This window comes from Procambarus clarkii, chromosome 59 (genome assembly GCF_040958095.1).
Source record: "Procambarus clarkii isolate CNS0578487 chromosome 59, FALCON_Pclarkii_2.0, whole genome shotgun sequence".
NCBI lineage: Eukaryota > Metazoa > Arthropoda > Malacostraca > Decapoda > Cambaridae > Procambarus > Procambarus clarkii.
This window is the reverse complement of record NC_091208.1, coordinates 23,820,804-23,946,239: the sequence shown is the minus strand read 5'-3', so window position 1 is coordinate 23,946,239 and position 125,436 is coordinate 23,820,804. Positions and strand designations below refer to the sequence as shown.

The 125,436-nt window shown below is 48.4% G+C and overlaps 2 protein-coding genes across 2 annotated transcripts in view; one reads left to right on the top strand and one right to left on the bottom strand.

Annotated features, from left to right (window-relative positions):
- Positions 1-3,761: 3,761 nt before the first annotated feature.
- Positions 3,762-69,267, top strand: LOC123768091 (uncharacterized; the record flags this gene model as incomplete). Its single annotated transcript, XM_045758386.2, is given in 9 exon segments — positions 3,762-3,939; positions 18,676-19,126; positions 37,965-38,175; positions 46,296-46,349; positions 47,847-47,948; positions 56,098-58,004; positions 59,684-59,828; positions 62,635-62,853; positions 67,076-69,267. Coding segments are annotated over 9 exon segments (4,542 nt in total), but the record flags the coding sequence as incomplete, so codon positions are not given.
- Positions 69,268-98,819: 29,552 nt separating this feature from the next.
- The window catches only part of LOC123768090 (cystinosin homolog), a 149,473-nt gene continuing 122,856 nt past the window's right edge, over positions 98,820-125,436 (bottom strand). The window contains exons 5-10 of the mRNA XM_045758385.2: positions 121,775-121,874; positions 121,161-121,280; positions 118,019-118,195; positions 113,899-114,016; positions 112,012-112,114; positions 98,820-101,863 (exon numbers count right to left, since the gene is read on the bottom strand). Coding sequence (XP_045614341.2) covers positions 101,767-101,863; positions 112,012-112,114; positions 113,899-114,016; positions 118,019-118,195; positions 121,161-121,280; positions 121,775-121,874 — 715 coding nt within the window. The 3' untranslated portion in view covers positions 98,820-101,766. The remainder of the gene's footprint in view (positions 101,864-112,011; positions 112,115-113,898; positions 114,017-118,018; positions 118,196-121,160; positions 121,281-121,774; positions 121,875-125,436) is intronic.

The following is a 125,436-nucleotide window of genomic DNA, read 5'->3' as shown; positions in this document are numbered from 1 at the left end:
CCCCCCATCAACCTCGGGTACTGTAGGCTGCAGTCTACATCCCCCCCCATCAACCTCTGGTACTGTAGGCTGCAGTCTACATCCCCCCCATCAACCTCTGGTACTGTAGGCTGCAGTCTACATCCCCCCCATCAACCTCTGGTACTGTAGGCTGCAGTCTACATCCCCCCCCCATCAACCTCGGGTACTGTAGGCCGCAGTCTACATCCCCCCCCCATCAACCTCGGGTACTGTAGGTAGCAGTCTACATCCCCCCCATCAACCTCGGGTACTGTAGGCCTGCAGTCTACATCCCCCCCCATCAACCTCGGGTACTGTAGGCTGCAGTCTACATCCCCCCCCCATCAACCTCGGGTACTGTAGGCCGCAGTCGACATCCCCCCCCATCAACCTCGGGTACTGTAGGCTGCAGTCTACATCCCCTCCCCATCAACCTCGGGTACTGTAGGCCGCAGTCTACATCCCCCCCCCCATCAACCTCGGGTACTGTAGGCCGCAGTCTACATCCCCCCCCCCATCAACCTCGGGTACTGTAGGCCGCAGTCTACATCCCCCCCCATCAACCTCGGGTACTGTAGGCCGCAGTCTACATCCCCCCCCCATCAACCTCGGGTACTGTAGGCTGCAGTCTACATCCCCCCCCATCAACCTCGGGTACTGTAGGCCGCAGTCTACATCCCCCCCCCATCAACCTCGGGTACTGTAGGCCGCAGTCTACATCCCCCCCCCATCAACCTCGGGTACTGTAGGCCGCAGTCTACATCCCCCCCCCCATCAATCTCGGGTACTGTAGGCCGCAGTCTACATCCCCCCCCCATCACCCTCGGGTACTGTAGGCCGCAGTCTACATCCCCCCCCCATCAACCTCGGGTACTGTAGGCCGCGGTCTACATCCCCCCCCATCAACCTCGGGTACTGTAGGCTGCAGTCTACATCCCCCCCCCCATCAACCTCAGGTACTGTAGGCCGCAGTCTACATCCCCCCCCATCAACCTCGGGTACTGTAGGCTGCAGTCTACATCCCCCCCCATCAACCTCGGGTACTGTAGGTCGCAGTCTACATCCCCCCCCCCCATCAACTTCGGGTACTGTAGGCTGCAGTCTACATCCCCCCCCATCAACCTCGGGTACTGTAGGCTGCAGTCTACATCCCCCCCCCCCATCAACCTCGGGTACTGTAGGTCGCAGTCTACATCCCCCCCCCATCAACCTCGGGTACTGTAGGCTGCAGTCTACATCCCCCCCCCATCAACCTCGGGTACTGTAGGCTGCAGTCTACATCCCCCCCCATCAACCTCGGGTACTGTAGGTCGCAGTCTACATCCCCCCCCCCCCATCAACCTCGGGTACTGTAGGTCGCAGTCTACATCCCCCCCCCATCAACTTCGGGTACTGTAGGCTGCAGTCTACATCCCCCCCCATCAACCTCGGGTACTGTAGGCTGCAGTCTACATCCCCCCCCATCACCCTCGGGTACTGTAGGTCGCAGTCTACATCCCCCCCATCAACCTCGGGTACTGTAGGCTGCAGTCTACATCCCCCCCCATCAACCTCGGGTACTGTAGGCTGCAGTCTACATCCCCCCCATCAACCTCGGGTACTGTAGGCTGCAGTCTACATCCCCCCCCCATCAACCTCGGGTACTGTAGGTCGCAGTCTACATCCCCCCCCCCCATCAACCTCGGGTACTGTAGGTCGCAGTCTACATCCCCCCCCCCCCATCAACCTCTGGTACTGTAGGTCGCAGTCTACATCCCCCCCATCAACCTCGGGTACTGTAGGCCGCAGTCTACATCCCCCCCCATCAACCTCGGGTACTGTAGGTCGCAGTGTACATCCCCCCATCAACCTCTGGTACTGTAGGCCGCAGTCTACATCCCCCCCATCAACCTCGGGTACTGTAGGCCGCAGTCTACATCCCCCCCCCATCAACCTCGGGTACTGTAGGCCGCAGTCTACATCCCCCCCCCCCATCTACCTCGGGTACTGTAGGTCGCAGTCTACATCCCCCCCATCAACCTCTGGTACTGTAGGCCGCAGTCTACATCCCCCCCATCAACCTCGGGTACTGTAGGCCGCAGTCTACATCCCCCCCCATCAACCTCGGGTACTGTAGGCCGCAGTCTACATCCCCCCCCATCAACCTCGGGTACTGTAGGCCGCAGTCTACATCCCCCCCATCAACCTCGGGTACTGTAGGCCGCAGTCTACATCCCCCCCATCAACCTCGGGTACTGTAGGCCGCAGTCTACATCCCCCCCCCATCAACCTCGGGTACTGTAGGCCGCAGTCTACATCCCCCCCCATCAACCTCGGGTACTGTAGGCTGCAGTCTACATCCCCCCCATCAACCTCGGGTACTGTAGGCCGCAGTCTACATCCCCCCCCCCATCAACCTCGGGCACACATGCGGTAACAGTCATCTCTAATGGTCACTAACGTCATTAGCCAACCAGTCTTCATCTTCCCTCAATCAGTCCATTTTCAATGAATGCATATTATATATATATATATATATATATATATATATATATATATATATATATATATATATATATATATATATATATATATATATATATATATATACTAGGTACGACATATATATATATATATATATATATATATATATATATATATATATATATATATATATATATATATATATATATATATATATATATATATATATATATATATATACATATATAATCCCGTTTTCAATTATTGCATATATATTCCCATTTTCATATTTATCCCCATTTTCAAAGACTGATTATTTTTAATAAAAAGATTGCTAATTAAACATAAGACTGAAACTGCAGAAGGTCTTTTGGCGACCATTCAGCATCTCCTATATATTTTCAGCCCATGTTGAACTAATCATTAACTGTCACTATCAAGTATAACTGCAATATTATCTGCTGGTTCACTTTACTCTTCATCAAACTATTTGCTCCACTTGTCTTTAGTAACTAGTAAAGACTAATTAAAGTGTAAGAAAATATTGTTTGTGTCCCCAGATTGTTTATTTATACCTAATATCTCTAGTGTACCGCCAAAGATCGTTTATTGGGCATAGGAATGAATGAAGTCCTCCATGTCCCATTCATATTAATGAAAGGAGATAACACAGAGTTTGGACGGACAAATGTCTCACTGGTTTACTATAAATACCTCCAAACTCCCGACCACAAGATCATGACACAATACGCATTAAAATCTCCAAGTTAGTAGCACTGATATATATTTTAAACACATACAGTTCTCAAAAACAACCTCGTCCTGTAACATCTATAATTTATAAAAGCGATCTACACTACAGTTCTTAATAGCAAGTGACAGTACATAGCTGGCATGGTATTGTAGCCTAGTTATCAGCACTAAGGTGTATGTACCGTCCACTGTGGCGGTACATCAGTGATGTGTGATGTCACAGGCGGACCCATTGATGTCTTAGATCAGACTTAGGTCACAAGAGTCCAGAGCTTCTTTTCCATCGTATAATTCTGTAAAAATATTGGAAAATAAAACTAAATAAAGCAGTTTTCTACTTCAGAAAATCATGATTTTGAACAGAGTCATTTTGAGAACAGAAGCCGGAAAGGACTGATGCTCATTAGTCTAGATATGTTATCATAGGACGGATTGTGGAAGGAATATACAGTTGGGCGCTTATTGATTGAGCTGTCAGGAAGAGTTAGGTATGTTGTCTCTTATGTCTTTGATCTACTCTTTTAATACATGTGTGACTTTTTCAGCAGCAGCAGCAGCAGGCGCAGCAGCAGGGTAGCGGTGGTTCTTCCCGCGAATCTTCTCGTCCCTGTTCCAGGGGCTCGACACCGTCCAGCACCAGGTCCTGCACCACGCCCTCCCGCCGAGCCCCGCACCCCGCCCGGCCTTCCCGCTCCCCTGATCCTGACACTCCTGATACTGACGGTGAGTGTTTGCCGCCACATTTGGTGCGCCTGGCAGGTGATGGTAGTGTTACATGATACAGCTTCACCTGCTGCTGCTCTCTTAGGAATGTGATGTAGATAGGCGACTACAGAGGCACTTAAGGAACAGGCCTCCGTACAAGCTTGTGAACTGCACTGTGATTGGCTAATGCAATGAGCTACAAAATATGGCACCATTGTGCCAGAGAGGGCTCGGGCCCCCTACTGGCAGCGTCCTCGCTGACTAGTACGTCACGAAGGTGCCATGACGTGAAGGAATTTACCTGAGGGCCACTAATACTAGTCACCTCGACGAGGACAGGAAGCCGGTGGATTGTTAAAGGTTTGCCGGCTTTGGCCCTGATGATTTTTTCCACTTTTTAATTTAAAACCCAGCAGAGTTTTGGCATGTACGGCTTCGGCGGGTAGGCGGTTCCATGGGTTTATAACCCTATGGATGAAAAAGCATCTCCTGTGACGGTGGGACATAGCATGCTCTATGCTTCCTGGGTTTATACTTTACTTTAAATCTCCCCCCTCAAAGTCAAGGGCAATTCAAAATAAAACTTAAAATTAATATAGAGTGAGCATATGGAAGCACCAGGCGTCGCTGGTCTCTACCGAAGGTGAGGCTCCCTGCGGGGAACCTGCTGGTCCTGCCCGCGCTCTGCTCTTGACAGCGTCGTCGCTGGTCTCTGACGAAGGTGAGGCTCCCTGCGGGGAACCTGCTGGTCCTGCCCGCGCTCTGCTCTTGACAGCGTCGTCGCTGGTCTCTGACGAAGGTGAGGCTCCCTGCGGGGAACCTGCTGGTCCTGCCCGCGCTCTGCTCTTGACAGCGTCGTCGCTGGTCTCTGACGAAGGTGAGGCTCCCTGCGAGGAACCTGCTGGTCCTGCGCGCGCTCTGCTCTTGACAGCGTCGTCGCTGGTCTCTGACGAAGGTGAGGCTCCCTGCGAGGAACCTGCTGGTCCTGCGCGCGCTCTGCTCTTGACAGCGGCGTCGCTGGTCTCTGACGAAGGTGAGGCTCCCTGCGGGGAACCTGCTGGTCCTGCCCGCGCTCTGCTCTTGACAGCGTCGTCGCTGGTAAACAAAGCCAGACAATACACTTCTATATGGCATAATAGAATCTAATTGGAGGTTCATCAACGTTTTCTAGTGTTTGGTTTGCATACTGAACAGTGTCTGTCAGTTTGACAGTGGCTCCATAGGTGAACCATGCTGCAGCACTGTGTATAGTGTATAGTCTGTCTGTAGCCATGGGTTTGTGTATGTCTGTCTGTAGCCATGGGTCTGTGTATGTCTGTCTGTAGCCATGGGTCTGTGTATGTCTGTCTGTAGCCATGGGTCTGTGTATGTCTGTCTGTAGCCATGGGTCTGTGTATGTCTGTCTGTAGCCATGGGTCTGTGTATGTCTGTCTGTAGCCATGGGTCTGTGTATGTCTGTCTGTAGCCATGGGTCTGTGTATGTCTGTCTGTAGCCATGGGTCTGTGTATGTCTGTCTGTAGCCATGGGTCTGTGTATGTCTGTCTGTAGCCATGGGTCTGTGTATGTCTGTCTGTAGCCATGGGTCTGTGTATGTCTGTCTGTAGCCATGGGTCTGTGTATGTCTGTCTGTAGCCATGGGTCTGTGTATGTCTGTCTGTAGCCATGGGTCTGTGTATGTCTGTCTGTAGCCATGGGTCTGTGTATGTCTGACCGTAGCCATGGGTCTGTGTATGTCTGTCCGTAGCCATAGGTCTGTGTATGTCTCTCTGTAGTCATGGGTCTGTGTATGTCTGTCTGTAGCCATAGGTCTGTGTATGTCTGTCTGTAGCCATGGGTCTGTGTATGTCTGTCTGTAGCCATGGATCTGTGTATGTCTATCTGTAGCCATGGGTCTGTGTATGTCTCTCCGTAGCCATAGGTCTGTGTATGTCTGTCCGTAGCCATGGGCCTGTGTATATCTGTCCGTAGCCATGGGTCTGTGTATATCTGTCCGTAGCCATGGGTCTGTGTATGTCTCTCCGTAGCCATAGGTCTGTGTATGTCTGTCCGTAGCCATAGGTCTGTGTATGTCTGTCCGTAGCCATGGGTCTGTGTATAGTGTGTCCGTAGCCATGGGTCTGTGTATAGTGTGTCCGTAGCCATGGGTCTGTGTATATCTGTACGTAGCCATGGGTCTGTGTATAGTCTGTCCGTAGCCATGGGTCTATATATGTGTCTACATAACTACGGGTGTGTACGTTTCACCTCATATAGCCATAGGTTTCTACATGTTTGTTGCTATGGGTCTGTTCGCGTTTGTTTATAGTCATTTGTGTGTATGTGTCTGTCCGTATCCACGGGTCTATACCTCTCTCTGACCGCATGGTGAACTAATACTAATGAACATCAGTACAGTCATTCACAACAATAACACTCAAAATGTCTATAATTTACACTACGTGGACTGTACCCCAAGACAGAGTCCGTGCACCACTGTACCCCAAGGCAGAGCCCGTGCACCACTGTACCCCAAGACAGAGTCCGTGCACCACTGTACCCCAAGACAGAGTCCGTGCACCACTGTACCCCAAGGCAGAGACCGTGCACCACTGTACCTCAAGGCAGAGCCCCTGCACCACTGTACCCCAAGGCAGAGACCTGCACCACTGTACCTCAAGACAGAGACTTTGCACGACTGTACCACAAGACAGAGACCTTGCACCAGTGTACCCCAAGACAGAGACCGTGCACCACTGTACCCCAAGGCAGAGACCGTGCACCACTGTACCTCAAGACAGAGACCGTGCACCACTGTACTCCAAGGCAGAGACCGTGCACCACTGTACCCCAAGACAGAGACCGTGCACCACTGTACCCCAAGACAGAGTCTGTGCACCACTGTACCCCAAGACAGAGACCTTGCACCACTGTACCCCAAGACAGAGTCTGTGCACCACTGTACCCCAAGACAGAGACCTTGCACCACTGTACCCCAAGACAGAGACCGTGCACCACTGTACCTCAAGACAGAGACCGTGCACCACTGTACCCCAAGACAGAGACCTTGCACCACTGTACCCCAAGGCAGAGACCGTGCACCACTGTACCCCAAGACAGAGTCCGTGCACCACTGTACCTCAAGGCAGAGTCCGTGCACCACTGTACCCCAAGACAGAGTCCGTGCACCACTGTACCACAAGACAGAGACCTTGCACCACTGTACCCCAAGACAGAGACCGTGCACCACTGTACCCCAAGGCAGAGCCCGTGCACCACTGTACCCCAAGACAGAGGCCGTGCACCACTGTACCCCAAGACAGAGGCCGTGCACCACTGTACCCCAAGACAGAGGCCGTGCACCACTGTACCCCAAGACAGAGGCCGTGCACCACTGTACCTCAAGGCAGAGTCCGTGCACCACTGTACCTCAAGGCAGAGTCCGTGAACCACTGTACCCCAAGACAGAGGCCGTGCACCACTGTACCCCAAGACAGAGACCGTGCACCACTATACCTCAAGGCAGAGACCGTGCACCACTGTACCTCAAGGCAGAGACCGTGCACCACTGTACCCCAAGGCAGAGCCCGTGCACCACTGTACCCCAAGACAGAGACCGTGCACCACTGTACCCAAGACAGAGTCTGTGCACCACTGTACCCTAAGACAGAGTCTGTGCACCACTGTACCCCAAGACAGAGGCCGTGCACCACTGTACCCCAAGGCAGAGTCCGTGCAGCATTGTACCCCAAGACAGAGTCTGTGCACCACTGTACCTCAAGGCAGAGGCCGTGCACCACTGTACCCCAAGACAGAGGCCGTGCACCACTGTACCCCAAGGCAGAGACCGTGCACCACTGTACCCCAAGACAGAGGCCGTGCACCACTATACCCCAAGACAGAGGCCGTGCACCACTGTACCTCAAGACAGAGGCCGTGAACCACTGTACCCCAAGACAGAGGCCGTGCACCACTGTACCCCAAGACAGAGACCGTGCACCACTGTACCCCAAGGCAGAGACCGTGCACCACTGTACCCCAAGACAGGCCGTGCACCACTGTACCCCAAGACAGAGACCGTGCACCACTGTACCTCAAGACAGAGGCCGTGCACCACTGTACCTCAAGACAGAGGCCGTGCACCACTGAACCCCAAGACAGAGCCCGTGCACCACTGTACCCCAAGACAGAATCCGTGCACCACTGTACCGCAAGACAGAGGCCGTGCACCACTGTACCCCATGGCAGAGACCGTGCACCACTATACCCCAAGACAGAGGCCGTGCACCACTGTACCTCAAGACAGAGGCCGTGCACCACTGTACCCCAAGACAGAGGCCGTGCACCACTGTACCCCAAGACAGAGACCGTGCACCACTGTACCCCAAGGCAGAGACCGTGCACCACTGTACCCCAAGGCAGAGCCCGTGCACCACTGTACCCCAAGGCAGAGACCGTGCACCACAGTACCTCAAGACAGAGACCGTGCACCACTGTACTCCAAGGCAGAGACCGTGCACCACTGTACCCCAAGACAGAGTCTGTGCACCACTGTACCCCAAGACAGAGACCTTGCACCACTGTACCCCAATACAGAGTCTGTGCACCACTGTACCCCAAGACAGAGACCTTGCACCACTGTACCCCAAGACAGAGACCGTGCACCACTGTACCTCAAGACAGAGACCTTGCACCACTGTACCCCAAGGCAGAGATCGTGCACCACTGTACCCCAAGACAGAGTCCGTGCACCACTGTACCTCAAGGCAGAGTCCGTGCACCACTGTACCCCAAGACAGAGTCCGTGCACCACTGTACCACAAGACAGAGACCTTGCACCACTGTACCCCAAGACAGAGACCGTGCACCACTGTACCCCAAGGCAGAGCCCGTGCACCACTGTACCCCAAGACAGAATCCGTGCACCACTGTACCGCAAGACAGAGGCCGTGCACCACTGTACCCCATGGCAGAGACCGTGCACCACTATACCCCAAGACAGAGGCCGTGCACCACTGTACCTCAAGACAGAGGCCGTGCACCACTGTACCCCAAGACAGAGGCCGTGCACCACTGTACCCCAAGACAGAGACCGTGCACCACTGTACCCCAAGGCAGAGACCGTGCACCACTGTACCCCAAGGCAGAGCCCGTGCACCACTGTACCCCAAGGCAGAGACCGTGCACCACAGTACCTCAAGACAGAGACCGTGCACCACTGTACTCCAAGGCAGAGACCGTGCACCACTGTACCCCAAGACAGAGTCTGTGCACCACTGTACCCCAAGACAGAGACCTTGCACCACTGTACCCCAAGACAGAGTCTGTGCACCACTGTACCCCAAGACAGAGACCTTGCACCACTGTACCCCAAGACAGAGACCGTGCACCACTGTACCTCAAGACAGAGACCTTGCACCACTGTACCCCAAGGCAGAGATCGTGCACCACTGTACCCCAAGACAGAGTCCGTGCACCACTGTACCTCAAGGCAGAGTCCGTGCACCACTGTACCCCAAGACAGAGTCCGTGCACCACTGTACCACAAGACAGAGACCTTGCACCACTGTACCCCAAGACAGAGACCGTGCACCACTGTACCCCAAGGCAGAGCCCGTGCACCACTGTACCCCAAGACAGAGGCCGTGCACCACTGTACCCCAAGACAGAGGCCGTGCACCACTGTACCCCAAGACAAAGGCCGTGCACCACTGTACCCCAAGACAGAGGCCGTGCACCACTGTACCTCAAGGCAGAGTCCGTGCACCACTGTACCTCAAGGCAGAGTCCGTGAACCACTGTACCTCAAGGCAGAGTCCGTGAACCACTGTACCCCAAGACAGAGGCCGTGCACCACTGTACCCCAAGACAGAGACCGTGCACCACTGTACCTCAAGGCAGAGCCCGTGCACCACTGTACCTCAAGGCAGAGACCGTGCACCACTGTACCCCAAGGCAGAGCCCGTGCACCACTGTACCCCAAGACAGAGACCGTGCACCACTGTACCCAAGACAGAGTCTGTGCACCACTGTACCCCAAGACAGAGTCTGTGCACCACTGTACCCCAAGACAGAGTCTGTGCACCACTGTACCCCAAGACAGAGGCCGTGCTCCACTGTACCCCAAGGCAGAGTCCGTGCAGCATTGTACCCCAAGACAGAGGCCGTGCACCACTGTACCCCAAGACAGAGGCCGTGCACCACTGTACCCCAAGGCAGAGACCGTGCACCACTGTACCCCAAGACAGAGGCCGTGCACCACTATACCCCAAGATAGAGGCCGTGCACCACTGTACCTCAAGACAGAGGCCGTGCACCACTGTACCCCAAGACAGAGGCCGTGCACCACTGTACCCCAAGACAGAGACCGTGCACCACTGTACCCCAAGGCAGAGACCGTGCACCACTGTACCCCAAGACAGGCCGTGCACCACTGTACCCCAAGACAGAGACCGTGCACCACTGTACCTCAAGACAGAGGCCGTGCACCACTGTACCTCAAGACAGAGGCCGTGCACCACTGAACCCCAAGACAGAGGCCGTGCACCACTGTACCCCAAGACAGAATCCGTGCACCACTGTACCGCAAGACAGAGGCCGTGCACCACTGTACCCCATGGCAGAGACCGTGCACCACTGTACCCCAAGACAGAGGCCGTGCACCACTGTACCTCAAGGCAGAGACCGTGCACCACTGTACCCCAAGACAGAGGCCGTGCACCACTGTACCCCAAGACAGAGGCCGTGCACCACTGTACCCCAAGACAGAGACCGTTCACCACTGTACCCCAAGGCAGAGACCGTGCACCACTGTACCCCAAGACAGAGACCGTGCACCACAGTACCCCAAGGCAGAGACCGTGCACCACTGTACCCCAAGACAGAGTCTGTGCACCACTGTACCCCAAGACAGAGTCTGTGCACCACTGTACCCCAAGACAGAGACCGTGCACCACTGTACCCCAAGACAGAGTCTGTGCACCACTGTACCCCAAGACAGAGACCGTGCACCACTGTACCTCAAGACAGAGACCGTGCACCACTGTACCCCAAGACAGAGTTTGTGCACCACTGTACCCCAAGACAGAGTCTGTGCACCACTGTACCCCAAGACAGAGACCGTGCACCACTGTACCTCAAGACAGAGACCGTGCACCACTGTACCCCAAGACAGAGTCTGTGCACCACTGTACCTCAAGGCAGAGACCGTGCACCACTGTACCCCAAGACAGAGCCCGTGCACCACTGTACCTCAAGGCAGAGACCGTGCACCACTGTACCCCAAGACAGAGTCTGTGCACCACTGTACCCTAAGACAGAGTCTGTGCACCACTGTACCCCAAGACAGAGTCTGTGCACCACTGTACCCCAAGACAGAGACCGTACACCACTGTACCTCAAGACAGAGTCCGTGCACCACTGTACCCCAAGACAGAGTCCGTGCACCACTGTACCCCAAGACAGAGTCTGTGCACCACTGTACCTCAAGGCGGAGACCGTGCACCACTGTACCCCAAGACAGAGCCCGTGCACCACTGTACCTCAAGGCAGAGACCGTGCACCACTGTACCTCAAGACAGAGTCCGTGCACCACTGTACCCCAAGACAGTCTGTGCACCACTGTACCTCAAGGCAGAGACCGTGCACCACTGTACCCCAAGACAGAGCCCGTGCACCACTGTACCCCAGTCAGAGCCCGTGCACCACTGTACCCCAAGACAGAGCCCGTGCACCACTGTACCCCAAGGCAGAGCCCGTGCACCACTGTACCTCAAGGCAGAGCCCGTGCACCACTGTACCCCAAGGCAGAGCCCGTGCACCACTGTACCCCAAGGCAGAGCCCGTGCACCACTGTACCCCAAGGCAGAGCCCGTGCACCACTGTACCCCAAGACAGAGCCCGTGCACCACTGTACCCCAAGACAGAGCCCGTGCACCACTGTACCCCAAGACAGAGCCCGTGCACCACTGTACCCCAAGACAGAGCCCGTGCACCACTGTACCCCAAGACAGAGCCCGTGCACCACTGTACCCCAAGGCAGAGCCCGTGCACCACTGTACCCCAAGACAGAGCCCGTGCACCACTGTACCCCAAGACAGAGCCCGTGCACCACTGTACCCCAAGGCAGAGCCCGTGCACCACTGTACCCCAAGACAGAGCCCGTGCACCACTGTACTCCAAGGCAGAGCCCGTGCACCACTGTACCCCAAGGCAGGGCCCGTGCACCACTGTACCCCAAGACAGAGCCCGTGCACCACTGTACCCCAAGACAGAGCCCGTGCACCACTGTACCCCAAGACAGAGCCCGTGCACCACTGTACCCCAAGACAGAGCCCGTGCACCACTGTACCCCAAGACAGAGCCCGTGCACCACTGTACCCCAAGACAGAGCCCGTGCACCACTGTACCCCAAGACAGAGCCCGTGCACCACTGTACCCCAAGGCAGAGCCCGTGCACCACTGTACCCCAAGACAGAGCCCGTGCACCACTGTACCCCAAGACAGAGCCCGTGCACCACTGTACCCCAAGGCAGAGCCCGTGCACCACTGTACCCCAAGGCAGAGCCCGTGCACCACTGTACCCCAAGACAGAGCCCGTGCACCACTGTACCCCAAGACAGAGCCCGTGCACCACTGTACCCCAAGGCAGAGCCCGTGCACCACTGTACCCCAAGGCAGAGACCGTGCACCACTGTACCCCAAGGCAGAGCCCGTGCACCACTGTACCCCAAGGCAGAGCCCGTGCACCACTGTACCCCAAGGCAGAGCCCGTGCACCACTGTACCCCAAGGCAGAGCCCGTGCACCACTGTACCCCAAGGCAGAGCCCGTGCACCACTGTACCCCAAGACAGAGCCCGTGCACCACTGTACCCCAAGGCAGAGCCCGTGCACCACTGTACCCCAAGGCAGAGCCCGTGCACCACTGTACCCCAAGGCAGAGCCCGTGCACCACTGTACCCCAAGACAGAGCCCGTGCACCACTGTACCCCAAGGCAGAGCCCGTGCACCACTGTACCCCAAGACAGAGCCCGTGCACCACTGTACCCCAAGACAGAGCCCGTGCACCACTGTACCCCAAGACAGAGCCCGTGCACCACTGTACCCCAAGACAGAGCCCGTGCACCACTGTACCCCAAGGCAGAGCCCGTGCACCACTGTACCCCAAGGCAGAGCCCGTGCACCACTGTACCCCAAGGCAGAGCCCGTGCACCACTGTACCCCAAGGCAGAGCCCGTGCACCACTGTACCCCAAGGCAGAGCCCGTGCACCACTGTACCCCAAGACAGAGCCCGTGCACCACTGTACCCCAAGGCAGAGCCCGTGCACCACTGTACCCCAAGGCAGAGCCCGTGCACCACTGTACCCCAAGGCAGAGCCCGTGCACCACTGTACCCCAAGACAGAGCCCGTGCACCACTGTACCCCAAGGCAGAGCCCGTGCACCACTGTACCCCAAGACAGAGCCCGTGCACCACTGTACCCCAAGACAGAGCCCGTGCACCACTGTACCCCAAGGCAGAGCCCGTGCACCACTGTACCCCAAGACAGAGCCCGTGCACCACTGTACCCCAAGACAGAGCCCGTGCACCACTGTACCCCAAGGCAGAGCCCGTGCACCACTGTACCCCAAGGCAGAGCCCGTGCACCACTGTACCCCAAGGCAGAGCCCGTGCACCACTGTACCCCAAGACAGAGCCCGTGCACCACTGTACCCCAAGACAGAGCCCGTGCACCACTGTACCCCAAGGCAGAGCCCGTGCACCACTGTACCCCAAGACAGAGCCCGTGCACCACTGTACCCCAAGACAGAGCCCGTGCACCACTGTACCCCAAGGCAGAGCGAGTGCACCACTGTACCCCAAGGCAGAGCCCGTGCACCACTGTACCCCAAGACAGAGCCCGTGCACCACTGTACCCCAAGACAGAGCCCGTGCACCACTGTACCCCAAGGCAGAGCCCGTGCACCACTGTACCCCAAGGCAGAGCCCGTGCACCACTGTACCCCAAGGCAGAGCCCGTGCACCACTGTACCCCAAGACAGAGCCCGTGCACCACTGTACCCCAAGACAGAGCCCGTGCACCACTGTACCCCAAGGCAGAGCCCGTGCACCACTGTACCCCAAGACAGAGCCCGTGCACCACTGTACCCCAAGTCAGAGCCCGTGCACCACTGTACCCCAAGGCAGAGCCCGTGCACCACTGTACCCCAAGGCAGAGCCCGTGCACCACTGTACCCCAAGACAGAGCCCGTGCACCACTGTACCCCAAGACAGAGCCCGTGCACCACTGTACCCCAAGGCAGAGCCCGTGCACCACTGTACCCCAAGGCAGAGCCCGTGCACCACTGTACCCCAAGGCAGAGCCCGTGCACCACTGTACCCCAAGGCAGAGCCCGTGCACCACTGTACCCCAAGACAGAGCCCGTGCACCACTGTACCCCAAGACAGAGCCCGTGCATCACTGTACCCCAAGGCAGAGCCCGTGCACCACTGTACCCCAAGGCAGAGCCCGTGCACCACTGTACCCCAAGGCAGAGCCCGTGCACCACTGTACCCCAAGGCAGAGCCCGTGCACCACTGTACCCCAAGGCAGAGCCCGTGCACCACTGTACCCCAGAGACAGAGCCCGTGCACCACTGTACCCCAAGGCAGAGCCCGTGCACCACTGTACCCCAAGGCAGAGCCCGTGCACCACTGTACCCCAAGGCAGAGCCCGTGCACCACTGTACCCCAAGGCAGAGCCCGTGCACCACTGTACCCCAAGGCAGAGCCCGTGCACCACTGTACCCCAAGGCAGAGCCCGTGCACCACTGTACCCCAAGACAGAGCCCGTGCACCACTGTACCCCAAGGCAGAGCCCGTGCACCACTGTACCCCAAGGCAGAGCCCGTGCACCACTGTACCCCAAGGCAGAGCCCGTGCACCACTGTACCCCAAGGCAGAGCCCGTGCACCACTGTACCCCAAGGCAGAGCCCGTGCACCACTGTACCCCAAGGCAGAGCCCGTGCACCACTGTACCCCAAGGCAGAGCCCGTGCACCACTGTACCCCAAGACAGAGCCCGTGCACCACTGTACCCCAAGGCAGAGCCCGTGCACCACTGTACCCCAAGGCAGAGCCCGTGCACCACTGTACCCCAAGGCAGAGCCCGTGCACCACTGTACCCCAAGACAGAGCCCGTGCACCACTGTACCCCAAGACAGAGCCCGTGCACCACTGTACCCCAAGGCAGAGCCCGTGCACCACTGTACCCCAAGGCAGAGCCCGTGCACCACTGTACCCCAAGGCAGAGCCCGTGCACCACTGTACCCCAAGGCAGAGCCCGTGCACCACTGTACCCCAAGACAGAGCCCGTGCACCACTGTACCCCAAGACAGAGCCCGTGCACCACTGTACCCCAAGGCAGAGCCCGTGCACCACTGTACCCCAAGGCAGAGCCCGTGCACCACTGTACCCCAAGGCAGAGCCCGTGCACCACTGTACCCCAAGGCAGAGCCCGTGCACCACTGTACCCCAAGGCAGAGCCCGTGCACCACTGTACCCCAAGGCAGAGCCCGTGCACCACTGTACCCCAAGGCAGAGCCCGTGCACCACTGTACCCCAAGGCAGAGCCCGTGCACCACTGTACCCCAAGGCAGAGCCCGTGCACCACTGTACCCCAAGACAGAGCCCGTGCACCACTGTACCCCAAGACAGAGCCCGTGCACCACTGTACCCCAAGGCAGAGCCCGTGCACCACTGTACCCCAAGGCAGAGCCCGTGCACCACTGTACCCCAAGGCAGAGCCCGTGCACCACTGTACCCCAAGGCAGAGCCCGTGCACCACTGTACCCCAAGGCAGAGCCCGTGCACCACTGTACCCCAAGACAGAGCCCGTGCACCACTGTACCCCAAGGCAGAGCCCGTGCACCACTGTACCCCAAGGCAGAGCCCGTGCACCACTGTACCCCAAGGCAGAGCCCGTGCACCACTGTACCCCAAGGCTGAGCCCGTGCACCACTGTACCCCAAGGCAGAGCCCGTGCACCACTGTACCCCAAGGCAGAGCCCGTGCACCACTGTACCCCAAGACAGAGCCCGTGCACCACTGTACCCCAAGGCAGAGCCCGTGCACCACTGTACCCCAAGGCAGAGCCCGTGCACCACTGTACCCCAAGGCAGAGCCCGTGCACCACTGTACCCCAAGGCAGAGCCCGTGCACCACTGTACCCCAAGGCAGAGCCCGTGCACCACTGTACCCCAAGGCAGAGCCCGTGCACCACTGTACCCCAAGGCAGAGCCCGTGCACCACTGTACCCCAAGACAGAGCCCGTGCACCACTGTACCCCAAGGCAGAGCCCGTGCACCACTGTACCCCAAGGCAGAGCCCGTGCACCACTGTACCCCAAGGCAGAGCCCGTGCACCACTGTACCCCAAGACAGAGCCCGTGCACCACTGTACCCCAAGGCAGAGCCCGTGCACCACTGTACCCCAAGGCAGAGCCCGTGCACCACTGTACCCCAAGACAGAGCCCGTGCACCACTGTACTCCAAGGCAGAGCCCGTGCACCACTGTACCCCAAGGCAGAGCCCGTGCACCACTGTACCCCAAGACAGAGCCCGTGCACCACTGTACCCCAAGACAGAGTCCGTGCACCACTGTACCTCAAGACAGAGCCCGTGCACCACTGTACCCCAAGGCAGAGCCCGTGCACCACTGTACCCCAAGGCAGAGCCCGTGCACCACTGTACCCCAAGGCAGAGCCCGTGCACCACTGTACCCCAAGGCAGAGCCCGTGCACCACTGTACCCCAAGACAGAGCCCGTGCACCACTGTACCCCAAGACAGCCCGTGCACCACTGTACCCCAAGACAGAGCCCGTGCACCACTGTACCCCAAGACAGAGCCCGTGTTGGTGTGAGGAATTTCTCCCAGCAGGAATTGATTGATTTAATATAATTTATTTAATTTAATATTTAATTTTATTATTAATTCAAACGGGAGTGTATGATATCAAAGCTGACTGTACACTTAAAGATTATCTTGTTGGTTATCTTCTTTCATAACTTTAATGGAGGAGGTTTAAGAGCCTTTCAATTAATCAATTAATAGAAATCTGGTTTGATTATTAGTCTACTAATTATTAAAGGATTAGTTAAAGAGGAGAATAGAGCTTAGCTGTAATGTAGTATATAGCGGGGTACCAGGCAAGAGAGAGACTCCTCCGTCACGTGGGCTGATACGCCTTGTCAAGGCCTTAATGGCGACACGAGATGCCTGGGGCCTGATTCACGAAAGCACTTATGCAAGCACTTACGAACTTGTACATCTTTTCGCAATCTTTGGCGGCTTTGTTTACAATAATTGAACAGTTAATGAGCTCGGAAGCACCAGGAGGCTGTTTATAACAATAACAACAATTGATTGGGAAGTTTTCATGCTTGTAAACTCTTTAATAAATGTAACCAAAGCCGTCAAAGATTGAGGAAAGACGTTCGTAAGCGCTTTCGTGAATCTGGCCCCTTGTGTTGCGACAGGTTAAGATGTTGTTTCCCTTCTCCTTGTTTCCATCTGTCGAATAATGACAAAGTAATAACCTGCTACTAATGTAGTCGACATATAACAAGGAAAGACGAATATGTTTGCTGAAGTATTTCTTACCCGGTCAATTTATTAGTTTAAGTGATCGCTATCCTTATCTATCAACCGGAAATAATACGCTTCCTCTGATAAGCGAAGTGCGTGGTCGATAACAGGAGTCGTTGGGGCTCCACCACGCTGTAATTTCGCTGAAAGATTAGATAACTCGCACTTGCGTGTTCGTGGCTAAGCTGGGACCAGATTCACGAAGCAGTTACGCAAGCACTTACGAACCTGTACATCTCTTCTCAATCTTTGGCGGGCTTTGTTTACAATTATTAAACAGTTAATGAGCTCCAAAGGACCAGGAGGCTGTTTATAACAATAACAACAATTGACTGGGAAGTTTTCATGCTTGTAAACTGTTTAATAAATGTAACCAAAGCCGTCTAAGATTGAGGAAAGATGTACACGTTCGTAAGTACTTGCGTAACAGCTTCGTGAATTTAGCCTGGTCTCTAATATAGCGTCTCTTCTCCCTCCCGGGTGAGAAATGCGTCTCTCCTCAGGTGCGGTCTGGGACCATTTATGACTAAGGGGTAGAAAGAGCTTATTTTATTTACTTGTCAATTATATCCAGTCATGGGTAACACTTTTTTATTTCATTTAATCCCCAGACTGGCATTTTAAAGATAAGTGTTATGGATAAATAACTATTCCAGTGACGTGGCGAATGTCCCATTTTCTCTAAGAAGCCGCAAAACCCATTTTCTTCTAATGATCCTCTTGAGGAAAATAATGACTTGTAGGGTTAGTAATTTGCCTAAACAACATTTGCTTGGTGTGTTAGAGGTTAGTATTTATCGTCAGAAATTTCCAACACCTCTTGGTGTTGGAAATACCTCATACCTGCTAAGAACTGGAGAAATATATATATATAGATGAGGCCTAAGATGACTTCTCAGGCCTGTGTATTATGCAGACCCAGCCTAGCCGAAGTGCTCACTACAACGGTGCTTGTATCGGCACTGTATGCCCTGAGGGGCTCTCTCATTGGTCGACGTCCAATCAGTTTTGATGTATTTAGTTTGACGGCTGACACAAATACATTTTTGTATTAAATATAATTATTGGTGTATATATACATGTCAGCAGGTTCAATAAACTGCATTTTCTGTTAATTAAAATTTTAAAACGTATTTGATCTCGTCTATACAGAAAGGTGTGCCAAGACCGACTCTCCCTGTGGCAGCGAGATCTCCCTTCACTCGGCCAAGTCGGCAGCCTCGGCCAAATCGGCAGCCTCGGCCAAGTCCAACGCCTCGGCTAAGTCCAATCAGTCTGCCAGGTCTAACGCTTCGACACGGTCTAACCGGTCGGCCAAGTCTAGTGCCTCGGCCAAGTCTGTCGGCTCGGCCAACTCTGATTCCTCGGCCAAATCGAAGGAGCCGATGGCCATATCCATGCGTAAGTCACCAGTTGGGGCTCCGGGCTCAAACAGGCAGCCGGTGAGGAGTGCCACAGCCAAGAGCACCAAGGCCAGATCACCAGTGCCGACCCATGGTGCCAGTGGGGGCCACGCCACGCCCTCACACACGCCCACCCGACGCCGCAGCGCCGTCTCCACGGGGTCCTCCGCCTCCAGCGCCGACACTCCTCTTAACAATGGGTGAGTCTACCCCTCCTCCTCCTCCTCCTCTAAGATGGGCGAGTCTCTCTCTCCCTCCTAGTACACCTAGTGACCAGTCCAGTACACCTAGTGACCAGTCTGGTACACCTAGTGACCAGTCTAGTACACCTAGTGACCAGTCTAGTACACCTAGTGACCAGTCCAGTACACCTAGTGACCAGTCCAGTACACCTAGTGACCAGTCTGGTACACCTAGTGACTAGTCTAGTACACCTAGTGACCAGTCTAGTACACCTAGTGACCAGTCTAGTACACCTAGTGACTAGTCCAGTACACCTAGTGACCAGTCTAGTACACCTAGTGACCAGTCCAGTACACCTAGTGACCAGTCTAGTACACCTAGTGACCAGTCCAGTACACCTAGTGACCAGTCCAGTACACCTAGTGATCAGTCTAGTACACCTAGTGACCAGTCTAGTACACCTAGTGATCAGTCTAGTACACGTAGCGACCAGTCTGGTACACCTAGTGACTAGTCTAGTACACCTAGTGACCAGTCTAGTACACCTAGCGACCAGTCTGGTACACCTAGTGACTAGTCTAGTACACCTAGTGACCAGTCTAGTACACCTAGTGACCAGTCCAGTACACCTAGTGATCAGTCTAGTACACCTAGTGACCAGTCTAGTACACCTAGTGATCAGTCTAGTACACGTAGCGACCAGTCTGGTACACCTAGTGACTAGTCTAGTACACCTAGTGACCAGTCCAGTACACCTAGTGACCAGTCTAGTACACCTAGTGACCAGTCCAGTACACCTAGTGATCAGTCTAGTACACCTAGTGACCAGTCTAGTACACCTAGTGATCAGTCTAGTACACCTAGTGACCAGTCCAGTACACCTAGTGACCAGTCCAGTACACCTAGTGATCAGTCTAGTACACGTAGCGACCAGTCTGGTACACCTAGTGACTAGTCTAGTACACCTAGTGACCAGTCTAGTACACCTAGTGATCAGTCTGGTACACCTAGTGACTAGTCTAGTACACCTAGTGACCAGTCTAGTACACCTAGTGACTAGTCCAGTACACCTAGTGACCAGTCTAGTACACCTAGTGACCAGTCCAGTACACCTAGTGACCAGTCTAGTACACCTAGTGACCAGTCTAGTACACCTAGTGACCAGTCCAGTACACCTAGTGATTAGTCTAGTACACCTAGTGACCAGTCTAGTACACCTAGTGACCAGTCCAGTACACCTAGTGACTAGTCTAGTACACCTAGTGACCAGTCTAGTACACCTAGTGACCAGTCCAGTACACGTAGCGACCAGTCTAGTACACCTAGTGACCAGTCTAGTACACCTAGTGACCAGTCTAGTACACCTAGTGACCAGTCCAGTACACCTAGTGACCAGTCTAGTACACCTAGTGACCAGTCTAGCACACCTAGTGACTAGTCTAGCACACCTAGTGACCAGTCCAGTACACCTAGTGACCAGTCCAGTACACCTAGTGACCAGTCCAGTACACCTAGTGACCAGTCCAGTACACCTAGTGACCAGTCCAGTACACCTAGTGACCAGTCCAGTATACCTAGTGACCAGTCCAGTACACCTAGTGACCAGTCTAGTACACCTAGTGACTTGTCTAGTACACCTAGTGACTAGTCTAGTACACCTAGTGACTAGTCTAGCACACCTAGTGATCAGTCTAGTACATGTGGTCTACATACTTACTCAAGCCGACTATACATGGTCTACAAACTACCCAAACAAGTACACATAATCTACAGCCTCACCAATGGGCGCGGGGGAGTCGTCGTCTCCTGTAACAACTCCTTAACATCTTTTAGGTCCGGGTCTCGTAGTGCAGTTGTTGGCTTCCTTCTTAACTCATAATCTGTGAACCCAGGTTCCACTTCCGGCCAGTAGTAGTGTAAATTGAGACGTGGACCGTGCGTGAGCCCTGCAACAGGTGTGCAGTTGTACACCTGACGCAGGTAAATGCATGGTCTACGTCTCCTAGGGAACCCTAGGCGCACATGGAACTGTTAGGCTTTGGTATATTAAGTACATATATGTTATATGCAATATTATATTTTGTTTTCAAGGTACAAACTCTTCATACCAATGTACTACGCCCCAGTTTTAATATTAGGAATTTCTTTATCAATTTTATTTAACTAATGAGATTTTATACAAAATTTTGACAATATCCTGAGTTACTTTACAATTTATTTAAATATTTTAGTTTTGTTTTATAATTTGTATAAAACTGTAATATAAATATAGGTATAGGTTAAGTACTAATTGTAATTAAGAAGCAATAAGATGCTTATCTTATCATACTAAGAAGGTTAGGTTAGGTCGGTGGTTTTCTATTCAGAATTTCAAGGTAAACTCAAATATTCACAATAAATTAGTATTTCTCATATACACTTATTAATAAGCCAATATTGACTATAAGTAAGTGCGAGAACGGGTTGCAGGTGTCGCGAGGGGTGGCAGGATGTGTCTGGTGGGGTGGTTGTATGTCGCTGTGGGTAAATGAACATGTTCTATGAAAAATGTTCTATGTTCTATGGAAAGAAACATGTTCTATCAGTAAGTATAGGAACAGGTGAGGTGACCAGGTGATCAATAGTAGTAGTAGAGGAATATGTATGAGTAAATAACAGTATGTAGGAAGGATATGTTGAGGGGCATAGAGGAGGACCGCCAGTCCCATGGCGGGGTCGGGGTAGGAGACCGAGCAGTAAAGATGGGTGGTTAGGGGTAGGGCACGTGAAGGAGGTTAAGGGGAGAGGGGAAGGGAGGGTGCCCCGGGTGAAGGGAAGGAACCTCTGGTGCTGGTGGGCACCCCTGGTGCTGGTGGGCACCCCTGGTGCTGGTGTGTCCCCCTGGTGCTGGTGGGCACCCCTGGTGCTGGTGGGCACCCCTGGTGCAGGTGGGCCCCCTGGTGCTGGTGGATCCCCCCCTGGTGCTGGTGGCCCCCCTGGTGTTGGTGGGCCTCCCTGATGCTGGTGGGGCACCCCTGGTGCTGGTGGGCCCCCCTGGTGCTGGTGGGCCTCCCTGGTGCTGGTGGGGCACCCCTGGTGCTGGTGGGCCCCCCTGGTGCTGGTGGGCACTCCTGGTGCTGGTGGGTCCCCCCCTGGTGCTGGTGGCCCCCCTGGTGCTGGTGGGCCTCCCTGGTGCTGGTGGGGCACCCCTGGTGCTGGTGGGCCCCCCTGGTGCTGGTGGGCACTCCTGGTGGTGGTGGGGCACCCCTGGTGCTGGTGGGCCTCCCTGGTGCTGGTGGGGCACCCCTGGTGATGGTGGGCCTCCCTGGTGCTGGTGGGGCACCCCTGGTGCTGCTGGGCCTCCCTGGTGCTGGTGGGGCACCCCTGGTGCTGGTGGGCCTCCCTGGTGCTGGTGGGGCACCCCTGGTGCTGGTGGGCCCCCTGGTGCTGGTGGGGCACCCCTGGTGCTTGTGGGCCCCCTGGTGCTGGTGGGCCTCCCTGGTGCTGCTGGGCCTCCCTGGTGCTGGTGGGGCACCCCTGGTGCGGGTGGGCCCCCTGGTGCTGGTGGGGCACCCCTGGTGCTGGTGGGCACCCCTGGTGCTGGTGGCCCCCCTGGTGCTGCTGGGCCTCCCTGGTGCTGGTGGGGCACCCCTGGTGCTGGTGGGCCTCCCTGGTGCTGGTGGGGCACCCCTGGTGCTGGTGGGCACCCCTGGTGCTGGTGGGCCTCCCTGGTGCTGGTGGGTCCCCCCCTGGTGCTGGTGGCCCCCCTGGTGCTGGTGGGCACCCCTGGTGCTGGTGGGCCCCCCTGGTGCTGGTGGGCCTCCCTGGTGCTGGTGGGGCACCCCTGGTGATGGTGGGCCTCCCTGGTGCTGGTGGGGCACCCCTGGTGCTGCTGGGCCTCCCTGGTGCTGGTGGGGCACCCCTGGTGCTGGTGGGCACCCCTGGTGCTGGTGGGCCCCCTTGGTGCTGGTGGGCACTCCTGGTGCTGGTGGGGCACCCCTGGTGCTGGTGGGGCACCCCTGGTGCTGGTGGGCCTCCCTGGTGCTGGTGGGGCACCCCTGGTGATGGTGGGCCTCCCTGGTGCTGGTGGGGCACCCCTGGTGCTGCTGGGCCTCCCTGGTGCTGGTGGGGCACCCCTGGTGCTGGTGGGCCCCCTGGTGCTGGTGGGCCTCCCTGGTGCTGGTGGGTCCCCCCCTGGTGCTGGTGGGGCACCCCTGGTGCTGGTGGGCCTCCCTGGTGCTGGTGGGGCACCCCTGGTGCTGGTGGGCACCCCTGGTGCTGGTGGGCCTCCCTGGTGCTGGTGGGTCCCCCCCTGGTGCTGGTGGCCCCCCTGGTGCTGGTGGGCACCCCTGGTGCTGGTGGGCCTCCCTGGTGCTGGTGGGTCCCCCCCTGGTGCTGGTGGGCACCCCTGGTGCTGGTGGCCCCCCTGGTGCTGGTGGGCACCCCTGGTGCTAGTGGGCCTCCCTGGTGCTGGTGGGCCTCCCTGGTGCTGGTGGGCACCTCTGGTGCTGGTGGGCCCCCCTGGTGCTGGTGGGTACCCCTGGTGCTGGTGGGGCACCCCTGGTGCTGGTGGCCTCCCTGGTGCTGGTGGGCCTCCCTGGTGCTGGTGGCCCCCCTGGTGCTGGTGGGCTCCCCTGGTGCTGGTGGGCCTCCCTGGTGCTGGTGGGGCACCCCTGGTGCTGGTGGGCACCCCTGGTGCTGGTGGGCCTCCCTGGTGCTGGTGGGCCTCCCTGGTGCTGGTGGGCACCTCTGGTGCTGGTGGGCACCCCTGGTGCTGGTGGGCACCCCTGGTGCTGGTGGGCACCCCTGGTGCTGGTGGGCCTCCCTGGTGCTCGTGGGGCACCCCTGGTGCTGGTGGGCCTCCCTGGTGCTGGTGGGGCACCCCTGGTGCTGGTGGGCCTCCCTGGTGCTGGTACTCACCTAGTTGTACTCACCTAGTTGTGTTTGCGGGGGTTGAGCTCTGGCTCTTTGGTCCCGCCTCTCAACCGTCAATCAACAGGTGTACAGATTCCTGAGCCTATCGGGCTCTGTCATATCAGCACCCCTGGTGCTGGTGGGCCTCCCTGGTGCTGGTGGGTCCCCCCCTGGTGCTGGTGGCCCCCCTGGTGCTGGTGGCCCCCCTGGTGCTGGTGGGCACCCCTGGTGCTGGTGGGCACCCCTGGTGCTGGTGGGCCTCCCTGGTGCTGGTGGGTCCCCCCCTGGTGCTGGTGGCCCCCCTGGTGCTGGTGGCCCCCCTGGTGCTGGTGGGCACCCCTGGTGCTGGTGGGCCTCCCTGGTGCTGGTGGGTCCCCCCCTGGTGCTGGTGGCCCCCCTGGTGCTGGTGGGCCCCCCTGGTGCTGGTGGGGCACCCCTATGGCTGGTGGGCCCCCTGGTGCTGGTGGGGCACCCCTGGTGCTGGTGGGCCCCCATGGTGCTGGTGGGCCCCCCCTGGTGCTGGTGGGCCTCCCTGGTGCTGGTGGGGCACCCCTATTGCTGGTGGGCCCCCTGGTGCTGGTGGGCACCCCTGGTGCTGGTGGGCCTCCCTGGTGCTGGTGGGGCACCCCTGGTGATGGTGGGCACTTCTGGTGCTGGTGGGCACCCCTGGTGATGGTGGGCCCCCCCTGGTGCTGGTGGGCACCCCTGGTGCTGGTGGGCCTCCCTGGTGCTGGTGGGCACCCCTGGTGCTGGTGAGGCACCCCTGGTGCTGGTGGGCACCCCTGGTGCTGGTGGGCCTCCCTGGTGCTGGTGGGTCCCCCCCTGGTGCTGGTGGGGCACCCCTGGTGCTGGTGGGCCCCCTGGTGCTGGTGGGGCACCCCTGGTGCTGGTGGGCACCCCTGGTGCTGGTGGGCCTCCCTGGTGCTGGTGGGTCCCCCCCCCTGGTGCTGGTGGGGCACCCCTGGTGCTGGTGGGTCCCCCCTGGTGCTGGTGGGCCTCCCTGGTGCTGGTGGGGCACCCCTGGTGCTGGTGGGCACCCCTGGTGCTGGTGGGCACCCCTGGTGCTGGTGGGCCTCCCTGGTGCTGGTGGGCACCCTGGTGCTGGTGGGTCCCCCCCTGGTGCTGGTGGGCACCCTGGTGCTGGTGGGTCCCCCCTTGGTGCTGGTGGGCACCCCTGGTGCTGGTGGGCACCCCTGGTGCTGGTGGGTCCCCCCCTGGTGCTGGTGGGTCCCCCCCTGGTGCTGGTGGGCACCCCTGGTGCTGGTGGGCACCCTGGTGCTGGTGGGTCCCCCCCTGGTGCTGGTGGGTCCCCCCCTGGTGCTGTTGGGCACCCCTGGTGCTGGTGGGCCCCCCTGGTGCTGGTGGGCACCCTGGTGCTGGTGGGTACCCCCCTGGTGCTGGTGGGTCCCCCCCTGGTGCTGGTGGGTCCCCCCCTGGTGCTGGTGGGTCCCCCCCTGGTGCTGGTGGGCACCCCTGGTGCTGGTGGGCCCCCTGGTGCTGGTGGGCACCCTGGTGCTGGTGGGTACCCCCCTGGTGCTGGTGGGCACCCCTGGTGCTGGTGGGCATCCCTGGTGCTGGTGGGCCCCCTGGTGCTGGTGGGTCCCCCCTGGTGCTGGTGGGCACCCCTGGTGCTGGTGGGCACCCCTGGTGCTGGTGGGTCCCCCCTGGTGCTGGTGGGCACCCCTGGTGCTGGTGGGCCTCCCTGGTGCTGGTGGGCACCCCTGGTACTGGTGGGTCCCCCCCTGGTGCTGGTGGGCCCCCCTGGTGCTGGTGGGCCTCCCTGGTGCTGGTGGCCCCCCTGGTGCTGGTGGGTCCCCCCCTGGTGCTGGTGGGCACCCCTGGTGCTGGTGGGCACCCCTGGTGCTGGTGTGCACCCCTGGTGCTGGTGGCCCCCCTGGTGCTGGTGGGTCCCCCCCTGGTGCTGGTGGGCACCCCTGGTGCTGGTGGCCCCCCTGGTGCTGGTGGGTCCCCCCCTGGTGCTGGTGGGCACCCCTAGTGCTGGTGGGCACCCCTGGTGCTGGTGGCCCCCCTGGTGCTGGTGGGTCCCCCCTGGTGCTGGTGGGCACCCCTGGTGCTGGTGGGCACCCCTGGTGCTGGTGAGCCCCCTGGTGCTGGTGGGTCCCCCCTGGTGCTGGTGGGCACCCCTGGTGCTGGTGGGCACCCCTGGTGCTGGTGGGCCTCCCTGGTGCTGGTGGGTCCCCCCTGGTGCTGGTGGGCACCCCTGGTGCTGGTGGGCACCCCTGGTGCTGGTGGGCACCCCTGGTGCTGGTGGGCCCCCTGGTGCTGGTGGGTCCCCCTGGTGCTGGTGGGCACCCCTGGTGCTGGTGGGCACCCCTGGTGCTGGTGGGCACCCCTGGTGCTGGTGGACCCCCTGGTGCTGGTGGGTCCCCCCTGGTGCTGGTGGGCACCCCTGGTGCTGGTGGGCACCCCTGGTGCTGGTGGGCACCCCTGGTGCTGGTGGGCCTCCCTGGTGCTGGTGGGCACCCCTGGTGCTGGTGGGCACCCTGGTGCTGGTGTGTCCCCCCCTGGTGCTGGTGGGCACCCTGGTGCTGGTGGGCCCCCCCTGGTGCTGGTGGGCCCCCCTGGTGCTGGTGGGTCCCCCCCTGGTGCTGGTGGCCCCCCTGGTGCTGGTGGGTCCCCCCCTGGTGCTGGTGGGCCCCCCTGGTGCTGGTGGATCCCCCTGGTGCTGGTGGGTCCCCCCCTGGTGCTGGTGGGTCCCCCCCTGGTGCTGGTGGATCCCCCTGGTGCTGGTGGGTCCCCCCCTGGTGCTGGTGGGCCCCCCTGGTGCTGGTGGATCCCCCTGGTGCTGGTGGGCCCCCCTGGTGCTGGTGGGTCCCCCTGGTGCTGGTGGGCACCCCTGGTGCTGGTGGGCCACCCTGGTGCTGGTGGGCCCCCTGGTGCTGGTGGGCCCCCCTGGTGCTGGTGGGCACCCCTGGTGCTGGTGGATCCCCCTGGTGCTGGTGGGCACCCCTGGTGCTGGTGGGCCCCCCTGGTGCTGGTGGGCACCCCTGGTGCTGGTGGGCCTCCCTGGTGCTGCTGGGCCTCCCTGGTGCTGGTGGGCACCCCTGGTGCTGGTGGGCACCCCTGGTGCTGGTGGGCCCCCTGGTGCTGGTGGGCCTCCCTGGTGCTGGTGGGCACCCCTGGTGCTGGTGGGCCTCCCTGGTGCTGGTGGGCCTCCCTGGTGCTGGTGGGCACCCCTGGTGCTGGTGGGCCTCCCTGGTGCTGGTGGGCCTCCCTGGTGCTGGTGGGCACCCCTGGTGCTGGTGGGCACCCCTTGTGCTGGTGGGCACCCCTGGTGCTGGTGGGCCCCCTGGTGCTGGTGGGTCCCCCCTGGTGCTGGTGGGCACCCCTGGTGCTGGTGGGCACCCCTGGTGCTGGTGGGCCTCCCTGGTGCTGGTGGGCCTCCCTGGTGCTGGTGGGCACCCCTGGTGCTGGTGGCCCCCCTGGTGCTGGTGGGTCCCCCCCTGGTGCTGGTGGGTCCCCCCCTGGTGCTGGTGGGCACCCCTGGTGCTGGTGGGCCACCCTGGTGCTGGTGGGCCCCCTGGTGCTGGTGGGCCCCCCTGGTGCTGGTGGGCACCCCTGGTGCTGGTGGGCACCCCTGGTGCTGGTGGGCCTCCCTGGTGCTGGTGGGGCACCCCTGGTGCTGGTGGGCACTCCTGGTGCTGGTGGGCCCCCCTGGTGCTGGTGGGCACCCCTGGTGCTGGTGGGCACCCCTGGTGCTGGTGGGCCACCCTGGTACTGGTGGGCACTCCTGGTGCTGGTGGGCACCCCTGGTGCTGGTGGGCACCCCTGGTGCTGGTGGGTCCCCCCCTGGTGCTGGTGGGCACCCCTGGTGCTTGTGGGTCCCCTGGTGCTGGTGGGTCCCCTGGTGCTGGTGGGCCTCCCCTGGTGCTGGTGGGTCCCCTGGTGCTGGTGGGCCCACTGGTGCTGGTGGGCCTCCCTGGTGCTGGTGGGCCCCCTGGTGCTGGTAGGCCCCCTGGTGCTGGTGGGCACTCCTGGTGCTGGTGGGCCTCCCCTGGTGCTGGTGGGCCTCCCTGGTGCTGGTGGGTCCCCCCCTGGTGCTGGTGGCCCCCCTGGTGCTGGTGGGTCCCCTGGTGCTGGTGGGCACCCCTGGTGCTGGTGGGCACCCTGGTGCTGGTGGGCACCCCTGGTGCTGGTGGGCACCCCTGGTGCTGGTGGGCACTCCTGGTGCTGGTGGGCACCCCTGGTGCTGGTGGACACTCCTGGTGCTGGTGGGCCTCCCTGGTGCTGGTGGGGCACCCCTGGTGCTGGTGGGCACCCCTGGTGCTGGTGGACACCCCTGGTGCTGGTGGGCACCCTGGTGCTGGTGTGTCCCCTGGTGCTGGTGGGTACCCCCCTGGTGCTGGTGGGCACCCCTGGTGCTGGTGGGCACCCCTGGTGCTGGTGGGCACCCCTGGTGCTGGTGGGCACCCCTGGTGCTGGTGGGCACCCCTGGTGCTGGTGGGCACCCCTGGTGCTGGTGGGCACCCCTGGTGCTGGTGGGCACCCCTGGTGCTGGTGGGCACCCCTGGTGGGTCCCCCTGGTGCTGGTGGCCACTCCTGGTGCTGGTGGGCACCCCTGGTGCTGGTGGACCCTCCCCCCCCCCTCCTGGAGCTGATGGGCCCTAGGCCTACTTAGCCTGTTGGGCAATTGGGCCATGGCAACAGGGAGTGAAGGGATTAGTTTAGTTCATTTATTATGCACCCCATACCCATCTTGTGGGCGGTAGTGGAAAGGGTTACAGAGGCACATAATGGGCTCAGGGACTGAACCCCACAATTCATTTAGCTAAGCAAGTTACAATCTTGATGAGCTAGTTACAAAATTCAGTATAAGTCGTCACATCAACAATGGGTTCGAGATCGACCACAAGTACAGTTTCTAAATTAAGCAACTGACATATGTGGAGAGCTAGTGTCACAATTGATATGTTTGTCCTGCACACCGCCCCCCATCCAGTGGGCAGCGGTGGATAGGTTACAATCACTTAGTTACTATCTATTGTTAGCAAACTTTTTTATTTGTATTATTTTTTATTTGATATTTTGCCAAGACTTCTGGTAGCAGATCATTCTGAATGAAATATTTATACATCTCTGGAACATTCGTCTCTGAATTCACTTATCTCTCCGCACTCCATCACATAGTGACGGAGGGTGTGTGAACAATTTTGTTGACACAGTTTACATTTGGTCAGGTCTACATCAGCAGATAATGAGAACTCCCAGAGATACTTGTAACCGAGTCTAAGCCGAGCAGTAGTAACATCTAGAAGTCTGCTGATTTTATTGGATGAACCAGAGATGTGTGGCTCCTCTTTCATGATAGTATGAACATAGATATAATTACTGGTGTCGATTTCACTTTGCCTCAGATCTACAAGATTTTGTTGAAGTTCTTGGTGTACTATTGTTCTCAGACTGCTTATTGACAATCCAAGGTTTTTCAATTTCTCCTTTAAAGACAGATTCTTTGGCTAACTCATCAGCGCTCTCATGCATTCGGAGGCCAACATGAGATGGAGTCCATATGAAATGGACTCTGTTACCATCATTAAAAAATTTCCTTGCATTTGTATCTAGCTTCGGACACGAGCATGTTACAGTTATGTCTTAAAGTGTTAAGAGCAATTAAGGATGATAAGGAGTCACTTACAATTAATGTATCAAGTTTTGAGACTTGTACACATTTCAGTGCAAGGAGCAAGGCAAATAGTTTGGTCTGAAGGGTAGAGGCCCAGCTGTTTATATGGACTCCCCACTCAAAGTATAAACCAACACCCATTGTTAGGACAACTGCACTTCCACCTGCACCCGTGGAGCGGTGTAGGGAACCATCAGAGTATATGATTTGAGAGAGAGAGAATGTTCTGTGGAGAGAGCATCAGTATGGCTTAAGGCGTTGAGCTTTGCCCCAAGACGAAGCTTGGGCTGATATCTAATTTGCTACTTGGGTGGAAAGGGAGGGATTAAAATTGTAAAGGGTGTAACCTCCCACGGTGCAGGAAGGTGCCGTTGTTGTTTCTCTTGGTACAAATTATAAACATGATACATTCTGAGTTGAGTTCCAGTTTGAGTTATCCATTTGGAACAATGTTGATCTTCAATAAAGAAATTCTGGAGGACTTCCTGCAAAGGTTAGGATGAGCTAGCCTAAGCATTTTATATAAGGTATATAGAGGAGTACGTGAGCCCCACTGTGGCCACCAGCAGCAGGGAGTTAATGGATAATTATTAAATATTTATATTATTATAATAATTGTTATATATAATAATAGCGTACCAATCGTAGTGGTAAAACACTCGCTTGGCGCTTCGCAAGCGCTTTGGCCAGGGTTCGTATCCTGGCCGGGGAGGATTTCCTTGGCGCTAATCTTTAACTGTAGCCTCTGTTCACTTAGCAATGAATGGGTACCTTTTTGTTTTTGTTTTATTTCTTTCTATATACACGAGTTTCTACATTGTTGTAGAGCCACCAGCACGCCCAGCGTCTCAGGCAGCTCCTTAGTCCTAATATTCCCCGGAATTCGACCCGCCAAATCGTTTAACAACCAGGTACCCATTTTACTGTTGGGTTAAACAGAGGCTACAGTTAAGGATTAAAATTGAAATTGAAATCAGTTTATTGAGGTAAAATACACACAAAGGGATGAGGTAGCTCAAGCTATTCTCACCCCGTTCAGTACAACGTGTTAATACATACATAGACACACATCACAAACAATAAACATATTACCAAACATTCTGAGAGATAAACATATACATTTCCTCCTTCACAAGTAGTATGGTATCAGACGTACACACAAATACTTTTATGACCTAGGTATACTGTATAGACAATTTGCAAGAGACATGCAGATAATTCAACAAAATATTACAGTCTTGGTGCAAAATTCTTATATCTCTCAAGAATATCATCAACCTTTCCGTAGTTAAGGATTGGCGCCCAGTATATTCACCCCGGCCAGGATACGAACCCTGGCCAAAACGCTCGCGAAACGCCAGGTGTCTTACCACTACGCCACGGGGACTGCGTAGTTGTTTAATTTTTTTTTTTTTTTTTTTGAGATATATGCAAGAGTTGTTACATTCTTGTACAGCCACTAGTACGCGTAGCGTTTCGGGCAAGTCCTTAATCCTATGGTCCCTGGAATACGATCCCCGCCGCGAAGAATCGTTTTTTCATCCAAGTACACATTTTACTGTTGCGTTAAACAGAGGCTACAGTTAAGGAATTGCGCCCAGTAAATCCTCCCCGGCCAGGATACGAACCCATGACATAGCGCTCGCGGAACGCCAGGCGAGTGTCTTACCACTACACCACGGAGACTGAATTTGTTGACCTGATTGTTAAATAAATAAATAAATAAATAAATAAATAAATAAATAAATAAATAAATAAATAAATAAATAAATAAATAAATAAGTAAGTAAATAAATAAATATATATATATATATATATGTTTATTCAGGTAAGGTACATACATACAAGTGATGTTACATTAATGGATTGATATATATATAGAGCTAGTACATACAATGCCTAAAGCCACTATTACGCAATGCGTTTTGGGCAAGAAAAACATTAATATCTAGAACTTAATACTAATTGAGAATAAAGAATAAAAAGTGTTGAGAACAAATACAAATAAAGATAAAAAAAAGGGAGAACATGACTGAAAAAGCAGCACAAATACAATAGGTTGACAAACAGTGTTGATTAAAAAAAATAACAGACATGGGTTGACAATAGAGGAGTGAGGTAGGTTACAGGGAATTTATTAGGTAGTGTTTAGTTTTTATCTTAAACTGGTTGAGAGAGGTACAGTCTTTAACATGGTTGGGAAGGTCATTCCACATTCTGGGTCCCTTGATTTGTAGAGCATTTCTAGTTTGATTAAGTCGTACTCTAGGAATATCAAAACTGTATTTATTTCTGGTGTGGTGCTCATGGGTTCTGTTACAACCTTCAATGAAGCTTTTGAGGTCAGGATTGGCATTACAGTTCAGCGTTTTATATATGTATAATACACAAGAGAGAATGTGCAGTGACTTAATATCTAACATATTCAGAGATTTGAGTAAGGGTACCGAGTGATGTCTGGGGCCAGAGTTGGTTATTGTCCTAATAGCAGCTTTGTGTTGGGTAATTAGAGGACGTAAATGACTTTGGGTAGTAGAACCCCAAGCACAAATACCATAGTTGAGGTATGGATAGATAAGGGAGTAATAGAGAGTCACCAGGGCAGGGCGTGGTACATAATATCTGATCTTAGAAAGAATGCCAACAGTTTTTGAAACTTTTTTTGATATATTTAGAATGTGTCCCTGGAAATTCAGCTTGTGGTCGATTAGAACGCCAAGGAATTTGCCATCTAATTTGTTACAAATTTGGGTATTGTATATTTTGAGATTTATCTGATTAGAGGATTTATTGCCAAACAGAATATAAAACGTTTTGTCAATGTTAAGGGTGAGTTTGTTGGCAGTTTTAAACGATTCGGTTTTAAACGATTAAACGATTCGGCGGGTCGTATTTCGAGGAAAAAATAGGACGTTCCCGAAACGCTATGCGGGCTAGTGGCTGTACACGATCGTAAGAACTCTTACATATATATAAATAAATTTATGAAATTAATAGAGGAGAAATGACTAAATAGAGGAGTTAGCCCGAGCGTGGTGCGGGCGGCCACGTTCTCTGTGGCGGCGGCGGCGTCCCCGGCCCGCAGTTGCTCGTCGATAGTGGCCGCCGTGACCCACACTCCGCGCTCTTGGTGATGAGTTCAGGTAATATTCCCGGCATTTACTGTCCCAGTGTACTGGTGACTGTTGACGGACAACGGGACGGAAGGTGTGGTGGTGGTGTAGTGGGGGAGAAACGGGTTACTAGTCGTGTGTAGACGGGTGTATGGGCGAGCTGCCGGCGGGACTGCGCCATCTTCCGTAACATCGTATGATACTTGACTGAAGGCGAGAGTCTTTGTGGCTCTTGGGGCCCGGGCCAGACTTTGAGCCTTCACCGGCACACTGTGTCCTCCGGTATGTTGTGATGCGGCCATTGTGTGGGTGGTAGTGCGGGCTACAGGTCACTGACCTCTTGCAATGTTGGCGCATGTGTTCCACACCAGCAGGCAGCAAAACCAGCAGGCAACAAGCAGCAAACAACACCAGCAGCCAGCCAGCAAGCAGGCAGCAACACCAGCAGCAAGCAAGCAGCAAACACAAGCAACACCGGCAGCAAGCAAGCAGCAAACACAAGCAACACCAGCAGAGAGCAAACACAAGCAACACCAGCAGCAAGCAAGCAGCAAACACAAGCAACACCAGCAGCAAGCAAGCTGCAAACACAAGCAACACCAGCAGCAAGCAAGCTGCAAACACAAGCAACACCAGCAGCAAGCAAGCTGCAAACACAAGCAACACCAGCAGCAAGCAAGCTGTAAACACAAGCAACACCAGCAGCAAGCAAGTAAGCTGCAAACACAAGCAACACCAGCAGCAAACAAGTAAGCAGCAAACACAAGCAACACCAGCAGCAAGCAAGCAGCAAACACAAGCAACACCAGCAGAGAGCAAGCTGCAAACACAAGCAACACCAGCAGCAAGCAAGCTGCAAACACAAGCAACACCAGCAGCAAGCAAGCTGCAAACACAAGCAACACCAGCAGCAAGCAAGCTGCAAACACAAGCAACACCAGCAGCAAGCAAGCTGCAAACACAAGCAACACCAGCAGCAAGCAAGTGGCGGGCAGCAAGCAACACCAGCGGCGGGCAGCAAGCAACACCAGCGGCGGGCAGCAAGCAACACCAGCGGCGGGCAGCAAGCAACACCAGCGGCGAGCAGCAAGCAACACCAGCGGCGAGCAGCAAGCAACACCAGCGGCGAGCAGCAAGCAACACCAGCGGCGGGCAGCAAGCAACACCAGCGGCGGGCAGCAAGCAACACCAGCGGCGGGCAGCAAGCAACACCAGCGGCGGGCAGCAAGCAACACCAGCGGCGGGCAGCAAGCAACACCAGCGGCGGGCAGCAAGCAACACCAGCGGCGGGCAGCAAGCAACACCAGCGGCGGGCAGCAAGCAACACCAGCGGCGGGCAGCAAGCAACACCAGCGGCGGGCAGCAAGCAACACCAGCGGCGGGCAGCAAGCAACACAAGCGGCGGGCAGCAAGCATCACCAGCGGCGGGCAGCAAGCAACACCAGCGGCGGGCAGCAAGCAACACCAGCGGCGGGCAGCAAGCAACACCAGCGGCGGGCAGCAAGCAACACAAGCGGCACCCAAAACCTGCCCCAATATTAACTCTGGTGTCAGTGACGTCTCGTGTGCATTTCATAAAATTGTTTTTATTAGGTTAGGTAGTTATGTTCAGCTAGGTTAATATTAATTAAGATAGGTTGGGTTAGGTTATGCATGTGTAAACAATAACAATGACATAAATGGGTAAAATGTTTGGCAGGGCCGAGCTCCCACTGCAACACTACAGTAAGAAAATGCCTCATTTACACCATATACCTTGCGTTGATTTTGGCGCTCAACGTCCTCGCAGCCCGGTCCTCAACCAGGCCTCCTTGTTGCTGGACTGGTCAACCAGGCTGTTGGATGTGGCAGCTCGCAGCCTGGTTGATCAGGTATCCTTTGGAAGTGTTTATCCAGTACTCTCTCAAACACTGCAAGGAGTCGGTCAGTTATGCCCCCTTATGTGTAGTGGAAGCGTGTTGAACAGTCTTGGACCTCTGATGTTGATAGTTCTCTCTAAGTACCTGTTGCACCTCTGCTCTTCATTGGGGGTTGAAAAGACATGCCCATCCTGCCATGCCTCCTGGTCTCATGTGATGTTATTTCTGTGTGCAGGTTTGGGACCAGCCCCTCTTAATATTTTTCACATGTAAATTATTATGTATCTCTCCCGCCTGCGCTCAAGAGAATAAAGATTTGGGAATTTTAGTTGGTCCCAATAATTTAGATGTTTTACCGAGTGGATTCTAGCAGTAAAGGATTTCTGCACGCTCTCCAGGTCAGCATTTTCTCCAGCTTTGAAAGGGGCTGTCATTGTCCAACAGTATTCCATTAGAGAGCACTAGTCTCTTGAAAGGTATCATCATTGGTACGGCATCTCTAGTGTGAAAGGCTCTTGTTATCCAACCTGTCATTTTTCTTGGCTGTCATGGCTACTTTGTGTTCTTTAAAGGCAAGGTCTTCTGCCATGATGACACCCAAATCTTTTACATTGCTTTTACATTCCATGGTGTGATTTGACTACATTTTGTGCATGGTTTTCTATAGTCCATTGCTAGACCTGATTTACATCAGTTACATGGTTTACTGTGTCCTCTGTTGCTTACTCATGAAAATCTTGGTGTCATCTGCAAAGGATGATACAGTACTATAGTTTGGGTTCTTTAATGTGTTTGATATGAGAATGAGAGAGAATACTGGAGCAAGCACAGTACCCTGGGGGACTTGGGTCTTCATGGTTGATGGTCTGGATTTTACTTTGTTGACTATACAGTGGTACCTCAGCTTAAAAATTTAATCCGTTCCCCGAGACGGTTCTTAACCCGAAAATTCTTAAACCGAAGCCAATTTTCCCATAAGAAATAATGTAAATTGAATTAATCCGTTCCACACCCCCAAAAATATTAACTTCAAAGTAAACTTTATACCTAATTCATCCAAATCTTTAGTACTAAAGTATATACACGTTATTGCTTACCTTTATTGATGACTTGTTGCGTATGGAAGACAGTGAGGAGGGGGGAGGAGGAGGAGAGGTGTTTTGGAAGGGGCGTCCCTTCCATTGAGACATCAGTATCATTAAAAAGGTTAAGGCACGTTCTGTACTGCCTCCTCTTTACCTGAAGAAATTTCCTCAGCTGCCTCTTGTTGCTGCTCCTTGTGAAGGGCCAGGATTTGTTGAGTGGTCAGTTGTTCGCTGTGTTCCTCCACCAACTCTCAACACACAACTCTCACAACACTGTTTAAGCCACTTCTTTTTCTAAATTTCTCAAACCATCCCCTGCTCGCCTTAAACTCTTTCGTATCTGCAGCACTTGTTCCAGGGGTTATTCTTTAAAATACAGTATCTTCATGCAGTAGTCTTGCTTTTTCACAAATGATGGCCTCTGAAACTCTATCACCTCCTAACAACTTTCCAACATCCTCAAGTGTTTGTTCTTTGTTTCGTAATTGTTGATATACTTTTTGCCGAATTAGCACTTGTAATGTCCTTTTTCTTAGCAATTATAGTGCATATTGTTGACAGATTTATTGTACTGCATAGCTAGTTCAATAACCCTTGTACCATTTTCATGTTTACAAATGATCTCTTGTTTTTCCCGTATGGTCATCCTCATATGTGTTTTCTTGGGTTGAACCTTACCACTGGCTTTCTTGGGACCCTATGGCGAGATATATAATAATAATAACTTTTATGTTCAGATACCCAAAAATCCAAAAAACACATTCTTTACAAAGAATTCAAGCGTGATTGTCACTAGTCCATTGTAGGGAGCCGGTCGGCCAAGCGGACAGCACGCTGGACTTGTAATCCTGTGGTCCCGGGATCGATCCCAGGCGCCGGCGAGAAACAATGGGCAGAGTTTCTTTCACCCTATGCTCCTGTTACTTAGCAGTAAAATAGGTACCTGGGTGTTAGTCAGCTGTCACGGGCTACTTCCTGGGGGTGGAGGCCTGGTCGAGGACCGGGCCGCGGGGACACTAAAAGCCCCAAAATCATTTCAAGATAACCTCAAGATTACTAGGCGGGAGGCACTGGTAAACTGAGGTGTAGTTCCCGTGCCACCACGCGCTAGGTTGGCCATACGCGTATCAGCAAACTACATTTCCCATGGCAATGTTCGTAACCCGATTCAGATTTTACAAAGAAATTGGGCTCGTAACACACAAAGTTTGTAAAGAGGGGCATTCATAAGCCAAGGTGCCACTTATACTGGGTTTTGTTAAGAAATTGTAGATATCTTACCATTTTTCTGGTGATTTCTTTAGAAAGCATTTTGTGTGCAATAACACAATCTTCTTGACGTTATCTTGAGATGATTTCGGGGCTTTAGTGTCCCCGCGGCCCGGTCCTTGACCAGGCCTCCACCCCCAGGAAGCAACCCGTGACAGCTGACTAACTCCCAGGTACCTATTTACTGCTAGGTAACAGGAGCATCAGGGTGTAAGAAACTCGGCCCATTGTTTCTCGCTGGCGCCCGAGTTCGAACCCAGGACCACAGGATCACACGTCCAGTGTTCTGTCCGCTCAGCCCCTGGCTCTCTATTTGATATACCATGGTGATATTTGTCGAAGGCTTTTGCAAAATCTGTGTATATAACGTCAGTGTGTTGTCTGTCTTCAATGGCATCTAAGGCCATGTCATAGTGATCCAGCAATTGTTATAGGCAAGAGCGGTCTGGTCTGAAATCGTGTTGACCAGGGTTATGTAGATGCTGTGATTCCATGTGTTTTATGATCTCGCTTCTTATCACTAAGTTTTTTTTTTGTGTGTGATGTTAGTGCTATCGGCCTATAGTTTTTTGCATTTGCTTTATTCCCTCCTTTTTGGAGTGGTACTATTTCTGTGGTTTTTAGTATGTCAGGGGTAACACCAGTATCGAAGCTCAGTCTCCAAAATAATGTTTAGGGCCTGCGTCAGTGTTTTTTCCCAGTTATTGATGAATATGGAGTTCCAGGAATCAGGGCCTGGCGCAGAGTGCATAGGCATACTGTCTACGGCTACTTCAAAATCAAGTGGAGTTAGTGTGACATCTGATTATGATTTGATGACGGAATCCCATTCATGAAGAATTCGTTTGTTGAATTATCTTCAGTAATTTTCCGAGAAGATCTGCATCATCTGCATACATCAAATTAGATATTGATTATGACAAGTAAACTAAGTGATATTGCTTTTGTTCCAAAGATACCCAGATTTCTTAATTATTATAATATATTTTCAGGATGGCAAATGGAGAACAGCAGAACTCTTCCTCTTCCTCCAGGCGGACGACCCCTCCTCGGCAGACTCCCCCTCGCAACATTAGCTGTGCCACCCCAACTGGAGCAAGCACCCCTAGGCACATGTCGGCTAAAAAATCTCTCCCAGTGTTTAACTCCTACATGAGTCTTTTCCAAGTGCAGGAGAAACTCAAGAAAGGAGAAGTAATTGAGGTAAGGACAGAAAGCTTGGGGCATGATATTTAAAAACATAGGCTGTACTGTTTATATAACATTAAACTATAAATATAGTACGTATTTGTATTGTGGATTACTGCATGAATTTCTTGGTATCCAATCCCTGGTCATAGAACTCCCGGAAATGAATTAAATTTTGTAGCGTATTCATAATATCCAGGTTGTACTATGTTGGTATGCCAGGTTTTGCTATGGGATGGCAGTGTACCATCATGGGATGGTGGTGGTGAATGACAGGTTTTGCCATGGGATGATAGTGTACTATTAGATAGTATCTAATTATTTCACTTTTTTTTTTTGTGTAAGTAACATCATTTAATAGTGTGCAGTGTATATATATTTAAATCATAAAATGTGTGAACCATTGCTATGCTCAAAAGTATGGTGTAGTGATTCAATTATGTTCATAAAACGATAAAAGAGTATCTTTGCTGTTATTACACTGTACAGTATACACATTATATACAGTATCTGCTTGATGGAGTTCTGGGAGTTCTTCTACTCCCCAAGCCCGGCCCGAGGCCAGACTTGACTTGTGAGAGTTTGGTCCACCAGGCTGTTGCTTGTAGCGGCCCGCAGGCCTACATATTCACCACAACCTGGTTTTGTCCAGCACTCCAAGCGAAAACTGAATAGTTTTCTTCGTGAAGACTTCCACGGTTGTTCCGGCAATATTTCTTATGCTCGCTGGGAGGATGTTGAAAAACTGTGGACCTCTGATGTTTATACAGTGTTCTCTGATTGTGCCTATGGCACCCCTGCTGTTCACTTGTTCTATTCTGCACTCTCTTCCATATTGTTCACTCCAGTATGTTGTTATTTTACTGTGCAGATTTGGGACCAGGCCCTCCAGTATTTCCACGTACATATTATTTGAGATCTCTCTCGTCTCCTTTGTAGCGAGTACCTTTGGAGAGCTTTGAGACGATCCCAATAATTTAGGTGCTTTATCGCGTCTATGTATACCGTATATGTTCTCTGTATTCCCTCTATTTCAGCAATCTCTCCTGCTGTGAAGGGGGAAGTGAGCACTGAGCAGTACACAAGCCGGGACAGTACAAGTGATTTGAAGAGTACAACCATTGTGATGGGATCTCTGGATTTGAAAGTTCTCGTAATCCAGCCTATCATTTTTTCTGGCTGACGCAATGTTTGCTTGGTTATGCTCGCTAAACGTTATGTCGTCAGACATCATTGTTCCCAAATCCTTTACATGTTGCTTTCCTACTATGGGCAGATTTGATTGTGTTTTGTACCCTGTAGTATGTTTAAGGTCCTCATTTTTACCCTACCCGAGTACCTGGAATGTATCACTGTTGAACATCATGTTATTGTCTGCTGCCCAGTCGAAAACTTTATTAATATCTGCTTGTAGTTTTTCAATGTCTTCAACAGAAGTCAATTCCCTTTATTTCTTATGGGAAAATCGTTTCGACTTACAATATTTCGACTTGGGATATTTTGACTTACAATACGTCTCTGGGAATGGATTACCGTCGTAAATCGAGGCCCCACTGTATTTATAATATAGGTTTTCAGGCTGACACAATGTACTTAAAAGAAAACTGTACCTGTAAAACTGTACTGTAAAAAATGTACAGTACAGTACTTAAAAAAACTGTTTAGTGTAAAAAAAAAAAGTCAATATAGCATTTGAAATACTGTATGCGCAAATTTAGGCAACAAAAATTTACAACTCCAAATGTTAAAGGGTTATGAAAAATCAATTCTATAGGGATTGGAGAACAGACAGCTGTGCACACTATATGTAAAAATGGGGAGAATTGGTCAGAAACTACATTTTTGAATACTGAAGTAAGTTGAAATTCTAGTTATAGATATAATTGAAGTTGAAGTTATCGACAATGAATATGGCAGTTCTTATTCATGAATTTACTTGTATGTTTTGATAACATACAAGTAACATACCCAAAGATAAACATTGTTTGGCATTCAGACTCGAATATGTGAAAGTTGTAGGTCACAACTTTCACGTAATTTTTTGAAAGTTGTGTTGAAATGAAATTTAGAAAAAATTACTCTCCAAAAAACTAAATATAGGGATAATTATAATAATTATAATGATTTAGGCGATGCATTTAGGGTATACAGTACTTTATTGAAGTGGAAAAAACCCCAAACCTGGTACCTAATCATCAAAACAACCTATGAGTCTCCGTGGTGTAGTGGTAAGACACTTGCCTGGCGTTCCGCGAGCGCTATGTCATGGGTTCGTATCCTGGCCGGGGAGGATTTACTGGGTGCAATCCCTTAACTGTAGCCTCTGTTTAACGCAACAGTAAAATGTGTACTTGGATGAAAAAACGATTCTTCGCGGCGGGGATCGTATTCCAGGACCTGCCCGAAACGCTACGCGTACTAGTGGCTGTACAAGAATATAACAACTTGTATATATATCTCAAAAAACAAAACAAAAAAAAATATATAAGGGCAAAGGAAATAATGTTTGAAATCTGTGAAGAAACCGCCAAAAAAAATTCAGTCCCAAGTTTTGCGAGTTATGACCGATAAATTTAATGACTAATTTTATTTGCTCTTCACATAGTTAGGGACTTGTATGCACTCCAGGTTGTGAAGGTTACTGTAAAATCAGATAATAAACAAAAATGAAAAAAATACTAAAATCTTAAAAAAAAAAAAAAAATTTGGACATTGATGAAAGTAACAGATGATATCATTGGGCAAAGTATTTATATGAAATATAAAAAAGTAGAGCATAATAACATACTCATTATTATGTATTACTGAGCAATGCTATAAAGGCACTAGCTGCATATCCACTTTGTGGATACTTCTTGCTACTGTTCTTCTTTGTGTGTCGGACAGGTGCTTGCATTTCTTTATTATTGCATTATCCATCACTTCCAGTTAATAGGAGCTGTTCTTATCAACAAAACGTTCTTCTTTTTTTAAAATTTGTCTAAAATCAATTTCTGAAAATATTTTGATTTTCATGATCGCTTTCGCTTTTATGTCCAAAGGTATTGGAAAGTATGGGGGAGGTAGAGGGATGGGGAGATGAAATTCAGGAAGAGGATGTGGGTGTAGAGAGAGAGAGAGAGAGAGAGAGAGAGAGAGAGAGAGAGAGAGAGAGGGAGAGAGAGAAAGAGGAGGTTTGAAAGTTCGGTGGCCTGTCCGCCATGGGTTGACGTGTGTGTGTCGTTTGTTTGCGTGTGTGTGATGTTGGGTTGTCAGTACATTGGCTGGGTGGGGGGGGCTAGTGTTTGTGACCTAGCTGGTGTCTTGGAGCACTAGAGCCGATGGAGTTGGCTAAAGGAGATTAATCTTAGCAACATCAGGGTAGTTACACTTCTCATAGCACAACAAAGGGTTTTTGGTTGTATATTTTTTTTGTAGTAGTATTTATTTATTATTTTTTGTTTATTTTTTATTTTTTTTAATTAATTTATTTATTTATTATTTTTTTCCTGTCTTTATTCTTCATTTGGTGTAGATTGGGTCCGGATGGGCCACTCATCTGGGTCGTCTCGCAGACCACTTAGTATTTGAGGTCTTGGGAAGGCCTGATCATGGATGTATCTGATCACTTTTTGTTGGAGAGTGATTCTTCTGGTTCTGTGTGGTGGTTCATGGATCTCGTCGCTGGTGGTGGTCACTGCTTTGTGGGGTTCTTCGGGGTCTAGGACATACATGTGCTTCATGTGGTACAGCTGCCTTCTGGCCAGGTAGCTGAGCCTGATGTTCATTGGCATTGCTGAATCAGATTTGTTTAACATTTAATATTAATTTTCACATAATTCAAATATATTTTCACCCAACCCAAGCTTATAACCCCCCCCCTCCCATTTACATCCCAGGCTGTAGCAGTTTTTTATTATTTTCTACCACAGACGTGACCACACATTTACAATGCTAACCAGCATATATACATTTTCTTCTGTCCTCCATGAACAGGGTGAGAGAAGTGTTAAACATATAGTTCAAGGGTTTTATTGAACACTCAACCACAGAAGGTGATTTGGTGCTTTTAAAATGCTAAGCTAACCTACATACGTAAATACATAGATACACAGATTTACGTATGTCCTACATAAAGTGTTAGATGTGTCTTTTACATAGTGTCATTAATGTACATTCACAAAGGTGAAATGTAATTCTGATCAGCTTCCATATATACTTTATACCCATACATATACATACACACACACACACACACACACACACACACACACACACACACACACACACATACATACATACATATATACACACACACACACATGCATTCACATACATTTGTCTCATTTACTCTGACAGGGTGAGGTAGCTGATAAAGAAACTAGTGTGCAATTAAGCACTTAATCACTGAAGGTGATGAAGGTGCTTTTACAAGCTCAGGTTATATAGTTACATCATATATATACATTGTATGATTGATATATTACATGGTCAATCTTGGATACAAGTCCAATATATCAAGTGTTCCAGTACTCATATAGTAACTACAGAGTTCAGCATACCTTAGCCCAGGAGGGCGAAAGTCAGTCAGTATGGGACATTCTACAATATAATGTTCAAGAGAGTGCATGTTTTCTCTTTCACAAAGTTGACACATTGTGTACTCGACATTTGGGTTTTGAGAAAGCTGCCAGATACGTCTATATCCCAGGCGTATTCTGGCCACTATAACATCACATTGCCGGGTTCTTGTTCTATTAGTCCCATATGTGAATGTCTCTTCACGATATCTATCATAATATTTAATGCTACAACTTTCAGGTCTTTGAGAATTTGTTAGGTCGGTGAGATTTTCATTAGATATTTGTTTAAGTATTCTCTTTGTCACTGCTAATGAAACACCCATATCAATTTCTACCACTGGTTTTCTGCAGGCTGACTTAGCAAGCATATCAACAGTGTCATGCCTTGAGATGCCAACATGTGATGGTATCCATAGGAATTTAATCTCAAATCTGTTTTCTTTGGCAGCTAAAACATTCATTGGAATATCACTGACTATTTTCTGGGTGTCACTACTATGTGCGTTCAATGCCAGGAGTGCACTCTGCGAGTCACAGTATATAAGTCCACTGCCTTTGTCTTTTAAAAATTCAGTGGCAAGGTATATGCCTGCAAGTTCGGTTTGAGTTGTACTTGCCCAGTCATTGACGCGCTTCATTGCTGTATGTACGAGAGAAGATTGTTCAAATATGTTACATGCACATCCGGTACATTGTCCACCTTCTTCTACAGAGCCGTCGGTATAGCACTGATAAACATCGTTACCCATACTCTGAGTACTTTCAGTGATGCTTTTCAGTGTTAACTGTTTTAATAATGTAGTGTGCACACTATCTTTCTTGGGCGCATTTACAAAATCAACTGATAGATCCCAGTTATCCCATGGAGTAATTGGCTGATTAATCATTAGTCGAGTTGGGTACATATTTAATATTTTGATGGAGTTGGCTACCTTGTAGAACCAATATACATAATCAGATTTCGTTCTTCTTCTATAGACCTCAGGTGAGTGCAGCATATTAGAAAGTTTAGCTTGAAACTTCATGTGTTGTCTAGATCTACTCAATGCCTTCATGCCGAAAACTGTGCTAATAGACAAAATTCTCTCACTTATGGTAGGTAATTTTAACTCTGCTCTCATGTTAACTATTCTCGTGGACTTTGGAGCCCCAAGGATGAGACGCATAGCTTCATTTTGCAAGGTTTCAAGAGATTTCAGCTCTTTGTCAGTATACACTGTGAGATGTAGAGCATTGTAGTCAATCACAGAGCGTATAAATGATACATAAAACATTCTAGCAAGTCTCATGTTAAGTCCATGATTGACATCAACAAGGACCTGCAAGGGCTTTAATCTCTCCCAAAGTCTCCTCTTGAGAGAAGAAAGGTACCCAGGGTCGTTAATGGGGACACCAAGGTATCTGTAAGACTCGCAGTTCTCAAGTGCTCGCCCATCTATATGATAATTGGCTGGTGGAATACCACATGGAATGAGGGCACGAGTTTTCTGTACAGAGATAAGGAGGCCACATTCCTCAGCTCTAGTAGCAAAAGCGTCGAGCAGAACTTGCATTCTAGGCTCGGTGGCAGCCTGTAAACATATATCATCAGCATAACAAATGACAGTGTCTTCATTATTAGTTGGAAGATCTTTAATAAGTTTATGCATCAGAACGTTGAACAACAAGGGACTGAGAACCCCTCCTTGTGGAGTTCCCAGTTCAAAGTGTTTGCTCTCTGTGCTTTTAACACCATTAAACAAAACATATGCTGTTCGATTAGACAAATAGCCCTTTATAGCAGTGTAAGGGTTAAAGGTCAGGGAATTCATTGCTTCCAATAGAATATCAGTCCTACCCATGCTCTTAATTCCCAGATTGGTTGTTAACAATGATGACTGAAGGCACTTGTGCAGTAAAGTAACTGCTCACTAATTCATAACTTGCTAATTTGGCCCAAATAAGATGTGGTTTTACCATCCCTTTATTAGGACAGACTGCAGATTATGGAGGTTATAATGGGATGAATGGGGTGAAGGACTTGGCTAAATACATGTCGGTTCCATCTGAATAGTGAGTGATGTAGATTGTAGATGTAAAAAATATCTTGATTAAGGAGGTCAGGACTTTTGTATTTTCCATAACCTGAAGTTATCTACCCATTTACAGAGAGCCAAAATATGATAACAAAAATATATGATCATAGTTAACACTATATGGCAGTAATTTTGCTTGACATCATTGAAATTAATAAACATCAGCTAATAGTGTACATTTTCTAAAAATTAGTTGCAAAGAATTTTTTTACAAATATTGTTAAGTACTGTATTGGTTTTGCAGTATATTTAGGGAGTGAAGTCTTCAGAAGGGAGTAATGTGTAAAATTTGAAAATGTTCCTCACTTATGTTTGTACAGGTAATTGTTTAGCATCTGTTAACCTCTGAACTGCTCACCTGTTGAATGCTGCCAACAATTTTGTGGTGGTCAAAAAAAAAAAAAAAAAAAAATTCTGAAAACATTTTCTCTTAACATTTTATTTTGTCATTCTTTAAATATATATTTGTTGACATGTTAATTAGCATCCAAGAAGCATGAAAATCCAAGTATAATGTGTCTTATCTCCAGTAGTTTAGTTGTACTGGTCCGGATAATTATTTTTTTGGTGAAGAGGTGAGGTGCCACATGGGAATAATTGTAATAATTGACAATTAATTGTCAATAATTTGTCAATTTATTTTCATTGTTTCTCATGTTATTTATTTAGTGTTTTTGTACTAACAGGTTGTATTAATGTGTCACAGGTGGTGGTGTTCATTAGCCTGCATTGCACAAGCTGTGATGTGCATTGCACAAGCTGTGATGTGCATTGCACAAGCTGTGATGTGCATTGCACAAGCTGTGATGTGCATTGCACAAGCTGTGATGTGCATTGCACAAGCTGTGATGTGCATTGCACAAGCTGTGATGTGCATTGCACAAGCTGTGATGTGCATTGCACAAGCTGTGATGTGCATTGCACAAGCTGTGATGTGCATTGCACAAGCTGTGATGTGCATTGCACAAGCTGTGATGTGCATTGCACAAGCTGTGATGTGCATTGCACAAGCTGTGATGTGCATTGCACAAGCTGTGATGTGCATTGCACAAGCTGTGATGTGCATTGCACAAGCTGTGATGTGCATTGCACAAGCTGTGATGTGCATTGCACAAGCTGTGATGTGCATTGCACAAGCTGTGATGTGCATTGCACAAGCTGTGATGTGCATTGCACAAGCTGTGATGTGCATTGCACAAGCTGTGATGTGCATTGCACAAGCTGTGATGTGCATTGCAATGGCTAATATTGTTTTGTAAATGATGTGACTACTTCTTAAACTGTTTAATCGTTGTAATGATCATTAATCTGTTAGGACTGGTATTGTTATTGTTCTTAATATTGATTAATCAGTTTGCTTGCATAGAGTAATTAAGAATGAAATGACTACAAGTTGTCGGAGTTGATTATCAATACAGTCAATTTGTTTGACTAAAAATCACTTGTACAAGACGGTTGTTATTATGCTTTTTAGTAATGTATATTATATTTTTTGCAGGGAGTGTTGAGAATCAACCCCAAAAACTACGAAGATGCGTATATCAGCGCGCCGGTAATTCTCGGTATCACCCGTTTCATTCTCGTTGTCCTGTTAGAGCCAGTACTGTACAGTCCTTTTATTTCTGCTTCTTAAGTTTGTCATTAATGCCTTAAGTTACTTAGTTTGTTTAAAGACAGTTTTAAATGAAGTGGAGATTTCATGTTTATAACTTTATTTTAGTATAACCTAGTGACAAATTTTGCTGGCTCTACATAAATTGAGTTGAAAGTTTAAATGAAGCTTTACTGTGGATTATCATTGTTAAGATGTAATGATATCAGTATAATTGATTTTAGAATAATTATGCCTGTGAGCATAAATTGCCTGTAGGGTAGGACATTGATCTTGTACTTTTCAGGGTTGAGTTTGAAGTTCCAATGATACTAGTTAATAAAATATATATACAGTATGTGTCAAAAGTATGCACCACCCTGCTCGAGGCATCGTGACTGGGTACATGACGTCACGGTGTGTGTGTTAGCTCCCTGGAGCCACACAGTTGGGAGGCAGAGTTGTCCCAAGGCATTCATAGTGAGCGGTTATGGTGTGCATCTTCCTCTGACACCTTGCCATGTTTTATCACCGTTAATGGTGGTATCGTTCTTATGGTACCTACCAAGGAACTAAGGCGAGTAACCATTGCTCATGTCATTGCTTTAAAGGAAGCAGGCCACTAAAGTAAGGAAATATGTTAATTGGTGGGTGTAGGGTAGGCAAGTCGATGTGAGGAAGTATTGTGTGCATTTTCAAGGGGGAAATGGTAGTGACGTGCCATCAAAGAAACATCGGTCTGGTTGCTCCAGGATTGTGTCTTCAAGATCTGTGAATGTTCTAAAGTGTGCATTGGGGAGTGCCCTTCAAAACTTTAAAGTCTTCCTTGGATGACCAGACTGATGTTTGTGATGGTGTCACCACTGTTCCCCCTCGGAAACACGCTCATTGCTTCCTCATGCCAACTTGGCTACAACCAACAATTAACATATTTCCTTACTTTGGTGATCTGCTTCCTTTAAAGCAATGATCTGAGCAGTGGTTTCTTTGTTTTTATGGCAGCTACCAAGTTACTAAACAATGTCATACCACACACCCTGCTAATAAGTGCAAAAAACAACGGACGGCCATGGGCAAAATGCAGCACATAACCACTCACGATGGCAGCCAGGAGGCCACGGGCTCTTGTATTGTGGTCACTCCATAGAGCTAATGCCTGCTGTGATGTCATGTAGCCATTGCACACTTCTGTCGAAAGTCTTTCATCTACAAGACCATCCTTTTTTTTTTTATCACAAGTACCCACCGCCTCGAGTAGGGCGGCGCATATTTTTTTACGAGTGCTGTGTGTTTGCAATGTAGATACTGTAATGTATATTTATATATAATATGTACACTAATTCAGGTACAGTATATACTTGTGCAATAATGATGCATTGTTTCTATGAATATTCAGTATTAACAAATAATTCCTCATTACTCATCACTTTACTAATCCCTTGTTAATCTTTTGATTAGGACGGGGGGACGGACATCTATATTGGCGGGGTACTTGACCGCAACGCTGCATTGCACGGAGATGTGGTCGCAGTGGAAGTTAAACCCCTCGACCAGTGGAAGGTGCACTTAATTTTGTATAATATTTATTATAAATTAGATAATAGTTCTTTGGATTCTGACACTGTTAACTCCACTTGCTATGCTTGGTGGTGTATCGTTGCATTGCTATATCAAAAAGTCTCTTCTTGTTCTCGTGCAGATATTGTCACTGGTGCCACCTGCGTGTTGACTGTAAATTTCATTGTTAGGCAGCAATTCTTAGGGTTTTGGTTACAATTTAAACTTGGCATATGTCATTACCACTTAAATAATCACCATGAGATCAGGGGGGTCAAACCAGCTGATAAGCTTTACTACATTGTTCTGGCTATTGTGAAGGTATACCTTGCCTTCCCCCTTCCCCATCCCTCCATACCTTACCCCCCCCATCCCTCCATACCTTACCCCCCCCCCATCCCCATGCTAAGAAATAAGATCACAAAACACACAGAATCACAGCATCTCCATAACCCTGGACAGCATGGGTTCAGAACTGGGTGCTCTTGCCTATCACAGTTGTTGGACCACTATTACATGGCATTAGATGCCATGTAATACAAGCAAAACTGATGTAATTTACGCAGATTTTGCAAAAGCCTTCAACAAATGTGACCATGGTGTTATCGCACACAAAATGTGTGCAAAACAAATTACCAGAAAAATAGGCAGATGGATCTACAATTTCCTGACTAATAGAACCCAATATGTAATAGTCAACAAAATAAAATCCGGACCATGAACCGTGAAGAGCTCAGTCCCCCAGGGTACTGTGCTTGCTCCAGTACTTTTTCTCATCCTCATTTCGGACATAAACAAGGACACAATCTATAGTACTGTATCATCCTTTGCAGATGACACTAGGATTTTTATGAGCGTAGACAACATAGAGAGCACAGCGAACCTCCAATCAGATGTAAATCAGGTCTTTAGTGGGCTACAGAAAATAAAATGATATTCAATGAAGATAAGTTCCGGCTCCTGCATTACGGAAAAAAATGAAAATATAAAAGAAACCGCGTACAAAATGCAGTCAAATCATAACATAGAACGAAGCAATGTAAAGGATTTGGTTGTACTCCTGTCAGAAGACCTTACCTTTTAAAGAGCACAATAAAGTAGCCGTCATAACTGCAAGAAAAATGATGGGTTGGATAACAAGAACTTTTCAAACTAAAGATGCTATACCAATGATGATACTCTTCAAGACGCTAGTGCTCTCTAGTGGAATACTGCTGCACAATGACAGACCCTATCAAAGCTGGAGAAATTGCTGACCTGGAGAGCATGCAGAGATCCTTTACTGCTACAATCCACTCAGAAAACATCTAAACTATTGGGACCGACTAAAGAGCCTTAATCAGTATTCTCTTGAGCGCAGGCGGGAGAGATACATAATAATTTACACGTGGAAAATATTAGAGGGGCTGGTCCCAAGCCTACACACAGAAATTACACCACGTGAAACCAGGAGGCATGGCAGGATGTGCGGAATACCCCCCTATTGAAAAGCAAAGGTGCAATAGGTACTCAGAGAGAACTCTCTCAATATCATAGGCCCGAGACTGTTCAAAACGCTTCCACTACACATAAGGGGCATAACTGGCCGACCCCACAGTGTTTAATGGAGAACTTGACAAGCGCCTCCAAAAGATACCTGATCGACCAGGCCTTACCCCTCCCTTACCTTACCCCTCCCCTGACTCATACGTCAGGCTGCAAGCAGCCGCGTCTAACAGCCTGGTCGACCAGTCCAGCAACCAGGAGGCCTGGTCGACCAGTCCGGCAACCAGGAGGCCTGGTCGATGACTGGGCCATGGGAGACGCTAAGCTCCGAAAATAACTCGCTGTAACCTCAAGGTAACCCCTCCCCTACCCTCCTTACCTTACCCCTCCCCTACCCTCCTTACCTTACCCCTCCCCTACCCTCCTTACCTTACCCCTCCCCTACCCTCCTTACCTTACCCCTCCCCTACCCTCCTTACCTTACCCCTCCCCTACCCTCCTTACCTTACCCCTCCCCTACCCTCCTTACCTTACCCCTCCCCTACCCTCCTTACCTTACCCCTCCCCTACCCTCCTTACCTTACCCCTCCCCTACCCTCCATACCTTACCCCTCCCCTACCCTCCATACCTTACCCCTCCCCTACCCTCCATACCTTACCCCTCCCCTACCCTCCATACCTTACCCCTCCCCTACCCTCCATACCTTACCCCTCCCCTACCCTCCTTACCTTACCCCTCCCCTACCCTCCTTACCTTACCCCTCCCCTACCCTCCTTACCTTACCCCTCCCCTACCCTCCTTACCTTACCCCTCCCCTACCCTCCATACCTTACCCCTCCCCTACCCTCCATACCTTACCCCTCCCCTACCCTCCATACCTTACCCCTCCCCTACCCTCCTTACCTAACCCCTCCCCTACCCTCCTTACCTTACCCCTCCCCTACCCTCCATACCTTACCCCTCCCCTACCCTCCTTACCTTACCCCTCCCCTACCCTCCTTACCTTACCCCTCCCCTACCCTCCATACCTTACCCCTCCCCTACCCTCCATACCTTACCCCTCCCCTACCCTCCATACCTTACCCCTCCCCTACCCTCCTTACCTTACCCCTTCCCTACCCTCCTTACCTTACCCCTCCCCTCCATACCTTACCCCTCCCCTACCCTCCTTACCTTACCCCTCCCCTACCCTCCTTACCTTACCCCTCCCCTACCCTCCATACCTTACCCCTCCCCTACCCTCCATACCTTACCCCTCCCCTACCCTCCATACCTTACCCCTCCCCTACCCTCCATACCTTACCCCTCCCCTACCCTCCATACCTTACCCCTCCCCTACCCTCCTTACCTTACCCCTTCCCTACCCTCCTTACCTTACCCCTCCCCTACCCTCCATACCTTACCCCTCCCCTACCCTCCTTACCTTACCCCTCCCCTACCCTCCTTACCTTACCCCTCCCCTACCCTCCATACCTTACCCCTCCTCTACTCTCCATTCCTTGCCCCCACCCCATCCCTCCATTCCTTGCCCCCACCCCTAGGGAGCCGGTCGGCCGAGCGGACAGCACGCTGGACTTGTGATCCTGTGGTCCTGGGTTCGATCCCAGGCGCCGGCGAGAAACAATGGGCAGAGTTTCTTTCACCCTATGCCCCTGTTACCTAGCAGTAAATTAGGTACCTGGGTGTTAGTCAGCTGTCACGGGCTGCTTCCTGGGGGTGGAGGCCTGGTCGAGGACCGGGCCGCGGGGACACTAAAAAGCCCCGAAATCATCTCAAGATAACATCAAGATAACCCCATCCCTCCATTCCTTGCCCCCACCCCATCCCTCCATTCCTTGCCCCCACCCCATCCCTCCATTCCTTGCCCCCACCCCATCCCTCCATACCTTGCCCCCACCCCATCCCTCCATACCTTGCCCCCACCCCATCCCTCCATACCTTGCCCCCACCCCATCCCTCCATACCTTGCCCCCACCCCATCCCTCCATACCTTGCCCCCACCCCATCCCTCCATACCTTGCCCCCACCCCATCCCTCCATACCTTGCCCCCACCCCTTCCCTCCATACCTTGCCCCCACCCCATCCCTCCATTCCTTACTGCACCCACTCCCCAACATGGATTTAGTGTGAAGATCATGCCTCAGAGCTACTTGACAAATACAAATAATTGACGAATGATGAATAAGGAAAATAAGCCTAAGCAGGGAGATTGAAGAAATAGAACAAACGTTGAAGCGATCATATGAGTCTGAGGAAATGGAATTGGGACAGAGAGCTATACAAGAGAGAAGGAAAAATCCGAAATTTTTTCACATACGCAAGATCAAAATCCAAAACCTCGACCAGTATTGGACCGTTAATTACAAGTGAAGGTACGTACACAGAGGACAACAAAGAGATTAGTGAAATTCTAAGAAGCCAGTATGAGGCTATGTTTAGCACACCAATAAACAACATGAAAGTTGATGACCCAGACAGCTTCTTTATGAATGACATTCAAGCTGCAGATAATATAATGGATATTACCACAAACTCGGAAGACTTTGAAAGAGAAATTGACAATATGCCTATGCACTCAGCTCCTGGGCTTTACTCATTGAATTCAATATTCATAAAGAAATGTAAAGTACCAGTAGCGAGAGCACTCAGCGTAATATGGAGAAAGAGCCTGGATACAGGGGAGATGGGGAGCCGGTCGGCCGAGCGGACAGCACGCGGGACATGTGATCCTGTGGTCCTGGGTTCGATCCCAGGCGCCGGCGAGAAACAATGGGCAAAGTTTCTTTCACCCTATGCCCCTGTTACCTAGCAGTAAAATAGGTACCTGGGTGTTAGTCAGCTGTCACGGGCTGCTTCCTGGGGGTGGAGGCCTGGTCGAGGACCGGGCCGCGGGGACACTAAAGCCCCAAAATCATCTCGAGATAACCTCAAGATACCCGCAGCACTTAAATCTGCAGATATAGCTCCGTTGCACAAGGGGGGAAGTAAAGCCTTGGCAAAAAATTATTGGCCAGTTGCACTAACATCACACATAATAAGTGTTTGAAAGAGTGATTAGGAATCAAATTTCTAGTTTTATGGAAAAGAATGAATTGCACAATCCAGGACAACATGGATTTAGAGCGGGAAGATCCTGTCTGTCAGTTACTCAACCACTATGACAAAATCACAGAAGCCCTAGAAGAAAAGCAAAATGCAGATGTTGTATACACAGACTTTGCAAAGGCGTTCGACAAATGCGACCATGGGGTGATAGCTCACAAAATGAGGTCAATGGGAAAACTGGAAAAGTAGGACACTGGATACTCAATTTTCTGTCGAACAGAACACAAAGAGTAACAGTCAATCAGATAAAATCGAGTCCAAGCGATGTTAAAAGCTCTGTACCTCAAGGTACAGTCCTTGCACCGCTACTGTTCCTTATTCTCATATCTGATATAGACAAAAATACAAGTCACAGCTTCGTGTCATCCTTTGCAGATGACACAAAAATCGGCATGAAAATTACCTCTGCTGAAGACATTGAAAAACTACAAGCAGATGTCAACAAAATTTTTGATTGGGCAGCAGAAAATAACATGATGATTATGCTTCATTTTCCTCAGGAAAACTTGGGGATTATGGTCTGTACACACCGTCACTGGGTGTCCTTAACAGTGATAAATTTCAGGTACTCGGGTACGGCAAAAATGAGGATCTGAAACATAATACAGGGTACAAAACACAATCGAATCTTCCCATAGTAGAAAAACAGCATGTCAAGGATTTGGGAATAATGATGTCCGACGATCTAACGTTTAGGGAGCATAACCAAGCAAATATCGTGTCAGCCAGAAAACTGATAAGATGGATTATGAGAACTTTGAAATCCAGGGATCCCATCACACAACCCGTTCTCGCACTTTCGTATAGTCAATATTGACTTATTAAATACGTGCATATGTGACATACTTAACATATTAGTTCACCTGGAAAAGCTTCATAGAAAACACCGACCTTACCTAACCTTTTTAGTATGTTAAGATAAGCATCTTATTGCTTCATAATTACAATTATTACTTAACCTATTATAGGTATAGGTTAAGTAATAATTGTAATTATGTTTATAATTAATAATAATTATTATAATTAATAATAATAATAAAGTTAATAATTGTCAATAAATAATTGTAATTGAGTAATAATTGTAATTACTTAACCTATTATAGGTATAGGTTAAGTAATAATTGTAATTACGAAGCAATATGATGCTTATCTTAACATACTAAAACGGTTAGGTAAGGTCGGTGTTTTCTATGAAACTTTTCAAGGTAAACTAATATGTTTAGTATGTCTCGCATGCACGTATTTAATAAGTCAATATTGACCGTAAGAAAGTGTGAGAACGGGTTGCATCACAATGGTTGTACTCTTCAAGTCACTTGTGTTGTCCTGTCTCGAGTACTGCTCAGTACTCGCTTCCCCCTTCAGAGCAGGAGAGATTGCTGAAATAGAGGGAATACAGAGAACATATACGGCACGCATACACGAGATAAAACACCTAAATTATTGGGATCATCTCAAAGCTCTCCAAATGTACTCTCTAGAAAGAAGACGAGAGAGATACCAAATAATATACACATGGAAAATACTGGAGGGTCAGGTCCCAAATCTACACAGTAAAATAACAACATACTGGAGTGAACGATATGGAAGAAAATGCAAGATTGAACCAGTGAAGAGCAAAGGTGCCATAGGCACAATCAGAGAGCACTGTATAAACACCAGAGGTCCGCGGTTGTTCAACGTCCTCCCAGCGACTATAAGAAATATTGCAGGAATAACCGTGGACATCTTCAAGAGAAAACTGGACTGTTTTCTAAGAGAAGTTCTGGATCAATCGGGCTGTGGTGGGTATGTGGCCCTGCGGGCCGCTCCAAGCAACAGCCTGGTGGACCAAGCTCTCACAAGTCGAGCCTGGCCTTGGGGAGTAGAAGAACTCCCAAAACCCCATCAAGTAGGTACGACAAAGTCACTGAGACATTAGAAGAAAAACGGAATGCAGATGTAGTATACATGGACTTCACAAAGGCATTCGATAACTGTGACTATGGAGTGATAGCACACAAAATGAGGTCAATGGGAATAACTGGTAAAGTAGGACGCTGAATACTTAGTTTTCTGTTGTACAGACCACAGAGTAACAGTCAACCATATAAAATAATGAAAGTACAATTAAAAGCTCTACCTCAGGGAACAGTCCTTGCACCACTTCTTTTCCCTATTCTCATATCAGTTATAGACAAAAATACAAGTCACAGCTTCATATCATCCTTTGTAGATGACACAAAAATAAGCATGAAAATTACTTCTGTCAAAGACATTATAAATATTTGGTTGTAGTTTTTCAAAGTTTTTGACTGGGCAACAGAAAATAACATGTTTAATGGTGACAAACTCCAGATACTCGGGTATCTGGAGTATCTGGTCCTCAGTAAAAATGAGGACCTTAAACATAATACAGGGTATAAAAACCAACCAAATGTGCCCGTAGTAGGAAAGCAGCATGTAAAGGATTTGGGAATAATGATGTCTGACGACCTAACGTTTAGGAAGCATAACCAAGCAAATATTGTGTCAGCCGGAAAAATGATAGGATGGATTACGAAAACTTTCAAATCCAGGGATCCCATCACAATGGTTGTACTCTTCAAATTACTTGTGCTGTCCCATTTTGTGTACTGCTCAGTACTCACTTTTCCCTTCAGAGTATGAGATATTGCTGAAATAGAGGGAGTACAGATAACACATATGTAACGAATAGATAGCGATAAAGCACCTAAATTATTGGGATCGTCTCAAAGCTCTCCAAATGCTCTCACTAGAAAGGAGATGAGATAGATATCAAATAATATACACGTAGAAAATACTGGAGGGCCAGGTCCCAAATCTACACAGTAAAATAACATACAGTACTGTACTGAAGTGAACGACATGGAAGAAAATGCAGAAGAGAGCCAGTGAAGAGCAGAGGTGCCATAGGCACAATCAGAGAACACTGTATAAACAAACATCAGAGGTCCACTGTTGTTCAACATCTTCCCAGCGAGTATAAGCAATATTTCCGGAACAACCGTGGACATCAAGAGAAAACGAGATAATTTTCTTCTAAAAGTGCCGGACCTACCGGGCTGTGAGGATATGTAGCCTGCGGGCCGCTCCAAGCTCTCACAGGTCCAGGCCGGGAGTGGGGAGTAGAACCTTCTGCAGGTATACTCCAGACTCTCCCTATGTACCTTGAATCTCTGCATATTTTGCACCAATCAATTGTCTCCCCCCCCCCCCCCCCCCTGGCTCAATCTACCTTTACTGTTGTTCACAAAAATGTAATCTGAATACTGTATTGGCTGCTTTGTGTTAGCTAGGCCACTTAATTGTCAGGCAGACAGTTTAGAACAGTTTTTGTTTGATTGTTGACATTTTCTATCCCACTAGCAGGTTGCTGGGTAGAGCCAAGCAAAGCTTCCTGCTCTGTATTTTGTATTTTCTTCATGTTGTGTATTATTTTTTTTGTAAATCTCCTTGAAGAAAGTTATTTTCACATTCATTATTTGTAACAATTTAGATATTTACTACTGTCATTATATTTATAAAGCGAACGTTAATATTTTTTATTTGCTTTTCAGGTGCTCTATGATATATTAGATGAATACCTAGAAAACCATCAAGAAGAAAAACGTATTGTATATAGTTTGTTGGAGTCCAATATAACTGCTTCAGTTGCCAACACTGCTTCTTCATATAACCCTTTATCTATTAACACTAACGTCACACCTTTTGATCAAAGAAAAACGAGAGAGCCAGGAGAAAAAGCTAATACAGGAATATTAAGTGTCGCTAAAGTCCATCTTGAACAGTGTGATAGTGATGTGGTGGTGGAGGAAGAATTGGAAGCTCAAGAAGCTGGAGCCAACTCTGCCAAGGCAGCGGGAAAGAAGAAGAGACGAGGGGGGCGGGGAAAGAAGAAAGGCAGAAGGAAACCCGAAAGGGAACAGGATGGGACAGAAATTTCAAAAACTCTTGACACGCAGACCAAAGATGCAGTCGTATCTAAAGATAAGGAGGAACAGGAATTGGACGATGTCACTGTGGAAATGGTTCTTGAAATGAACGCTTGCGTCGAAGTTGCCGATGAAATTTTAATTTTAAATTCGGAGCAAGATTTGGTTGCCGTGTGTCGGAGTGATTCGGATGACGAGATAAAAGCTGATAAAGTAAAATCCAGAGTTGTTGTTGTTCCTCCAGATCAGCTTAGTGAGTGTGAGCTGACAGACGATGAGAGTGGATGTAGTGAAATTCTTGATTATGACAGAAATCGGGAAGATCAGAGTTTTATCCAAGCTCAGTGGGAGGCTTTTCAAAAAGAACAAGAGAAACAGGACATTGCACAAGGCTGTTCCAGTGACACTCGTCAGATAGTTGACGTGACTTGCGAGATGATGAAAGCCGGGCAACAGGACTCTACCCTTTTAGCTGCTGATATAAAGGAAATTAGCAGCATTGATAAACTGGGTTTTATAAAACAGGAATCTGCAAATTTTAATTTGAAAATTGATATAAGTGAGGAGGTGGTGTCGAGTGCCAACGTTGTAAATAGTGTGACGAACAGTGGCCAGGATGCAAGTACTGTGAATACAAAGAAAGCTGATATTTTAACCATAAACACAGAATCTTTACAGGGTGATGATACCTCGAAGGAAGAAACATTAATGACTGGAGTAGCCAAGTTGAGTCATCAGAAAGATGTCAATGATCAGGACGCTATAATTGTTGGACTTGACCAAATCACATTAAAACGTGATAAATGCGAATCGGCAACGAACAATCCCACGTGCATTAAATCTTCCGCAATTGGTTGTAATATAAAGGCTCGAGGCAAGAAGAATAAAACCGTTTCAGAGCAGCTTTTGTCGTCTTTACCAAATGTCGGGTATCACGGAGAGCCCAGCAGAGTGTCAAGTCTTGAGGCTTGTGGGCAGGCAAGCAGCACATACGAGGATGTAGGGAGAAGCCACCAAGGGCCTAGGTACCCCAAGAAAGCATACAACAAGACTTCAGTTAAAAGTACACCTAATGAGCCAAGTAATTATAGAGGTGAAAACATTGCTTCTGAAATGGTTCATTTTATTAGACCAACAGAGGGTAAGAAAAATAGGCAAGGCATTTTGCAGATGGACAAAAATATTTTGAGTGAACAGACTATCAGACAAAATTCTGGAAAAAATAACCACAAAGGACTAACAGTAGTGCAAGTTCAGAGACTCAAAAATTGGGATAAATTTGTTCAACGGACAGCCCGAGTTGTTTACTTATTGGAAAGAAAACACACACGGATGGGCGCTGGAACATTGAAGCTCTTTGGAGACAAGAACCCAAACTTCGCATTCTTTGCACCAAGTGATCACCGCATTCCACGCATGAAGGTGCCCATGCGACAGTGTCCGCCAGACTTCTTCGCCAGACATCAAGATTATGACAAGAGAATTTTCTTGTGTAAAATTGTTCAATGGAAGGAGCCTAAATTTGCTTTAGGGTAAGTAGTGTTTTTTAGTTAAATTTTCATTATAGTTTTATGGCCTTTTTAGTATTCTTAAAAAGTACCTCTTAACTGTAATTTAAAATTTAGTATAACATTGGCTTATCAGGTATAATTTTCCTAGAATTTAGCACAAGCTAGAAAGCATTTAATTTTGTCCTGCTTATCTGATATTCTGAAAGTAGCAGCAAATAGGGTTTGTACTTGTGGAATTTGGTATCCATAGCCAGCTGATATTACTTAGCAAGAGCCAGTTTCTGTATGAAAGTGCCTCAGAATTAGAAATATCTTTGTAAGGATGAATATTGCTTAATTGTGGATATTGACATGGCAAAGCTAGCACTAGTGATATCAGTTTTGCTCAGGTGTGAGGAATGAACTATCACAGTGACTTAATTCATTACTTACATGTCCAAGGATGTGAAAGAGGGTTTGATGAGGTATAATGATGGATTTTTTTATTTTGCAATTGTATAGCACTTCTACATTTTAATGTTGTGTGATACAGTACGCTTTTATTTTTAGCGAGTTCAACTAAGCTACAGAGTACAGTATGACTGACTTAGTTTGGTAGGAGGCATGAAACAGTGAGAGACCTTTGTTTTGAGAATAGGAAAGCACTGTAGAGAGCTAGTAATGAGTACAGCATAGTCAAGAGAGCAGCAATTTAATGATGACATAGGCACAAAAGCTAATGACATAACCCATGCTGCATCAGCATGATAACCCAATTTTGATAAAGCCTGAGAACACCATTGAGACTCCAAAACTGGGCAGAGGCAAGTACCAGATTAAAGAGGCTGGCAATAAGGACAGTCTTAAAAGAAAGTCGAATAGTGCTGGAAGAGAGAGGAGCAAGAGGCAGCATGATCACAATGTGTAAGGTATCGAGGGAAATAGATAGTTGAAGACTTTCCATCTGAAGGAAGCCGGTCGGCCGAGCGGACAGAACGCTGGACTTGTGATCCTGTGGTCCCGGGTGCCGGCAAGAAACAATGGGCAGAGTTTCTTTCACCCTATGCCCCTGTTACCTAGCAGTAAAATAGGTACCTGGGTGTTAGTCAGCTGTCACGGGCTGCTTCCTGGGGGGTGGAGGCCTGGTCGAGGACCGGGCCGCGGGGACACTAAAGCCCCAAAATCATCTCAAGATAACCTCAAGAAGGGGCATTGCTCAAGATAACCTCAAGAAGGGGCATTGCTCAAGATAGCCTCAAGAAGGGGCATTGCTCAAGATAACCTCAAGAAGGGGCATTGCTCAAGATAACCTCAAGAAGGGGCATTGCTCAAGATAACCTCAAGAAGGGGCATTGGACAGTGAAACAAAGAGTGGGGGGAGGGAGGGGGGCCTCAGAGAGAAAATGGAAACAAATCAAGAGCTAAATATCACTATCCATGGATGCAACTAAAGTAAATACACCACCATTGTACCCCTATCTAATTTGAACAGTGGGAGATAGTTGATTTTTGAATGCATTAGCAAAGGTTTGTTTTATTTCACAAGAGGTAGCAGGTGGGATGTGGTAATAAGGATGTGTTAGAACAACTTGGCATTTTGCATGTGCGAGAAAAGCTGCATGAGAGTTGAGATGTAAGAAATAGTTTGATTTTATTTTGTTCTGCTTTTTTCCTAGTTAACATACTGCTCTATATATCTTATTGGAGTTGCAATATTTCAGAGAACTAGTGCGTGATGTGGGTGCCATTGGGGATGTTGAGGCTGAAACAGAGGCCATGCTATTAGAATATGGTGTAGATTACGCAGAATTCCCAGACACGGTGTTACAAGACCTTCCATCCCTGCCTTGGTCTATCCCTCTGCAAGTGAGTTTATCAAGTTGATTTGTACTGCTTGTCTTCTTGGCCTTGTTAGTCTTTTTAGATAGTTTTTTTTTTTATTATATGAATGCTTTTAGGAAAGATGTACAGTAGGATGTGTAAAATATTATTAGGTCAGTAAAGTTGTTTTGTGATGGAAATATAGTGCTTAAAAAAACATGAGTGAGGTGGAAAAGATTGACCAAGCTTGTGATGGTTGTGTGGAGCACTGTACTCGCCTAGTTGTGCTTGTGGGGGTTGAGCTTTTGCTCTTTGGTCCCGCCTCTCAACCGTCAATCTACTGGTTTACAGATTCTCAAGCTTCTCGAGCTCCATTATGTCTCGGTTGTCTTTAGTGCATGCTGCAAGTACCATTGGTGTTATATGCTTACATAGTGTTCTTATTTCCCCATAAGGTTCCTTAGTCTCATGGTCATCCATTTTGGGTCATTTTTTTATTCTACCTAATCAGTTTAAATAGTATACCTTGTACTATGTTTCTGGCATTCATTTATAATTGTTTTAAATGAGAGAAATCCCAGGGAGTGAAAACTTGACCTGTGACCAGCTGCTGCCTCTCAATCCAAGAGGTTATGGGAGGAGGACATGGTCAGTGTGTTCATGTGGGTGGTCATACCGCAACTGCTGTGCACTTCAGTCCAACAGCTGTGTCTGGATATGGGGGCCTGTGCTTGAATTTGTATTTGTACTCTGATAGGTGGCAAGATTTACAAGATGAGTAATTTCATATTGTAATCAGGTAAATTATTGTTTCCCTCCAAAAGTATATTGAACTTTAACAATATATAGTACTCAGATGAGCCACAAGAGACGTTAGAAAGAATTTTTTCAGTGTCAGAGTAGTTAATAAATGGAATGCACTAGGAAGTGATGTGGTGGAGGCTGACTCCATACACAGTTTCAAATGTAGATATGATAGAGCCCAGTAGGCTCAGGAATCTGTACACCAGTTGATTGACAGTTGAGAGGCGGGACCAAAGAGCCAAAGCTCAATCCCTGCAAGCACAATTAGGTGAGTAGATTATAAGAAAAATGGGCTATGACGACAGTCTTAAGAACTACATTTAAGAACATTGAGAGAAAGATGAATAATGTTAATGCTTACAGGTGGAGTTGGAAACCCAGATGATCCAGAGGAATGCAAGGCAATATTTACATTCGGTGAGAGTGGTAAATAATTGGAATTGCTTGGACAAGAGAGGTGCTTGTGTGAAAGTTATTTAGCATGTTGAAATTCAGGAAGGAACACAGTCTAATCAAATCCTTGATTAGAGAGAGTCATAAAGGGTTGGAGTTGAAGACTTAAGATATCTATTGTTCCGACTCTGTCTGCTGAGGTACCTGGCAATGTCCAGGTCTCTTACACTCTCATTCACTCCCCTTTCTCCATCTCCTCTCCTACCCCTCTCCTCATCCTACCCCTCCTCTCCCCCTACCCCTCTCCTCCTCCCCTACCCCTCTCCTCCTTCTCCTCCTCCCCTACCTCTCTCCTCCTTCTCCTCCCCACCTACCCCTCTCCTCCTCCTCCCCCCCCTACCCCTCTCCTCCTCCTCCCCCCCCTACCCCTCTCCTCCTCCTCCCCCCCCTACCCCTCTCCTCCTCCTCCCCCCCTACCCCTCTCCTCCTCCTCCCCCCCCCCCCCTACCCCTCTCCTCCTCCTCTTCCTCCCCTAACCTCCTCCTCCTCCCCCCTAACCCTCTCCTCCTCCTCCTCCCCCCCTAACCCTCTCCTCCTCCTCCCCCCCTAACCCTCTCCTCCTCCTCCTCCTCCCCCCCCTAACCCTCTCCTCCTCCCCCCCCGTAACCCTCTCCTCCTTCTCCCCCCCCCCTAACCCTCTCCTCCTCCTCCTCCCCCCCCTAACCCTCTCCTCCTCCCCCCCCTAACCCTCTCCTCCTCCCCCCTAACCCTCTCCTCCTCCCCCTAACCCTCTCCTCCTCCCCCCTAACCCTCTCCTCCTCCCCCTAACCCTCTCCTTCTCCCCCTAACCCTCTCCTCCTCCCCCCTAACCCTCTTCTCCTCCCCCCTAACCCTCTCCTCCTCCTCCTTCCCCCCTAACCCTCTCCTCCTTCCCCCCTAACCCTCTCCTCCTTCCCCCCTAACCCTCTCCTCCTCCCCCCCTAACCCTCTCCTCCTCCCCCCCTAACCCTCTCCTCCTCCTACTCCCCCCCCCCCCTAACCCTCTCCTCCTCCCCCCCTAACCTAACCATCTTAGTTTTTGAAGATAAGCATTTTATTGCTTCTTGATTACAATTACTACTTAACCTATAGCTATATTGATATTACAGTTTTATAAAACAAATATAACAAAACTATAAAATATGTCAATAAATTGTAAGGTAACTCAGGATATTTTCAAATTTTGTATAAAATCTATTTTTTAATAAAACTGAAAAAAAATTCCTCATATTTAAAACGTCGGTATAGCGAATTGAACTTTAAGACTTCATCCTAAAATTCTGAGTGTCTTAACAGAAAACGAGGAGAATTAAATGGGGGGGGGGGTAAATGTAACAGCCCCATAAGTGCAATTATGTACTATGTATGATAGTCAGGAAATGTACTTATTACACTAGTATTAAAACTGTCAATTCGGAGGATGGAGTGCCTCTCCTACCCCTCCCCCCCTCTCCTCTCCCCTACCCCTCCCCCCCTCTCCTCTCCCCCCCAAATTATGGAGAGGCATTATTCCTTGCAATACTTTACCTCCTTTCCTGGTTATTGCCTCCTAACCCCATGAAAGTGGAAATATGTAATAATACTGATATTGATATATTTTTTGTATTCCTTTCAGGAAATTAAGTCTCGCACCGACCTGAGGGATGAGTGCATCTTCACCATCGACCCTTCTACTGCAAGGGATCTTGATGATGCAGTGTCTTGTCTGCCGCTACCATCAGGGAACTACCGAGTGGGAGTCCACATTGCTGATGTTAGCTACTTCATACCCGAGGGAACTCTGCTCGACGAAATTGCATCCAGTCGGGCTACCAGTGTCTACCTCACTCAAAAAGTAGTTATATTAATTATTCTTTCGAAGCTTTTCCTTAACCACTGCACTATGCTGCATTAAACTAATATGATGGTAATGCATCAATATCAGTGTTTCCTTGTTCTGTATAGCGGCAGTCACTTGTTAAGGAACTTAATGCAACAAGAGATGCATATATACAGTATTAGTACCTATGCTTTAATATGCGAGCGATTTTTTTAAAACATAAGTGCAGATGTGAAGGATAACATTATAATGAATAATATGAATTTTATGAAGAATAAAATTATAATGAATTAATGCAGTAAATTGACTCGAACTTCAAATCTGAGAAACAAATCTTGCATTTGTTTTTGCAAGATTTGTAAAATCAAATATCCACCTTTTCTGTGGGGAGCCCCATTGGCTCCCTGAAGCTGTCTTGCTGATCAGGTGCCATGCTACTTGAGTGCCATATGGTCGCAATGTTCTTTATATGCCTACCGGGGACCATGAGCTAGAACCTGGCCCCCCTCAGAGAGATGCAGGGAGCAATGGCCCATGAACACTTTACTTGTAAAGTATGTCCTCTTGCCATCGACCAGGGAAGGCACCTAGAAAGGCAGGCAAATCAAAACAGACTACTGTACTGCCTGGTTGAAAAGTGCAAAAGAACTCTCCCACAAAGAAAACCAGCAAGACTTCGTCCAGCTACCCCAACCCACTGCAGTTCTTCCCATACTTCACACATTTTCTTAATGAAGAAGGGACATCCTCTACTGCCTCTACTCACAACTATTTTCTTAGGTTGAATCTTACTACTGGCTTTCTTGGGACCCATGGCAGGATATATAATAACTTTTATGCTCAAATGGCCAAAAATCCGACAAAAAACTGTAAAACATTGTGAAAAATTCAGGCAGGATAGTCACTGGTAAACTGAGGCGCGATTGCTGTGCTACCACACACTAGTCGGCCTGTATGCGTATCAACACACTCGTATTCCGATGTAAATTTTCCGAGCAAATCCTGCTCATATTCCGAAAAACTCGTATACAGGGACACTCGTATTCCAAGGTACCACTGTAAATATAAAATGTTTGCCGTGCAGGTAGTTACACTAAAATTGTCTCCGCTTGTGCTTCTCTTCACTCCTTCCCTATCGGATATTCTGGGGGATCAGGCAGCGGTTGCGTTGCATAACCGTTTCTCTGATGCAACATGCCAGGTTGTGTGTCCGTTTGGACATCCTGGAGCTGTCCTGCTTGGGCTTTCGGGGCATTGGCCACTTGGCCATACCCCCCCCCCCCCCCCTCTTCATTCCCAGGTTGGTGTGTTTGCCTTTTTTTCTCCCCCTTCTGCTACCAGCTCCCAAACCTCTTGAGTTTCGGTGTCAGGGTGGGGCTTAGCTAGGGGGAGGCTCGGGTGGCTTCAGGGGCTGCCCCTTCCGATACGACCAGGTGGTCAAGTTTCTTCTTCCCGCTGAGGCTTCAGTCTTTGAGGCTTCAAAGTCTTTTCAGTCGACTCCCTTCTTTGAAGCTTTTTTCATGGACTCCTTTCCTTCTGGGGTGGTGAGCATGGATGAGAACTTTGCCCCTGTGCCTTCAATGACATTTTCTGGGGGAAGGGGTTCGAGTGGAGCTTATGTTTCATTTGACCCTGCTTGGTTCCTTGTACCATCCTTCCCTTTGAGTTTTAGTTGGGTGGGGGGAATTCGTTTCCGGGTGGCTTTGGGTTCATCAGATTTGTCCTTCTAGTGGTTTTCTTCCTCCCAGTTTTTCTCTGCAGAGGTTCAGGCGGCTCTCGGCCCTTTCTTCCTGTGGGATCCGGTTTACGCCTTGGTGATGGCTCCGGCCTCCTTTGAGTTCGGTTTTTCTTCCCCCATTAGGTGTGTTCCAGGGCCCCAGAGTCTTCTTGACTGGCAACGTTTCCTTTCTTTTCTTTTAGGGCTTGGTGAGGCTTTTGTCGTATCTGCACACTTGAGTGGCGGGAGGGTACCACGGTGTTGCAGGTGTTCTTGGGGGTGGGGGCTCTCTTGAGTTTATCAATGAGTGCCTCTTCACCCTGTGCTTCCTCGTAATGTTGGTCTTGTGCAGCTTCATGCTCGGGTTCCCACTCTTTTGGCTGCTTTGATGTCCAGGGACATGCGGACTCGCAGTAACTTGTCTTCTGTCTTGCGATTCTTCGGTCTTTTGGAGCTGTCTTTGGATTGGCTTTCGGAAGATGCAAGGTCGTAGGGTGGGGGGGTCCCCCTTGGCTGCTTCTGCGTCATCTGCCTTACCTACGCTATTTTGCCGATTCTCTGAGAGGCGGTTTCCATGGTTTTCACCTTTGTCTTGCATGTCAACTGGCTGTGTTGGCTCTCTCGTTGAATTTGGCTTGTGCCTTGGATCTCCAGTCTGCTCTGCCAGTTTGTCGTCTTTTGTTTCTGTTGGTGGCTTCGGCTAGTTGCCGGCCTATTTCAGATATGTTTGGTTTTCCCGAGGGGTTGCTCCTGGCCCTCCCGGAAGAGTCCTGCCAGGGCTTGGAACTCGTTTGGTTGGGGTGGGGCCTGTAGTGCCAGTTTTCAGGTTGGTGGCGTCCCTGGTTCCTTCTTCGTCCGATTGCCACAGTGTTTGCTCTGCATAGAAGTGGGGCTCTCGGGGTTCGCGTTGGGCCTTATTCCCTGAGCTGTTCTTGTGATTATAGCCTCCAACACACCCAGGTGCATGAAATAAAAAAAATTAAAAATAAATTTCTCTAATAAAAGTGTATATTTGTGTTACCTGACACGGGAAAAAAATTGTAGGCGACATATTTTGGCTGCATTAGGGCGAGACAGTCTGGGAAAATTGAGGCGTTGACAGAGCAATTGTTGGAGGTGGTCAGTTCTGCCCGAGCTGTCAGGTGTGAGTTGCAGCAAAGATATTATTACCTAATTATTTCAATGTCTCTGATTTTTCTTTTACTTTTTTTTGCAGTACTATTATTCAATTATGTGTAGTGTGATATATTTATATAATAAAATGTGTGATTCATTGCTATACTCAAAATTATGGTGTGCATATTAATGATTCAATTATGTTCATAAAACAATAAGCAAATAGTTTTGCTGTTTTTACACTATATACACAGGATATTTATAATTTTCTGCATGTTTTGTTCACCATAACGAACCACTAAGTTGATATGGTGAGTCAGAACATCGAGGAGAGGCCGCCACAAACCAGCCAGCCAACGCTGCCAACTTCTTTCTCTCAACAACACCTCACTCGGCAACATTCCTCCTCCAACCATCTTGTTTGTGGTGTTATATATATATAAAGTGTGTGTATAGTGTAATATAGGTACAGTATCTACATGTTTTGTTCACCATAACTGTACAACTAAGCTGGTATGGTGAGAGCAGACAATAACAGAGGTTACCTCAGTCAGCTGAAGCTGCCTCACTCGTTCAGGGCCAGACTTGCTAACATTCCTCCTCCAACCAAGCTATTTGTGGTGTTATTACACTATATACACACATTATATAAAAGTACAGTATCTACATGTTTTATTCACCATAACTAAAACTAAGGTGGTATGGTGCCCAAAGAGCTTAGTGGTCACCCTTACACTTATGATGCCACCTCCCTCACCAAAATGGCTCCTCCTAACATAATCCTTTTGCTGTTATTACACTAATACACACTTTATATATATAAGTACTGTATCTACATTTGTGTTCATAGAGAACCACTGAGCTGGTATGGTGAATGCAGACGATATCAGGTGGCCACACAGTCAGCAGATGACGCTACCTCCCTCCCTCAACATTACTCCTCCCACCATATTACACACAGCGCTAATTATCACCACAATCCTGCTATTATCTGAATCCTGGTCATTTTTATCACAGTCAGGGATCTTCTGTAATACTGTACTATCATGGCTAAATAATACCAGTTACATACATATATTTGACATTTTTAGGTGATGCTGTGGTCACAAGCTGAGCAGCAGTGCTGTGAGCTCATGCTGCGTGCGCCAGCCTTGGTTGCTCGCTCAGTACCGAGGCTTTCACACCCGGGAACAGTATCCACAATTTTTTTTTTTTTTTTAATGGTGGCTGTTTACTGGTGCCCTGAGAAAGCTGATGTGAACCCTGTGTAGCTGCAGGACTTAAACCTTACACCGTACTTTAAAAATTATATATAAACTGTGTGCCTTGCAGGTAGACTAAAATTGTATATTTACAATTACACTGGTCAAGAGTTAAATTATCTAATTTTTATTTTACTTTCAGGTAATTCCCATGTTACCACGGGTCCTCTGTGAACATCTATGCTCGTTAAACCCAGGAGAAGATCGTCTGGCATTCTCAGTTATATGGGAACTTCGTCCAAGTGGTGAGGTTGTTGGCGAATGGTTTGGTCGTACTGTTATTCGATCGTGTGTTAAATTGTCATATGAACATGCACAAAGTATGATTGAAAACCCAAATAAAAAGTGGTCTGAGGAAGAGATTCCAAAAGTTACAGGACCTTATAAGTCTAAAGATATTAGCAAAGTGGTCAATGATCTTCAGTCAATAGCAGTAAATCTTAGGAAAAAGAGGTTCCAAGATGGTGCCTTACGATTAGATCAAGTTAAAATTGCATTTAATCTTGATAATGAAACACACATGCCTAATGGCTTCTATGTTTATGAACAAAAGGATAGTAATCGACTGATTGAAGAATTTATGTTGCTTGCAAACATGGCTGTTGCTCACAAGATATTCAATTCACTATCATCCATCTCAGTGTTGAGGCGTCACCCTCCTCCGCTAGAGAATCCTATGTTGTTTGCTGCAAATGCTTTAAAGGAAGCAGGTATTCACTTAGATATTTCTAGTGCAGGGGCACTTAATAAGTCAATTATTCAGTATGCTGGCCAAGATGAATATACTGCCGGAAGGCTGCAAGTTATTACATCCATGTGCAGTAAGCCCATGCAGTTTGCTCGGTATTTTTGCCCAGGTAGTTTTGCAGACTCATCCCAGTACCGGCATTATGCGCTAAACGTACCTCTTTATACTCACTTTACATCTCCAATTCGTCGTTATGCTGACCTGATGGTTCATCGTGTTCTTGCAGCAAGCGTAGATAGTAATAGATACAGACCACCTTCACGGGACTCTGGTACCATTCAGAAAATAGCTGAACATTGCAACGACAGAAAACAGGCATCAAAGATTTTGCAAGAAATGAGTAGTGATCTTTACTTGTCTCTCTTTATCAGACAGGTCAAAGTATTAGAAGAAGAGGGGATGGTCATTGCTATTTTGGATCGTGCTTTTGATGTTCTTGTGCTTCAACTTGGGGTCATCAAGAGAGTGTATACTGACAAACTGCCTCTTGAGGGTATGCAGTATTCCAAAAGTAAAGGAATGGGTTCTTTAACTCTAGTTTGGAAATCTGAGAGTTGTAGTGTGCCTGTGATGCAAGAGATTCGTCTTTTCAGTCTTGTGAAGGTCTCTCTCCAGCCCATGGAAAATGATGCACTGAAGTTTCAAGCTATTCTTTTATGTCCCTCCTAATTTTTTAATATTTTAAATTTGACCTGTGTAATTTAGTGAAGATTTTTGGATCCGTCCGTCCGTCTGAAATTTTGTGATATTCACAATTACTCAACTTTTGTGAGTATGTTCGATCTTTTGTCCACCAGCAAATTTTAATACCTTGTTTGTTTTGGTGTACACAAACTTAGCGTTTTATTTCTAGATACTGTAATGTGAAGATGATTTTGATTTGTCATTTGGACACGTTTTTTTTATCAATTTGCTGAACGGTGATATCTGCTGTCTTTTTATGGAGTAGACATTTTTTAGTCGGTTTTTGATGAGCTATTCCCTCCCTCATGTACTTGTACCTGATAATAAATGTAAAAATGGTTTGGATAATTTTTTATATGAGCTGGATATTGAGTGCAGCCAAAAAAAAACAACCATTGCATATTTTTTAATCGCCCTGTATGGATTACTGTTGTCAGAACAACATATGGTGTACCGTTGAGGCAGAGGTATCGTGGGAAGGAAGGAAGGAAGGAAACTGCAAAATATTGTATATTACAGGTTGAGCATCATATATTCTACATGTAACTTTTAACGACACGACTTGCTGTCGAGACCATGTGCTCGTTGCTTAGGCTAGCTCTTATCAGAAGGTACTTGGCTACCTCGGCTCAAATTGAGGAAAAACTATATATTTTGCATTTATCTCTTGTTATTCTCCCACAGTTTGCTAAAGATGCTGTGTTATGATTGGTATGAGGTGTGTGGATATATAATTTATGGTAATAGCTGGATTTTTATTTTTATTTTCTTAGATGAAAACCTATTATGTGTGTTGTATGAAATTTATCTTTTTGCAACATTTTAATTTAAATTTTTTGGGCTCTTTTTACATAACCAAAATGTGATAATGCAACCTTTTTTTAAATAAAATGGTCATATCACTTGTGTTTCTTTATCCTTAACAGGGAGTTACTTACTACCCTCTACTCTCTTCCTAACCTTCTCTCTTCCTACCCTTCTCTCTTCCTACCCTTCTCTCTTCCTACCCTTCTCTCTTCCTACCCTTCTCTCTTCCTACCCTTCTCTCTTCCTAACCTTCTCTCTTCCTACCCTTCTCTCTTCCTACCCTTCTCTCTTCCTCCCCTTCTCTCTTCCTACCCTTCTCTCTTCCTACCCTTCTCTCTTCCTACCCTTCTCTCTTCCTACCCTTCTCTCTTCCTACCCCCTTCTCTCTTCCTACCCCCTTCTCTCTTCCTACCCCCTTCTCTCTTCCTACCCTCTTCTCTCTTCCTACCCTCTTCTCTCTTCCTACCCTCTTCTCTCTTCCTACCCTCTTCTCTCTTCCTACCCTCTTCTCTCTTCCTACCCTCTTCTCTCTTCCTACCCTCTTCTCTCTTCCTACCCTCTTCTCTCTTCCTACCCTCTTCTCTCTTCCTACCCTCTTCTCTCTTCCTACCCTCTTCTCTCTTCCTACCCTTCTCTCTACCTCCCCCCTCTACCTACCTCTCCTTCCTACACTCCCTCTTTGTACCCCTCTCTTCCTCTTCCTGCCTCCCCCCTCTTCTTGCCCCCCCCTCTTCCTACCCCCCCCTTCTTCCTACCCCCCCCCTCCTTCTTTACACTCCCGTCCCATCTCTCCCTCCAACTATCCCCCCCCCCCCTCTCTAGAAATCCCCATACTTGGGAAGACATGTGGGGAGCTACACTAGTGGAAGCTGTAGACATTTGTTAACACAGCAGGTAAAGGATGACAAAGAGATAAGAGGAGATGCACTACACCTACAGGACCTTGTCTTCACCCACAATGAGGAAGACATTGAGAACTTTGAGCAGGAAATGCTTGGTATTTAACTAGACGTTCGAACTTAAAACAGTACCCGTGTGACACGGTGTCTGGGGAAGGTGAGTGGACTATACCCGTGTGACACGGTGTCTGGGGAAGGTGAGTGGACTATACCCGTGTGACACGGTGTCTGGGGAAGGTGAGTGGACTATACCCGTGTGACACGGTGTCTGGGGAAGGTGAGTGGACTATACCCGTGTGACACGGTGTCTGGGGAAGGTGAGTGGACTATACCCGTGTGACACGGTGTCTGGGGAAGGTGAGTGGACTATACCCGTGTGACACGGTGTCTGGGGAAGGTGAGTGGACTATACCCGTGTGACACGGTGTCTGGGGAAGGTGAGTGGACTATACCCGTGTGTCACGGTGTCTGGGGAAGGTGAGTGGACTATACCCGTGTGACACGGTGTCTGGGAAAGGTGAGTGGACTATACCCGTGTGACACGGTGTCTGGGGAAGGTGAGTGGACTATACCCGTGTGACACGGTGTCTGGGAAAGGTGAGTGGACTATACCCGTGTGACACGGTGTCTGGGGAAGGTGAGTGGACTATACCCGTGTGACACGGTGTCTGGGAAAGGTGAGTGGACTATACCCGTGTGACACGGTGTCTGGGGAAGGTGAGTGGACTATACCCGTGTGACACGGTGTCTGGGAAAGGTGAGTGGACTATACCCGTGTGACACGGTGTCTGGGAAAGGTGAGTGGACTATACCCGTGTGACACGGTGTCTGGGAAAGGTGAGTGGACTATACCCGTGTGACACGGTGTCTGGGAAAGGTGAGTGGACTATACCCGTGTGACACGGTGTCTGGGAAAGGTGAGTGGACTATACCCGTGTGACACGGTGTCTGGGGAAGGTGAGTGGACTATACCCGTGTGACACGGTGTCTGGGAAAGGTGAGTGGACTATACCCGTGTGACACGGTGTCTGGGAAAGGTGAGTGGACTATACCCGTGTGACACGGTGTCTGGGAAAGGTGAGTGGACTATACCCGTGTGACACGGTGTCTGGGAAAGGTGAGTGGACTATACCCGTGTGACACGGTGTCTGGGGAAGGTGAGTGGACTATACCCGTGTGACACGGTGTCTGGGGAAGGAGAGTGGACTATAAAAAAAGGGGGACTGCATGAAAGTAAGTATTTGGGAAGTGTGTAATGGGAGGAACTTAAAGGGAAGACAGTCCAAGAAATTATGGACCTGGTCAATTTGAGATGGAGAGGCAGAAGAGGGGTTCCTACCAACAATATCATCTCCAGTAGGTTTAAGACGGTAGAGGGCCACCGATCATGGCTTCAAGTTCTCTGCGTCTAAGACTTGTGCTATGACTTTTACTCGGAAGCATGTCGTTCTTCGTCCCTCTTTGTCGCTTTATGGTCATCCCCTTGTGTACAGGGATTCCGCAAAGCTCTTGGGGTTAGTCTTTGACACTCGTTTGTCTTGGTCAGCCCATATCTCTTACCTCCGAGTTGAATGCTCTAAGGCCATTAACCTACTTAAGGTTTTGTCCCATACTTCTTGGGGAGCGGATAGGCGCACGCTCCTCTATTTGCACTCCTCTCTCGTCCTGTCTAAACTCGATTATGGTTGCCCTGCTTACTCTTCTGCCTCTCCTCCTACTCTTCGCCGTTTTGATGCTTTGCACCATACTGGGTTGCGTCTCAGCTCTGGTGCCTTTCTTCGACTCCCGCCCTCAGTTTGTTTGTTGACACTGGCTTTCTCTCTCTTCAGGACCGCCGTGATCGCTACTGTCTTCGCTATCTTGCGCGGTCCTTACAGCATCCTTCCTCTCGCCTCTGTCGTGCTTTGACTTTTCCTCCTTCCCCTCCCCGCTCAGCTCGTTGTTGCCGTGTGAGGGCTTAGTGGGCGGCTGCCGGAGTGTGATGCTCCTTGGGACAGTCCTCTGTCCTTTTCTAGCCTTGTGCTCCTGCTGCCGTCCTCTCCAATTCTGCTGGGCACCTTTTCCTTCTGTTTCGTTTTTCTCCCCCCCTCTTCTCCTATCTGCTTGCCGTTTCCTGCCGACCTTTTGCTTGTTCTGGTTCTTCCCTTGGACTTCTTCTCTTTTGACGCCCGGGTGCTTGAGGAGGCATACTCTTGCACCCGTAGAACTGTAGTACCTGACGTCGAGAGCGAGGGGAACCTTTTATTGTCAATCCCCCTTTCGTCCCTGAACCCGATCTCGACGGACTGTCGGTTTCTTAAGGTGGCGTTTGTGGGGCGTATACTCACGACAAAACCACTAGGAGGCCCCGGCAAGATCGGCGATAGCTTCTTGTTGGGTGTCCTGCCTCTAATTGTGGCTCCATGGCGGGTGTGGGGGCACATTCGTGAATGAATTTTTCTTTTCGTAATGATGATGACCCCTGTTTCGGCTGTTTCTGGTTTACCTTCTCAGGCTCGTGGGGTGGGCGACCAAGCCCCCGAGTCAGTCCGTGTTGGAAGACCGGGCTCTAGCCTCCGCTGCATTGGGCCCCGACCTTGCTCCTCCTTTGGCCTCTCTGACTCCTTCCCCTGGCTCCCCTCCCTCCTCTGTGGTTGGGTCGAGCCCCAAGCCCCCAGTGGTGACTACCTCGTCCCCTGGCGCGGCTCCTTCTCTAGTTGTAACTACTGCGCCTTTTAACCCCTCTCTAGGGGTTCTCACCGCCGTCCTCGTCACGGCCGCCCTTGCTCGATTCCTTCCAGTTCTGCTACCTATCAAGCCTTGTTTGGTCCCGCTTCGTGGGCCAAATATTTTGATCTCCTCCCTCTTGATTCTGCGCCTCCTGACGATTTCTCCCTTCAACGACATCTCGTTGATTCCGTGGATGCCTCCATTACTTTCAACCCCACTCGTCTTGGTACACGTGTCGTTGCTGCTCCTCAGGATGCTGCTTCCCGCTTGGCTGCCTTATCCTGCCTTGGCGAGACCCCTGTTCGGGTCTCGAAGAACGCTCAGTTGAATGCCAGTGTTGGCACTATTCTGCTCCCGCCCCATGTTGCGACCGGTGTTCGGGACCTGCGCGACTGCCACGACGATATTCGACATATCCTTGCTGCCCAGGGCCATTCTATTCTCCAGGTGAACACGTTTACTCGTCCCCCTCGTGGTAGTCGCCGTCAACCCCTCCGGGTTGTGAAGATTACCTTTGATGGTAGGACCCTTCCACCCTCTGTCATTCTTGCTGGTGCCAGGTGCTCTGTCCAGGAGTACATTCCTTCTCCTCGGCTCTGCAACAAGTGCTGGAGGTTTGGGCATAGTGCCCTCCGCTGCTCCGGGACTCTCTCTCTCTGTCCTTTGTGTGGTGGCGAAGGTCACTCTAAGTCGGAGTGCACTTCTTCCCAGGCTCGTTGCCTCAACTGCGGTGAGGCCCATCCTACCTTCTCCCGTGCGTGTGTCCATTACAAGCTTGAGGCAGCCGTCCTCAACTTGAAGCACCGGGAGCGTTTATCTTTTCCTGAGGCGAGGCGAGACGCCAGGTTCGCCGGTTCCCGCCTTATGCTAATATCTCTTATGCTCGCGTGTTGCGCTCTTCCTCTCCTCGTCCTTCCCGCCTTCCTCAGACTCTCAACCATTTCCGGGCCTTGGACCCTGATACGCCCACTGCCCCCTCCTCTGTTCCTTTGGGTTCTCTCCCGAAGGATCCACCTCCTGGTCCTCTGTCTAGGGTTCCCCTTCTTTCTACCCGGTCTGTCGTGTCTCCTGTGTCTTCTTCCTCGTCTCCCTCCGTTCCTCCTCCTTCCCATCCTTCCCCTCCGTCTCTTGACTCTCCCCGCCGCCTGTCGGTGCGGGCTGATGTCCATCGCTCTCCAAACGGCCGTCATGTGTGCTCTCGTTCAGCTTCTCCTGTTGAGACGCTAGAATCCGTTGCCCAGTACGTGGTTGCTGGGACACTTGTCTCTTTACGTCAGAAGCGTAAACCTGGCTCCTCTCCTTCCTCCTCCCCGGCGGGTAAGAAGGTTTCGCTTTCTTCCTCGGCCCCTACTTCTGCCTCTCTCGCTCCTTCCCCTCCCATTTCGGTGGTTGCGCCCCCTGTTCCTGCTATGGAGGTTTCTTTAGCCCCCGCTTCCCTCTCGGTTGCTGCCCTTGCTGAGGTACGCTCCCCTCTTTCTACCCCTCCTCTTCCTGCTGCTGTCCTTGACTGCTCCTCTCCGTTGTCTCCTCTTCCTCCTCCTCCGGACTCCGCCCGCCCACCTCTGATCTGTTCTCCCGTTTCCTTCCCTCCGTCCTTGCTCAAAATTACCCATGCCCCCTAACCCTGACTTTGCTGACCCTGATCCCGACCCTGATATTCTTTAACGTGCTCTGTTGCTCTTTCGCCTTTGTTTCTTCCTTGTTCTCTGTTTTTGTCCTTTCTCTTCTCGTCGTTGTCCATTCTTCAATGGAACGTTGGAGGTTATTATGCCAATTTCCTCGAACTCCAACTTCTGATTTCGCGGTTTTCGCCCCTTTGTGTCTGTCTCCAGGAGCCAATGCTTGGTGCTCGTCCTGGTCGTTTTCGTGGCTATTCCTTTCTCTCCTCCCCCCCCCCCAGCCGTTGCTGGGGCTTCTAATTCTTCTGCTCTTTTGATTCGTGCTGATGTTCCCTTTGTTCCTTTACTTTTTCCTTCGCCTCTCCATTGTTCTGCTGCTCGTATCTTTGTGGGGAAATGGTACAGAGTTTGTTCCATTTATCTCCCCCGAGTGTCCCGCTTTCTCTTCCTGATTTGAAACACCTCCTAGACTCCTTGCCGGCGCCTGTGCTCCTGCTGGGTGACTTCAATTGTCGTCATTCTTTTTGGGGTGACGTTCTGACGAATACCCGGGGTCGCCTTCTTGAGCCGTTTCTCCTCTCTTCCCTGTCTTTTCTGAATTCTGGTGAGCCCACTCATTTGGACTCTCGGACTCGCACCCTTTCTTGTCTTGATCTTTCTCTCTGCTCTTCTTCTCTTTACTTAGATTTCACGTGGCAGGTTCTTGATGACCTCCATGGAAGTGATCATTTCCCCATCCTTGTTTCCTTTTTCTCTTTTCGCCCTTCCCTCTCTTTTCCTAGGTGGCAGTTTGCTAAGGCAGACTGGACCCTATTTACCCTCAGTGCTACTCTCTCTGACCTCTCCCTTCTGCCTCTCTCTCGCGCTCTCCTCCTTTTTCATGACACTGTCTTCAACGCTGCCCTCCGCTCTATCCCTTTCTCTTCCTCTCGGGGTCCACAGAAGTGCGTTTCCTGGTGGAATGCGGACTGTGCTCGGGCTGTCCGCTGTAAGAGTGCAGCCTGGAAGAGGCACCGCCGTAGGCAGACGACCGATTCTTTTCTTTTCTTTCGGAAAGCGAGTGAGGTGGCCCATAGGGCCATCCGTACGGCTAAACGTGAATGTTGGGCATCTTATGTCACAACAATTACGTCCGAAACTCCTCTGGCCCAGATCTGGAAGCGTATCCGCAAGATAGCGGGTAAATTCGTTCCCGATGTTTCACCGGTCCTTCACCTCCATGATACTCTTGTGGCGGACCCGTTGCAGGTCGCTTCTGTACTGGGTTCCCACTTTTCTTCTGTTAGCTCTGGTCTTTATCTTCCCCAATCTTTCCTTCTTCGTAAACCTGTCCTCGAGTCTCGTCCTTTAGATTTCTGCACTCATCTTCAGCTTCCCTATAATGATCCCTTCTCTCTCTCTGAACTTCGTTCTGCCACGTCTCAGTATTTACTGAGTCTGTATAATCGGATCTGGGAGTCGTCGTCAGTCCCTGAGGACTGGCTCGATGCCGTTGTCCTCCCTGTTGCAAACCGGGGTCTCTGGGTACTTCCCCTAAGGACTTTCGCCCTATTGCTCTCACAAGTTGTGTCTGCAAACTCTTTGAACGTATGGTTAACGTTCGTCTGATGTGGTTCCTGGAACACCATCACCTCCTCTCCCCTTCTCAATTTGGTTTCCGCAAGTGCCGCAGCACGACAGATGTCCTGGTGAGCTTGGAGGTCTATATTCGTACTGATTTTGCTGCGAAGACCTCCGTTGTTGCCGTCCTTTTTGACCTGGAAAAGGCTTACGACACCATTTGGCGATATCATATTCTATCTCAACTTCATTCTTTTGGCCTTCGTGGTCATCTCCCTCTCTTTCTCCGCAGCTTCCTCTCTCGTCGTTCCTTTCGGGTGCGCCTTGGTACCCGCGCTCTCTGCCTCTTTTCAGCAATACGAAGGTGTGCCCCAGGGTAGTGTTCTGAGCACTACTCTTTTTTCTGGTTGCCCTCAATGGTCTTCTTTCCTCTCTTCCTTCTGGTGTCTTCTCCGCTCTATGTCGATGATTTTACCCTTTGCTGTCAGGGTGATGATTCGCCTCTCCTTCAGCGCCGGCTTCAACTTGCAATTGATGCCGTGTCGTCTTGGGCCACCGATCATGGCTTCAAGTTCTCTACTTCTAAGACTTGTGCCATGACTTTTACACGGAAACGGGTTGTTCTTCGGCCCTCTTTGTCACTTTATGGTCATCCCCTTGAATACAAAGATTCCGCGAAGCTTTTGGGGTTATTCCTTGACACTCGTTTGTCTTGGTCTCCCCATATCTCTTACCTCCGTGTTGAGTGCTCTAAGGCCCTTACCCTCCTTCGGGTCTTGTCCCATACTTCTTGGGGGGCAGATAGGTGCACTCTCCTTGCTTTACATTCCTCTCTTGTCCTGTCTAAGCTCGATTATGGTTGCCCTGCTTACTCGTCTGCTTCTCCTTCTACTCTTCGCCGTCTTGATGCTTTGCACCATACTGGGTTGCGCCTCAGTTCTGGTGCCTTTCGTTCGACTCCCGTCCTTAGCTTGTATGTTGACACTGGCTTCCTGTCTCTCCAGGACCGCCGTGATCGCTACTGTCTTCGCTATCTTGCGCGGTCCTTGCAACATCCTTCCTCTCGCCTCTGTCGTGCTTTAACTTTTACCCCTCCTGCGGTTCCTGTTCCTCTTCACCACCTCCCTCTTTCTGTCCGGTTATCTCGCCTGCAGGATTCTCTTTCCGTTCGTATTTCTGATGTTTCTCCTCGTGTTGTTCCTTCTTTGCCCCCGTGGAGGGTCCCTCTTCCGCGGTTTTGTACATCCTTGACCCGTATCACTAAAGCTTTTACCCCTCCTACGGTTTCTAAAACGCCTTTTCCTCGAGCACTTTTCTTCTCACTCCCGCTCCGTTTCTGTCTTCACCGATGGGTCTAAGTCAGCGGACGGTGTTGGCTACTCTGTTGTTTTTCCTGATCACACTTATATGTGTCGCTTGCCTCCGGAGACTAGCATCTTTACAGCGGAACTTTATGCTATTCTCTATGCTCTTCGTCTCCTACTTTCTCGTTGTCAATCTTCCTTTGTAGTTGTTGTTGACTCTCGTAGTGCCCTCATGGCTCTCGGGTCCTTTAATCCAGTTCATCCAGTGGTTGTCGAGATCCAGCATTGGCTGTTTCTCGTTCACAGTAAATTTAAGTCGGTTGAGTTTTGTTGGGTTCCCAGCCATATTGGTGTGTCTTTAAATGAGCGTGCGGATGCTGCCGCCAAGGAAGCTGTCCGCTCTTGTCCCATCTCTCGTAAGGGTATTCCGTATTCCGACTTTTACCCGGTTATCCATTCCTCAGTCCTTACCCGTTGGCAGGCTTCTTGGTTGTCTGTTACTGGTAACAAGCTACGTACTCTTAAATGTTGTGTTTCCTCGTGGCAGTCCTCCTTCCACCGTAACCGGCGATGGGAAACAGCTCTGGCGAGGTTACGTATTGGCCATACTCGCTTAACCCATGGTCACTTGATGGAGCGCCGCCCTGCTCCTTATTGTCCTAGTTGCATTGTCCCTCTTACGGTTGTGCATGTCCTTCTTGAATGTCCTGACTTCCAGGACGAGCGTATGTCTTGCTTTCCGACCGCCCCTCGCGGTCACCTGTCCCTCGATAGAATTCTTGGTGACTCGGATACTTTTGATATCGTTCGCCTTATGCGTTTTTGTTCTCGTATTGGCATCCTTGGTGATATTTAGCGCCCTCTGATTATTTTGCGTCTTTGATGGTGCTACATAGCCTTCCCGGTTTGGTGCCTTCTTTTGATAATTACTAAGTCGGTTGAGTTTTGTTGGGTTCCCCAGCCATATTGGTGTGTCTTTAAACAAGCGTGCGGATGCTGCCGCCAAGGAAGCTGTCCGCTCTTGTCCCATCTCTCGTAAAGGCATTCCGTATTCCGACTTTTACCCGGTTATCCATTCCTCAGTCCTTACCCGTTGGCAGGCTTCTTGGTTGTCTGTTACTGGTAACAAGCTACGTACTCTTAAATGTTGTGTTTCCTCGTGGCCGTCCTCCTTCCACCGTAACCGGCGGTGGGAAACAGCTCTAGCGAGGTTGCGTATTGGCCATACTCGCTTAACCCATGGTCACTTGATGGAGCGCCGCCCTGCTCCTTATTGTCCTAGTTGCATTGTCCCTCTTACGGTCGTGCATGTCCTTCTTGAATGTCCTGACTTCCAGGACGAGCGTGTGTCTTGCTTTCTGACCGCCCCTCGCGATCACCTGTCCCTCAATAGAATTCTTGGTGACTCGGATACTTTTGATATCGTTCGCCTTATGCGTTTTTGTTCTCGTATTGGCATCCTTGGTGATATTTAGCGCCCTCTGATTATTTTGCGCATTTGATGGTGCTACATAGCCTTCCCGGTTTCGGTGCCTTCTTTTGATAATTACTTACTTACTTTTCCTCCTCCTGTAGCTCCTGTTCCTCTTCGTCTCCCACTTTCTGTCCGGTTATCTCGCTTGCAGGATTCTCTTTCTCTTCATATTTCTAATGTTTCTCCTCATATTGTTCCTTCCTTGCCTCCGTGGAGAGTCCCCCTTCCCAAGTTTTGTACGTCCTTGACTTGTATTACTAATGCCTTTACCCCTCCTACAATTCTGAAAAGCCTCTTCCTTGAGCACTTTTCTTCGCACTCCCACTCTATTTCCATCTTTACCGATGGGTCTAAGTCTGCGGACGGTGTGGGCTACTCTGTTGTTTTTCCTGACCGCACTTATATGTGTCACCTCCCTTCGGAGGCTAGCGTCTTTACGGCGGAACTTTATGCTATTCTCTATGCTCTCCGCCTCTTGCTTTCTCATTCTCATTTCTCCTTTGTGGTTGTCGTTGACTCTCGTAGTGCCCTCATGGCTCTTGGGTCCTTTAATCCTGTCCACCCAGTGGTCATCGAGATTCAGCAATGGCTGTTTCTTATTTCTAGTAAATTTAAATCGGTAGAGTTTTGCTGGGTTCCCAGCCATATTGGTGTTTCTTTCAATGAGTGTGCGGATGCTGCCGCTAAGGACGCTATCCGTTCTTGTCCCATCTTCCGTAAAGGTCTTCCTTATTCCGACTTTTATCCTGTTATTCATTCCTCCATCCTTGCCCGTTGGCAGGGTTGTTGGTCCTCTGTGGTTAGTAACAAGCTACGTACTCTCAAACGTAGTGTGTCCCCGTGGCCTTCCTCCTACCACCGTAACTGGCGGTGGGAAACTGCTTTGGCACGGCTGCGGGTTGGCCATACTCGCTTAACCCACGGTCACTTAATGGAGCACCGCCCTGCTCCTTATTGTCCGAATTGCGTTGTCCCTTTTACAGTCGTGCATATCCTTGTTGAATGTCCTGACTTCCAGGACGAGCGTGTGTCTTGCTTTCCGACCGTCCCTCGCGGTCACTTGTCCCTCGATAGAATTCTAGGTGAATCGGATACTTTTGATATCGTTCGCCTTATGTGTTTTTGTTCTCGTATTGGCTTTCTTGGTGATATTTAGCGCCCTCTTGATTATTTCGCACTTTGATGGTGCTACATAGCCTTCCCGGTTTGGTGCCTTCTTTTGATAATTACCTTACCTTAAGACGGTAGAGTTTTGCTGGGTTCCCAACCATATCAGTCTCTAAATGAGCGTGCAGATGCTGCCGCTAAGGAAGCCATCCGCACTTCTCCCATCTCCCGTAAAGGTATTCCTTATTCCGACTTTTACCCTGTTATTCATTCCTCCATCCTTGCCTGTTGGCAGGGTTGTTGGTCTAATGTTACTGGTAACAAACTGCGTACTCTTGAGATTAGTGTCCCCATTTCCTTCCTACCACCGTAACCGGGGTAGGAAATAGCTCTGGCCAGGTTGAGTATTGGCCATACACGTTTAACTCGGACACTTAATGGAGCGCTGCCCTGCGCCTTATTGTCCAAAACGGCATTGTCCCTCTTACAGTCATGCATATCCTTGTTGAATGTCCTGACTTCCAGGATGAGTGTGTCTCTTGCTTTCTGACTGTCCCTCGTGGTCACTTGTCCCTCGATAGAATTCTTGGTGTTTCATACTTTTGATATCGTTCACCTTGTACATTTCTGTTCTCATATTGGCATCCCTAGTGATATTTAGCACCCAATGATTATTCCGTATTTGATGGTGCTACATTGCCTTCCCGGCTTTGTGCCTTCCTTTGATAATTACTTATTTGCCAACAATAAGAGCCCACTGGAGGGGCTGTTCTTGGTGGATGGTTGAGTGTCCAGGCTGGGGTGAAAGGGAGAAAAGAGCTCTTTGCACCAGTGTTGGCCGTCCTCCTACCACCGTAACCGGCGATGGGAAACAGCTCTGGCGAGGTTGCATATTGGCCATACTTGCTTAACTCTTGGTCACTTGATGGAGTGCCGCCCTGCTCCTTATTGTCGTAATTGCATTGTCCCTCTTACTGTCGTGCATATCCTTGTTGAATGTCCTGACTTCCAGGGACGAGCATGTGTTTTGTTTTTCGACCGCCCCTCGCGGTCACTTGTCTCTCGATAGTATTCTTGGTGACTCGGATACTTTTGATATCGTTCGCCTTATGCGTTTCTGTTCTCGTATTGGCATCCTTGGTGATATTTAGCGCCCTCTGATTATTTTGCGCATTTGATGGTGCTACATAGCCTTCCCGGTTTGGTGCCTTCTTTTTGATAATTACTTACTTGCACCAGTGTTGGAGAACGTACGATGCAGTAGGACCTTCACTGTTAAAACGGGGGAGCATCGCTTGGGACGGCGCACCCCTTCCTGCACTGATCAGCGCTCAGCCTCCCTGGTAGGTGGTATACCTTTGCTCAGAGACCCAGACTTGAAATTAATGCTATATGGACACCGAACTGACTTCTCTTACACAGGCTCACGGGGTGTGCGACCAGCACCCCCCTTCCCCCGAGTCAGCAGGTGATGGAAGATCAGGCTTTGTGTCTGGGCCTTTGAGGAAAACAAGAAAGAGGGCCAACGTAGAAAAAGAACGCAGATAAATGTGACTCATGGTGTTATTGCACACAAAATGCAAGCAAAAGGAATTACCGGAAAAATAGGCAGATGGATCTATAATTTCCTAATAGAACTCAATGTGTAATGGTCAACAAAATAAGATCCGGACCATCAACCGTGAAGAGCTCAAGTCCCTCAGGGTACTGTGCTTGCTCCAGTACTTTTTCTCATCCTCATATCGGACATACACAAAGACACAAGCTATCATCCTTTGCAGACGACACTAGGATTTTTTATGAGAATAGACAACATAGAGAGCACAGCGAACCTCCAATCAGATGTAAATTGGGTCTTTCAATTGGCTACAAAAAATATGGTATTTAATGAAGATAAGTTCCAGCTCATGCGCTACGGAAAAAAATTAATATATAAAAGCAGAAACCACGTACAAAACACAAGTCAAATCATAACAGAATGAAAAAGCAATGTAAAGGATCTGGGTGTACTCATCCGAAGACCTTACCTTTAAAGAACACAATAAAGTAGCCATCATAACTGCAAGAAAATGATAGGTTGGATAACAAGAACTTTTCAAACTAAAGATGCTATACCAATGATGATACTCTTCAAGACGCTAGTGCTCTCTAGAGTGGAGTACTCCTGCACAATGACAGCCCCTTTCAAAGCTGGAGAAATTGCTGACCTGAAGAGCGTGCAAAGATCCTTTACTTTTTTTTTTTTTTTTTTTTTTTTTTTGAGAGAGATATATACAAGAGTTGTTACATTCTTGTACAGCCACTAGTACGCGTAGCGTTTCGGGCAGGTCCCTGGAATACGACCCCGACGAAGAATCGTTTTTACAACCAAGTACCCATTTACTGTTGAGTTAAACAGAGGCTACAGTTAAGGATTTGCGCCCAGTAAATCCTCCCTGGCCAGGATACGAACCCATGACAAAGCGCCCGCAGAACGCCAGGCGAGTGTCTTACCACTACACCACGGAGAATAACGTGATAGATATCAAATAATATACACGTGGAAAGTACTGGAGGGCCAGGTACCAAATGTATACAGTAAAATAACATACTGGAGTGAAAAATATGGAATAAAATACAGAATGGAATCAGTGAAGAGCAGGGTTCCCATAGGCACATTCAGAGAACATTGTATAAACATCAGAGGTCCACGGTTGCTCAAACGCCCAGCGAGCATAAAAAATATTGCCGGAGCAACCGCGGACATCTCAGTTTTCAAGAGAAAACTAGATAGTTTTCTTTAAGGAGTACTGGACCAATTGTGCTTTGGTGGATATGAGGGCCTGCGGGCCACTCCAAGCAACAGCGTGGTGGATCAAACTCGGGCTTGTAGAGTAGAAGAATTCCCAGAACCCCATCAAGCAGGTAGCCCCGGCTATGTTCTACCCAGACCAGGCCTCCTTTGTTGACTCTCCCGACTGACCCTCTCCACTCCCCTCCCACCTCCGTGGCAGGGATGAGCCCCAAGCCCCAGTAGTGACCACCACCTCACCTGGAGTGGCTCCATCTCTCGTTCTTATAACGGCACCTTTGAACACCCCCACCCTTCCTCATATTGGGAAAGCTTGGCGTCGCAACACCTGCACTCCAACACGCACGATTCCTCCCATCTCGTCTACGTTCCAGGATTTGTTTGGTGCAAGTGGACTAAGTATTTTGATCTTTCTCACATTGATCATACACGTCCTGATACATGCATGTATCTCATTCACAACATAAACCTGGTTCCTCTCCATCTTCCTCCCCAGCTGGTAAGAAGGCGTCGGTCCTTCCTCTGCTTTCCACCTCTGCCTCTGTCACTGCATCTCCACGGCGGAGTTGTCTGACCCCGCTATGGAGATTCCCGTGACCCTTGATTCTCCCTCTGATTGCTGTCTTTGATCAAGTGCACTCCACTGTTTCTGTCCTTCCCATTTCCTTGACTGTCCGTCTCTGAGGTCTCCTCCCACTCTGGACTCTGTCATTCTGCCTTTGTCCCCTCCTTGTGCCCCCTCGATTCAGTGATCTTTGTTTGATTTACCTATGCCCCTACACCCTGATTTCACTGAACCTGATCATCTCTAGTATCCTGTGATCATCTTTGACTCCGTTTTTTTTTTCTCCTTTTTTTTTTCTTTCTTCTCTGTTTTATCTATCTGTTATCTATCTGTTTTATCTATCTGTTCTGGTATCTCTGTTTTGGCTGTCTATTATTCAATGGAATATTCGTAGATTTTATGCTAACTTGCATGGACAACTTCTGATCTCTTAGTTTTTGCCGCTTTGTGTATGTCTCCAGGAGCCGATGCTTGGCACTCGTCTTGGTCGCTTCCATGGTTATTCCTTTCTCTCTTCCCCTCTCGCTTTTGTCGGGACCCATAACCCTATTGCTGTCTTGATCTATAATGATAACTGCTTGATACCTGCTTGATGGGGTTCTGGGCGTTCTTCTACTACCCAAGTCCGGTCCGAGGTCAGGCTGACTTGTGAGAGCTTGGTCCGCCAGGCTTGGAGCGGCCCGCAGACCCACATATCCACCACAGCCCGGTTGGTCCGGAACTCCTTGAAGAAAAGTATCTAGTTTTCTCTTGAAGATGTCCACGGTTGGTCCAGCAATACTTTTTATACTCGCTATCTTCTTGAGGTTATCTTGAGATGATTTCGGGGCTTTTAGTGTCCCCGCGGCCCGGTCCTCGACCAGGCCTCCACCCCCAGGAAGCAGCCCGTGACAGCTGACTAACACCCAGGTACCTATTTTACTGCTAGGTAACAGGGGCATAGGGTGAAAGAAAACTCTGCCCATTGTTTCTCGCCGGTGCCTGGGATCGAACCCAGGTCCACAGGATCACAAGTCCCGCGTGCTGTCCGCTCGGCCGACCGGCTCCGGCTAGGAGGATGTTGAACAACCGTGGACCTCTGATGTTTATGCAGTGTTCTTTGATAGTGCCTATGACACCCCCATAGGTATCCCATGATATTCCCTTAATTTTTTCAGTCTTGCATTCACTCCTCTGTTGTCTGTATCTATGTGTAAATGGTACACAATCTGTTCCATTTATCTTCTCTCAAATGTTCCGCTTTCTCTTCTAGATTCTAGACATGTTGGACTCTACTTGAACCTGGGCTCTTTTTGGGTGATTTTAGCTGTCAGCAAGCCCTCTGGGGTGGTGATCTGATGAATACCCATGGCTGCTTCCTTGAACCTCTGGTCATCTCTTCTTTGTCTCTTTTAAATTCTGGTGAGCTAACCCATGGTGATGCATGCACTCCCACTATTTCCTGTCTTGCTCTTTCTGTTCTTTTATTTATCTAGAGCTCACCTGGAGGGTTCCTGATGACCTCCATAAGTGACCATGTCCCCATCCTCGTATCCTTTTCGTTTCACCTCCCCCTCTCCTGTCCTAAGTGGCGGTTTGATGAGGCTGACTGGTATCTATTCATCCTCCATGCTTCTCTTTCTGATCTCTCTGATCTGCCTCTCACTCAAGCTGTCCTCCTTTTGCATGACGCTTTATTCGACACTGCCCTTTACTCTATTCCCAGTTCTACCTCCCGGGGCACATGGAAGTGCATTCCCTGGTGGAATTCTGACTGCTCGGGCTGTCTGCTATAAGTGTGCAACCTGGAAAAGACACCGACACTGATACACCTGATTCTTTTACAGTATTTTGTTTCAGAAAGCGAGTGTGTGGCTCATAGGGCCATCCGTATGGCTAAGTGTGAGAGCTGGAAATATTATGTCTCCATCCTTACGTTTGACATCCCTCTCCCTCAGATCTGGAAGAAAATTCGCAAGATAGTGGATAAGTTTGTTACATATATTTCACCTATCCTTCACCTCTTTGGTTGTGTTGTAGTGGATCTCCGACAGCACAGGATTCCACCTGTGCTGCCCTGTGCTGTGGAGGTAAGGACTCTCCTTCTCTCCAACGGCAGCTGTAACTTGGCAATTGATGCCGTGTCGTCCTGGGCCACCAGAAATGGTTTTCAAATTCTCTTCAACTAAGACATGTGCTATGACTTTTACTCTGAAGCAGGTCATTTTCCACCCCCCTTTGTTGCTCTACGGTAGTCCTCCCTTCTATATCAATTTTCTGCTAAAGTTTTTGGGTTAATCTTTGACACTCGTCTGGGTCGCCCCGTATATCATACCTCCGAGTTGAAAACTCTAAAGCCCTTACCTTACTTAGTCTTGTCCTATACTTCCCAGGAAGCTGATAGATGCACGCTCTTCTACTTGCACTCTTCTCTTGTACTATCTAAACTGGATTATGACTGCCTTGCCTTTCCTTCGGTCATTGACCGTCTTGATGTTCTGCACCATGCTAAGTTGCGCCTCAACTTGGGTGTCTTGTTTGTCCCCTATCCAGAGCTTGTATGTTGAAACGGATGTCTTGTCGCTCCAGGATCGTCGAGATCATTATGCCTTCATTACCTCACAAGGTCTCTGCAACATCATTCTTCCCGTTTTTGCCTCTCCAGTGGGCCCTGTTCCATTTTATTACCTTCCCTTATCTGTTTGGATGTCTCACTTACAAGCCTCTTTTTCAGTATGAGTTGGCAATGTCTCTCATCATGTCGTTCCGTCCTTACCTTCCTGGCAGGTTGCACTTGTGAGGTTCTGCAGGGCTTTAACCCGTGTTATAATGGCTTCTTTCCCTCCACTTGCTCTAAAATGCCTTTTCCTTTCAACATTTGTCTTTGCATTTGTATTCCGTTGCTCTCTTCATGGATGGGAACAAGTCTTGCCAATGGTGCTGGATACTCTGCTGTCTTTCCAGACCAAACCTATATGTGCCGCCTACCTCTGGAGGCTGGCACCTTCCAGCTGAACTGTATGTTATCTTGTATGCTCTTCGTCGATTACTTTCTGTCATCAGCACTCCTTTGTCATAGTGGTCGACTCTCGTAGTGCTCTCATGGCTTTGGAATCATTTAACCCTATACATCCTGTAGGAGTAGAAATCCAGCAATAGCTGGTTCTTATCCCTAGTAGATTTAAGCAGGTGGAATTTTGCTGGGTTCCCCGGAATATTGGTATTTCCTTAAATGAGCGGGCATTCACTGCTGCTGAGGAGCTATCCGCACGGGTCCTATTTCCCGATAAGGCGTTCCCTATTCTGATTTCTACCCAGTCATTTATTCCTCGGTCCATGCTCGTTGACAGGGTCGTTGGTCTTGTATTACTGGTAACAAACTGCGTTCTCTTAAGAGTTTTGTGTTTCCATGGATCTCCTCCTACCACCGTAACCGGCGGTGGGAAATGGCTCTGGCGTGGTTACATATTAAACATACACGTTTAACTCACCGGTACTTAATGGAGCGCCGCCCTGCTCTTTATTGTCCAGACTGCATTGTCACTCTTATGGTCGTGCATATCCTTGTTGAATGTCCTGACTTCCAGGACGTGTGTGTGTGTGTACTCACCTAGTTGTACTCACCTAGTTGTGTTTGCAGAGCTTGAGCTCTGGCTCTTTGGTCCCGCCTCTCAACCTCTCAACCGATGTACAGATTCCTGAGCCTACTGGGCTCTGTCATATCTACATTTGAAACTGTGTATGGAGTCAGCCTCCACCACATAACTTCCTAGTGCATTCCATTTACTAACTACTCTGACACTGAAAAAGTTCTTTTTAATGTCTCCGTGGCTCTTTTGGGTACTCAGCTTCCACCTGTATCCCCTTGTGCGTGTGCCACCTGTGTTAAATAATCCATCCTTGTCCACCTGTCAATTCCCCTGAGAATTTTGTATTTGGTGATCATGTCTCCGCTAGCTCTTCTGTCTTCAGCGACGTGAGGTGCAGTTCACATAGTCTGTCTCCATAACTCATGCCTCTTAGTTCTGGGACTAACCTAGTGGCATATGTTACGGACCCGAGTCCATCGTCGGAGCACGGAGTAGTGACAACAACGCCATCTGTGAGTCCGCTCCCGAAACCCCCTCCAAATGGACGACGCCATCTAGTGATGACGAGAGACGCCGGCAATACGTGCTGGATTCCCGTCTTAATTGGCTCGTGGAATAGCCCGCTGCTGACCTCTGGTGAGGTGGCGCTTGGACAGTGAACGCCATCTATGGAGCGAAGAGGTGGACGTTTGTGTCTAAGCTTGTAAGTGAGGTTCCCTAGAGCGTCCCAGTATTAATGACGTATCTGATTGCAGAGTCGACCTGGGACTGCTGTGTTGGACGATGGAGCAGTCTACCCAAGGCAGCTAAGGTCTCCTCGCCAGTCTGCTTTGAAGAAGCTGTGAGCCACCCCCGGACGAACTCTGCTGAGTGTGTGATTGCCTGCCTGAGAAGTGACAGTAACGGGATTCGCCGTATACGGGGCTGGCTGGTGGAAGAGACCACCCACTGAGGTGCCGACTGAGGAGGGTGATCAGCGCGTCACAAAAGGCTCCTGCCTAGGGGTCGCAACCCTAGTATTAGTCGTGGTGTGGCCTGACAGCGAGGCTGACTAGTACCTGCCAGCTATGGGCTGGATTGTGGTTGTAGGCCATCATGACGAGGCACCCAGTGGGACTGTAATTTTGCTGGCCTGTGGCCAGGGTAGATTCGTCATAGTCATAGTAGATTCATCGTGGGCCACGGAAGAAGGAACCAGGGCTACCCAGAGTGAGCATCATTGAGCATCCAGTGTCTTCGGAGGAAGACGCAACTGTACATAAGTGTAGTAATAATCCCCGTGTGCGACTGTTATTTATTTATATATGGTGGTGGTAAATATATCAGAAGAACTGGAACATTTGTATCTCTCCCCCTTTAATTTAACTTGCGTTACGGAACACACCCCTTGAAAGCCTCTACTAACTTGGGGCCGGATTCCCAAACTCTACTACCATCAGAGAAGAATCCGGTTGCGTCCCAGTAGGGCCGTAACAGCATACCTCTGAACTTTTTCCAGCTTCGTCTTGTGCTTGACTAGGTACGGACTCCATGCTGGGGCCGCATACTCCAGGATTGACCTTACATATGTGGTATACAAGGTTCTGAAGGATTCCTTACAGATTTCTGAAAGCAGTTCTGATGTTAGCCAGCCTCGCATAGGCCGCTGATATTATTCTTTTGATGAGGGCTTCAGGAGAAAGGTTTGTCGTGATATCAACTCCCAGATCTTTCTCTCTGTCCGTTTGTGAAGGACTTCATCTCCCATTCGGTATCCAGTGACCGGCCTCCTAGTTTCATCACTTTACATTTACTTAGGTTGAACTTTAGTAGCCATTTGTTGGACCATTCCTTCAGTTTGTCTAGGTCATCTTGTAGCCTCATACTATCCTCCTCTGTCCTGATCCTCCTCATAATTTTCGCGTCATCAGCAAACATCGAGAGGAACGAGTCAATTCCTTCTGGAAGATCATTTACGTATATCGGAAACAGTATAGGTCCAAGGACTGATCCCTGTGGGACTCCACTGGTGACTCCCCGCCACTCCGAGACTTCACCTCTCACGGTGACTCGCTGTGTCCTGTTGCTTAGGTACTCTCTTATCCAGTGGAGTACCTTCCCTTTCACTCCTGCCTGCATCTCCAGTTTGTGCACTAGTCTTTTATGTGGTACTGTGTCAAAAGCTTTCTGGCAGTCCAGAAATATGCAGTCTGCCCAGCTCTCTCTCTCTTGCCTGATTTTTGTTGCCTGGTCATAGAACTCAATTAATCCTGTTAGGCATGATTTGCCATCTCTGAACCCATGTTGATGTTGTGTTACAAAGTTCTTTTGCTCCAGATGTTCCACTAGCTTTTTTCGCACAATCTTTTCCATCATCTTGCATGGAATGCAAGTTAGGGACACTGGCCTGTAGTTCAGTGCCTCCTGCCTATCACCCTTCTTGTATAATGGGACTACATTGGCCGTCTTCCAAATTTTTGGCAGTTCGCCTGTTACCAGTGACTTGTTGTACACTAAGGAGAGTGGTAGGCACAGAGCCTTTGCTCCTTCCTTAAGGATCCATGGTGAGATTCCATCCGGGCCTATAGCCTTTGTCACGTCCAAATCTAGCAGATGCTTCCTCACCTCCCCACTGGTAATCTCAAACTCCTCTAGTGGTGTCTGGGTTGGTGTTCCCTCCCTTATCTCTGGAACTTCCCCTTGCTCTGAGGTGAAGACTTCCTGGAATTTCTTATTGAGTTCCTCACACACTTCCTTGTCGTTTGTAGGGAATCTTTCTGCCCCTATCCTCAGTTTCATTACCTGTTCCTTCACTGTTGTTTTCCTCCTGATGTGGCTATGCAGCAGTTTGGGTTGAGTCTTTGCCTTGCTCGCTATGTCATTTTCATATTGCTTCTCTACCTCTCTTCTCACCCTGACGTATTCATTCCTGGCGCTCTGGTATCTTTCTCTGCTCTCTAGTGTTCTGTTGTTTCTATAGTTTCTCCATGCCCTTTTACTTAGCTGCTTTGCTAGCTTGCAACTCTGATTAAACCATGGGTTTCTTATTTCCATTTCCTTTTTTCCTTTTGGACTGGGACGAACTTGTCTGCTGCCTCCTTACACTTCTGTGTGATGCAGTCCATCATGTCTTGAAACCGTCTTTCCTCTGAGCTCTGTTTCCCAAGCTATTTCAGTTAGGAATTTTCTCATCTCCTCATAGTTCCCTTCCGGAATGCCGGCCTCTTGTTTTCTGGTCCCTTCCTTGAGTACATTAACCCTTCATCGACCAGATATTCAAACAGTACACTGTGATCACTCATACCCACGGGGGCTTCAAGACCGGTTTCCCTTATGTCTGAATCGTTCAGAGTGAATACTAGGTCGAGTCTTGCTGGTTCATCATTGCCTCTCATTCTCGTGGGACCCTTGACATGCTGACTTAAAAAGTTTCTAGTCGTCACCTCTAGCAGTTTCGCTCTCCATGTTTCCTCACCTCCACCTACGAGGGGCCTCGTAGCCTGGTGGATAGCGCGCAGAACTCGTAATTCTGTGGCGCGGGTTCGATTCCCGCACGAGGCAGAAACAAATGGGCAAAGTTTTCTTTCACCGTGAATGCCCCTGTTACCTAGCAGTAAATAGGTACCTGGGAGTTAGTCAGCTGTCACGGGCTGCTTCCTGGGGGTGGAGGCCTGGTCGAGGACCGGGCTGTGGGGACACTAAAGCCCCGAAATCATCTCAAGATAATCTCAAGAAATCCATATGGTTCTCTCCATATGTGAGTGTGAGTGTGTGTGTGTGTGTGTGTGTGTGTGTGAGTGTATGTGTGTGTGAGTGTGTGTGAGTGTGTGTGAGTGTGTGTGAGTGTGTGTGAGTGTGTGTGTGTTGCTTCCCGACCGTCCCTCGCGGTCAATTGTCCCTCGATATAATTCTTGGTGACTCGGAGACCTTTGAAGTTACACGCCTTATGTGCTTTTGCTCTTGTATTGGAATCCTTAGTAATGTTTAGCGTCTTTTGAATATCCTGCGACTTTGATGGTGCTACCTAGTCCCTCTGGCTTGTTCCTTGTTTTGATAATTACTTACTTTACCAACAATAAGATAAAAAGAAGTAGGAGAGAATATAATGACCCATGGATCAACAGACAGTGCCAAGAAACATAAGCGAAAAGCAGGAGGGAGTCGAGGAAATATAGAGGAGAAACGGGAACAGATGCAACAGGGCTAGGAATGAATGCATAAATTTAAAAAAGATTGTCTAAAAGAAACAATAAAAATTATATTGCTTCCGAAGCCAAGAAACGACTAAAACTCCTACATAACCACATAAGGAGAATGATCGTGAATGATCAAGTGACCAGGTTACACAACAGGGGAGGCGAGTATATAGGAAATGAGGAAATTTGTGAGGAACTCAATGCCAGCTTCCATGGAGTGGTCACAACTGAGCCGGAACACCTTCCTGTGCTAGAATAGGAAGTAATTCCTTGACAGGAGACTCAAATATTGAGGTAACGACAAAGGAAGGAAGGAAACAGCTAGATGAAACTAAAGCAATTGGAACGGCAAACATCACCATGGATGAAAGGTTGAAAGAAGCAGCACAGGCCCTCAGCCTACCTCTAGCACAGATCTTTAATGAGTCATTTACAAATGGGGGGGAAGGCAAATGTGGTGTTAATCTATAAGAAAGGAGATAAAGAAGAGCCACTTAACTACAGACCAGTTTCACTCACAAGCATCCCTTGCAAAGTACTCGAAAGAATAATAAGGTTAAGACTTAACCCTATAATAATATAATAATATAATAACCTTAATAATAAGGTTCAAGACACGCCTTAAAATAATTAGGTATTGAAGCAAAGATCAACACGGCTTTAGGGAAGGGAAATGATGCCTGACGAACCTACTTGAGTTCTATGATAAGATAATGAAAGAAAGATATGACGGAGAAGGCTGGGCAAAATACATATTTCTGGACTTTCATAAATCCTTTAATACAGTACTGCACAGGAGATTACTATACAAACTTGAGAGGCAGGCAGGTGTAAGCAGGATAGTATTAATATCGGTAAGGAATTACTAAGTAGACTGGAGTCAGAGTGTGACAGCAAGTGGCAAGAAGTAGGACTGACGTAGGGTAACAAGTGGAGTACCGCAAGGATCGGTGCTGGGGTCCATATTATTCTCATTCATGTAACTGACTTGTCTACAGGATTCGAGTCTTATATGACAAGGTTTGCAAATGATGCAAAACTAATGAGAAGAATTCCCCCTCCCCTTCCGGCCCGTTGGCGTCGTGAGGGGGCTTGGTGGACGGCTGCCGGAGTGTGATGCTCCGTTGGGCAGTCCTCTGACCTTTTCTGGCCTTGCACTCCTGCTGCTGTCTTCTCCAATTGTGCCGGATCGCTTTTCCTTTTCCTTATGTTTCGTTTTTCTCCCCCCTCTTCTCCTATCTGCTTGTCGTTTCCTGCCGACCTTTTGCTTGTTTTGGATTATTTCTTTGGACTTCTTCTATTTTGACGCCCGGGTGCTTGAGGAGGCATACTCTTGCACCCGTAGAACTGTAGTACCCGACGTCTCGAGCGAGGGGAACCTTTTATTGTCAATCCCCCTTTCGTCGCTGAACCCGATCTCGACGGACTGACGGTTCTTAAGGTGGCGTTTGTGGGGCGTATACTCACGACGCACCCCTAGGGGGCCCCAGCATGATCGGCGATAGCTTCCTGTTGGGTGTCCTGCCTCTAATTGTGGCTCCATGGTGGGTATGGGGGCACATTCGTGGGGGAATTTGTCACTTTTCGTCTCTATGTCGTTGAATGTTTCCGTTGTACCCTCTCAGGCTCGTGGGGTGGGCGACCAAGCCCCCGAGTCGGCCTGTATTGGAAGACCAGGCTCTGTAGCTCCCGCTGCGTTGGGCCCCGACCTTGCTCCTCCTTTGACCGTCCTGACTTCTTCCCCCAGCTCCCCTCCCTCCTCTGAGGTTGGGTCGAGCCTCCAGCCCCCAGTGGTGACCACTTCGTCCCCTGGTGTGGCTAAGTCTTTCGTTGTGACTACTGCGCCTTTTGACCCCTCTCTCTCTAGGGGTTCTCAACGCCGTTCGCGCCCCAACCGCACTCGCTCGATTCCTTCCCGTGCTGGTGCGTATCAGGCCTTGTTTGGTCCTGCTTCATGGGCCAAATACTTTGATCTCCTCCCTCTTGATTCTGCGCCTCCTGACGATTTCTCCCTCCATCGGCATCTTGTAGATTCCGTGGATGCGTGTGTTACTTTCAACCCCACTCGTCTCGGTACACGTGTCGTTGCTGCTCCTTCTCAGGATGCGGCTTCCCGCTTGGCTGCCTTATCTTGCCTTGGCGAGATCCCTGTTCGGGTCTCCAAGAACGTTCAGATGAATTCCAGTGTTGGCACTATTCTCCTCCCACCCCATGTTGCAACCGGTGTTCGGAATCTGCAGGATTGCCACGATGATATTCGGCATATCCTTGATGCCCAAGGCCATTCTGTCCTCCAGGTTGACTCGTTTACTCGTCCCCCTCGTGGTCGTCGCCGTCAACCCCTTCGCGTTGTGAAGATCACCTTTGATGGTAGGACCCTTCCATCCTCTGTCATTCTTGCTGGTGCTAGGTGCTCTGTCCAGGAGTATATTCCTTCTCCTCGACTTTGTAATAAGTGCTGGAGGTTTGGGCATGGTGCCCTCCGCTGCTCGGGGACTGTCTCTCTCTGTCCTTTGTGTGGGAGTGCAGGTCACTCTAAGTCGGAGTGCACTTCTCCCCAAGCTCGCTGCCTCAACTGCGGTGAGGCCCATCCTACGTTCTCCCGTGCCTGTGTCCATTACAAGCTTGAGGCGGCCGTCCTTAACCTGAAGTACCGGGAGCGTTTGTCTTTTCCTGAGGCGAGGCGCCAGGTTCGCCGGCTCCCGCCTTATACTAACATCTCTTATGCTCGCGTGTTGCGCTCTTCCTCTCCTCGTCCTTCCCCCCTTCCTCAGACTCTCAACCGTTTCCGGGCCTTGGACCCTGATACGCCCACTGCCCCCTCCTCTGTTCCTTTGAGTTCTTTCCCGAGGGGTCCCCCTCCTGGTCCTCTGTCTGGGGTTCCCCTTCTTTCAACCCGGTCTGTCATGTCTCCTGTGTCTTCTTCCTCGTCCCCCTCCGATCCTCCTTCCCATCCTCTTCCTCCATCTATCGGCTCTCCCCGCCGCCTGTCGGTGCAGGCGGATGTCCATCGCTCTCCTAACGGCCGTCGTGTGTGCTCTCGTTCGGCTTCTCCTGTTGAGACACTGGAATCCGTTGCCCGGTACGTAGTTGCTGGGACACCTGTCTCTTTAAGTCAGAAGCGTAAGCCTGGCTCCTCTCCTTCCTCTTCCCCGGCGGGTAAGAAGGCTTCGCTTTCTTCCTTAGCTCCTACTTCTGGCTCTGTTGCTCCTTCCCCTCCCGTTTCAGTGGTTGCGCCCCCTGTTCCTGCTATGGAGGTTTCTTTGGCCCCTGCTTCCCTTTCGGTTGCTGCTCTTGCTGGGGTGCGCTCCCCTCTTTCTACTGCTGTCCTTGACTGCTCCTCTCCGTTGTCTCCTCCTCCGGACCCCGCCCGCCCACCTCTGATCTGTTCTCCCGTTTCCTTCCCTCCGTCTTTGCTCAGTTTACCCATGCCCCCGAACCCTGACTTTGCTGACCCTGATCCCGACCCTGATATTCTTTAACGTGCTCTGTTGCTCTTTCGCCTTTGTTTCTTCCTTGTTCTCTGTTTTTGTCCTTTCTCTTCTCGTCGTTGTCCATTCTTCAATGGAACGTTCGAGGTTATTACGCCAATTTCCTCGAACTCCAACTTCTGATTTCGCGGTTTTCGCCCCTTTGTGTCTGTCTCCAGGAGCCAATGCTTGGTGCTCGTCCTGGTCGTTTTCGTGGCTATTCCTTTCTCTCCCCCCCCCCCCCTAGCCATTGCTAGGGCTTCTAATTCTTCTGCTCTCTTGATTCGTGCAGATGTTCCCTTTGTTCCTTTACTTTTTCCTTCGCCTCTCCATTGTTCTGCTGCTCGTATCTTTGTGGGGAAATGGTACACAGTTTGTTCCATTTATCTCCCCCCGAGTGTCCCGCTCTCTCTTCCTGCTTTGAAACACCTCCTAGACTCCTTGCCGGAGCCTGTGCTCCTGCTGGGTGACTTCAATTGTCGTCATTCTCTTTGGGGTGACGTTCTGACGAATACCCGGGGTCGCCTCCTTGAGCCGTTTCTCCTATCTTCTTCCCTGTCTCTTCTGAATTCTGGTGAGCCCACTCATTTGGACTCTCGGACTCGCACCCTTTCTTGTCTTGATCTTTCTCTCTGCTCTTCTTCTCTTTACTTAGATTTCACGTGGCAGGTTCTTGATGACCTCCATGGAAGTGATCATTTCCCCATCCTTGTTTCCTTTTTCTCTTTCGCCCTTCCCTCTCTTTCCCTAGGTGGCAGTTTGCTAAGGCAGACTGGACCCTATTTACCCTCAGTGCTGCTCTCTCTGACCTCTCCCTTCTGCCTCTCTCTCGCGCTCTCCTCCTTTTTCATGACACTGTCTTCAACGCTGCCCTCCGCTCTATTCCTCGCTCTTCCTCTCGGGGTCCACGGAAGTGCGTTCCCTGGTGGAATGCGGACTGTGCTCGGGCTGTCCGCTGTAAGCGTGCAGCCTGGAAGAGGCACCGCCGTAGGCAGACGACCGATTCTTTTCTTTTCTTTCGGAAAGCGAGTGCGGTGGCCCGTAGGGCCATCCGTACGGCTAAACGTGAATGTTGGGCATCTTATGTCTCAACAATTACGTCCGAAACCCCTCTGGCCCAGATCTGGAAGCGTATCCGCAAGATAGCGGGTAAGTTCGTTCCCGATGTTTCACCGGTCCTTCACCTCCATGATACTCTTGTGGCGGACCCGTTGCAGGTCGCTTCCGAACTGGGTTCCCACTTTTCTTCTGTTAGCTCTGGTCTTCATCTTCCCCAATCTTTCCTTCTTCGTAAACCTGTCCTTGAGTCTCGTCCTTTAGATTTCTGCACTCATCTTCAGCTTCCCTATAATGATCCCTTCTCTCTCTCTGAACTTCGTTCTGCCCTGGCCCTCTGCGGTTCTACGGCGGCGGGCTCCGATGGTATTCATTATGAGATGCTTCGCCATCTCCCTCCGAGCACGTCTCAGTATTTACTGAGTCTGTATAATCGGATCTGGGAGTCGTCGTCAGTCCCTGAGGACTGGCTCGATGCCGTTGTCCTCCCTGTTCGCAAACCGGGGTCTCTGGGTACTTCCCCTAAGGACTTTCGCCCTATTGCTCTCACGAGTTGTGTCTGCAAACTCTTTGAACGTATGGTTAACGTTCGTCTGATGTGGTTCCTGGAACACCATCACCTCCTCTCCCCTTCTCAATTTGGTTTCCGCAAGTGCCGCAGCACGACAGATGTCCTGGTGAACTTGGAGGTCTATATTCGTACTGCTTTTGCTGCGAAGACCTCCGTTGTTGCCGTCCTTTTTGACCTGGAAAAGGCTTACGACACCACTTGGCGTTATCATATCCTATCTCAACTTCATTCTTTTGGCCTTCGTGGTCATCTCCCTCTCTTTCTTCGCAGCTTCCTCTCTCGTCGTTCCTTTCGGGTGCGCCTTGGTACCGCTCTCTCTCCCTCTTTTCAGCAATACGAAGGTGTGCCCCAGGGTAGTGTTCTGAGCACTACTCTTTTTCTGGTTGCCCTCAATGGTCTTCTTTCCTCTCTTCCTTCTGGTGTCTTCTCCGCTCTCTATGTCGATGATCTTACCCTTTGTTGTCAGGGTGATGATTCGCCTCTCCTTCAACGCCGGCTTCAACTTGCAATTGATGCCGTGTCGTCTTGGGCCACTGATCATGGCTTCAAGTTCTCTACTTCTAAGACTTGTGCCATGACATTTACGCGGAAACAGGTTGTTCTTCGTCCCTCTTTGTCACTTTATGGTCATCCCCTTGAATACAAAGATTCCGCGAAGCTTTTGGGGTTATTCCTTGACACTCGTTTGTCTTGGTCTCCCCATATCTCTTACCTCCGTGTTGAGTGCTCTAAGGCCCTTACCCTCCTTCGGGTCTTGTCCCATACTTCTTGGGGGGCAGATAGGCGCACTCTCCTTGCTTTACATTCCTCTCTCGTCCTGTCTAAGCTCGATTATGGTTGCCCTGCTTACTCGTCTGCTTCTCCTTCTACTCTTCGCCGTCTTGATGCTTTGCACCATACTGGGTTGCGCCTCAGTTCTGGTGCCTTTCGTTCGACTCCCGTCCTTAGCTTGTATGTTGACACTGGCTTCCTGTCTCTCCAGGACCGCCGTGATCGCTACTGTCTTCGCTATCTTGCGCGGTCCTTGCAACATCCTTCCTCTCGCCTCTGTCGTGCTTTAACTTTTACCCCTCCTGCGGTTTCTGTTCCTCTTCACCACCTCCCTCTTTCTGTCCGGTTATCTCGCCTGCAGGATTCTCTTTCCGTTCGTATTTCTGATGTTTCTCCTCGTGTTGTTCCTTCTTTGCCCCCGTGGAGGGTCCCTCTTCCGCGGTTTTGTACATCCTTGACCCGTATCACTAAAGCTTTTACCCCTCCTACGGTTCTAAAACGCCTTTTCCTCGAGCACTTTTCTTCTCACTCCCGCTCCGTTTCTGTCTTCACCGATGGGTCTAAGTCAGCGGACGGTGTTGGCTACTCTGTTGTTTTTCCTGATCGCACTTATATGTGTCGCTTGCCTCCGGAGACTAGCATCTTTACAGCGGAACTTTATGCTATTCTCTATGCTCTTCGTCTCCTACTTTCTCGTTGTCAGTCTTCCTTTGTAGTTGTTGTTGACTCTCGTAGTGCCCTCATGGCTCTCGGGTCCTTTAATCCAGTTCATCCAGTGGTTGTCGAGATCCAGCATTGGCTGTTTCTCGTTCACAGTAAATTTAAGTCGGTTGAGTTTTGTTGGGTTCCCAGCCATATTGGTGTGTCTTTAAATGAGCGTGCGGATGCTGCCGCCAAGGAAGCTGTCCGCTCTTGTCCCATCTCTCGTAAGGGCATTCCGTATTCCGACTTTTACCCAGTTATCCATTCCTCAGTCCTTACTCGTTGGCAGGCTTCTTGGTTGTCTGTTACTGGTAACAAGCTACGTACTCTTAAATGTTGTGTTTCCTCGTGGCAGTCCTCCTTCCACCGTAACCGGCGGTGGGAAACAGCTCTGGCGAGGTTGCGTATTGGCCATACTCGCTTAACCCATGGTCACTTGATGGAGCGCCGCCCTGCTCCTTATTGTCCTAGTTGCATTGTCCCTCTTACGGTCGTGCATGTCCTTCTTGAATGTCCTGACTTCCAGGACGAGCGTATGTCTTGCTTTCCGACCGCCCCTCGCGGTCACCTGTCCCTAGATAGAATTCTTGGTGACTCGGATACTTTTGATATCGTTCGCCTTATGCGTTTTTGTTCTCGTATTGGCATCCTTGGTGATATTTAGCGCCCTCTGATTATTTTGCGTCTTTGATGGTGCTACATAGCCTTACCGGTTTGGTGCCTTCTTTTGATAATTACTTACTTACTTAATGAGAAGAATTGTGACAGATGAGGATTGTAATATTCTCGAAGAGGCTTAAACAAGCTGCAGAGTTCGTCCAAGAAATGGCGGCTAAAGTTCAACACAGGCAAGTGTAAGGTGATGGAAATGGGAACAGGAGCCAGATTGAAAGGTCAGTACACAGTGAAGGGAAACTATGTGAGGTTATGTGGATAAGAATAATTTATTTAATTTCTAGCTAGTGGACTGTATAACAGGTACAGTATTACCAACCAAATCTTGCACACAATTTCCACACTGGGTGTTAGTTATAAGTAGAATTCTGATAGAGCAGGATTTGTAACTTTTAATTAAATATAAGTCAAATGTTAATGTGTGCTCACTTAATTAACTTGTGTAATTTCCCTTCACTATCTGAATACGAGTGCAGATAACCGTAGTGTCAAGTGTTGTGTTCTGTATTTCAAAGTTTCGTTGTTATAGGTTTGGGTTACAACGATGGGTGTATAATGTATAGAGATATGCACATATTTCCATAGGGGAACATAGTTAAACAAACAATTATCAGGATTAAGAAAGAGACATTGAGTTTCATAAGTTTATTGGCATGACAACACAATAAGGAGTCTTTGCAGAGGATTGATGAAACAATCAGAGTTGTTTAGAACGGATCTCAACTTAATTTGAATAGTGCTGGAGGGACCATTATATGTCAAAAACTCCTCACAAAACATTGTATTAAATAGAACTATTCTTTCATAAATAGTGGATAGTCTTAGTTCCTTCCTCACGTTCATAATTCTGACAGTTCTAGGACATCCCAGGATGATGGCATCCCTGTGTACTACATCTAGGCCTCGTAACTGTCTAAGAGATAAATTAACAAAATGAAATGTAGAATAATCACAACAGATCAATATAAAAAAAGCAATATCAAAACTATGAGCATATTTTATGTTAATGACGAATCCTTTGATCACAAGAGTTGTGAGATGTTTTAAGTCGCCCAAGAAGCTTGTTGCGAAGGTTACTGATGAGATTTGTATCATGGACCTCGATTCCAAAATGTTGATAAGACTCACACGTCTCCAGCAGAGCGCCGGCCGGGCGTGCCGAGGCAGACTAGGCTATATATTACTAGGCTATAACCTTAAGGTTTCTTATGGGCTGTCACTGGTCAGTGACCGGGCCGCACGTGTTGATACACGACGTCATTAATCCGCTCTGCAGACTTGTCGTGTTGCGCAGTGTAGGGGATTAACTGCTCACATTTATTACATCATGTGAAAATCAATAGGGGCCGTAATGAGGATTCGAACCTATGCTCTGGGACTCCCAAGCAAATGCCTTAGATGACTAGGCCACGACATGATCAATAGGATTATAACCTGGGATTTAAATGAATCATCTAGAGTTGCTGAGGCTTCCACTGATGCTGAACCAGGATCTCACACACTCCTCTCACGCACTCTGGCTCTATCCTCCAGTAACTCTAACTCTTCCTCTTCAGTGCACAGAGACATCACATTAACGTATCAATGAGAAAATCAGTAGATTATCCGTCAAGCTGTGATCAACAGTAGACACTCACTGACTTGTTGCTGCTGACTTGTTGCTGCTGACTTGTTGCTGCTGACTTGTTGCTGCTGACTTGTTGCTGCTGACTTGTTGCTGCTGACTTGTTGCTGCTGATTTGTTGCTGCTGACTTGTTGCTGCTGACTTGTTGCTGCTGACTTGTTGCTGCTGACTTGTTGCTGCTGACTTGTTGCTGACTGACTTGTTGCTGCTGACTTCTTGCTGCTGACTTGTTGCTGCTGACTTGTTGAGTTTTCCGGCGCGACAACATAAAGGTACTCTTGCTACCCAACGTAATCTTGGTACATCTTGTACCCTTGGTAGTTCTTGTCACTCCTGTAGCTCCTGGTACCTGTGGTACTCCTCACACTTATTGTACTGCTTGTGCTCATGGTGGTGGGGTGGTTGTGGTGGTATACAGGTGGTTGTGGTGGTGTACAGGTGGTTGTGGTGGTGTACAGGTGGTTGTGGTGGTCTACAGGTGGTTGTGGTGGTGTACAGGTGGTTGTGGTAGTCTACAGGTGGTTGTGGTGGTGTACAGGTGGTTGTGGTAGTCTACAGGTGGTTGTGGTAGTCTACAGGTGGTTGTGGTGGTGTACAGGTGGTTGTGGTGGTCTACAGGTGGTTGTGGTGGTGTACAGGTGGTTGTGGTGGTCTACAGGTGGTTGTGGTGGTGTACAGGTGGTTGTGGTGGTGTACAGGTGGTTGTGGTGGTGTACAGGTGGTTGTGGTGGTGTACAGGTGGTTGTGGTGGTGTACAGGTGGTTGTGGTGGTGTACAGGTGGTTGTGGTGGTGTACAGGTGGTTGTGGTGGTGTACAGGTGGTTGTGGTGGTCTACAGGTGGTTGTGTTGGTGTACAGGTGGTTGTGGTAGTCTACAGGTGGTTGTGGTGGTCTACAGGTGGTTGTGGTAGTCTACAGGTGGTTGTGGTGGTCTACAGGTGGTTGTGGTAGTCTACAGGTGGTTGTGGTGGTCTACAGGTGGTTGTGGTGGTCTACAGGTGGTTGTGGTGGTCTACAGGTGGTTGTGGTGGTCTACAGGTGGTTGTGGTAGTCTACAGGTGGTTGTGGTGGTCTACAGGTGGTTGTGGTGGTGTACAGGTGGTTGTGGTGGTGTACAGGTGGTTGTGGTGGTGTACAGGTGGTTGTGGTGGTGTACAGGTGGTTGTGGTGGTGAACAGGTGGTTGTGGTGGTGTACAGGTGGTTGTGGTGGTGTACAGGTGGTTGTGGTAGTCTACAGGTGGTTGTGGTAGTCTACAGGTGGTTGTGGTAGTCTACAGGTGGTTGTGGTAGTCTACAGGTGGTTGTGGTAGTCTACAGGTGGTTGTGGTAGTCTACAGGTGGTTGTGGTAGTCTACAGGTGGTTGTGGTAGTCTACAGGTGGTTGTGGTAGTCTACAGGTGGTTGTGGTGGTCTACAGGTGGTTGTGGTGGTCTACAGGTGGTTGTGGTGGTGTACAGGTGGTTGTGGTGGTCTACAGGTGGTTGTGGTGGTCTGCAGGTGGTTGTGGTGGTCTACAGGTGGTTGTGGTAGTCTACAGGTGGTTGTGGTAGTCTACAGGTGGTTGTGGTAGTCTACAGGTGGCTGTGGTGGTCTACAGGTGGTTGTGGTGGTCTACAGGTGGTTGTGGTGGTGTACAGGTGGTTGTGGTGGTCTACAGATGGTTGTGGTGGTCTACAGGTGGTTGTGGTGGTATACAGGTGGTTGTGGTAGTCTACAGGTGGTTGTGGTGGTGTACAGGTGGTTGTGGTGGTCTACAGGTGGTTGTGGTGGTCTACAGGTGGTTGTGGTGGTATACAGGTGGTTGTGGTAGTCTACAGGTGGTTGTGGTAGTCTACAGGTGGTTGTGGTGGTATACAGGTGGTTGTGGTGGTATACAGGTGGTTGTGGTAGTCTACAGGTGGTTGTGGTGGTATACAGGTGGTTGTGGTAGTCTACAGGTGGTTGTGGTAGTCTACAGGTGGTGGGTGACATAACTGCCACTCTGCGACATATCATCATTCCCCACCAGCTGGAGGGACGAGGCTGTGTTCGCCTTCACGCCGGGATGCCTGTGAAAAGTCAAAAATTATAATATAGATATTTCATAGAAACGACAATTCAGAAATAATGTCTGCCTGTGCCAAGCTGGAGGCCAGACGCCTGGGGCTAGCCTCACCCAAATTTGCAGGTCAGTGTAGGCTTAGGTAAAATGCTTTAAGAAGTTTATAATTAAATTATCATTTTATGAGGTCGAGTTAAATCTTCTGTTATCCTTGTATCTGTCAATTATTTTAGTGTTTGTTAGGATATCTTTGATGATGATCTGGTTGTGTGTAGAGACCATATGTTACTAGATGTGGTCTTGCTGTTTGTGCATTCTCAATCTCCATGAATTTTTTTGTTATGTCTTGCCCATGTACTGAGATCGTTTGGGCTAGCAGCCCCCAAGTGGACACGTGAAGGTGTAGGTGATATTAGTCTTTTTCAAGGCATTTTGCTTCAAGTCATCACCACAAGACCTGCCTGAGTCATCACCACAAGACCTGCCTGAGTCATCACCACAAGACCTGCCTGAGTCATCACTACAAGACCTGCCTGAGTCATCACTACAAGACCTGCCTGAGTCATCACCACAAGACCTGCCTGAGTCATCACCACAAGACCTGCCTGAGTCATCACCACAAGACCTGCCTGAGTCATCACCACAAGACCTGCCTGAGTCATCACCACAAGACCTGCCTGAGTCATCACCACAAGACCTGCCTGAGTCATCACTACAAGACCTGCCTGAGTCATCACCACAAGACCTGCCTGAGTCATCACCACAAGACCTGCCTGAGTCATCACCACAAGACCTGCCTGAGTCATCACTACAAGACCTGCCTGAGTCATCACTACAAGACCTGCCTGAGTCATCACCACAAGACCTGCCTGAGTCATCACCACAAGACCTGCCTGAGTCATCACCACAAGACCTGCCTGAGTCATCACTACAAGACCTGCCTGAGTCATCACTACAAGACCTGCCTGAGTCATCACCACAAGACCTGCCTGAGTCATCACCACAAGACCTGCCTGAGTCATCACCACAAGACCTGCCTGAGTCATCACCACAAGACCTGCCTGAGTCATCACCACAAGACCTGCCTGAGTCATCACTACAAGACCTGCCTGAGTCATCACCACAAGACCTGCCTGAGTCATCACCACAAGACCTGCCTGAGTCATCACTACAAGACCTGCTCGAGTCATCACCACAAGACCTGCCTGAGTCATCACCACAAGACCTGAATGAGTCATCACCACAAGACCTGCTCGAGTCATCACCACAAGACCTGCCTGAGTCATCACCACAAGACCTGCCTGAGTCATCACCACAAGACCTGCTCGAGTCATCACCACAAGACCTGCCTGAGTCATCACCACAAGACCTGCCTGAGTCATCACCACAAGACCTGCTCGAGTCATCACCACAAGACCTGCCTGAGTCATCACTACAAGACCTGCTCGAGTCATCACCACAAGACCTGCCCGAGTCATCACCACAAGACCTGCCTGAGTCATCACTACAAGACCTGCCCGAGTCATCACCACAAGACCTGCCTGAGTCATCACCACAAGACCTGCCCGAGTCATCACCACAAGACCTGCCTGAGTCATCACCACAAGACCTGCCTGAGTCATCACTACAAGACCTGCCTGAGTCATCACCACACGACCTGCCTGTGTCATCACTACAAGACCTGCTCGAGTCATCACCACAAGACCTGCCCGAGTCATCACCACAAGACCTGCCTGAGTCATCACTACAAGACCTGCCCGAGTCATCACCACAAGACCTGCCTGAGTCATCACCACAAGACCTGCCCGAGTCATCACCACAAGACCTGCCTGAGTCATCACCACAAGACCTGCCTGAGTCATCACTACAAGACCTGCCCGAGTCATCACCACAAGACCTGCTCGAGTCATCACTACAAGACCTGCTCGAGTCATCACCACAAGACCTGCCTGAGTCATCACTACAAGACCTGTCTGAGTCATCACTACAAGACCTGTCTGAGTCATCACTACAAGACCTGCCTGACTCATCACCACAAGACCTGCCTGAGTCATCACTACAAGACCTGCCTGAGTCATCACTACAAGACCTGCCTGAGTCATCACCACAAGACTGCCTGAGTCATCACTACAAGACCTGTCTGAGTCATCACTACAAGACCTGCTCGAGTCATCACCACAAGACCTGCCTGAGTCATCACTAAAAGACCTGCCTGAGTCATCACTACAAGATCTGTCTGAGTCATCACTACAAGACCTGCCTGAGTCATCACCACAAGACCTGCCTGAGTCATCACCACAAGACTGCCTGAGTCATCACCACAAGACCTGCCTGAGTCATCACCACAAGACCTGCCTGAGTCATCACCACAAGACCTGCCTGAGTCATCACCACAAGACCTGCCTGAGTCATCACCACAAGACCTGCCTGAGTCATCACCACAAGACCTGGCTGAGTCATCACCACAAGACCTGCCTGAGTCATCACCACAAGACCTGCCTGAGTCATCACTACAAGACCTGCCTGAGTCATCACTACAAGACCTGCTCGAGTCATCACCACAAGACCTGCCTGAGTCATCACCACAAGACCTGCCTGAGTCATCACTACAAGACCTGCCTGAGTCATCACTACAAGACCTGTCTGAGTCATCACCACAAGACCTGCCTGAGTCATCACCACAAGACCTGCCTGAGTCATCACCACAAGACTGCCTGAGTCATCACCACAAGACCTGCCTGAGTCATCACTACAAGACCTGCCTGAGTCATCACTACAAGACCTGCCTGAGTCATCACCACAAGACCTGCCTGAGTCATCACCACAAGACCTGCCTGAGTCATCACCACAAGACCTGCCTGAGTCATCACCACAAGACCTGCCTGAGTCATCACCACAAGACCTGCCTGAGTCATCACCACAAGACCTGCCTGAGTCATCACCACAAGACCTGCCTGAGTCATCACCACAAGACCTGCCTGAGTCATCACCACAAGACCTGCCTGAGTCATCACCACAAGACCTGCCTGAGTCATCACCACAAGACCTGCCTGAGTCATCACCACAAGACCTGCCTGAGTCATCACTACAAGACCTGCCTGAGTCATCACTACAAGACCTGCTCGAGTCATCACCACAAGACCTGCCTGAGTCATCACTACAAGACCTGCCTGAGTCATCACCACAAGACCTGCCTGAGTCATCACTACAAGACCTGCTCGAGTTATCACTACAAGACCTGCTCGAGTCATCACTACAAGACCTGCTCGAGTCATCACCACAAAACCTGCCTGAGTCATCACTACAAGACCTGCCTGAGTCATCACTACAAGACCTGCCTGAGTCATCACTACAAGACCTGCTCGAGTCATCACCACAAGACCTGCCTGAGTCATCACCACAAGACCTGCCTGAGTCATCACTACAAGACCTGCCTGAGTCATCACCACAAGACCTGCCTGAGTCATCACTACAAGACCTGCCTGAGTCATCACCACAAGACCTGCCTGAGTCATCACTACAAGACCTGCCTGAGTCATCACTACAAGACCTGCCTGAGTCATCACCACAAGACCTGTCTGAGTCATCACCACAATACCTGCCTGAGTCATCACCACAAGACTGCCTGAGTCATCACCACAAGACCTGCCTGAGTCATCACTACAAGACCTGCCTGAGTCATCACTACAAGACCTGCCTGAGTCATCACCACAAGACCTGCCTGAGTCATCACCACAAGACCTGCATGAGTCATCACCACAAGACCTGCCTGAGTCATCACCACAAGACCTGCCTGAGTCATCACCACAAGACCTGCCTGAGTCATCACCACAAGACCTGCCTGAGTCATCACCACAAGACCTGCCTGAGTCATCACCACAAGACCTGCCTGAGTCATCACCACAAGACCTGCCTGATTCATCACTACAAGACCTGCCTGAGTCATCACTACAAGACCTGCTCGAGTCATCACCACAAGACCTGCCTGAGTCATCACCACAAGACCTGCCTGAGTCATCACTACAAGACCTGCCTGAGTCATCACCACAAGACCTGCCTGAGTCATCACTACAAGACCTGCCTGAGTCATCACTACAAGACCTGCTCGAGTCATCACCACAAGACCTGCCTGAGTCATCACCACAAGACCTGCCTGAGTCATCATTACAAGACCTGCCTGAGTCATCACCACAAGACCTGCCTGAGTCATCACTACAAGACCTGCCTGAGTCATCACCACAAGACTGCCTGAGTCATCACTACACAACTCGAGTCTCTCTCACAGGTCTTACATGGGAGTATTTTTTTCTGTCACTGACAGAATCCCTGACACACACACACACACACACACACACACACACACACACACACACACACACACAGTCGTTGGTCGTCAGTCGTGGTGGATGGTCGTTGGTTGGGAAGCTCCTGGGAACTAGTGAAGTAGGAGGGATAATCAGGCTACTTCGAAGTGAAAAAGGGTTTACAAGTAAATGAAAAACTCAGAAATTGACTCAAACCATAAGGAAGTGAAGAAAGAAAGTAGACATAGCATAATTGAAAATAAGTGTTGAACACATTGTGGCAGTATGAAGTAGTGGAGCAGACCTCACGCTCCTGACCGTGACCTCACCAGCCTCAATCTGTGACGAACCGTGACCTCACCCCGGCCCTTATCCTAGTTACACCATGCGGAGAGACGCCTGGAGACTCACTCGTCTATATTGTGTATAGCAGATCGTGTAAGGTAATTGGAATGCCTGTTGGCTAAGGTTGTTTATTGCAATGACGAAATCAGGAAGGGCGTCTAGGTTAAGCAGTAGTATAAATGAAGAAGAGGATCGGTTTGTGGTTTGATAGGGAAATTTGTTGAGAGGAGGAATGTTTGGATAGAGGATCTAATCCAGGGGATTAAAAGTGAGATCTTTAAACAAATACAGGACGAGGTTGAGAGACAAAAACAAGAGCTTCTGGACTATATTCAGGGAGAAATTAGGAAGAGTAGGGAAGCATGGGGAAGTAAATGTATTCGGCTTGCAAATTAATTAGGCAGAACTAACAGCATGGCTAGTGGGAGGGAATTAGTGGGGGATGGAGTAGGGAGTGTGGGAGGGATGAGACGGGGGTATCCAGGGGAGGGGCGGCCAGCATGAGAGTGCATCACTGAGAAGGCGGTCAATTATCCTCCTTAGATTATTCGAATCCAGGGCATCATTGAGGCATGAAAGGATAGAGATGGAAAAATTTGAATTACACGAGATTTTGAGGTGTAATAGAGCCAAGATGGCAAGAAATGAGGTGGAAATCAACTGCCGGGTTGGACCTTACAACTGTAACAAGAATCGACCTGTCCTGGTACAGTTCTCTAACAAAGAGGTCGTGGATTACATACTGCAACACTAACATTTACTCCGAGGTAGCAGAAACTATTACAACGTGTTTATTGATAGATATATGACAAGAGATGAACAGATAGCTCACAGGGCGAGCCGACCTGCACGCCACAGGAACCCTAACCAACCCACAACTCCTTCCCAAGTCACACCCTCCCCAAATCAGCCCTCCCATCCCTCGCCCATGCTTCTCTCCCCAAAAACTCTTCCCTGTCCCTTCTGACCCCCTTTGCATTCAATTCCATCTGCTTCATTTCACCTTCCAATGACCCCCTCATCCCCTCAACCCCCACAACCTGCCCAGCCCTCACCCCTCCTCTGCTGTGGGGAATTTCCCAACAAGTATTTCTGAGTATTGTTATTAGATAATTAAATAAATTTTAAGAGTGGACTGTATTAATTTTGGTTACTTGTCGGGTGTTTCCACTTCCACAAAATTTTGGGAGGTAGACTTAATAATGCTAAATCTACCTGGTAATTTAAATATACATGGAAATTATAATAGAATGAGTTAAATCAATTAGTTAGTAGACTAAACTATTACTGATTAGTTATGCGATAACTTCAGCTTAGCTGGTTTGAAGTTTTCCTTCTAGACTAGCAAGAACACGAGAGTAGTCATCAGGTGGGTTATGTAATAAATGTTGACGTCGTGGCCACTGCATACTGTGCTCCAGCCCTGAACTTCAACGTCTTGAAACCGGTAGAATACTCTCGTCCCCAACGTAGATCTGCTGGGGAATTACAATGTACTAATTTGCAACAGCATACTATATTGACATTATAACATAGGAAATGATACCTAATGAAATTGAGAAAGGCTTACTGTTTTTTTTGTTAATCATGCCTCGTAACCTGATTGGAATTCTAATGTTAAGAGCTCAAAACAAGAGAAATAATTGATACAACCGGGACACGTCCTTTTGTGCTTGGAGAATGCGATCGCTTCATACGTGGTAAATCGTTCAACGGCACGATTCTACTGCTCAATTTGCAACTCTGAGGGGCACAATTCTGTGCTTTGTAAGCACAAATATGGAGTCTATCTGGAGAGCATGATGGAACATCCGCCGCTCACGCCAGGTGCTGCTCAACTCCGTTGTGTGGCGCGGCCTCCCCCCACCCCCTCTCATCAGCTGGTAGTCATGGCACGATTTTTCGGTGCAAATTTATGAATGAAAGGAGGTAAATGCTAATTTATATATGAATTTATTATTTTCAATTACTATAAACATTGCTTAAACTCTATCTAACATAGCAATCGCAAATGAAAGCAGATTGAAGACTGAGTTTGTGTCAAGTGCTCAAGTGCTCGGCAAAAGAATAGTCACCGCAGACTTGTGGCGGCTGATGCAATCACCCTTAGCATGTTCTAAAACTTCTAACCTCTCAATAATTAGAATATTTGTATGGTTAGTTAAATTAGTATCTTGACACAACGTATTTTATCTTATTGTGTCAAAGGTTAGTATTTGGGGTGACGGAAATTTCCGACATCCGCCCAACTTCTCCCATATGACCCGTTTCCCTTTCGATCCCCTCACCTCTTCCTCCAACTCCCTCTTCCCCCCATTCTGCCCCAATGACAACACCTACCCTTGAGTCCCCCTCCTGACTAATACAACCTCTCTCCCACTCTCACTACCCATGCTCCATTCTCCCCTCTTCCCCCCACCCCACTATCCTTCGCCCCTCCAACCTCTCAAACTCTGTCTGACTCTCAGCCTCACACTACCTCTCAACCCCCCTATGGCTTTCAAACCCTCCCTAATTTTCAGACCCAGTATGCCCTTTCTACCCCAGACATACCTACCCAGACCTTCCTACCCCAGACCTTCCTACCTACCTTCCTAGATGCCCAGACCCCATTCGCCCCCAGGCACCCCCCCCCCCCCAGACCCCATTCGCCTCCCAGATCTCCAGAGAAAGGGTGAACTCTGGTACCAGAGTTTCCAAGAAGAGTCTCAAGGTTTGGTACATCAATGTTGATGGGGTACCAAATAAAGCAGAAGAGATAAAAGAAAGAGATAGTGAGGCAGATCCTGACATAGTTACAATAGTGGAAACTAAAATAAATGACATGATCTCGGGTGCAATCTTTCCGGAGATTGCATCCGAAGTGATAGGAAACCAGGTGATAAGAAAAAAAAAGACAGAGACTGGGAGGGGGAGTGGCACTCCTAATAAAGTAGAAATGGAAGTTTGAAGACCTGGAAAATCGGGGTACCGATGAGAGCACAAGCTCCATACATGGAACTCTGACAGTAGATGGGAGGAAGATTGTGATCTTAGTAATCTATAATCCCCCACCAAACAATAGAAGACCCCAGGCAGGAGTATGATGACAATAACAAGGCATTTATAAATGAACTGCAGAAGGCAGCAACATTAGGTCACAGAATAAGAGCGAAACTGCTGGTCATGGGTGACCTAAATCATGGAAAGGTAAACTGGGAATTAAGGAATCCCCATGGCGGAGCAAAGTTAGTAGATGTTATAGACATTAATTTCCTAACACAACATGTGAAGGAAGACACAAAGGAAAGAGGAGGGGATACACCGAGCCTATTAGACCTGATTTTTACCCAAAACGTAGAAGACATCGATAATTTGGAACATGAAATACCTCTAGGGGCCAGAGCCATTGTGTCCTAGTCTTTGACTACATGATGGAACTCAAACTTGTGACCAAGTGACAAGAGGTCTGGGAAAGGAGAGTTGACTACAGGAAAGGGGATTTTTTTGTTATTATTTTCTACTACAAACGTGGCCACACATTTACAATACTAAGCAGCATATATACATATTCTTCTGTCCCCCATGGACAGGGTGAGAGATCTGTTAAACATATAGTTCAGGGATTTATTGAACAACCAACCACAGAAGGTGATTGTAGTGCTTTTAAAAATGCTAATCTAACCTACAGACATAAATACATAGATATACAGAGTTGCGTCTACCTTACATAAAGTGGTTATCTTGAGATGATTTCGGGGCTTAGCGTCCCCGTGGCCCGGTCCTCGACCAGGCCTCCTCTTTGTTACACACCCCCAGGAAGCAGCCCGTAGCAGCTGTCTAACTTCCAGGTACCTATTTACTGCTAGGTAACAGAGGCATTAGGGTGAAAGAAACATTTTGCCCATTTGTCTCCGCCTCCAACGGGGATCAAACCCGGAACCTCAGGACTTCGAATCTGAAGCGCTGTCCACTCAGCTGTCAAGCGGTCTATGTGTTCTTGATGCTTCTATATTGGTTCGGAGTCTTGAAGTGGGTCCACTTCAAGAATGGGTCAAGACAGTCTTAATTCAAGATAGCATTAATCTACAGTAGGTCCACTTCAAGACTCCGAACCAATATAGAAGCATCAAAAGGAAGTATGGGCCAATTGGCCCTCTGCAGTTACTTCCTTTCTTATGCTCTCTTATCCAATTAATACCCATTGTTTCGTGTTCTGTCTTCCATTTGTCACAAATTTGTTCACCTCATCCAAAACGGTTGCACCATATCATCTCACCCAAGTGCGGGTATATGAGACGGATAAGCTGTTCAGTGTCAGCATAAGTATAATTCTGTTTAGTGTTTTGAGGTTACAGTTGTGTGTGTAAACTAAAGTCTTTGAAAATGTAATAAGTTATTACGAAACGCGTTCAAGCGTCGTGTCAGACTAGAAATAAAAATGAATTTTGGAGAATTGATTTTTTAATTACCATCGACAGTAAAAAGAAACATAAAAAATATTGAGAAAATTCGTGTTAGAATTATTAATCTCACTTTTTCGGTCATATTTAACAACTATATATATATATATATATATATATATATATATATATATATATATATATATATATATATATATATATATATATATATATATATATATATACTAATGACCCTACCAACCGCTTCCTGCCTGTTGAAGTGGGTAAGGAGAATAGAAACAAAAGGACAACACTCCTTTACCTTCAGATTGACAAGTCTACATGCCTGTGTGTAATGTCTGCGAACTGTCTTTGATCTGTTGGAAGAACTGACATAGGTCACACACACACATATACCTGTTGGGTTAATGTGTGGTTTTGAAAACACGAGTCTGAGAGAGAGAGAGAAGGGGAGATGGGGCTGGTGGACAGCTGATGCCAGTCACGGCGCGTGTCTGCCCAATCCCCTCCCCCACTCCATGCCTCCCCAAATTATTTTTCCCACGACTCCCTAACCTAACCTTCCACATACTCTATCTGGTCTCCTAGGCCCTGTGTTCCCATGTGCTGCCTGCAAGTTTAACTCTAAATTATACCATGCTTAACCTCACTAAGCATGCTCACCTGTATAACTCTACGCTCCCAATACATACACTTTAACATATTCGCCTTTACTTACACACCTGCACACATGCTACACACCTACACACATGCTCACATACTCCCCCTAACCTAACCATACTCCACATTTAAACACACGAGGACGTGGAACGTCCCAGGAAGACGTCCGCAAAAGGGGGCACCTCTCACCCCTAGAGACGGATCGCCCCGCCTACCTCAACAGGTGCCACCACTACTCTGCACCATTCCCACACACACAATAATAATACGAGTTACTATGTTACACTAGAGAATAAATATTGGTCAAGTGACAGTCCAAGTGGAAAAGAGAGAGGTGGAGGCAATTAGAAACCTGCAGAGACCCGTCTCTACTTACGAGTAGATACCCGTAGTTCTTACCTGTAGAGACCTGTAGTTCTTACCTGTAGACCCGTAGTTCTTACCTGTAGAGGCAGTAGTGCTGTATAAAGAACATTATGTCGAAGAGAACAGAGACGAGCCCCAATCCCAGCTTGGCTGGATCCGTCAGTACAGAGAACCAGTCATCTGGGGAACACGCGGTCAAGTTAACAGGCTACAGTAAGTACAGCAGAACACGTCTTATAAATTACATGTACAGTTAGGAAGTAATATAATGCATGCCACTGTAACAGGCTACAGTGCGTTACAATAGTGCAAAAGGCTACGATACAGTAAGATAATGTATGGTAACACCGCAACAAGTTACAGTACAGCGAGAACACATAATAGAGCAAGACTGTAGCATGATACATTATGGTACAGCAGAACATAATACAACAATACCTTATAATAAACTGTAACTCACCATAATACAATAAGACTTATCGGATTTTGTTCAATACAAAAAATATAATGCTCCAAGAGAGTGAAAGAGGCCGCAGTCTAACTTAATACAGATACAGTCTACATTACACTAGAATATAATACAACAGAAAATAATGCAATGCAACACTTTATTGCATGAAATACGAAATGCAGTTTAAAAAAAGTAAAACTCACAACACATCTCACAAACTCACAACTCATAACATCTCCTCAGAATGAGGATCGTGTTGGATAAATTTACTCTCGTTGTTTTCAAGCAAATTTGAGGCGGTAGACTGATAAATATTACATTATATACCTTATCTTTTATAAGATATCTGATACTCTTCCACACATGAGGACACACAAGGCACTGGAGATCTCTAAGCTGGATCAAATGGTTATCATACAGGAAAATATACATGCAGTAAAGGCACAATGGAACAGTGACAAGTGGAGTGCCGCGGGGCTCTGTCTTCGGACCTGTATTGTTCACTGTTTACGTAAATGGTTTAAATACAAGAATTAACAGTAACATTAGTAAATTTGGCGCTGACAAAATATCGGGGAGCAATTTAGAGGAAAATAAAACGATGGACGAGGACTTGAACTGTCTTTCAAAATAGTCTGAAATCTGGCCGAAGCAGTTCAGTGATGACATGAGAAGGGATCTTTGGAAAAGACGATAGTGGTACAGATATCAGCTAAGCAACAGTGAAACGAATTTGACGGTCATGATTAATGTCACTATAAACCTGGGCAAAATAAGGAATAAATGTTCCGAATAAAGCTAATAGAATACCAGCATTCATAGCAGAAACGTTTGTTATAAACACGTTAAAACTACCCGTTATCATAAGAATGTAAGAATAAGGGAAACTACAGTAGGCTTGTTGGCCAACATTTTGCACGCCTATATGCCAGTTTGGGCACCAGTTGTAGGACGGATTAAGTTATCATGCGAGGCTACAGAGTCACGTAGGAACCTTCCTTATGAAGAGTAACTTTAAACACAAGTGAATATATTTTCTCTTGATAGACGTAAAGTAAAAGGATACAATCCAAATACAGTATACACATGGAATAAATGTTTTAAAAAGTAATATAGACATAGGGTTCTACAAATATCAACCTGATTTGGATCACAAAATTTGCAAAATTTAGGTTAAGCGAAGAAAAAAAAAATAGGCAAATATTGGTTGAAAAATAAGGATGAAGATTTCTGGAACACGTTTCCACGCCATCATAAAGCACGCTCACTACAACGTTTCCAACAGAGACTGCATTAACAAACAGGAGGCTGCAAACAAACAAACAGTAGTTGCTTTACACACAGGATACACACACGAGCTGGATGAGTTACACATAGTGGTGTGTACACAGCTAATCTGGTATGTTTGTTGGGTCACAGTGTACAGTTGGATGAGTATCGTACAGTGTGGAATGTACATGTCACCTGGTGTGTTTGTGAGGGGTAACATTACACAACTGGATGAGAGACATACCGTAGTTGCCAGCCAGCAGGAACATCTGCAGAAGGCTGAGTGATCCTCCAGTGAAGTCAAGGATCACTTGCCAGATGCTCCATCCCTCCGTGTTCTGCTGGCGGTAATTTTCCCACAGCTGTGAGGGAGAGACAAGTGTGAGGGAGAAAGAAAGGGGTGATGCACATCAAGGAGCAAGCAAGGCAGCCAAGAAACCTACAACCCTCAGGCACATCTCTTCCCACCCATATATGATGGACAAGTCTACTCCCATCATGCGCCACTCTCTTGGACTGCCTGTCTCTAGCATTTATCAGAATTAAGGATAATGTGGAGTACCAATAGGAGAAACCTCACTTCTAGTCTGGTTGGACTGGTCAGTACAGCAAAACTTTCAACACCTGAGACATGTTGGTGGCTTTACCGTTACGTATAAAGACAATGTTCCCTAGACTTTCCTTGTGGGTTCAATATTGAGATAACCAGAAGTTGGCAATTACAATACAAGGTGTACTCCAATCAACAACCACAGTGAGAGACTGCTAACACTGAGACACTGCTAACACTGGGAGACACTGCTAACACTGAGACACTGCTAACACTGGGTGACACTGCTAACACTGGGAGACACTGCTAACACTGAGACTGCTAACACTGGGAGACACTGCTAACACTGAGACACTGCTAACACTGGGTGACACTGCTAACACTGGGTGACACTGCTAACACTGGGAGACACTGCTAACACTGGGAGACACTGCTAACACTGAGACACTGCTAACACTGGGTGACACTGCTAACACTGGGAGACACTGCTAACACTGAGACACTGCTAACACTGAGACACTGCTAACACTGAGACACTGCTAACACTGGGAGACACTGCTAACACTGGGAGACACTGCTAACACTGAGACACTGCTAACACTGGGTGACACTGCTAACACTGGGTGACACTGCTAACACTGGGTGACACTGCTAACACTGGGAGACACTGCTAACACTGGGAGACACTGCTAACACTGGGAGACACTGCTAACACTGGGAGACACTGCTAACACTGGGTGACATTGCTAACACTGAGACACTGCTAACACTGGGTGACACTGCTAACACTGGGAGACACTGCTAACACTGGGAGACACTGCTAACACTGGGTGACACTGCTAACACTGGGAGACACTGCTAACACTGGGTGACATTGCTAACACTGAGACACTGCTAACACTGGGAGACACTGCTAACACTGGGAGACACTGCTAACACTGGGAGACACTGCTAACACTGGGAGACACTGCTAACACTGGGTGACATTGCTAACACTGGGAGACACTGCTAACACTGGGAGACACTACTAACACTGGGAGACACAGCTAACACTGGGTGACATTGCTAACACTGGGTGACACTGCTAACACTGGGAGACACTGCTAACACTGGGTGACACTGCTAACACTGGGAGACACTGCTAACACTGGGTGACACTGCTAACACTGGGTGACACTGCTAACACTGGGAGACACTGCTAACACTGGGTGACACTGCTAACACTGGGTGACACTGCTAACACTGGGTGACACTGCTAACACTGGGTGACACTGCTAACACTGGGAGACACTGCTAACACTGCTAATACTGCTAACACTGGGAGACACTGCTAACACTGGGAGACACTGCTAACACTGGGTGACATTGCTAACACTGGGTGACACTGCTAACACTGGGTGACATTGCTAACACTGAGAGACACTGCTAACACTGGGAGACACTGCTAACACTGGGTGACACTGCTAACACTGGGAGACACTGCTAACACTGGGAGACACTGCTAACACTGGGTGACACTGCTAACACTGGGTTACACTGCTAACACTGGGTGACACTGCTAACACTGGGTGACATTGCTAACACTGAGTGACACTGCTAACACTGGGAGACACTGCTAACACTGGGAGACACTGCTAACACTGGGAGACACTGCTAACACTGGGTGACATTGCTAACACTGGGTGACATTGCTAACACTGAGAGACACTGCTAACACTGGGAGACACTGCTAACACTGGGTGACATTGCTAACACTGGGTGACACTGCTAACACTGGGAGACACTGCTAACACTGGGTGACATTGCTAACACTGGGTGACACTGCTAACACTGGGAGACACTGCTAACACTGGGAGACACTGCTAACACTGGGAGACACTGCTAACACTGGGATACACTGCTATCACTGGGAGACACTGCTAACACTGGGAGACACTGCTAACACTGGGAGACACTGCTAACACTGGGATACACTGCTATCACTGGGAGACACTGCTAACACTGGGAGACACTGCTAACACTGGGAGACACTGCTAACACTGGGAGACACTGCTAAAACTGGGATACACTGCTATCACTGGGAGACACTGCTAACACTGGGAGACACTGCTAACACTGGGAGACACTGCTAACACTGGGTGACATTGCTAACACTGGGAGACACTGCTAACACTGGGAGACACTGCTATCACTGGGAGACACTGCTAACACTGGGAGACACTGCTAACACTGGGTGACACTGCTAACACTGAGACACTGCTAACAGTGGGTGACACTGCTAACACTGGGTGACACTGCTAACACTGGGTGACACTGGGTGACACTGCTAACACTGGGTGACACTGCTAACACTGGGTGACACTGCTAACACTGGGTGACACTGCTAACATTGGGAGACACTGCTAACACTGGGAGACACTGCTAACACTGGGAGACACTGCTAACACTGGGTGACATTGCTAACACTGGGTGACACTGCTAACACTGGGAGACACTGCTAACACTGGGAGACACTGCTAACACTGGGTGACACTGCTAACACTGGGAGACACTGCTAACACTGGGAGACACTGCTAACACTGGGTGACACTGCTAACACTGAGACACTGCTAACAGTGGGTGACACTGCTAACACTGGGTGACACTGCTAACACTGGGTGACATTGCTAACACTGGGTGACATTGCTAACACTGGGTGACACTGCTAACACTGGGTGACATTGCTAACACTGGGTGACATTGCTAACACTGGGTGACACTGCTAACACTGGGTGACACTGCTAACAGTGGGTGACACTGCTAACACTGGGAGACACTGCTAACACTGGGTGACACTGCTAACACTGGGTGACACTGCTAACACTGGGTGACACTGCTAACACTGGGTGACACTGCTAACACTGGGTGACACTGCTAACACTGGGAGACACTGCTAACACTGGGAGACACTGCTAACACTGGGTGACACTGCTAACACTGGGTGACACTGCTAACACTGGGTGACACTGCTAACACTGGGTGACACTGCTAACACTGGGTGACACTGCTAACACTGGGAGACACTGCTAACACTGGGAGACACTGCTAACACTGGGTGACACTGCTAACACTGGGAGACACTGCTAACACTGGGAGACACTGCTAACACTGGGAGACTATGCTAACACAGGGAGACACTGCTAACACTGGGAGACTATGCTAACACTGGGAGACACTGCTAACACTGGGAGACACTGCTAACACTGGGAGACTATGCTAACACTGGGAGACTATGCTAACACTGGGAGACACTGCTAACACTGGGTGACACTGCTAACACTGGGAGACTATGCTAACACTGGGAGACTATGCTAACACTGGGAGACACTGCTAACACTGGGAGACTATGCTAACACTGGGAGACTATGCTAACACTGGGAGACACTGCTAACACTGAGACACTGCTAACACTGGGAGACTATGCTATCATTACGTCTCGACCATTGCCTATGCCTTCACCCTTGACTACGCTTAGACCTCTGACCACGCCTAGACCCTTGACCACGCCTAGACCCTTGACCACTCCTAGACCCTTGACCTCGACCCGTGACTAAGCATAGACCGTTGACCCTGCCTAGACTGGCCAGCACTCAGATAGTCTGGTCTAGCCTTATAAACTCTCAAAGTCATGACTTAAGGAAACATTTTTCACAATTTATAAATAAAACAGAACAGAACACAAGTGCATTCAATGACTAAACCAGAGGACTCAAGCGTGTTACATCTAAATGACTCACCTGGCTGTTACTGACTCACCTGGTCATTATTAACTCACCTGGGGGAAGTATTTGATACAGGTGACTGCAAGCTTGATGTAGGAGAGGTAATACAAGAGGTCGAGCCACAGTATGGAGTCGACTAGAGGCACCAGGATGCAGCCTACCACCTCGCTCACCACCATCACAGACGCGATGACCCTACACGTGATCGACACCCGCTGACCCGGACCTCTCTGGACCCCAAGAAACGAATCGGAAATTAGAAAAGAAACAAAGGAGCAAAGAGGGAGAGTGGGGAGGAGGTGGGAAGAGAGTCAGGAGGTGAAAGGGAAAGTTTAGAAGGAGAGAAAATGGGATGAAGGGAAGACTTAGGAACAAAAGAGGTGGAGAAAGACGAGTATAAGGAGTAGGAAGAGCTAGAGTGGATAGAGCTAGAGCTGCTACCATCCATTCAGAAGTTTACAAAACAATTAATGGAACTCATCTCTATAATTGGTGTTAACAGTTAAGAAACTACAAAGATGTAAACTTAACATTAATTGTCAGGTCGTAATCATTAGTAAGTAATCTTCGAAGTGCTTTCCATTCACGCTTTTTCTTTAGTGCAAGTCAAAAAATGAATCACAGATCTTAGGTTATCAATATAAGATAATTAAAAAATGTCTTGGAAGAGATTGTTCTTTTATTATATATTCAAGATGATGTAATTATATTGATAGATAATTATATTTTATGACTTTACTATTATCAGTATTAATACTGAATCATTTCACAGGAAATTAAAAGAAAATACGGCTGACTGCCCCCCTATATATTACACAACATATAATTTAGGAAATACAGAATACATCACTTTACAATCTGACAAAGGCCCAGAGACACATGAAGATGTTACACGACCAAAGACCACATTCACTCCAAACATTCATGCCCGTGCCACCTCTTGTGGTGGCTTAATCTTCACCAATCAATCAATCGACCTTTCAATCACACTCACCAAGGTCTAGGTCTTTGAGTAAGTTGATTAGAGAGGGATGGAGGTGTGTACAGCTGACGGCAGACCAGTCAGTTGTATGTTAACCAGAGCTATGTCTCAACGTTTGGAGACCCCGGTTTTGCACCTAGAGGACAACGAATTCTCAGTGCTTCCAGGTGCTGTGGCCACGGTAGACCCAGAACATTCACCGACACCTGAAATCATCCATGATTTAGGCACTCAGGCTACGACAGAAGCGTCAGACCCCACGGCGGGGAGCGATGATTCACTGGGGGGAGAGGCTGCGATGCTCTAATTGTAACGCCGGGAGAGTGCACCCATGACTCACCATGGGAATGTCCGGGTAAGATCAGCCTGTACCTCAGATTCAGCTAGAGTTAATTGAAATATCATCTGGTTCCACCCTAGTCAGCTTGTTTCCTGTTTATGAAAAATCCTGATAGTCTTAGCAAACAACCTAATGATTCATTTTGATTGTTTTTTTGTACGTCATGGGCAGCTGACGCCCTGATGTGCTGACCAAGTTGGCTGAATCAGCTGGGAACAGGTCCACACCAGACGTTCCCACAACAGTGTAAAACGTCCCCCCTTCTGATTCAGTTGTATATATACCCCTGTATGATAGTTAGAACATAGAGAGAGTGCTGGAGAGGCTGCAGGTCAGCGAGGCTACAGACGATCCTCAGGAGACAGAGTGAATCCACCAGACTGAGAGGCAGAGAGTGGTCTTAAGGTAATGTGTGTGATCTTTGATACGTTTCCATGTCTGGATCCCGTAACAATTGCCAGTATTGCCAGTGTTAAAGTAGGATTTTATAGTAGTGAATAGCATAAATTGTTCTTAATAAATTCATGTTAAATGTATACTCTCTGTATCAATTGTTGAATCCCCTTAGCTTCTGGATATAATTGGCTAACAACCGTCCCATAAATATTGACTTTTAAAGAAAGAGGACTCTCTAAGTCAAGCAATGTTTCTTGCCTCGTTGCTTGATATAGGCTCAATGGTCAAGGCAGATGGTGGCAGCGTATTTTAATTGATCCTGTGTAGAGTTTATGTATATAGTGGTGTTACACAGGGTGATAAACTGATAATCGTAAATGTCTACAGGCCGCCAGCAAGCAACACATGGATAAAGGAAGAACTGGATGACAAATGAGAGGACCTCATAATGGACATGAGAGAGATTATAGTAAAAGTACATAAAGATAAATTAAGATTGTTGGTACTGGGGGACTTCAACTTAAAAGCAATAGACTGGGAGGCCTACGAAGCAAGAACAAAGGAAATTTGTACAGTCAGATTTCTAAACCTCAGTCTGGAGACATTCATGTATCATCATGAATGTTGATACATAAATACATGCTACTCTCCAAACTGAGTAGCTAATTGGGAATACGACCTCATTTAATATATTTTCTTCAAGTTTCGTTTCTGTTAGTGACAATATCTGGTACCTTAAGTTGAATTATATAATTTCGCTCTAGTATTTTTTATATCACTCCGTCTATGTTGATATATACAATTTTCAGGAACATTTTCCCTTTCCCTTTGTTCTTTACTTCCCCTTCCTATTATAATTTTGTTGCTTTGTTTTTATGTAACATTTCACAGGCTTCCCAGTCTGTATCACCCGGTAGAAAAAAAGTCATCTTCATTTCTGTGTCCATTTAGACGTTTCGCTGCCCAACCACTTGAACTGGACGGTAGAGCGACGGTCTCGCTTCATGCAGGTCGGCGTTTAATCCCCGACCGTCCAAGTGGTTGAACACTATTCCTTCCGCCCGTCCCATCCCAAATCCTTATCCTGACTCCTTCCAAGTGCTATATAGTCTCAATGGCTTAGCACTCTCTCCTGATAATTCCCTTCCCTACATGGAGGTTTAATTTCAGCTTTTCTGTGTCTTCCTTTGAGAGATCTCGTCTTCATGACCAACCTTTCCCATCCTCATCACTCACCAGTTTCCTGGCATTCATAAGCACTTTCGTCATTTGGTAAACACCATTACAAGTCACACTTAAGGGGGTTCGATTTTTATCTTTCTCATATGTCTAGTATGTGTGTGTCCACACGTGAGTGCGTGCTTGTGCTGGTGTATGTGTGTGTTTCTGTGTGTGTGCACGCGCGCTCACACAAGAATAAATACAAGAGAATATCAGCCAGGGTAAGAGAGAGAGGCAGACCCCAGCTGTGCCTCACCTGCAGGAAGAAGCACTGTATAATCTGTACAGCTGTACACAACACGGCGTACAGGGGGAAGATCACGTCATTCAACCTCACGTGCAGTACACTTCTGGGGTGACGCAGGAAGTACTCAGCCTGTGGGTATATTAATGTGCAACATGTACTCAGTCTTTGGGTGTATCAGTGTGTAACATGTACTCAGCCTGAGTGTGTATTAATGTGCTACATGTACTCAGTCTTTGGGTGTATCAGTGTGTAACATATACCCAGCCTGAGGGTGTATTAATGTCCAATATGTCCTGAGCCTTGTAGATGTACCAATGCACAGTATGTACACCTCCTGAAGGTCCATCCTGCTACACATTCCCATTTGTAATGTACCAATTAATAAAATGTAATTTGAAATTGGTCTCCAAGTGCATCAAATTATTCCTCTCAAGAATCATTAGTATACCACGTTGTTGAGTGAAACAATGCAATATAAAGTGCAATTAACTTAAAATAATAAGCATTTTTTGTCAACATAGAATTAAATATTAAATTATAATTAAACTAAATGTTTACTGGTGAGTTCTTAATCGCAAGATGACAATATAATATTACTGAACTCAAATTCCTAGAATCTTTACCTGAATTTCGTCGATCCAAAAGAGTCCCATGTTGAAGATGAAGTAAGAGGAGAACCCGATAAAGTTGAGGGTGAGGAAGTCAAAACTGAGGCCCATCACACTGCAACATATACAGCCTCACAGTATCCATATGACCTCACAGTATCCATATGGCCTCACAGTATCCATATGGCCTCACAGTATCCATATGGCCTCACAGTATCCATATGGCCTCACAGTATCCATATGGCCTCACAGTATCCATATGACCTCACAGTATCCATATGGCCTCACAGTATCCATATGGCCTCACAGTATCCATATGGCCTCACAGTATCCATATGGCCTCACGGTATCCATACAGTAACACACACAGCCTCACAGTATCCACACAGTAACATTCACACAGGGTTGTGAGTTGTCCTTTCTTAGAAACTTTCCTTATTAAGACTACTCACAGCCCAGCCGATAGAGCTTCGGTCTCACACACGTGGCGGTCCAGGGTTCGAGTCTACTAGAGCCCAAGTGAATGAAATGTTTATTTTCAGGGAAGTGTGTATGACAATTTATATGGCGGGGACGTGGGTCACTAATTCCTCTGAGCTTCAGTAGCAGTCAGCGAAAGTAAAAAATTCTAGTTTGGAAAGTTAATTTGAAAAATTAACTCTCCAAAGTTCATTTGAACAGTTTTATTTGGTCTAATGCTAAGAGTTGCGCTTCGTTAACCATTGTTAACATTGTCTAAGGCAGAGTAGGAATGATCACAAATAAACCACAATGGCGTGATATATATCAATGAAAATCATTTTGAGGCAATGAAGTGGCTTGAACTCGCGATCTGGGGCCTGATTCACGATGGTACTTACGAATGTTTTTCTTCTTATCATTTTCGTAGCGGCTACGTCGGTATTCAGGTAGGCATTTAAGAAGGAAAATATTCGTAAGTATGCTCCGTCGCGCTAAGAGTGCTGTCGACCACTCGTAGCTTTACGTAAACTGGATATAACTCAATTTTTCTCTACTACACAACACGGAGAACCGATTTTATTATAAACAAAAGATTTTAGCTGGAGAATTTCGTCAAGAGGCGTCCTTCGTGTTAACTATATATACATTCTCTGCTTGAAACTTGTGGTAAATATGTCTTTTATGATATTAGAATTAGTTTTATAATAGCAAGATATTATACCCGTAGTTATTAAGTAAATAAACACTGGTTAACATGAAATATGAGAGAAGATGGCTGGTGGGAGCATTTACTATCACCAAATGCTCCTGTTCACCTAACAAGTATAGCTAGGGTGTACCTTAGCTATACATACCCATTTTTAATTTATTTTGTTTGGTTATATTTTGAAATTAAATCTGGGTGAGACAAAAGAAAAATGTGTTGCACAAATTATGTTAGGTAAGAAGGGTTAAAACTTCAAAAACTTCTCTCATTGAACACTTAAACCTGTAATTGTGACTGTATGAACTACAGTACTAACATTACATATCAATATAAGATCTTAATGATCCATGGTTAACATTCATGATTTAATAAGGATAATACTGGTAATAATAATAATACAAGCTATAATTTAAAACCTTTATTACTGATTTCTTTTTATTGACAAGCTTAGGTATACACAGCAATGTGCTGCTATCCTATTCTATATGAAAGATTACAGTCATAAACTAGCTACAAGCTCATCCAACATCCCCACCTCACAGGACGGCCAGTCATACATGGACTCAAGAGAATAAGAAATGTGTGGCTGATCTATTAGTCCCCATTAGCAAAATCTGGGTACAGCACAAGAATATCTTCCAATATTCCTGAGTGTATGAAGCAGTTACAGAGCTCAAAGGACCTCATACTATTTGGTCTGAAGTCGCTAATAACAGGGCAATCACAGATATAGTGTTGAAGAGTATGTCCTCTCGAGTAGGACTGAAAGCAGATTTTGTTCCCAGGGGGTTATAAATACCCCAACCCACACTCACACACTAAATAATGTTGTGAATAATGAATTAAAAAAAGCCCACTTATGGATGCCAACCAACAAACTAACACAAAACATAAAAAAGACCTACTACATCTTATTTGGAAGCAAATCAACAAATGCAATTCAGCTTCAGATAGACAATGTTAATATCAGTAATAAAAATGACGGAAAGTTTCTTGGCCTATTCCTTGACAAGAGACTCAACTTCAGCACCCACATACAACACATAACTAAGAAAGTCTCTAAAACAGTTGGTATACTCTTCAAAATCAGATATTTTGTACCTAACTCTGCTCTCATGTCACTATATTATGCACTAATCTATCCCTATCTTAATTATGGTATCTGTGCATGGGGTTCAACCACTGCAAACCACCTCAAGTCCATCATCACTCAGCAAAAATCTGCTATCAGAATAATAACAAACTCTGCTTTCAGACAACACTCAGCCCCCTTGTTTAACTCACTCACATAACATAAACTCACTCCATACATTCTCTTGTGTCAATTACATTTACAAAGCCCTGTTCTTAAATCAAACCCCTGCTCTGAAACTCTCCCTGGACAGATGTAATAGGACCCATTATCACCACACCAGAAATAAATATCGTTTTGATATTCGCAGAGTCAAACTTAATCTGTGTAAACACTCTATGCAAATAAAGGGACCCAGTCTATGGAACTCACTCCCTAATGAACTGAAAAGCTGTCCAACTTTCGCCTCATTAAAAAAAAACTAAAAAGTACTGTACCTAATCTCATCTTCATCGTTTCCTACATTGTGCTTTAAAATTGCACTGTATCTAGTGCTACCCAATCTCCCAATCTTTATGTACCTAATCCAAACAACTTTATCATTGTGATCATTGTTGTCTTCTTATGTGTGCTATCAATATGCTGTATTGTTCCTATTAATCTTTGTTAAATTATTAATCAAGCTGTCAGTGCAATCAATCAGAGCTACCGATGTGCTTTAATATACCTACTAATCTCTCTCATCTCATTTTTGTCTTGCAATGTATCTGTTATCATTTTATAAATTCTGCTAGAATTTGCCTACTTAAAATTATCTGTTAGATTAAGGACCTGCCCGAAACGCTGTGCATACTAGTGGTTTTACATGATTGTAAACACTATGCTATGTATCCTCACAAACCCAATGTACCTTCTTGTATATAAATAAATAAATAAATAAAGAAAGAAGTTAATCCATGGAACCGCCTACCCGCTGAAGCCGTAAATACCAAAATCCAACTAGAAAATATCATTAGGACAATTGGTGGGACTTAATAAGCCCCCGATATTTTGTCCTCGTCGAGGCCACTAGATAGTTAGTGACTCTTGGGTAAATTTAGGTAAATATATACGTAAATAGATACCATCGCTTCTAAAGTCTTGGGAGCGACAAGAGGAGCTATACACTATCTCTTAGAATTACGAAGGTAAACAAAAAATGTAATATTTGTTTACTACAATGTCGGTGCTGACTGTACAAGTTGAAAAAACATAGTTTTACTTTGAAATGTACTAATTTTATAAGAAAAAATCGACGTAAATAAGTAGCAAGTGGTCACGGATAAGCTCCGATATGCCAGCGTTGTGATTGGCTACAGCTATAAGATGAAAAATGTTACCTTCTCTCTGATTGGCCAAACTAAAAGCCTAGTGACATCTAGCGAAACCTAAGTGAAC